A 144,179-nucleotide genomic window follows, 5' to 3' on the forward strand; every position below is an offset into this window, starting at 1 on the left:
CTGAGGCCTTATTCACATTGGGGGTGTGATCTCAGGTCTGATTAATATTGGGGTCTAATTGGGGCTCTGAGCTGAGGTCTGATAATTATGAAAAATATGTTTTACTTATTTCTCTCCTGTAAAACTTAGGTGTGTCTTATGTGCAGGTCCCTCTTATAGGGCTAAGATACAGTACCTCAAAATTGTGGCAATACCAGATACAACCCGCCCTGCAAAAAAGTAGCCTTCACACAGCTCTGTAGACAGAAATATAAGTAAAAGTTATGGGGGGTTATTTTTTTTAAAAGTAAAAATAAATAAATAAAAACTATATAAACCTGGTATTGCCGGAACTGTACTGACCCACAGAATAAGGTTGTCGTGTCATTTTCAATGCCTATTGAATGCTCTAAAAACAACAGGAAAAAAAACAATGGCAGAATTGTTTGTTTTTTTTTATTCAATTTCCCTCTACATAGATTTTGCATTGTAAAAATATAACTTGTCCCACAAAATACAAGCCCTCACCTGGCTACTTTAATATAAAATGGAAAAAGTTATGGCTTTTAAGAGAAAAAAATTATAATTGGCCTGGTGCTTAAGGAGTTAAAAGATGACAGTCAGACTAAGTACAATACATGTAACAAATCAAAAACGCAAGTGAAGAGCAAAGCAAAGAAGTACAAAAATAAATACTTCCTATTGGTAAAGTGTGTTTCTTTGCTAAGAAAACCATTTAGGCCTCCTTTCCAAACACAACACAGTGATAGCTCTCTGAGAGCAGATAATGTAGTAGATGTCACCTGCAGTCCTATGTAACACCACACACAACACAATGATAACTCTCTGAGTGCAGATAATGTAGTAGATGTCACCTGCAGTCCTATGTAACACCACACACAACACAATGATAACTCTCTGAGTGCAGATAATGTAGTAGATTTTACCTGCAGTCCTACGTAACACCACACACAACACAGTGATAACTCTGAGTGCAGATAACGTAGTAGCTGTCACCTGCAGTCCTATGTAAAACAACACACAACAAAGTGATAACTCTCTGAGTACAGATAATGTAGTAGTTGTCACGTGCAGTCCTATGTAACACCACACACAACACAGGGATAACTCTCTGAGTACAGATACAGTGTTAAATGTCACCTGCAGTCCTATGTAACACAACACAGTGATAACTCTAATAGTACAGATAATGTAGATTTACCTGCAGTCCTCTGTAACACCACAGTGATAACTCTCTGAGTGTAGATAGTAGACGTTACCTGCAGTCCTATGTAACACCTACAGAGGCACTGTGGAAGCTGCACAGCCGTACAGCTTTATGAGAACACTGACTTAGACCATGCTGCCTTTTGAAAGAAAAACATCCCAAATTCTTTCTGTACAATGCATTTTATATTTCACTGTAATGTCAGCCAATTGAAGTCTGTGTGCTCTAGCCTTTCTGTTATCACTTGGATTGCTTCTAAGGGATGGGTCAGTGCCGTTAATAAATGTGCATTCTAGCCATGGGAGAGAGCTGCACACATGTATTTATTTTATTCTATTTCACAATAGACCTTAACTCTGACAGCAAAAAAACAGCACACTACAAAACGCTGTGTGTGAATTCAGCCTTAGGCCTCTTTCACATATCTGTGATTGTGACAACATCTGTGACAAGATGGTCAGTGGTTCATCTGTAAAGGTATCCGTGAAGAATCCGTCTTTAGTCCGTGTTTCCGTTTTTGCCCTCTGTGTGTAATCCATATTCCAGGCACACTGCTAGGCTAAATATTGGTTTCTAGAGTATCTCCTTAGGACTGATTTATGGAAACCCCGAATCAAACATGGATCCTATCCGTGTTGCGTCTGTGGTTTTCATGGACCCATAGACTATGATGTGTGTAAAGGATCTGTAATCACAGACAAAAATAGGGCACGCATCTGTAGTGTCACTGGACGGTGAAAACCTACAATACACAAACTAAATAGACACCAATAATAAATGACTCACAAAGTGAGTACCCGTGCTAGGCCTACACGCCAAGTATAACACCAAAGGAGAGAAAGGCTAGCACAAATAGCAATGAATATAAACTTTATTATGATCTCAATAGTGGATGAAGGACACACACGATAAAAATGTTTTTATCCTGTGTGTCCTTCATCCACCATTGTATTGTTCATTATTGGTTTTTATCGGATTCTCTGTCTTTTTGGAGATCATAATAAAGTTTATATTCATTGCTATTTGTGAGAGCCTTTCTCTCCTTTGGTGTAATACACAAATTTAAGTCAAAGGTTATGAGTGCTCTTCAAGGAAAACACCAACAGCACACTTCCATGATTCACTGACCTATAAAAGAGTCCTTAAAGGGGTTTTCCAGGATCCTAATATTAATCTTCACTTTAGTAATAGGAACTCCAGCTCTTTTTAGTGAGCCAGATCACTAGGCTAAACTTAGCAAAAAGTTGGCTCTCTATTATAGTTCGTTGGGCCCTTCAGCTCATGCCTATGGTGGGGGTCCCAGTGGTTAGACCTCCGGTGATTAAACTTTGATGGTCTTAAGGCCTTGTATATTAAAGGGAATCTTTCATTGTATGAAACTGATGGCAATGCTGTGTAACAAGATGAAAACTATACCTTGGTCGGGGTTAGTGACCTTTCTAAACTGAACTTTGGTATGAAAATGAGGTCCAAAGTGTCCAGTGGGGCGTCACCAACTTCAAGGAGTCTAAACCCACCTCTCCCCAGAACTCAAGACTGCCCCTTCACTTCTTCCCAGCACCTCTCTTTCTAGTCCACCTATTCACAGTACCTCTCCTTCTAGTCCGCCCCTTCACTTGCTCCTAGTACCTCTCCTTCTAGTCCGCCCCTTCACTTGCTCCAAGTACCGCTCCTTCTAGTCCGCCCCTTTACTTGTTCCCAGTACCGCTCCTTCTAGTCCGCCCCTTTACTTGTTCCCAGTACCGCTCCTTCTAGTCCGCCCCTTTACTTGTTCCCAGTACCTCTCCTTCTAGTCCACCCATTCACTTGTTCCCAGCACCTCTCCTTCTAGTCCACCTATTCGCTTCTTCCCAGTATTTCTTGTCATGTAACTGCATTGTTACTGTTTTGCTCCTAAAATTTTAAAGAGGACCTTTCACCTCTCCAGATATTCTTGTTTTAATAGCTTCATGCATTTCCCATGTAATAACAATTCCGGACCAACTATTCTTAGGGCATTGTGATGTGCCATTCCTTTATTAATTCGACTAAAAGTTAAGAATGCATTGCTAGCAGTCTGCAGTAAGGGTACAGAGGGGAGCTAACCAGTTGGGGGGTGTCCCTGCACAGACTGACTATCCAATCAGTGCTGCCATTTTCAGACTGTGCAGGTAGACCCCCCAACTGGTTACCACCCCTCTGTACCCTTATTGCAGACTGCTAGCATTGCATTCTTAACTTCTAGCAGAATTAATACAGGAATGGCACAACATAGACATAAGAATAGCTGCTCCAGAATTGTTATTGTATGGGGAATGCATGAAGCTATTAAAACAGACATGTCAGGAGTGGTGAAAAGTCCTTTTTAATTATTTTGTTAGTACTTTGTAAATCCACCTTCGCCTTTCCACACTGCCTGAATCCTTCTGGGCATGCTCTAGATCAGATTCAAGCCTTTTTCTTCCTTTTTTTTCATCGTTGCGTTCCAAGAGCTAAAACTTTTTTATTTTTCCATCTATATAGCTTTATGAAGGCTTGTCTTTTGTGAGACAAGTTGTAGTTTTTAATGGCGCTATTTTGGGGTACATAGACTTTCTGATTTACTTTTATTAATGCTTTCTGGGAGGGAGATGGGAAAAACAGCAATACTGCCACTGCATTCTTACGTTATAAATTTCACGGCGTACATTTTTCAGTATAAATATATATTTATTCTCTGGGTCAGTATGATTATAGTGATACCAAATACACATAGTTTTTTTTTTTAGGTTTTACAACTTTTTTGCAATAAAACCTTTTTTTTTAAAGAAAAAAATGTTTTTACATTGCCACTTCCCAAGATCCATAACTTTTTTATTTTTCTTTCTATGGAGTTGCACGAGGGCTTGATTTTTGTGGGACGACTTGCATTTTTCATTGGTATAATATTTTCTGTGGCAACTAAGAATAAATAAGCAATTCTGTCATTTTTTTTTTTTTTTTTTACGGCATTCACTGTAGGGGATAATTTACGTGATATTTATGTAGTCCGGGTCGTTACAGACATGGCAATACCAAACATATGACCTTTACCATACCTTTTTTTTTGCAATTTTTTAAATTGAAAAGCGTATTTTCAATGGAAAAAAAGCATATTTTTTTAATGGGATTTTAATGGCAATGCTATTTTAACATTGACCAGCAGGCTGCGCCAGAGAGGCGCACCCTGTTGGAAATTACTACAGCCCGGACCGGGGCCTACATCAGAAGCCAGGTAGGCTTCACACACATCGGCACTCCGCGATCACATTTGCAGTGCTCAGGACTGGGCAGCTCTAAAAACATGTATTAGTGATCACTAAGGGGTTAAATTTTGTCTCATCGCTCCAAATCAATTGTTTCCAATCTTCTACTGTCCACTGTTTGTACTTTTTTTTGCAAATTGAAGCCGACGCTTCTTATGACAATAGTCAAGGCTTCTTCACCTTTTTTCAGGCCACCATTCCAGACTTGTGCAATGCGTGTTGCATGGACATCTGTGATCTGACTATTATGAATTATACAAGCCACCTTCACTGCTGTGTTTCTCACGGCAGAACGGATAGACCTTGTAATGAGCCGATTTGTTGACTCTGATACTTTGCCTGGACATCAATCTCTTGGCTTTAGTATGGATGGATGGACTTCATTTCGTATTCTTCCAACTGTCATGACTCTCACATGATGCAGTTTGGAGATTTTCTTGACCAAGATACTGTTATTGATGAGCTGGATGATGCTGTCTCTCTTTTCTTGGGAAATCTTCTTCATGGCTACTTCTGGATTTGAACCTGTGAACTTTCCCTTGGAAATCAAGTTTTAGTTTGTAGCATACAAGAAGAATAAGATTGTTCCACCACCAGGTGCACAACAATAACAATGCAGTTACATGACAAGAATCTGCATAACTAATCATATACAAAATAGTTGAAATCCAATTTATGTATGAGATAGCCAAGATGATTGGAAACAAGTCTATAAAATGATGGCAGTCTCATGTTCAACGCTGTAGTGGATAGTGAGATACGGAGCCTAAAAGTAAAAAGTTCAAAACAATGTTACCCTTTTGCTTGTCAGTGTACAATGAGTCCATGCCCACTGCAGGGAAGTCTCTGCACTTGCGCAAGATTTTGCTGTGGCAAAAAGTGGAGTTCGAAAGAAGTATGTGACAACGCAGAGGAGGGGGGGACTAGAAGGAGAGGTACTGGGAACAAGTGACAGGGCGGACTAGAAGGAGAGGTACTGGGAACAAGGGAAGGAGCGGACTAGAAGGAGCGGTACTGGGAACAAGTGACAGGGCGGACTAGAAGAGGTACTGGGAACAAGGGAAGGGGCGGACTAGAAGGAGCGGTACTGGGAACAAGTGACAGGGCGGACTAGAAGGAGAGGTACTGGGGACAAGTGACAGGGCGGACTAGAAGGAGAGGTACTGGGAACAAGTGACAGGGCGGACTAGAAGGAGAGGTACTGGGAACAAGTTACAGGGCGGACTAGAAGGAGAGGTACTTGAAACAAGTGACAGGGCGGACTAGAAGGAGAGGTACTGGGAACAAGGGAAAGGGCAGTCTTCAGCTCTGGGGGAGAGGGCTCCTTGATCAGTTGGTGACGTTCGACTGCACTTTGGACCTAATTTGTATACCAAACAAGGTCCGCTTTCTGACGTTTTAAAAGATCACTAAGGCTGAGTTCACATCAATGGTCAGCCTTTCCGTTCTCCTGCTCCGTTATAGGAACCGAACAGAAAGGACGCATTCTGCACATAACAGAGCCTACAGACCCCGCAGACTATAATGGGCTCCATTAGGTTTCCGCTCAGAGGAAGATTTTTGAAGTGGAGACAAAAGTCCTTCAAGCACGACTTTTGTCTCCTCTCCAAAATTCATCCTCTGTGCGGAAACCTAACGGACCCCTTTATAGTCTATGGGGTCTATAGGCTTTGTTATGTGCCAAATTCGTAGTCTCCGTTCTCCTGCTCCCATAACGGCAGAACGCTGATGTGAACTCAGCCTTACTCCGACAAAGGTATACAGTCGTGGCCAAAAGTTTTGAGAATGACACAAATATTAGTTTTCACAAAGTTTGCTGCTAAACTGCTTTAGATCTTTGTTTCAGTTGTTTCTGTGATGTAGTGAAATATAATTACACACACGCCATACGTTTCAAAGGCTTTTATCGACAATTACATGACATTTATGCGAAGAGTCAGTATTTGCAGTGTTGGCCCTTCTTTTTCAGGACCTCTGCAATTCGACTGGGCATGCTCTCAATCAGCTTCTGGGCCAATTCCTGACTGATAGCAACCCATTCTTTCATAATCACTTCTTGGAGTTTGTCAGAATTAGTGGGTTTTTGTTTGTCCACCTGCCTCTTGAGGATTGACCACAAGTTCTCAATGGGATTAAGATCTGGGGAGTTTCCAGGCCATGGACCCAAAATGTCAACGTTTTGGTCCCTGAGCCACTTAGTTATCACTTTTGCCTTATGCACGGTGCTCCATCGTGCTGGAAAATGCATTGTTCTTCACCAAACTGTTGTTGGATTGTTGGAAGAAGTTGCTGTTGGAGGGTGTTTTGGTACCATTCTTTATTCATGACTGTGTTTTGGGAAAATTGTGAGTGAGCCCACTCCCTTGGATGAGAAGCAACCCCACACATGAATGGTCTCAGGATACTTTACTGTTGGCATGACACAGGACTGATGGTAGCGCTCACCTTTTCTTCTCCGGACAAGCCTTTTTCCTGATGCCCCAATCGGAAAGAGGCTTCATCAGAGAATATGACTTTGCCCCAGTCCTCAGCAGTCCATTCACCATATTTTCTGCAGAAGATCAATCTGTCTCTGGTGTTTTTTTTGGAGAGAAGTGGCCATCTTCCAAAAGTCTTCACCTCACTGTGTGTGCAGATGCGCTCACACCTGCCTACTGCCATTCCTGAGCAAGCTCTGCACTGGTGCCACTCCGATCCCACAGCTGAATCCTCTTTAGGAGACGATCCTGGTGCTTGCTGGACTTTCGGACGCCCTGAAGCCTTCTTAACAAGAACTGAACCTCTTTCCTTGAAGTTCTTGATGATCCTATAAATTGCTGATTGAGGTGCACTCTTAGTAGCCACAATATCCTTGCCTGTGAAGCCATTTTTATGCAATGCAATGATGGCTGCACGCGTTTCTTTGCAGGTCACCATGGTTAACAATGGAACAACAATGATTTCAAGCATCACCCTCCTTTTAACAGGTCAAGTCTGCCATTTTAACCCAATCAGCCTGACATAATGATCTCTAGCCTTGTGCTCGTCAACATTGTCACCTGAGTTAACAAGACGATTACTGAAATGATCTCAGCAGGTCCTTTAATGACAGCAATGAAATGCAGTAGAAAGTTTTTTTTTAGGATTAAGTTAATTTTCATGGCAAAGAATAACTATGCGATTTATCTGATCACTCTTCATAACATTCTGGAGAATATGCAAATTGCTATTATAAAAACTTAAGCAGCAACTTTTCCAATATTTATATAATTCTCAAAACTTTTGGCCACGACTGTAGTTTTAATCATGTTAGCATCGCCATCACCTTCCCTTTAAAGGGTTTCTGTCACCAGATTTAACCCTATTAAGCTAGCTGACGTTAGCGATGTGCTAATGTCCGCTAAACCTAACTAGCCTATTCCTACTTTTATCTTTGCCTTAGGCCTCTTTCACACTTGCGTTGTCCGGATCCGGCGTGTACTCCACTTGCCGGAATTACACGCTGGATCCGGAAAAACGCAAGTGAACTGAAAGCATTTGAAGACGGATCCGTCTTCAAAATGCTTTCAGTGTTACTATGGCAGCCAGGACGCTATTAAAGTCCTGGTTGCCATAGTAGTAGTGGGGAGCGGTATACTTACAGTCCGTGCGGCTCCCGGGGCGCTCCAGAATGACGTCAAAGCGCCCCATGCGCATGGATGACGTGCCATGAGATCACGTGATCCATGCGCGTGGGGCTCCCTGACGTCACTCTGGAGCGCCCCGGGAGCCGCACAGACGGTAAGTATGCTGCTCCCCACTACACTTTACCATGGCTGCCAGGACTTTAGCGTCCCGGCAGCCATGGTAACCATTCAGAAAAAGCTAAACGTCGGATCCGGCAATGCGCCGAAACGACGTTTAGCTTAAGGCCGGATCCGGATCAATGCCTTTCAGTCTTCAGGATTTTTGGCCGGAGCAAAAAGCGCAGCATGCTGCGGTATTTTCTCCGGCCAAAAAACGTTCCGGTCCGGAACTGAAGACATCCTGAACGGATTTCTCTCCATTCAGAAAGCATTAGGATAAAACTGATCAGGATTCTTCCGGCATAGAGAACCGACGACGGAACTCTATGCCGGAAGAAAAGAACGCAAGTGTGAAAGAGCCCTTAGTTATGCCAAAAAGCAAACTTTTACAATATGCTAATTAGCCTTTAGGAGGGGGGGGGGGGGGGGCATTGTTCCTGCTCCTAGAGGCTCCGTTCTCCCACCTTTGTCGCCTCCCTCCAAGTCCTGATTGACAGGGCCAGGCAGCGCTCGCATCTGTCTGCCAGCCCTGTGCTCTGGTGAAATCTCACGCCGTTCAGTATTCGGTTTAGCTGACATTAGCACGTTGCTAATGTCAGCTAGCTTTAATAGGGTTAAATCTGGTGACAGAAACGCTTTAAGAAATCCCCTTAGGTTTATTATGGTGAGAAGTTGTTTAGGGCTTTATATCACCTTAGTAATTTCCATCATGTCATCTTTACAGCTGATCTATTAAAAATCCCCAGCTTCCACATACTAGTGGTGTCCCTCAGTAGCACCCTGGAAAGCCCCACAATGGGGGAAACGTGTGTGACCTCATCCCTCTCATGACACTGCTGTGTGAAAGTGAAACTCCAGTCATGAGGAGACGACTGCTCGGACATTCCAGACATTACTGCCCCTGGGACAAAGCCCGCGCTCTTCAACATGGAAACTTTATTGTCACCTGCGGCCCCGAGTCTGTCACAAGAGGCGTCCAAGCCAACCTTACCAGCAGGCTGAGGGCACGGTACGACCTGTGGGGTAACAAGCCGTGAATAATAACTGGTCTGGCAGCCGGGCAGCGCTCAGGAATGTGCCCATCCTTAGGTAACGCAGACGTTACACCGCAGCCTCCATGAACCGCTCTATTTCCGCACGGGGTTGTCAGTTGACACCGGGGAATGTCTTCCGTGTCTAATTGGCAGGTCCAGATGAGGCGCGGTGTCTGCTCGTCTGGTGCAGCACCTGTAACACGTACAGCTGCCGGGCAACCCCCGGAACAGTCACAGTACGGTGGGCACCGCTCATTCGCGTCTGCGGGGAGCTAAGCTGTGAATGACAGTAATTGCCAGCCGCCACCCCCCGAATGAGTGGAAGATGCTGTGCAGGTGCAGTGTCACAACTGGGACTGTCCCATTGTTACAGTTAGAGAGGGGGCACGAGCGGGCTAGAGCGTGTTCTACGCTCAGCTGCGCTCCACTCGAGGTCCTGCAGCGCCACAAGCAGGACGGCAGCAGACACCTGCCGGTGTACGGGTGCGCGCCGCCCGACACCTGCGGCTCATAGCCCATAAGGGAGACGGTGCCAGAGGGGGGCGTGTAACGGCTTCTTGTAGGACGGCGAGCACTGCAGCTCTGGACATGTTCCTTCCGTCTCGTGTGCTGCTGCTGCTGCTTCGTATAAGGTCACTCAGTGAGAGAGGCGACACCTGGGAAAGTTTGTGCGCGCCCACGTCGTGCCCTGTCCGCCCCGCGGGGAAAGTGACTGCTCGTGCGCGCCCAGTCCCGGGAGCGCGCGTGGGCTGGCTGTGCTGAGGAGAGGAGTGCTGGAGACTAGTCAGTGTGAGGGAGCAGCGGCTGCGGGACGGAGCCTCCCTGTGTGTGCACAGCACCTGCCGCCACGGCTTTTTCTCCTCTAGGATTGCACTTGTGCGCTATTGCTGGGAATCTCCTGGACGCGTGTGCCCTCGTACTGCCCGAGTGAGGAGGGCGCAGGAGTGTGTGATTAGGTGGCTGCAGCGCATCTCTACCCCTGGACACTAGTGCCACAGGTGCCACCCCGGCCGGACCGGGCGCCTCTTCTTCATCAGCCTGTTGTGGTGGGACCCTGGGACATGGCAGCGAGTGCCCTCCTGACTCTGTGTGTGCTGTGTGCCGCCACTCTCCGGACAGGTAATCTGAAACTTAGCACTTAGGGATCAAACTTTATGTGGTGACGTCACGCTAGGGTTTGTGGGGTGCAGCACATCCTACATGGACCCTCACTCATAGAGATGTGCTGCAGTGCTGGGCATGGGCACACACTTAGCATGAGAGTGTGCCAGCTGCTTCCCACATAACCTGTTGGTATAGAAAAGACCGCTGTGTCTCCAGTGTACAGGATGCCTCCCACATCAAGCCTTTGTTCTCCCAGCACATTAAACTTTCCACCTTTACCACCCAAATCATAGCCCCTCCCCCACATACATGACATGATCTGCTCTCCTGGTCAGGACATCGTAGTACAGGAGAGTGGGGTACTGGGGTCTTACTGGTCTCACAATGTATGGTGGGATACTGGGGACCTACTGGTCTCACAGTGTATGGTGGGATACTGGGGACCTACTGGTCTCACAATGTATGGTGGGATACTGGGGACCTACTGGTCTCACAATGTATGGTGGGATACTGGGGACCTACTGGTCTCACAATGTATGGTGGGATACTGGGGACCTACTGGTCTCACAATGTATGGTGGGATACTGGGGTCTTACTGATCTCACTGTGTATGGTGGGATACTGGGGTCTTACTGGTCTCACAATGTATGGTGGGATACTGGGGACCTACTGGTCTCACAATGTATGGTGGGATACTGGGGACCTACTGGTCTCACAATGTATGGTGGGATACTGGGGACCTACTGGTCTCACAATGTATGGTGGGATACTGGGGACCTACTGGTCTCACAATGTATGGTGGGATACTGGGGTCTTACTGGTCTCACTGTGTATGGTGGGATACTGGGGTCTCACTGTGTATGGTGGGATACTGGGGTCTTACTGGTCTCACTGTGTATGTTGGGATACTGGGGACTTACTGGTCTCACTGTGTATGAGACCAGTAAGACCCCAGTATCCCACCATACACAGTGAGACCAGTAGGACCCCAGTATCCCACCACTGTGTATGGTGGGATACTGGGGTCTTACTGGTCTCACTGTGTATGGTGGGATACTGGGGACCTACTGATATTACTACAGTATGTATGGTGTAATACTGGGAAGTAATGGATCTCACCCTATTGCCTATAAACTCTCAGATCCCTATGGCTAGCCACTGGGACAATCCCTATTCACATTTGTGTGCCACTGAAGATGTGGTCTCACCCCAGTATGACCCTCATATTGTATAGGTCATGGAGCTGCTATGTAGTCCATGATTATCTTCTCACATTCAGGTTCTCCCTTGCCTTGAAAAACTAACATTTGCTTTTCCTTGGGCTCAGCTTGTTTACTCTTCTCCTTGGAGTCCTGAAACTCCACTGGAGACAAAAGGGCAACGGAAGAAGAAATCTGTCTTCTTTGGCCAATGCTGCTCTTCTGGTTTGGCCACTTGGTGTAGGGTGAGAAGAACGCACACATGAGGAGCTAACATGTTCCTGCCCCACCTGGGACACGCTCCCTTTAGCAGTGTTTAGGGGGGAGGCCACTTTTTGGATGCTCTGAGAAAGCGGCTGTCAGCACAGTCTAAGTAATATCTCCCCTTCCCTCCTGGGTGATAGCAGGCAGTGCAGAGATTTGTGGCCATATATCTGCTACTTGATCTTCCAGTGCTCTCACATCTCCGACTGTCTGCGCTAGTGGGCCATAAAACAATTTTATTTCAGAATTTAACAGCAGCATCCATCTCTCCAGTATTGTAAAGCAATTTGGAGGCTGTAATCTGTGGAGCCAGGCAAGTGCATTCTACTCCCTCCTTTAAGAAACGACGCTCGGCTTTTACCGAATCCCCCTATATTATAGCTGAAGTCTATGTTCTTAGTGTCTGAAATAATAATTACTGTAAAGGCTGACTGAGCTGTATTCTAATGCCTGCGTTTGGAGGTTTCGGGCAAAAAAATAATTTGATTTAAATTGTACTTATTATTTACTTTTGGTTAAAAAAATATTTTAAGTTATTTCTCAGTAAGAGTCTAGTCCGGTAAAATCATTACAGCTGCTAGGCTGTAGCAATGCTGCTAACTAGTGGAGGTGGGTGGTATGGCGCCTTGATGTGGTTAGGAATGCACCACCATAGAGACTACTGTCATTTCTGCAGTTTGTAAATCAGTTTTCTGGCCCTAACACATTTTTATCCAAACCTGCGAAGATGTGCTGATCTTCCCTTGTCCTGTTCATTCACAGCTAGCAGTTATGTCACGGACCATCTCTCCAATGGCGACAAGTCTGATGCTTATGATCTTAGTTGTTTAGCCCCCTTTTTGTTATATTGATGACCTGTCCTCAGGATATAAGAAAAGCGGACAACCCCTTTATAAGCTCTCTGTCTGCTTTGCTATTTAGAGAATGCTGTGTTCAGTTTCATTCCTTTGGTTCTGTTCCTGTCGGAAGTCGATTCGGCTCATGTATTAGGCATGTCTGTTTCTAAGGGCTCGTTGGTCAGCCGTTCAGTGCATTGGGGACCGCAATTTGCGGTCCCCAATGCACGGGCAACATCCATGCGGATTCCGCAGACGGATCCAGACTCATTTAACTTGAATGGGTCCGTGATCTATCTACACCGCGAAAAAATAGAACACGCACCAGACCTTCTGGATTGTGGTCCGCATCTGTAATGCGGGGTGCACACGAATAGTGCCCGTGTATTGCGGATCCACTGTTTGCGGGCCGCAATACGGGCACAGCCGCGCAACGGCCGTGTGCATGAGGCCTAACTGTTGGTAAAATTGGGAGTGGTTTTTTTTTCGAACTGTGTGCCAACATGTATGGTAGGCCTCATGAGGCTGTGCCCCCTGTGCTTCATAAAAAGCCATGTTACATGTCATGATGCAGGTGATAGAAGTGAAATGTGAACTGTAAAAGGAATGTGTCATTAGAAAATGACATTTTGTTTAATTCACATTTTTATTTTTAACATTTTTAAAGAATCTTTGGTGATCTTTTTAATTTTCCATGTCAATGCAGTTTTCGCACTGGCCACTAAATCTAATAATAGGCGCCACTTCTTGGTCTGTACAGAGCACTTTACTGAAGCTATCCGCTTATCATTACAAGTAGGATTAGAATCACACATATCACCTATATGAACAGATAACACAGGATCCACAAATCGCAGTTTATCGACTCCCTCCTGACTTCTGCACAGGTCACAGAGCATGCCTAGAAAACTCTCCCATAGAAGTCAGTGACGTCCCCTCCTGTCCATTGTCTTTGTGGCCCAATAGGGCTGCCATAAAGCAGATCTCTAAATGCTGTTAAGAAGCAAGGCAATATGGCCACCCCCATAATTATTTTCACCAAATAGAATAAAACAAAATCTACAACCAGAACATAAAAACAGATTGGAAAAAAGAATGTGTGTCACTGCCAGGAAACATTTTGGTGCCACATTCCCTTTGCGTTATGTTAGAGAATGTGTTCAGGTAATGGGTCATATGCTGTCAGTGCCCGGCTGATGGGGAGGGGGTGTGCGTGTTCTGCGCACCACGTCGTGCAGTTACCTTCCAAGCCGCCTCATGAAAATCCTCTGAACTTTCATGTCTTATTTATCTGTTCCTTATGGTCCATATTTTCAGGACAAAGGTTGTCAGCTTTACTCTATATAACCGAACTGGAGAGATTTATGCCTGGGGGCTCTTTGTATCTTAGAGCGGGGTCTACTTTTTTGTAGTTCAGTGGACCGTGCCTGCTGAACAAATGTGTTTTCTCTCTTCTGCTTTACTAGTTGGAGCCTTAAGTACATGAAACAGTCTGGTTGTGGCGGTGATCGGCTTCTTTCACAATGCCTTCGTAATTAACTGTGACAAAACTGCCAATACAAGTTAGAGGAGATGTAAGGGATGAAATTCAGCAGGGCCGTAATGCCACACATGTATGTAAGCCATCAGTGGCTGGACGGCACGTAGCGCTCTATTACAGACCAGGAATGGAAGGCTTGTAATAGACCAGTGTTTCCCAACCAGTGTGCCTCCAGCTGTTGCAAAACTACAACTCCCAGCATGCCTGGACAGCCTTTGGCTGTGCGGGCATGCTGGGAGTTGTAGTTTTGCAACAGCTGGAGGCACACTGGTTGGGAAACACTGTAATAGACGACTCACAGCAACGCAGGGACTATTCTCAGTCATTCACAAGGAATGCCTTAGGTTTTATGACTACGAGAAAAACATTGTTCACATCTGCATTAGGGGCCTCCCCCACAGATTCCATCCTGGACACAATTGCACAGCATGCAACACTATTTTGTCCAATAAATTCCAGCCCCCCAGACCCCATTTTAGTTGCCAGGGGCGGTTCATGCAGCTGATCCAGCACTTCCATTATTTTTGTTGACATGGGAAATATTGGTGCTGATGTGAACAGAGCCTAAGATGTTGACTGGAGGAATCCATAATGTATCAAGGATAATCTAATGTACACGGCTGGATAGTACGGCGTTATTCCATCCTGTTTGCTTGTGATGAATTTGTAAGTCTCTGCAGAGATGAAGAACTAGTTCCATGTTTTATATGGTTAGTAAGGCTTATTGCACACTAACGTTAAAATTTTCCTCTGACAAAACAGCCCATCGGCGTTCATTATATTCAGCATAGCTGGGCACGTTCCATTAATGCTGGGAATAGGCTGGATTCCATTAAAATCAATGGCCCCAGTGGAGATCCGGCCTGTTTCCGGCATTAGGCCATGATTTGGCTGGACAAAAAAAACAGTACTTGCAATGGTTTTTGTCAGTTGGAATCCCAGCACTAATGCTGAAACAGTCAGCGGGACCTGGCAGTGCTCCGGCCTATTCTGGGTATGCTGGATATGATAAACTCAGCCTGCTGGAAGATCTAATACTAGTGTGCGTCTAGCCCTATCTGCTACAGGTATTGAATTACCCATGTGGTGATCATCCGCAAGAAGTCCGAAATCAGGAGTCTTTAGGCTGGTTCCTGAAGAAACAAATTCACTGCAAAAGTTTCTGTGGCTGTGGTTTCTGTGGTTTTATTTCAATGAATATGAGTTTTTGCTGCCGAGTCCTAAGAAGCCTTTATTTCCTAGTACTATTGCCATTGTGGCCCCTTGTTAGAATGTGGCTCTTGGTGTTTGCTTAGGCCTGTGTCATACTTGTGTTGTGGCATTCCCGTTTTGAGATCCAGCAGAGGATCTGTGCCATATGATACATCTGCATGCACCCGTTTTAGCCGGATCCAGTTGTAGTAAGTCAAAACTGAACAAATCTCTAGCACAAAAAAACCCACTGACAATGAATGGGGACAAAACTAGTCCGTTTTGCCCCGGTTTTGAGATCCTTTGCCGGATCTCAAAACCGGAATGTGAAACGGGCCGTATCTGTGGACAAACGGCTTGTAGATGAAGTTGAACCCGTAAGCCTCTTGGTGTAGTCTCATGGTGACCATGTGTACTAACCAGTAGCTTCTATCTGTCACCAATGTTTACCAGTCAGTCAGCATTATTTTATGATCTGCTCCCATAAATGTTCCCTCTTCGTCATTTTCTTTTTGACGTTTCCAGTAACTTTAGGTGAATGTGTCTTAGAGTAAACTTACAGGCGTGATATGTATAGTGCCTGGTCTAAGGATGAGTTTTCTGGTGACGGAGGACTTTACAGAGGACCATCCCCTCCTCACAGAACTCCAGCTGTAGGAGCTATTATAAAATGGCTGGCCTTTTCTGTCTAGGTCTGTAGTAGAATATTTATATTAGCGGAGAGGACAGCAGGATAAGAAGCAGTGCTCAGGAGACGCTGAGGTCAAGTGACTGCTCTGGTCTCTGTCTTCTGTGATCAGATCTACCTTACACATATTTATTTCTCTTTGTTTCTGTCTTGAGAACTGGACAGTGTATTCACCAGACCACCCAGCCCTTCCAGCTTCTGAGCAGAGTACTAAGCAGTGTCAGGTTTCCTGCCTGGGGGGAATGCTGATGATAATGGCTTCTTGTGAATACCCTGGCCTGTCATCCTCATATTAGAACATGAACGTTCACTATAAAAGGGAGGTGGCGGCATTAGGCCCCTTTCACACGTGAACGCATTGCACCCGCGCTGAATCCTGACCCATTCATTTCAATGTGTCTGTGCACATGAGCGTTGTTTTTCACTCATCATTTCTGCGTTGTGTGAAAAAACGCAGCATGTTCTATATTCTGCATTTTTCATGCAGCCCTGGCCCCATAGAAGTGAATGGGCCTTCAGGGAAAAACACATTGCATCCGGAAGTAAGGGTACGATGGTTGCTAGGAGATGTTGTTTGTATCATGCGCGTGAAAAATGCATCAAAACGCATTGCACCCACGTGGAAAGAACTGAATGCAATCGCAGACAAAACTGACTGAACTTGCTTGCAAAATGTTGTGAGATTCACTAAACGCACCCTGAACGCATCCGGACCTAATCCGTCACGCTCGCGTGAACGGGGCCTTAGAGTAGTGTTTCAGCTCAGTGGAAACAATCCAGGAAATGAAAGTGAACCGTCCAGGTGATTTCTTCTGCCCTCTCTGAGAGCAGGTTATGGTAGACTGAAAGATGCTGAGGGTTGTGCTCTTTAGGCTTCTATGATTTGGAGCAGAGTAAATCCTGTCAGGACTCCTAGGACAGAGAGAGTCCTGGTGACAGATTTCTCTGTGTGGGGGGAATGAGCAGGTCACTATATGATACTAAAGTAAGTGGAGTTTTGTATATGTTTGGAAAATATATATATTTTTTGTACTAAAACCTTTCATTCCTGACATCTAGGTAATGGAATCTAGTGAGAAAATTGCTTCTTGGGAACCTTAGCTTATGTTTCATAAATTCAGTACATGATCCTCTCACAACCTTTCTTTGCTCTCGTCTTGTCTGCTTTAAATCATCTCTGAGATTTCTTTAAGAATCCCCCACTGGAACTGATCACTCTGACCTACCTTAATCCCATCTCTTCAGAAACGTCTACAAGCTACAGTAACTGAGCGGCTTCTCCCTTGGCCTGGTGACTTCTTCCCCTGTACATTGTCAGCTCGTGGCCCCTTTCCCCCTGTCACTAGCTTCATGCTCATTGTACTTTTTATATAATGTATGTGAACCCCTTTTTCACCCTGGAATATTATAATAGACCATTGACCACTTCCACTAGATGCCGCAGGCAAAAGGGAGTTACAAGAAATTCACTTGAAGGAGCAGATGGTAGAACTGTGAATGGCTCATGTGAATGGGGTCTTTCTGTTTCAGACTTCCTTTAAAAATGGTCTATTCTTTATTTTATTTTTTATAAATATGATGACTGTGGCACCTCATAGTCTAAACCTAGTGGTGATCCCAGCTGGTTACAAGAGGATTTTATTGATTTCCATTGGTTGTCCAATAAATGCTACTTTCTGAATGTAGATAAAGAATGAAATCTTATGGTTGCAGCACAGGAATAACTCTTAAAGGGGTATTCCCATCTCAGACAATGGGGGCAGGTCGCTAGGAACCTGCGTTTGCACGGCCACCGCTTCCATTCACTTTTATGGGGACGACGGTCACAGCCCAGCCGGTGCTCAGCTATTTTTGGCAGCTCCCTAATAGTGTCATATAGGCCTATTCACCAATAGAGCCTTAGGCCACATTCACACAGTCAGTGTGTGATCAGTGATTGTGAGCGAGGATTGAAGCCTCCACACAGATAAGGTATAATGGAAGAATCGGCACCTGTTCTGTGTTTTTTTACTTGCTACGGGCACGACTAAACAGCGCAGTTAGGATGCAGTTACTGCATCTACAAAGATGCATTCAAAATGCAGTTTTAGAATTTAGCCAATTTAGCACCTATTCAACCCTTTCCCGACCTACATCATAATTGTACAGCAGAAGTCGGATATTTAAAGATGGCGCCCGCCCCAGAGCGCGGTGGGTGCTATAGCCAATAGGTCTCATACAGCAGACACCCGGGGCAAATGTCTGCGATTAGCGATAACACCGATCACAGGCATTTAAATCCTGAGATGCCATGGTCAAATGTGATCACTGCATCCAAGAGCACAAATCCCGGAAACGCTGTGCTTCCAAGCCTGGAACGGCTCCCCACTGTAACCAAGATAGTCACATTTTACTTCATTTGGGGCTCATGCACACCATGGAACCCTGTACATGTAGCCTGTATATAAGTGCACTGAGGCCATAGTCTACTTAGTATGGAGCCACACTGCTGTACTGGCTCCGTCAGAATGTGTCAGCAACAGGTTCCTTGTGAAGATACTGGTTCTTCCCCAGAAGAGTTTATTTTTAGTTTTATCTTCCTATTTTAACCTTGACTAAGTTGCTGTAGTATCCCCCCAGAATCCCCTGTGAAGAAAGAGGCACTGCGTTGGATGGGAGAGCTTGTCTACCTTTCAGATATACAGATGTAGCAGAGCTGGCTTTGTCAGTGCAGCATGAATACGTTTCTCATTCTGGCAGTGCAGTTATTATCTGGAGCTTTTTAAAGGCCTCCTGAATTTTCTCAAGGTCTTATGACAAGGCTTGGTGGCTGCTTTCTAATGGTAGTCCATGTTCTACTCCACATGTGTCAAACACAAGGCCTGGGGGCCAAATCCGACCCACGTCCTTGTCTCATGTGGCCTGCCGGTGAGGCCCGCAATATTTGTGACTTCGTGCAGGCTCTGCGGGGGGCAGTATGGCTGCAGGCTCTGCGGGGGGCAGTATGGCTGCAGGCTCTGCGGGGGGCAGTATGGCTGCAGGCTCTGCGGGGGGCAGTATGGCTGCAGGCTCTGCGGGGGGCAGTATGGCTGCAGGCTCTGCGAGGGGCAGTATGGCTGCAGGCTCTGCGGGGGGCAGTATGGCTGCAGGCTCTGTGGGGGCAAAACGGTGTCAGAAATCCAGCCAGAAATAAAAATGGGTAAGCATTTTTTGCAATATGTTACAATCGGCCTTATAGTTGCCTTCAACAAGCTATACATGTAGTTCCGTCTGCCTGGCAATGTTACATTTATACATTCGCAGAATTGCTAACGGCCCTTTGAAGACACCCATAAGGCTGATGTGGCCCCTGCTCCACTCTGGCCACACGTTTCTTCTGCAGAGGTGCTGCTGGAAGAATAGTAGATTACATGGCGACCATTCAGGTGCCCTCCATTTTGGCTCCTCTATTTTCATATCCATCTGCTTTCTTATGGCGTAGCAAGGGTTGTCCTCATCACACACTGTTCTCTAGGGCTGTGTTCACACCACGTTGCAGTAGCTTTCAGTAGTTGCAGCATTCAGCAGAGTACATTACATGGTCGTATTCCTCGCTCAGTTTTGTAGTTAACATGTTTCAGATGTACTTGACAACATTAATTAAATAAGTCATTAAAGAATTTATACTTGACATAATTTAATAAGCGTTAATGATGGAATTAGAAATCAGTGTTGTGTTCAGTGACCTAATTTAAAGGTGTTCGTTCTGATAACAATTTGCCAGTTATTCCAGCAGTTTGGTACTTTGTCCTGTATGCATGTTGGGAAGGAGGTGCTGGGGATTTACTAGTAATGACGCAGTCCAGTGAATCCGCATGGCTAATCATCATTCAGGGGGCAGTAAAGCCAATGACCCATTGCTAAATTACATATAGCGTGGGGGATGTCCAAAATTCCTTTGTGTGGGAAGAGAACCCTTTGGCCTCTTTCACACGGGCGAGATTTCCGCACGGGTGCAATACGTGAGGTGAACGTTTTGCACCCGCAGTGAATCCAGACCCATTCATTTCTATGGGGCTGTGCACATGAGCAGTGATTTTCATGCATCACTTCTGCGTTGCGTGAAAATCGCAGCATGCTCTATTTTGTGTGTTTTTTCACGCAGTGCAGACCCCATAGAAGTGAATGGGGCTGTGTGAAAATCGCAAGCATCCATAAGCAAGTGCGGATGCGGTGCGATTTTTCACACATAGTTGCTAGGAGACGATCGGAATAGGGACCCGATCATTATTATTTTCCCTTAGAACATGGTTATAAAGGAAAATAATAGCATTCTAAGCAATACAGAATGCTTAGTAAAATAGGGATGGAGGGGTTACAAAAATTAATTTAACTCTCCTTAATCCACTTGTTTGCGCAGCCGGCATCTCTTCTGCCTTCTTCTTTGCTGTCCAGGAGGAAAAGGACCTGTAGTGACGTCACGGCGCTCGTCACATGGTCCATCACATGAACCGTAACGTGCGCCAGAAACTAGTGCCTCTAATCTGTGGTGCACAGAGGAGCAGCATTACGGGGGTCTGACACCCGGCATCCCTGCCAGTCAGCTGTATGAGGAGAGAGTGCCCGCAGTGCCCAAGTGCTGCCTGTCTTCCTGAGCACCGCTGTATGTCTATGGGACAGAGAAGAGAAACGGCGCGTGCGCACTGAGCTCTTTATTCTCATACAGCTGATGGGCGGGGGTGTCGGACCCCTGCCGCTCTGGTACTGATAACTTATCCTGAGGATAGGTCATCAATATTAAAAGCCTGTAGAACCCCTTTGAGCAGTCTGCAGGTCTTAATAAATTAGGTACAATTCACCTAAAATGGCAGTTTTGATAAATGCCCCTCCACAAGGTTTACAGCACGGCTGTCATAATGAGAGATGATAATCATATCTTGTATAATCAGTGTCTGGCATTTTCTACTTGTTTGCCCAGCGCAGGCACAATGCTTGAGTTCAGTGTTTGCATAAGGTTAGGAACAAACACAGGCTCTTGTGTGGGCACCGCAGCTCTGCCAGTTAGCCCTCGGATCAGTCATCGTTTTCTATGCTCTGCACACGTGAAGTCTGATTGTCTTCATTACCTGGTGTCAGGTGGGCATTGATGCTGCCATAACGCTAAGAAGCCGTTGATGTCTCCTGCTCATTCTGTGCACACGGGCACTTAGAGACCAGAGGGCTGAGTCAGCGGCAAGCGACCCAGGCTCAAAGCTTTCTGGCTCCTTCCTATACCATTAGATCAAACAATAGAGAACACACGCACTGCTTCCCAGTTGCTTTTATCGCTGCTTGTAGCCATTCACTTGTACATCCATTGTGTGCCACGAGGTCACGCTCCTAGTCGCAGGCACTGGTCTACTGCTTGTGTGTTCCCTGACTGCTGCCTTCAGCTGAGTACAAAATGTTTTACAGTAAGGACCTATCAGGACACTAAATAATAATGTACATTTTATACTGATTACAATGATGGTGTCTCTAATTGAGAGACCTTGTTCCATTGCTATATTCCCCGAGCTCTTCCATGAATATATTTATAGAATGACAGTGAGCATGCTCGGACTAATACGTGGAAGCAGCACTTCATCTCAGAGCGGGTGATGCCCTTAGAGGAGTCAGCCAGGTCAAAGGGACGGCTCAAAACAGGCTAAGGGTACTTTCACACTTGCGGCAGGACGGGTCTGACAGGCTGTTCACCATGTCGGATCTGTCCTGCCGTTATTTCGCCGTGCCGCCAGACCGCCGCTCCGTCCCCACTGACTATAATGGGGATGGGGGCGGAGCTCCGGCACAGCACGGCGAAAGCCGCCGGACTAAAAAGTCAGACATGCAGGACTTTTTAGTCCGGCGGCTTTCGCTGTGCTGCGCCGGAGCTCTGCCCCTGTCCCCAATATAGTCAATGGGGACGGAGCGGCGGCAGGACGGATATGACGGGTACTTTCCGGTATTGAGTTTTATCCTAATGCATTCTGAATGGAAAGCAGTCCGTTCAGTATGCATCAGGATGTCTTCCGTTCAGTCACTCTTACGGTATCTGGCCGGATGAAAATACTGCAGCGTGCGCAGCAATTCCGGAACACTTGCCAAATGCCAGATCCGGCGTTATTTTCCATTGAAATGCATTAATGCCTGAGTTTTAATGCATTTGTTAGACGGATCCGGATTCATCTACAAATGCTATCCGCTTGCACACGGATTTCCGGATCCGGCCTGCAGTTCCAGCGACGGAACTACCTGCCAGATCTTCACAACGCAACTGTGAAAGTACCCTTAGGCTACTTTCACACTGGTGTTTTGACTTTTCCGTTTGTGAGATCCGTTCAGGGCTCTCACAAGTGGTCTAAAACGGATCAGTTTAGCCCTAATGCATTCTGAATAGAAAAGGATCCGCTCAGAATGCATCTGTTTGCCTCTGTTCTGTCTCCATTCCGCTCTGGAGGCGGACACCAAAACGCTGCTTACAGTGTTTTGGTGTCTGTCTGACGAAACTGAGCCAAACGGATCTGTCCCCATTGACTTACATTGTGTGCCAGGACAGATTCGTTTTTGCTGACACAATCTGGCACAATAGAAAACGGATCCATTTTCCATTGACTTTCAATGGTGTTCATGACAGATCTGTCTTGGCTATGTTACAGATAATACAACCAAATCCATTATGAACAGATGCAGACGGTTGTATTATCTGAACGGATGCGTCCATGACTGATCCGCACAAAACGCGAGTGTGAAAGTAACCTTAAAGAGGAGATGTCAGTCTCTTTTAGGCCTCATGCACGCGACCGTTGTTGTCTTGTGGTCTGTTTTTCACGGATCTGTTCCGTATCTGAATTTTTTTTTTTCCCCTCTGAGTTAAGTCCTCTTCCGTTCTGTTATTCCACAAAACATATCTATATGGTTTCCGTTTCAGTTTTTTGCGGATCAGAAACGGAAACAGCAACTTACTAATCACCAAACACATGATCAATTTGGGCTGGGCATAGCATTTCTACAGTATGGATCCGCAAAATACAGATGTGTTCCGTGTGTGTTTCATATTTTTTGTGGACCCATTGACATGAATGGGGCCTCGGGCCGTGACTTGCGGACAATAGTAGGACATCCACTTTTTTGCGGAACGGAAATGCGAAAACTGAATACACACGGAGTACCTTCCGTTTTTGCGGACCCATCGACATGAATGGTTCCGCATGCAGTCTGCAAAAAAAAATTAATGGAAGCGGAAAGAAAATACATTTTTGTGCATGAGTCCTTAGGCTACATGCTCATGACAGTGAAAAGGATAGAAAGGAAAACGGATAAACTGTCCATTTTTAACGACCGTTTTGTTCACTGAGGCTGTCTAGGGACAGTCGGTCAAAAACGGACAAGATAGAACATGTTCTATTTTTGACATCCGTTATTCACTGGCTATAAAAAAAAACTAGATAAATATGTACTCTGCACACCTAGGGTCCGGTGTGGGTGCCTGTGAGAGTGGGTTAGACAATATAGAGTTAATCCACGGCACTCCAAGAGATTTGTGCAAAATCAAGTTTCACATTTAATTCTTAGTTTGCAGAATATCATTTGTGTACATCCAGTGCAATTCATTTAATCATCATAAGAATTTGAAGCCATCCAGCGCCAGCCTCTCTTCACTGCCATCAGACCCCGCTGAAGAAGGTCGCAAGACCGAAACGTCCGGGAATTACTTATCTGATATGGCTTAAAGTTCTTATGATTAAATGAATTGCACTGGATGTACACAAATGATATTCTGCAAACTAAGAATTAAATGTGAAACTTGATTTTGCACAAATCTCTTGGAGTGCCGTGGATTAACTCTATATTATAAAAAAAAACTGCCATGTGAATAACTTCATAGTCATGTGATCACATGTCCGTTTTTTACTGTTGTGTGCATGTAGCCTGTCACAAACTGAGGCTGTGTCCTTACACAAATCTGATATTGTTCATTCAGGGCTGACGGCATTCATCGGTACACAGACCTAGGTTCACGTGTGTTTCAGCAGGAGCCTGCGTAATGCCAGGATTCATGCCGGAACCCAGCTGACCCCTCTATAGTGATCGGGATCAGTCAGGTGCAGTGTCTGACATATGCTGGATCCGGTCAATCTGCAATCTGTTATTATGTTCCTATGCCAGAACAGAATACTGGAATGTGGACTCGTATGTGAGGAAGAGAAATAGAGTAATGGTAAAATGCCGAGTTATAAGAAAGAGTCTCCATCGTGCAGATTTCCTATGGGAAACAAGATTGCCAGCATTCTCATAACCAACATTTCAGGGATGATGTGATTGTCCTTGAGGCCAATTATTCTCCATACCTGCTAATTGTATTATAGTGATAGCATGTATCCAAGAAGACACTGGTGTAAAGTAGGACTGGCTTAGTTGCCCATAGCAACCAATCAGATTCCACCTTTCATTTCCTTAAGGAGTTGTGAAAATGATAGATGGAATCTGATTGGTTGCCAAGTCAGTTCTACTTTACACCAGTTTGATAACTCTCCCCTGTGTCTGTATGAATTTATAGTACCCCGATCATGGGTCACACGTTTCAGGGCAGTTACCTTGATACAGGGTCTATAGGACCAGTACAGATATGTCTTTCTTTTTCAAGTCATTTATATTATTTTAGTCAGTATGTCACATCTCTGTGACCATTACTCTACCCGACTTAATTTTAAAATCCGTGAACATTATTTCCAGGTTTCTGAATCCTTCTATCGCCCATAGATGAAGTGCAGTGTAGTTGCCATAACAGAGTGTGCAATTAGTGGGTCGATGCTTTTCCCTTCCCTTCATGTTTAAGCAGCACTTGCAGCAAATAAAGAGGGCACTTGGACCTAGCCAGATGCGGATACAATGATGTTTCAGTTAGGCCCAACAGTGGAAGCATTTTCCTGTGTTCTCAGCGCTGGTCGGGGAAGTGAGGAGTTAGATACAAGTACAATGAATTGCATTTTCATTTTCAGCTGATATGTTTGTGTTGAATGGGATTTTAGGAAAGCTTTTCTGTAGCATTTGTACACAATGTTAGTGGGTTATCACACAAAATGTATTACTATGCAATGAATAGAGCATTTTCTATGAAGCGTTATTGCAATACACATATGTACAATACGTTGTCTTCATTGGTAGCACCTCCTGCTTTCTGTCCTTCTGGTCCAACTTCTGCATTCAGTAGGCTCCATGCTCCCTTCCCCCAGTGCAGGTGTAGGGCTCTCATAGGGAAACAGATGATGTGGTTCAGGCAATTTATAGAATAATATAGCTATATCTCTCTCTAGTCTTGACCATGGAGAAGGAAACTGGGAGCATGTATCTCTGGGGCACTTTTTTTTAAGCAGGGGAGGAAGAGGTTAACGAGCTAATTACAATGCATCCTGGGAGATGCGGGTGCTTGTTGAGCTTCTCCCTATCCACAGAAAGGCAAGCACATTCTCCAGATTTCTGAGTAAAACCAGTTTAAAATTTCATAGTGTGACCCCTTTAACTCCAAGACACAGCTCTGCACACAGACTTTGGAAATGTCTGGGGGGGGGGGGGGGGTGATAATAAAAATTTGCTTGCACATCATGCACAATGTCATGGTAGCTTCTGTGAAGCTGGCTTACTGTATGAATTTGAAGCCTTTTGTTTGCCTGTGACCTGTACCTTTATCTTAATCATGCCATTGTCATAATTTCATAAGCTTGTAAGTACAGAGGAAAAATGCTGTTGTTTAAAGTGTAACTGTCATGTTTTCATCAAAAAATCAATTTTAGCATATGTTACTGCTGCAGCAGCATTATGCATAAGGCAATCTTTAGTTTCTTCATATACCACTGTTTTGCTTGAGTTTTTCCTCTTATTTACGGCTGTTTAAACCTCTACAATATGAGAATATTCTCAAGATGGCTCCTCTTTCAGTTCTCTGAGGCCAAAACTGCTTTCCCTCACTCCCCATGCATACTTGTTGTAGCCAGCAGCTCCCTGAGGCCAATCAGATTGCATTACTGAGAGACACGCCTCCCCACTCTGAAGCTTAATGCAGGCATGCAGTGTGAAGGACCGCCCCTCCGTCTTCCTGTCTTCTTAGCCGGAGACAGACAAGCCCTAGCAACTGTCTTTTAAGGGAGCAGTGGAAGGGACAGAGGACATTAATGAAAGCTGTTATTATAAGGTAATTACAGATCTTTTGACAATCATTAACAGACTAACTCGGGTATACATGCCTTTCTCTAATAAACTAGCAAATAAAATAAAAAATGAATTACACTTTAATGGGACACTGACAGGCACAATAAGCATATTTAGGTATATATATCACAGTACAGGTCTTCTAAAGTGCATTAAAATCATCTAAGTATCCCCCCTGTCCACCTTATAAATACAGTAAACCGAAGTTTTATAACCTGGGTGAAGTGTCTTCAACCTGCCCAAGGGGCGGCGTTTCATCTCCACTTGCGCCCAGCCAGCCGCCCCAAACTGCCGTTTTGAAGCGCTGCCCAGCTCATCAATATTTACTTCGCTGGGCAGCTACTACTGTCCCCGACTTCACAAGATCCGGCGCATGCCCAATACAATCCTATGGGCATCGGCCTCCGTCTCTCCATCGGCCTCCGCTGGCTGGGCGCAAGTGTATTCAAAACTGATTTTACAAACTTTGTTAAACCTCTAGGTGTTCCACAAGAATTAATGGAAAATGGAAAGTTTCAGAATTTCACATTTTGGGCAGTTTTTCGATTTTAATCAATGTTTTCCATTAACAAAGCAAGGCTTAACAGAACTAAATATTTATTGCCCTGATTCTGAAATTTACAGAAACGCCCCATATGTGGTTGTAAACTGCTGTACGGGCACACGGCATTGCGCAGAAAGAAAGGAACGCCATGTGGTTTTTGGAAAGCAGATTTCACTGGGATAATTTTAAGCTGCCATGTCACATTTGAAGACCCCCTGATGCACCCCTAGAGTAGAAACTCCCAAAAAGTGACCCCATTTTTGAAAATACACACCTCAAGGTATTCAAAACTGATTTTACAAACTTTGTTAACCCTTTAGGTGTTCCACAAGAATTAAGGGAAAATGGAGATAAAATTTAAGAATTTCACTTTGGCAGATTTTCCATTTTTAATAAATATTTTTTTTATTTTTTTTTAGACAAACAAAGCAAGGGTTAACAGCCAATCAAAACTTAATATTTATTGCCTTGATTCTGTAGTTTACAGTAACACCCCATATGTGGTCGTAAACTGCTGTACGGGCAGAAAGAAAGGAACGCCATATGGTTTTTGGAAAGCAGATTTCACTGGAATATTTTTTTAGCTACCATGTCACATTTGAAGACCCCCTGATGTATCCCTAGAGTAGAAACTCCAAAAAAAGACCATTTTGGAAGCTACGGGATAAGGTGGCAGTTTTATTGGTACTATTTTAGGGTACATATGATTTTTGGTTGCTCTACAGTTGAAACTAATAGATGAGAGACTCATTGCATGTAAAGCGAGATATTTTAAGCCTTTATTTGTTATAATTTGGATGATTATGGCTTACAGCTTATGAAACCCCAAAGTGTCAATTTTGAGGTACCATTTGTCCAGGGGTTATAGATTAATTAGCTGACTAAAGTGTGACACTTTGAGCCTAGAATATTGAATCTTTTCACAAAATTCAAATTTTAAGTTGCATTAATGCAATTCCTTTTTAATTTGCATTACTGAAATAAATGGACTTTTGCACGATATTCAAATTTTTCGAGTTTCACCTGTATATTACACTTTTTGTGAGGCAAGGTAACAAAAATAGCTGATTTGGCACCGTTTTTAGTTTTAGTTTTTTACAGTGTTCATCTGACAGGTTAGATCATGTGATATTTTTGTAGAGCAGGTTGTTACGGCTTTTGTTACGGCTTTTTTTTTTTTTTTTTACTGTGTTTGCCTGAGGGCTTAGTTCATGTGACATTTTTATACAGCAGGTTCTTACGGACGCGGCAATACCTAATATGTATACTTTTTTAAATTTATTTATGTTTTACGCAATAACAGCATTTTTTTTATAAAAAAAAATAATAATCTTGTTTTAGGGTCTCCATATTCTGAGAGCCATAGTTTTTATTTTTATTTTTGGGCGATTGTCTTAGGTAGGTTCTCATCTTGGGATGAGATGACTGGTACTATTTTGGGGTGTGTATGACTCTTTGATCGCTTGCTATTACACTTTTTGTGATGTAAGGTGACAAAAAATGGCTTTTTTGACACAGTTTATATTCATTTTTTTACGATGTTCACCTAAGGAGTTATGTCATGTGATATTTTTATAGAGCAGGTTGTTACGGACTCGGTGATTCCTAATATGTCTTTCTTTTTTTTATTTATTTTTTGGGGGTGGGGGGGGGCGATTGTCTTAGGTAGGGGCTAATTTTTTCAGGATGAGGTGATGGTTAGATTGGTACTATTTTTTATTTTTTTATGGGACATACACCTTATTGAACGCTTGGTGTTGCACTTTTAGTAATGTAAGATTACCAAAAAATAGTTTTTTTTAGCAGAGTTTTTATGTTTTTGAGGGGTGAGGTAATGTGATGTTTTTATAGAGATGGTCGATACGGACACGGCAATACCTAATATGTCAACTTTTTCTTTTTTTCCTATTTTTTACAATTTACTTTATTTTTGGAAAAGGACTCCAGGGGACTGGATCTCACAGGATCTCCCGGAAGGCAGACACGATGCCTAATAAAGGCATCTGGCTACCTGCCTTGCCGTGGGGTCCCAGTCACAGCAGCACTGGGACCCCAGTGACACTGGCACCCGAGAGGATACTGCACGTGCCACAGTCAGCGCTGCCCGCTGCTGTGCAAGGGTTAATGCGCCGGCAAGTATAGAAGCGATCCGTACTATTGAAATGAATGGGACGGCTTGGGTGTAATTACACCTGCTCACTGCTGCAGATGCAACGGTGAGCAGGTAAACAATGAAGATGAGGCACGGCGCGCGCCTTATCTTCAAACAGCTGATCGGCGGGGGTGCTGGGTGTCGGACCCCAGCCGATCTGATATTGATGACCTATCCTGAGGACAGGTCATCAATAAATATAACTTGGACAACCCCTTTAAACTGATCCAGAGTACTGATGCTGAGATTCAGTTGCTGTTTGATTTGTCTGCAGCCATGGAAGACCGATGTGAGGAGAGTTTTCCGTGGCCTGAAATTGGATACCGCTGAAATGATTCAGACTGACAAGCTTAGTTCTGAGCCTTGATATATGTACTCTGTGCCTGTCCTTGCTTAGACCTTTTTACGATGTATGAAGATGTTCGCGATGTACCTAACACTGAGTCAACCCCGATTGCAGCAGAAAATCATGTTTGGAGTATTTTTTTAATATAAAACGTGTAACGATATCAGTTATAGCGGAGAATGATTGATGCCTCAAAAGAACTCCGTGCCATGTGGAGAACCTATCTGCATACTTGAGAGAGGCTGATGTGTCAGTCTAGGATTCTTTATTTTTTTTCTTTCTGTATAAAAAAAGGAAATCCAGTGAAAGCTGTTAGTTCCAAAAATGACTTAAAGGGAACCTGTCACTGTGTAAGCTACGGGCACCATGCTGTAATGCAAGTGGAGCTGGGCAGATTTATCTATAGTTTTATGAGAGACGCTGCCTGATAACTTGTGCTATCTCTGTATACACAGTCATAGAGGGGAGCTGTCTATCTCTGATCGGACCGAGTCCTTGTCTTCAAAACCCAGAATGATAATTTAAATGAATAAAATACAAGTTACATTAAATCCTTTCCCATAAAGCTATATATTAATCTGCTCAGCTCTTCCTGCTCTATAACATGCTGCACGTGGCTCAGATGCCATGTTCAACCTGATCAAATTATTATTTGAAGGGATTTTTTATTATATACATATACTTGTATTTGTTTGCAAGCAATACAAGGATAGCCCTAACAGGACTAGTGTTAGATTCTGATCCGGTAGACGTGTGCTGCTAATGAATGTGCGTGAAGCAAAGTAATAACATAAAAAGCATCTCATTCCTGCGTTCTCTTTGCTATTAGCATCTTCCAACTGTATTTGAAGAAAGATAGTCTGGTGAGAATTAATCTTCTGGCTTTTACATTATTTAACGTGCCGCAAGAAAGTAAGTTCACCCAATAAAAAGGTTAATATTTCATAACATTTTTAAAATTCAGATATTAAAAATAAATGGAGGTTATCGGATTCCCAAATCTCTTTAAGGCTGGGAGATCACTACGCACTACTTTTATTAAAGTTCAAATAAAATATGAACCCATTAGAACTGAAAATAAATCAGAAGAAGGTGCCGCCAGGGTCCTGAGTATGATAACCAGAGGGATGTATAGTGATCTAGCACAGCAGGCACTGCCAGGCTACAGCTCCATAGCAGTGCAGGGGAAGAAATCTCCAGCATAGGGAATAATAGAAGTCGCTCACTTGCATGTGCACAGAGCCATAAAGAAGCACGCAACGTTCTTTGAAGCTGTAGACATTTGAGCAGATTTCTGAATCTGGATAAAAGGAAATGTCTTTGTCTCTAGCAGCCAGTCACAGCACAGCTTTAATTTTTCAGCAGAATATGAAAGCTGTTCTGTGATTGTTTGCTATGGGCAACAAAGGCGTTTTTTCCTTTGGACAGTTTTTGTAAATCTGCCCAACTGAACGCTGCAATGTGGTGCATCTACACAGCACCTCAATAGGATAATACCTGCATAGTTCACCATCCAGTCACTTCTCTGGTAAAATAGCTGGATTAGTTGCTAGTTAGCAGCTATTCCTGACTGTTAGGGCTCATTCAGATGGCCTTATGCTGTCCGCAAAAATGCAGTTCTGTTTTTTTGTGGATTAGATGCTGTCCCATTCACTTCTATGGGGCCCTTTTCTTCCATTGCACGGCTCAGCAAAAAAAAAAAAAACGAAACGTGTCCTATACTTGTCAGTGAAAATCAGGACATGGCCCTATTGAAGTCTATGGATCAGCAAAAAAACGGAATGCAAGCCGTTTTATTGCGGACAGTATACGAATGAACCCTTATATGTAACAACTTGTTTTATTTGTCTTGGTTATCTGCTTATTTTTCTTAAATCTTTATTGTCTCTTATCTTGGATGACATATGGGGGCTTTGGAACCGATTACTCATACAACGGCCGTCCTGGAACCAATTCATATTGTGACTTGAGGGACCACTGTATTCTGCTTATGACTTTCCTGACAGGTTTGACCAGAATTGTAACAGCATCCGGTTCACATGATACATAATAGCGGGTATGCCGTCTATCTGAAGTCTTTGCGCCTCCTGTTTCCATCACCATTGCCTTTTTCATCTATATCATTATTATAGTTACGCTTGCAAAAAAAAAAAAAAAAAAAAGCTTATGAGATTTTTTCATTAATCCGAAGACCAGAAACAATTATTTGATAACCAACCTGCGAAAATTAGATAAAGCCAATTGGCAGGCTTATAAATAGCATGAAATTATTCTTCAGAACAAACAGGAACATGACCAAATGATAGATGACTGTACAGGTCTATTATGCTTTGTTAGTCACTTCTGATTTATCATTTCACGTACAAAAACTTTTCATCAACGTCTGAAGGATATTGCAATTCTTTTGAAAGCTAGGTTAGTATTTAGAGCCTTGTTCATTGAAGAATTAGAAACAAATTTTGGGGCCAGAGGTAAGGGTGATTTTAGGCTACTTTCACACTGGCGTTTTGGTTTCCGTTTCTGAGATCCGTTCAGGGCTCTTACAAGCAGTCCAAAACATATCTGTTTTACCCTAATGCATTCTGAATGGAAAAGGATCCGCTCAGAATGCATCAGTTTGCCTCCGTTCCATCACCATTCCGCTCTGGAGGCGGACACCAAAACACTGCTTGCAGCGTTTTGGTGTCCGTCTGATGAAACTGAGCCAAACGGATCCGTCCTGACACACAATGTAAGTCAATGGGGACGGATCCGTTTTCTATGACACAATCTGGCACAATAGAAAACGGATCCGTCCTCCATTGACTTTCAATGGTGTTCAAGACGGATCCGTCTTGGTTATGTTAAAGATGATACAAACTGATCCGTTCTGAACGGATGCAGACGGTTGTATTATCTGAATGGATCCGCACTAAACGTGAATGTGAAAGTAGCCTAACTCATAATGTATATGTTTGTAATTGGCTGTAAAATCTATTAAAGGCACAGTTCTGTCAGAAGTATTTTTTTTTAACTCAATATTCACAGAAAGCATTTTAAGAATTTTATCTGTTTGTCTTTGGAATTTCAGCGGTATTATGCCAAGAAAAGTAAATACATAATCTTGTTCTTCTGTAGCAATAGGCACAGAGAGATAAAACTCCTACTCATATATAACTCCTATATAGATAGGGAATCCATTGTTTAGTTCACTGCTGCTTATCAGTGTAGTGCCTGATGTTCTATTTCAGTCACTACTGGGGGGTCTCTCTGACCACAGTGAATAAGTAAAAAAGTCAAGGAAGGCTGTTTGCCGTGCTAAAAGTCCAAACAAATTAGTGAAGAGAAGCTGTCGCCACAAAATGCAGGCAGCATGTTGTAGAGCAGGAGGAGCTGAGCAGATTGATATATAGTTTTATGGGAAAAGATTCAGTAAGGCCTCATGCACACAACCGTTGTTTGGGTCCGCCATTTTGGTGGCTCTGATGCAGACCCATTCACTTCAATGGGGCCGCAAAAGATGCGGACAGCACCCCGTGTACTGTCTGCATCTGTGGCTCCGTCCTATACCAGTGTATTACTGTACTGCAGTGGCAGCAGGAAGTGCACGGCGTCATAGCAACCAATGATGCCGTGCGCTGCTGCACTCAGAAGAAATCCAGGCCGGTATCACACGGTCCGTGTTCCACAGACGTGTGCATGAGGCTTTAGTCAGGAGAGATAGGTGTTTGCTGACCTGTTATCAGTGATTGATAGCATTCTCTGTGTAAGGCCTAGTTCACACGAACGTCTTTTTTGCGGGTGTACGGGCCGTTTTTTTGTGTTCCGTATACGGTCCGTATACGGAACCATTCATTTCAATGGTTCCACAAAAAAAACGGAATGTGTTCCGTATGCATTCCGTTTCCGTATTTCCGTTTTTCCGTTCCGTTGAAAGATAGAGCTTGTCCTATATTTGGCCGTAAATCACGGGTCGTGGCTCCATTCAAGTCAATGGGTCCGCAAAAAAAAAGGAACACATACGGAAATGCATCCGTATGTCTTCCGTTTCCGTTCCGTTTTTTCTGAACCATCTATTGAAAATGTTATGGCCAGCCCAATTTTTCCTATGTAATTACTGTAAACTGTACATGGCATACGGAAAAACGGAACGGAACAACGGAAACGGAAACACAACGGAACTCAAAAACGGAACAACGGATCCGTGAAAAACGGACCGCAAAAAACTATAAAAGCCATACGTTCGTGTGAACTAGGCCTCAGTGTGTATACAGAGATAGCTGTCACTTATAGCTATAAACTGGGAAGTGTTATCAGTGATTGATAGCAGTCTCTATGTCTCCTACATGCAACACCTCCACCTAGCTACTGGTGCTGCAGGCTGACATAAATATCTCACAGGTCTCGCCTCTCCCCTTCTCTCTCTCTCTTGAGCAGGAAGAAACAGAAGGTTGTTTACAGCAGGTTTGAGTGGAGAGGGGGAAAGAATCCAAGGAGGCAAGCTCACTTGTGCTGTAGATAGGGCAGACAACACACAAGGCAGTTTGCGCGGGGGGAGCAGTAAACTGTATATCAGGGGTCTGGAATGGAGACTAATGGAGAATAATTTTTTCCATATAAAAGCTGTCCTGTCTTTTTGTACTGAATAACCCAGCACTAAAGCTTTATTTTATTTTTTTCGAATGTTTAGCAAAATAGCTGTGTCAATAGTTTATGCAGCCATTTTTTAAGGCAATAAAAAAACGGATGCCACTTTCCCTTTAAATAGAATTTGTCATCATAGAATGATTATTTTTGAATCAAGTTTTTATGTTAAACTTTTTTTAAGAATTTTTGGTGGTTTATTTTATTTTTCTATATCTGTATTTAAAAATATTGCAGTTCTCATTTTGAGCTGTGTAAGGCTACTTTCACACTAGCGTTCATAGGTCCGTTCGTGAGCTCCGTTTGAAGGAGCTCACGAGCGGACCCGAACGCCTCCGTCCAGCCCTGATGCAGTCTGAATGGAGCGGATCCGCTCAGACTGCATCAGTCTGGCTGCGTTCAGCCTCCGCTCCGCTCGCCTCCGCACGGACAGGCGGACAGCTGAACGCTGCTTGCAGCGTTCAGCTGTCCGCCTGGCCGTGCGGAGGCGAGCGGATCCGTTCAGACTTACAATGTAAGTCAATGGGAACGGATCCGCTTGAAGATGTCACCATATGGCTCAATCTTCAAGCGGATCCGTCCCCCATTGACTTTACATTGAAAGTCTGAACGGATCCACACTTAGATCACACTTAGAACGGATCACACTTAGAATTTTTTCTAAGTTATTAATGCAGACGGATCCGTACTGAACGGAGCCTCCGTCTGCATTAATATGATCGGATCCGTTCAGAACGGATCCGATCGAACGCTAGTGTGAAAGTAGCCTAATAGACACTTCTCAGCAGTCATCTCATTATGCACAGAAAGGATTTTTACTATAATTTATTATTATCTATATGCAGGATCACACAGTTATCTATATGCAGCTCCCTTCCTCCTACTCTTGTACTTGACATCTGCACAGATCATGCCTAGAAAACTCTGCTATGACACTCAACAAGTCCTCTTCAGTCTACAGGTTCCTATGGTGCATGTGGCTGCTGTATAGTACATTTCGGTATGCTGTTAATAGCATCTCGGACATGGTTGTCCCCTAAGGCTGGGTTCACACCTGAGCGTATTCGATAAGCGCTGTTTATAGGCGTTTTTTTCAGGCGTTTTTGAGGCGTATTTTGGGGCATTTTTGTATTTTGGAAACGAGCGACGTATTCTCGTTCTTGCTATTAACCACAATGAAAAACAGAGGTGTTAAGCGCGACAATACACCCCAAAGAAGCTCCTGTACTTCTTGGGGCATAGGGCGTGTAAAACGCTCAGGTGGGCCCATAGAGAATCATTGGTTTTTGCCTGTTCAGTGTTTTACAGCGCTTAGGAACACGCTGTAAAACGCTCACTTGTGAACCCAGCCTTAGTCATAGGAAAATAGAGTAAAAATATCTACAAAAAAGGAATTTGTATCTGGAGTATTTCCTTTAAAAAATATTCATCTCATTCTTAAGGTCTCCATTATCCAGTGTAGATTCAAAAGTCGGCAAATTTTTACCCCCCTTTGTCATTACTCTGTTGCTTGCAAGATTAAGCAGTAGATCTATGAAATATGTGATTGGTTTGTACATATCATTTTTTATCCAGCAGAGAACAGGACGTGGATCAGAACAGCAACCAGAAAGCGGCATGGAGTAAGGCTCTGTTCACTCTTGTGCTATAAGCCTACGTTGAGTTTTCCTACTTGGCGGTTTCCGAAACGGGCCCAGCTTGCGAGGGTTATTCTGATCTTAGCCATGAGTGGCTGAGGTGGGAGTAACCCTTTAATAAGAATGCGTAGGGCTGCATAGCAGAGTCGAGCAGTAGACCACTGCCTTGTTAAATGAAGTGATGTTCCCACATCTAGTGTATTCTGCGTCATGGTCATTGGTGGAGGGTGTCTGATGTTCAGTTTCCTGCTCATGTCTTGCCCGATCTTCATATTAGAATGGATGTGAGATATTACTGTATTGGTTGTATATTTACAACAGATGTCATTTAGATAACTCGCCATCACTAAACCCTTACACAGAGGAGCTTATTTGATGGGAATGTATTTTTGACACATGTCCTAGTATGATACGGTTGTGGCAGAGTATCCTAGGTGGTGCTCATCCAGCCTTTATTACATACTATTTCTGTTGGCTTTGATCACAAGTTTACACTTGCCGCATTAAACGCATCGAGTCGTACAATTTCTAATCCGTTAGCTTTAGTCATACATGAAACACATTCGTGACTCATATGCTACTGAGCTGTTCCTATGCATTGGGACGTTTGTCATATAATTGTGGTAACATTACAGTGGAGATCAGTTGAATGTGAGGCGTTAACCTGCTGCCATTTATTCTTTTGTACCTTTATTGTTTGTGATGTTACCACTTTTTGGGGGCAAATTTGGGCCACTTTGAGATGCTTCTTTCTTTTAACAAGAATATAATGGTACATTTAATACAAATTTGCAAACATTTCAGGGCAGGTCATCTTTCTGTATAAATACAGGTGAAACTCGAAAAATTTGAATATAGTGCAAAGTTCATTTATTTCAGTAATGCAACTTAAAAGGTGAAACTAACATATGAGAGAGACTCATTACATGCAAAGCGAGATATTTCAAGCCTTTATTTGTTATAATTTGGATGATTATAGCTTCCAGCTTATGAAACCCCCAATGAAAGTCACAATTTTGAGGTACCCTTTGCTCAGGGGGTATGGATTAACTAGAGTGTGACACTTTGAGCCTAGAATATTGAACCTTTTCACAAAATTCTAATTTTAAGCTGCATTAATGCAATTCCTTTTAATTTGCATTACTGAAATAAATAGGCTTTTGGACAATATTTTAATTTTTCGAGTATCACCTGTAGTTTCTCATTAGAAACAAGAGTCTCAGCGGCAGCCCTTGGCGCACACACGACTTCTCTCCTCCCCTTACGGGTGGATCTGGCCGCCGGGGTAGCTCTGTCTATCCAAACAAGCTGCGGCCTACTTGCCAGCTAAGCCCCTTTAATTCTTCCCATAGGGTACGCACACTGGCTCCCTCTGTCTCTTAAAGGGTAAGCCTGAGCAATAAGTTCTAGTCCGCTAGTGTTCTGCAAAGTTGTGTCCATGTTCCGACTTCTGCCTAGTTTAGGAAGATACAAGGGGTCGTCATTGATGGTAGGTATGTGTCACCGCGATTCCTGGCTTCGGTGAAGTAAGAGCCGGTATTTTTATGTTTCAGCGGCAGCTAATACTGATTGACACTTTTTTACTATTTAGTATGGCTGTAAATAGCTGATCCGGGATGGCTCTTATTGGCAGTAGTTAAAGTGCTGGGTAGGTGACTAGTCCCCACGTTCCAGGCTGGGTTTTGACAGCACCTGGCTATCCTTAAAAAGGCAGCTGGGCTCAGCAGCAGAGAATGCCCTGTGTGTTGTGATCTGAGCCCTGTGCTGGGCTGAAAAAAGCTGATACCAGTGTGTTGGGAGAACAGGCCACCTAAAGCCTGCATTTAGACTGCTGGAGGCAGAACCGCCGACAAGATTACGTTTTTAGTTCTGCATGAACTTTCTACTCTGTGTGAACAAACACCAACCCTTCAAAGAGTGTTTTTTTTGTTTGACCATATGTGTGAATAAACACGGACATTTGAATTACGAACTTGTACTTTGCCCGTACTGCACCCGCTTATCCCAACTACCAGAGTGAATCCCCACACTGGTTATCGACTTGTGTCTGTTCCCCGATCTTCAACTTTCACTGATTGACCTAACCTCTGCCTCATGTCCATGCTGACCCTTAGTTTCCCACCCTGAACTCGGATTGTTTATTGAATTGGCCTGTCTGTCACAGAGTTTTTTTTTTTTTTTGCCTGATCCCTCAGTGCTCTACACCAGTGTCTCTTGACTTTTGTGGGCTAGCTGTAAAGCAAAGAGAGACTACGCCCAGATGTAGCGGACTGGTTCCCCTGCAGCAAAGTACAGATCCTGTATAGGGGTTAAGGGGCGAATGCCAGGATAATGCCTTCAAGTCAAATCTGTTGATACAGTGGTTCCACATCTGCTACATAAGAGGCAGAGAGCAGTGGGGTAGATTTACTAACGCTGTCTAATTATAGAAAGTGGTGTGAACTTTAACTAGACAGTACAAAACTGCCGCAGATTTGACAGTGGCTGATGCTGGATGATAAATATGGCTAATGTAAGTTTATACCATATATTAGGTGGCCTACTTTGCATCAGACTTGTGCGCCAAAATTCTCAAGCAATTTTGTCTTGGGTTGTTGTCTCATGCCACAGCCCTTTTCTGCAAAGCCATACCTCACTGTCGACAAAGACACTTTATAAATCAGAATACTAACTCAGTTTGAGACAGAACTGTGAGGCGTTTTTGTTAGTACATCTTCCCTAATGTCAGGGAGAAATGGTATTGTTTAGATGTGCTCTCCGCCTTCCTGTCAAGAAATTTGGCACACACTGTACTACTTTTGACAGGTTGGAAGGCCACAATTCATCGCTCTTGGTAAATGTCACACAGTATGTGTTTTATTTCTTGAGGAGGAGTAAACTGTACCTGAGGATTTTTTACTGGATATTTTATTTAGGATAGCGGTCATTAACAGAGCATACTTGCACAATTATTTGCAATGATGGAATGAATCTGGAGCTGTAATATAAAAGTACTGTTGACATGATTCAAGGATTATAATTGGATCTGTGCCCTGCCAAGACGCTGCAAAACTTCTAACTTATGCATTATGGAAATATCGCAATTGTTAGTTGTGACTTTTTATTGTTTGTTAACCTGTACAAGATGTCTGACAATCTAGTCCTCAGAGACTGAAAGAGTTGTTCTTGTTTTGTGAAACTGATGACCTGTCCTCGGGATAAGTCACCCATTTCAGATTGGTGGAGGGTCTGACTCTTGGCACCCTGACGATTGGCTGCTTGTAGATGCTATGAGCTTCTGTGTCCTTGACCGTTTTTACCACCACGCTCTCTACGGTGCTCTCTGACATTATAAACACTCATTATAGCTCAATCGTTATCTTAATGATGAGAATGTGGCTTAAACAAGTACCAGTCACACAATTAGAAAAGCAGTTAACTCTTTTATGACAGAACAGTTCAATATTTTTAATGAAGGCCAATTGAAAATATGATTTTTAGCCAAAAATTTTAGATAAAGTTAGTAGATTTCCCCCAATGTGCATGGCCTGCCATATGGCTGCAACTGCTTGTATTTCCTCAGTTATTGGTTTCATGGTGTTTTCCGGTGGAACATGGTAAATTAATGCGTATTTTGTGGTCGCAGTTTGTAAAACACATCACAAATCCACAACAATTTGCGGTAAAACATTGGCAGTTTTGCTGTAAAGCTACTGCAATTTATGGTTAAGCCAAACGGCACTTCACTATGTGTGCTGGCATCCTAAATTAAATTGGTTCCTACCTGGTTCCAACGGAAATCTAAACATTGGTCAAAACTCGTGACGTTCATGCTGTAAAATTTTTCCCTTAATGCAGAATTCCATAAGAAAACTCGTTCATACTACAGAAAAGAGCACAAACCATCAGACTGCTTGTCGAGTAAAGCCTCGTTCACACGTCGGTGTTTGTGAGCCAAAACCAGGAGTGGAGCCTCCAAAGACTTAAGGTAGAAGGGAAAGATGTGCTCCTCTTCTGTGTTTAGAGCCACACCCAGTTTGGGCTCACAGTCACTGATGGAAATCACTGACCGAACACTGACTGTGTGAATGAGGCATAAGTATGTGATTAACACCTTGGCTCACTAAATATAAGGCACACTCAGCTAAGGGTAGTTCTTGCCAGGAGCCTTACCAAGCGTGAATCTGGATGACTGGCACTTACAGGTGCCAACAGAAACCTATTCATATCAATGTTTCTTATGCAGTGGCATTTACTGCTGGGTTCACAATCTGAAAGGTTTTGGAGTGTCTCATAGAATTTTTGTCATCATGCTGTTTACTGAGCAGCAGCCCGGTTCTTGGTATGTGACCCTGCAGAGTCTACTCACTTCTGACTTGTCAGTTAAGCTGGTCATTTGTAATTACGTGTTTCTTTTACACGATTGGAATTGCAAGGCAAATATTTTAATCCATAATTTAAGCTGCATAAAGGTGTCAATCGTGCATAATACCAGCTCAAACAGAAACCACTTCTGCATTCTTTACTTATGCTTCATGGGAATCCTGATCTATCGTCTCCAATATCTTGCTGAACGGATATTACGTACTGAACCAGTCCTGTTGTGTGTAGTACAGTTATAGGAATAAATCGAGCTTGTGTGCTTGGAGTCTTGGGATTACCTCAACTCAATTTCATCTGAAATGTTTTCTCTTGTTTATGCTAGCTTAAAAAAGTGGGGTCTTCATCTCAAGAATGGGAAAGGCTTTAATCTGTTATTAAAACTGAAAATGAAAAACCTTGTGGTTAAAATGAAATCATCTCCTTATGCATTCATGGCCAACTGATTTTTTCAAAGCTCTGTTAGATGTATTTTGGAAGCATAAAATAATATATATATAATTTTTCTTGCAGGTTTTGGTTTACATACGGTTAGTGCAATTTATGGAGAAACAATTGATATACCTTGTGGTCGTGGCCAAGAAAAACTTGATGGTCTACTATTTGGAAAATGGAAATATGTAAGTATGATGATTTTGAGAATTATCTGATAGTCCTTAGGCTTCTAGATTCATGGCTCTTATAAACGCACAATGCTTTTCTAGACTGTGATTATCTTCTAGTAACCTATACTGCAGCTTTCTTGAATAGTAGTCATTGTATAAGTAACTTAAAAGGAGTCTGTCAAAACATGAAAAATTGCTGACAGTGTTAGGCTACTTTCACACTCACGTTTTTGTCATGGACGGATCCATTCAGATAATACAGTCGACTACATCCGTTCAGAACGGATCAGTTTGTATTATCTTTAACATAGCCAAGACAGATCAGTCATGAACACCAATGAAAGTCAATGGAGGACGGATCCGTTTTCTATTGTGCAGATTGTGTCAGTGACGTCCCCATTGACTTACATTGGTCTGCCAGGACGGCTCAGTTTGGCTCAGTTTCACCAGACGGACACCAAAACGCTGCAAGCAGCGTTTTGGTGTCCGCCTCCAAAGCGGAATGGAGACAGAAACAGGCAAACTGATGCATTCTGAGCGGATCCTTTTCCATTCAGAATGCATTATGGCAAAACTGATCCATTTTGGACGGCTTGTGAGAATTTATTTTTTCTCCAAAATTGTGCTCTATGCATTGAGCTGCCCCTCCCCTTTGCCCTAGGTAACATTTTGTAGCATTGAACCAGAAGATCACCACATCTGTCTCCCAGAGCAGAAGGGAGGGGCTCTGAAGCAGTTCAATGCATTCAGCACTTCACTGGGAAACACCGACTCCTGGGCACTTCCAGGAGCAGAATCTGGCAGAAAAAAAGTTTATATTCGCAGTACTGAGAATAAAAAAATAAAACACAAAAATGTTTTCCTGCGCTCATTGGCCTCTACCTAGCACCCTGACAATGCAAAACTGCTGACAGACTCTCTAAAATGAGTGCTGATCAGTATACATTAGGGGCTAGAGAAAACAGCTGTTCATTGCCGGACCTCCACCAATCGGATAGTGATTATCTATGCCCAGGATAGGTCGCCAATATCCACAGTGCTGCCCATAATTATTCATACCCCAGGCAAATTTTGACTTGGTTACTTTTAATTCAACCAGCAAGTAATTTTTTGACGGGAAATGACATAGATGTCTCCCAAAAGATCATAAGACGATGTACAAGAGGCATTATTGTGGGGAAAAAAACATTTCTCAGCTTTTATTTACATTTGAGCAAAAAGTGTCCAGTCCAAAATTATTCATACCCTTCTCAATAATCAATAGAAAAGCCTTTATTGGCTATTACAGCAATCAAACACTTCCTATAATTGCAGACCAGCTTTTTGCATGTCTCCACAGGTATTCTTGCCCATTCATCTTTAGCAATGAGCGCCAAATCTTTCAGGTTGGAGGGTCTTCTTGCCATCACCCTGATCTTTAGCTCCATCCACAGATTCTCAATTGGATTCAAGTCTGGACTCTGGCTGGGCCACTCCAAAACGTTAATGTTGTTGTCTGCTAACCATTTCTTCACCGCTTTTGCTGTGTGTTTTGGGTCATTGTCATGCTGAAATGTCCACTGGTGCCCAAGGCCAAGTTTCTCTGCAGACTGCCTCATGTTGTCGTTGTGAATCCTCATGTATTGCTCTTTTTTCATGGTGCCGTTTACAGTGGGGATGGTGTTCTTTGGATTGGAAGCTTCTCCTTTTTTACGCCAAATGAAGGAAACATCATTATGACCAAACAATTCCGTTTTTGTTTCATCTGACCATAACAAAGAAGACCAGAAGTCGTCTTCTTTGTCTTCTCTGTCCAGATGAGCTTTTGCAAAGGTCAAAAAATTATTTGCTGGTTGAATAAAAGTAACTTTAAGTCAAAATTTGCCAGGGGTATGAATAATTATGGGCAGCACTGTATAACCTGTTGATCCCTTTAGAGTAAAGCATTTTGCTACTCATTGGTTTATCATGTGAACTCATACAGAACTCTTAATAATCTGATTTGGTCCGTGTTCTCACTCTCAAAGGGCAGGGATAGTTGTGCGGCTGAGATGACTCCCTGGGAAGTCAGTGCACACGAGAGTCAATATTTGTAGAAAGCCAATTTGACCCTGATCAGATTTGAAATCGGGACACTGATTGCCATCAAAAAATGATGACAGATGCAGTTTAATCTAACATAATATGTGAATAAAGCAGACCTGTCATAGGATTTTTTTTGTTTCTTTTAAAACTGTAGTCCGCCTCCAGCAGATGTCATTGCGCTTTTTATTTTCAGTTGGGCTCCTCCGTTGCTCCGCTTTGGCCCCCACTTTGTTCTGACACCGATGATGAGAGCTGAGGTTTCCTCCGTGTACCTTTGCTGCTCATTAGCATATTGGGCATCAGAACAGAGCGGGGGCCATAGCAGAGCAACAGAGGGGCCAATCTGAAAAAAAGGGTGCTACCATCTGCTGGAGGAGGGCTACAGTGTTAGAAAAAACTCCTATGGCAGGTCCTCTTTAAAGAGCACAGTGAAAAAAACGGCATCAAAATTGCCTTGTGTGGACAATGTCTGAACTGAGTGTTTCCATTCTCCTTCATTCCAGTTAATTCACGATATTAAAGTGTGTGATCATCCTACAGTATGGCAATTCTGAACTGTGATATTGGATCTGTGTGCTGCTAGTAATGGCTGGTGGGGAGTGGCTTTTACAGTTGTAACTCCTGTTTCCATACAGAGTTCAGGCAAAGCATTTTATCTGTTCTCGCTGTATTATCCCTTTTAATAAAAGTGCATTTTAACATGACTTTATTGGATAATGTCGTCCCTCATGCTAGATGCACAGTACCTGATGTTGTTTGTCTGTGCTTAGGAACAACCAGATGAAAATGCTGTGTTTGTAGCTACTCGGTCTGCTGTAAAAAACAAGACCAGTTTTGATGATGTACCAGAATACAATGGACGCCTGGATCTATCAGAGAACTACACGTTGTCCATCTCGAATGCAAGGATCACCGATGAAAAGAGATTTGTGTGTATGCTGATAACAGTAGACAATGTTTTTGAAGTGCCAACGCTAGTCAAGGTTTTCAGTAAGTACACTCCACCAGTATACTAAATTTATGGTTCTGTATCTGAGGACAGTTTCCAGGAAGCTTAATTGAAAAAGGGAACATTTTGTTCTATATCATCACTCGCTGTCAAGCAGCAGGAAAACTGAATTGTACTCGTCATCAGCTGCAATTTTGACTTCTTGCCTTGCATTAGAGCCTCATTGTTTTAAAAGCCAAATCTGAAGGTTTGGAGGTAATTGTGCGCCATGAAAGAAAAAAGATCATTCTTCCTGTCACAGAATGGGACATATTTCAAAATGCTATACTTTACATCACCTGCTAGAAGTATAGAGGTTTCTTAATGTATGCAATAGATATTGTAGTGCACATAGTACTGATAGACAGTATACCTGCTACTTAACTGTACCCAGTTGGAGTTCTTACCAGTGTAAAAATCTACTTGTGCCTGGAAAGAATTGACTGTAAATCAAAAGGCACAAAGGCTGCTGTCTTTGTTGATTTGAACAGTTTTCTGCTTGACTTGAGAAACTTGAGTGACATGACATTTTTAACAGTTTCATCCCTTTGTCTTGATAATAACAGTTGTTAAAGAGCACTTGTCAGCATGATCAACCCGATTAAACCAGTCGTGCTGCCTGTTAGGGTTGATCATGCTGATTAAAACAATTTCTTTCTTTTGTTTTTAGCATGTACTGCTGTGGAGATATCATTACTTTTATATTTGTGCAAATTAATTAGATTGAGCACTAAGGGACTGGCTGGAGCACTAGGAGCACCTGCTATAGCTGCATCTTGGTTCTCAGTACACTCCCCTCTCCCTTAGCACCTGTGCTCTAGATCTGCTGCTTTTGCAAAGCAATGCAGATTCGCAGTGCGTAATCGCCAATAATTTCATTTCAATCTGAAGAGTTCCTCCTCCGTCTCTGAAGCCGCCAGCACCTCTGCTTCCGGGAGAAATGACTCAGTCAACGCCTGCACATTGAGGAGGACATTGTGGACTGCATGGCTCACTCCTCTCAGTCACAGCAGGATGATGTAGATGTCACCACTGAGTCTGACAACATCTCCTGAAGTCAGGGATGCAGAGGCGGAGGGTGGTGGCTGCGGTGGCTACAATAAAGAGCAAAGGCAATGTATGGCCAGAACCTGCCAAAAGACTGGCAGGGTCAAATCTACTTGTTGTTCTGGTCAGCTCGGGAACTGTGATGCCACTGATACTTTGGGGACAGGTTCAAAACGTGCGAGACCTAAGCCACGCTCGGCTGCCACTGAGAGCGTGCAGAGTGTGTGAGTCTGCAAGATCAGCAGGATTCAAATAAGCCGTGGGTGTTCAAACACAAACGTAGGCACCACAGCTCTGTTGCAGCACATGAAGCGGCATCACTCGATCCAGTAGCAGAATAAAAGTGGCCGCCAGCTGGCACAATAAGTGTGTCCTTTTGCATCAATGTGCAGTACAGTGTTCCGGTCGTCGTCATCATCATCAGTTACTGCTTCCACTGCTCAGACTACCCCTCCTAGTCCACTTCATCGTCAGCCATCAATAATGGAATGTGTGGCCAGGAAACAACTCTACGCAAACAGCAATCAGCTCATGTGCATGCTTAACTCCCACCTGGCTAAGTTGCTGGCGCTGCAGTTGCTGCCGTACCACTTAGTGAATTCTGCTGCCTGTAGGGAGCTGATGGTGTGCCCTCAGCCTCACTGGAAGATACCTAGCCACCTTTATTTCTCCAAAAAAGCCATCCCTGCTTGGTACTGTCACTCTGTCATCCTGCTTTGTCCAATGCATACCATGTTCCTGACCCCATGGACTTATTGGCAACCGGATTGGAACAGTGGCCTAAACTGGCCCTGTTTTCTTGCTCTGCACTGTCTTGCTGAGCATCCAGTGTCATCTCAGAGAGAGTTTTTAGTGTGGCAGGTGGCATCAAGACACCCAAACGGATAAAGTTGCACCATATCATATTGCTGCTGCCATCATCATGCCATTGCAGCTGTTGTTTACCTGTCTACTATCATGCCACTGCTGCTATCTGCCTGTTTACCATCATCTTCCATACTGTATGGCTGCCCGCCACCTTCATGCCATTTCCACTGTCTGTCTTCTGACCGTCCGATGCTCCGTACCATATGGCTGCTACACACAGTGCAGCTGCTGGTAATCCTCCTACTGCCACTAGCATTACTGCTGCACTGCCGACTATAGGAATACCGCTAAAGAGCTGTACACGCATCTAGTGCCTTCTTATGCTGTGTTGTCACTATTACGCTACCCTTTCCATTTCCACATTGTAGTGCTGCTGCTCCCAATTAAAAGGGAGAATTTTTCCAGGCTTATTCCGAACAAGCTAGACTTTCTTCTGACAATGAACACTTTTATATGTGTGTATAAATACGGGCAGGCATTCTGCCCCTGTTAAGGCATAGTTTTTAGACACTTTTGCAGAACAAGTCACTGTTTCTCTTGACATTAATGTGTATAAATAGAGACAGGCATCTGCCCCTGTTAAGGCATAATTTTTGAACGTTTGGTCCCAATGTAAACACCATCTGTCCTCGATAAGGAACAATTTTTGAAAGCGTTCTAATATAAAAAAGCATAACGCATGCAATGGTATTTCTAAGCCCTTTGCTAACATTGCGATTTTCCGTTTTTGCTTTCCGTTCTAGTTTTTACACCCTGCCTTCCCAGAGCCATAAGGTAATTTTTTCCCCCCCCCCATTCACTTAGAGGTAAGAGAGCTTGTTTTTTGCGGTACAAATTACACTTTCGGATGGCATCATTTAATATTACATGTGATGTAGTGGGAAGCTGGAAAAAAATTCCAAATGTGTGAAATTGGGGGGTAAAAATGCACTTTTGTGGATTTTATTTTTACGCCGTTTACTATGAGGTATTCATTCTCTGGGTCAATAGGCTTACAATGATACCACATTTATATAGTTTTTCTATATATTTTTTTAAATAGTTACACATGTACAGAACTGTGTGAGAGCTCATTTTTTCCCATTACGCCATTCACCATATGGGATCATTTTTTTAATTTTTTTATAGTACTGGTGTTTTCGGATGAGGAAATGCCTATGATATTTTTATTTATTTTTATTAGGGGGTGATTAGAGTTTTTTTTTATTTTATTTTAAATCATTTTCTTTTTTAACTTTTTAAATTTTTTGGGGCCCTCAAGTGGATTGCAATTTTTATAAAGTAATGGAATTTCATCCATTACACTATACAAAGATTGGCATATTACAATTCAGTGCTGCCACTTGCAGGCCCGAATTTTAATATACAATTAATAAGCCTAGAAGCCTGGTATAGGCTGTGGCCTATTACAACAACAAAACGCCTTTTGCCAATCTCAGCCAGGGGGAGGTGTTCCTGCCTGGGAAGCATACGCTTCCAGGTTTTTTGCCTTTCAGATGTCGTGGTCACATCTGACCACAGCATCTGAGGGGTTAAACATGCTGTTCACCATCATCCATGCATTTACCCATTGCTATATATGTCCTAGGTAGGAGACCTCAAAGTGTCGGATACCAATTTTCAGGCCAATTTCGGACACAAAATAACTTTAAAGAAGTTTACATATATCTACTACCAGGCATTATGCCTTGTAATAGAGATGATCATGCTGACAGGTGCTCTTTAATATGGCTTGTAGGACGACTAGTACATCTTCTGTATATTTTCTCTTTTCTTCATTAGTTGATTTCAATTTGGGAAGTAATAACGGCATAATCCAATCATGTTTTACTATTAAAACTAGTTTTGAAGAATATAATGGGTATTGACAAAGATGTTATGATTATATGTCATACTTATTAAAGATACAAGTAATACAGTCATAGCCGAGTGCCTGGAGACTGACCAATGTGAAATGACCACAGTACCTCGAAGTCCACTAAAACTGTTTATCCATTATTATTATTTTTTACATTGAGGATAGGCCATCAATATTAGACCGGTGGTGGTCCGACTCTCAGGATCCCTTCCAGTAAGTTTTTTGAAAGGGCTGTGACACTCGGGTGAGCGATGGGGATGCAAGGAGCGAGATTGAACAGCAGTTTTTAAAAAACTGGATAAACCCTGGATAAGCTGTTGGTACTGACAGATACAGGTGTGCTCACAGGGTTGGAACCATATCATTTGGATTTTGTCACACATTTCAGCCCTTTCGTAGCAGAACTGGCAAAATGCTAGGCATGCAGAGGATTTGAAAATCTGGAGGTTGCTCTCAAATCCACAGTGACAAAATCTGCAAGTGAAAAGACCCCATTTGACTGTATTGTACAGTACTTTACTTTATTGCTAACATTTCTGACCTGTTTGAAAGGGCCCTTCTTCTTTAAGAGGACAACTGCCCCGCCCCCAGAAGGTCTCTGCTCAGTTCCATTTTAGGTAGTCTTTTTCAGGGAGGTTTTACTGTAGTTTTTCTGAGATCTTAAAGGGACACTACCATTGTATTCTATTTCTTGTCTGACTCCATAACTTCCTCCTTTGTTTGGACTTTTAGCATTGCAAACAGCCTTGCTTGACTCTTTTTTTTTTTAGAGGGAAGGAGAAGAATGCATCGCATTACCTGGTCAGTGCAATTCGCTTCTGTGGCATCTTTATCTTGGCTTATCAATAGAACAATAAAACTATGCACTGTCATCCTAAATTCTACAGCTACTATTATACTAGCCTATAACATCTTCCCTTGCAGCAGTAAAATAACAATGAGATCCCTATCTATATAAGTATTTTATCTCTCTGTGCTGACCGCTATTTAGTCTTTTATTTTACTTTATTTAGGCTAATTAAAATCCTCATACTGCGTTTTTTTTTTTTCTTCAATATATAGTGCTCTTGCCCTTTTCTGTGGCTTCGTTTATTTAAAAACTGCACTTTTATAATATGTAAATTACCTCTCTACCAGCAAGTAGGGCGGTTGCTTGCTGGTAGCCACCGCATCCACCTTTAAAAAAAACGCCCCCTCCTCCTGTTGATTGACAGGGCCAGCGAGCGCTCTCGTCCTCTGGCTGGCCCTGTCTGCGTTCTAAATCTTGCGCCTGCGCCATACCGGTCTTTCTGGTAGAGAGGTAATTTACATATTATAAAAGTGCAGTTTTTAAAGAAACTAGCCAACAGAAAAGGGTAAGAGCCCTATATATTGAAAGATCGCAGTATAAGGATTTTAATTAGCCTAAAAAAAATAATGACTTTTGGGGGGTGACAGAAGCCCTTTAATTTTCAATGGCATAGTACTACCTGAAATTAAAAACAGCATTTTAAAAATGTTTTCTATGAATATTGAGTTAAAAAATACCTCTTTCTGACAAGGTGTCCTTTTAAGCATTTTCTTTTAATGTGTTTAAAGGAGACTGCTAACTGCTCTTGACGTGTCTATTTTTTTATTAAATTTCCCTTGGAATTGACCATTCTGGAGCATTTTTCCTTATAAGGCTAGTTTCACACTAGCTCTAGGGATCTGGCAGGCTGTCCTGGCTGTGTTCTGCCAGATCTCTCTGCATTCCGCCATTGCCGGAAGCCTAAACATCTCCGTCCGGCCCTATTAACTATAATGTGCTCCAGTGGAGATCCTGCCTCAAACCAATGCAGCTGTTTTAGTCCAGCTGATTCTCGGCATATTTGCCTGGGGTACGGCCTGATCTCTGCCGATCCCCATTGTAGTTAATTGCGCCGGGCGGAGATGTTCAAGCTTCCGGCAATGCCAAAATGCAGAGCGATCTGGCCGGCTGTTCCCTTTTCTGATCCCTAGCACCAGTGTGAAACTAGCCTAACTCTACATTATGCCATACCGCTGTTATTCCTCCTAGAAATGTATAACAAGATTTTTAACTAGGTTTTACTATTCTCTGTGTCAAATGGACCTGGAACTGTGAGCACTGACTGGATATTTTCAGTGTATAAGGACAATTCCCAGTTGTCCCGTGTATTCATCTGTTTCTTGTAGCAATAAATGCACGATGGAGTCCTGCGAAACTAAGCTCCAGAACTGTTATACTAGATGTAGACCGCTCAAGACATCAGACCCATCTTCTTTAAATGCCATAGAAAGGGGGTTTGTTATAAGGGGACCTGTTTTTGCACTGTATTTTACCATGTACTTTTCCACACCCACTATTTTAGAGCCACCTTCCAAACCTGAGATTATCAACCAGCCAACATTTATGGAAACGGGGAAGCTAAACATTGTAAGTACTTCATCAGATCAAATATTGTAGGATTGTATCCTTCCCCAAATGGGTTGTTTTACATCTTATGCATTGCTTGTTCTTTGTACAGGTTGGAGATTGTGTTGCTAAAGACAGCTACCCAGATGCCAACATCACATGGTATAGAAATGGTCAAGTCCTCTTACCGATTGATGGAGGTACGAATGCTTTTAACTATACACGTTTATAACTGTATATGCAGCAATCTGGAAGATTCATGAAAAGCGCTCTCTATATGCCTTTAATATTTCGGATGTCACTTTTTCAGTGTTCCTCGGAAATACTTGTACTTTATACCTATACCAGTTGAATCCATTCATCTCATCAGTTTCTGAAATGTTTTTGTATTGTGTTATTTGTATTCCATTTAGTTATTAGTATTGGCACCTCTTGACCAGGGAAATGTAGACAGTGGCGAGTTTTCTAACTTCCACCACTCCCTGCAGTACTCAGTTAATAAAAAGAAATAGCAAGCATCACTTTACTGCTTTTTAATTACTCACAGATGCCGCATAGTTCACTTTCATATAGGAGCACTCTTTTTTCAAGTCACTTAAAATCCAGTTATCCTGACGTGAAGCTGTAATTATACTTGGAAGGACAACGTTTAATTAGTTTGTTCCTCCATTACAAGAGGATGCCGTTTGTATCACATATTCAATGAAGAATGTGAAAGAAAGAAATATCATTCTTTGGCAACAAAATCTGTTTTCCTTTTACATTTTAACAATGCAGATAAAGGTTGCCTGCAGACATGAGTGCACACATGACATACATTCTGGAGCCTTCTGTCACATTCCCCCTTTTAACAAAATTGCACAGTTGCAATCACTTTGCGTTTAGTGTGTTTGTCTTGACCTTAAAGGCTATGTACACCCAACGGGGGCAATTTTGTATGATTGCGACTCGCGAGCTGTTCTATCAGAAAGGGTTAACAGTTTTTCTAGCTGTGTAAATCCTACTTTTTACTTTCACTTTGTGCCTAAACCTTATCTCTAAATTACTGAAAGATCTTAAAGGAAACAGTCATCAGAAAATGACGTATTGTTTGAAGCACCTTTTTATGTTAAACACGGTTTTAAGAATTTTGGGCAATATTTTTAATTTTCCATGCCAATATCTATGTTTAAACAAAAAAAAAAACATAAATCCTGCAGTTTTCGCACTGGCTTGGTTTTTACTGCAGTTACCTGCTTATCTATCTAATCCTGCCTGTAATGATATCACCTCTGTGTACAGATAACACAGGATCAACCATTCACAATAGGCGATCAGCTCCCTCCTGACCTCTGCACAGGTCACAGAACATGCCTAGAAAACTCTCCCATAGAAGTCAGTGAGGTCCCCTCCTGACCACTGTGTCTATGGACCAGTCATTTAAAAAAAAAAAAATGTATGCTGTGTAAATGCTGTTAAGAACAGCTCGGGCAATGTGGCAGCCCCCATAATCACATTCAGAATAAAGAAATCTACAGTCAGAAAATGAAAACAAGTATTAGTAAAAACGGATATGTTTCACTGTCTAGTTTTAACTGGCAGAAAAAAATTCAGTGACCTATTTCCTTTAAACTCTTATTTATCAGTAAGATAAGAATTGAGCTATAATGAGTGTTTATAGGGTCAGAGATAAGGAGTCATCAGCTAAGCTGCCTGACTGCGCAGAGTGAAAACAGACACCATGCCACTAAAGAATTGCAAGGCTCTACGGAGAAAAGGACTCAAACGCTTTAATAAAGACCAATTGAAAAAAATATTTTAAACTCAAAACGAGAACAATGCAATAATAAAAAAAAAAAAATTGCCCCCAAAAGTATACATAGCCTTTAAATTATTTTGTGTTTATATACATTGCTGCTTTTATGTGTTCATTGCTGTCATTGTCAGTCAAATTTGGCAATACACTTAAGGGGCATTTTTTTTATTATTGCATTATAATAATTTTGGGCTAAAAATAATGTTTGCAATTGGTCTTTATTAATCATTTCCAACAGCTTTGTGACAGGAGGTTAAATTTCAGTCTATTTTGCAGACTGTCACTTTCTGTTTACTCTGAGTACCCTCATGTAGAGCTTTTATCGCTAATCTCCTGACCTCATAAACACTCCTTTATAGCTAAATTGTTATCAAACTCATACGACTACGGCTCAGGCTACTTTCACATATACGTTTTGCATTGTAGTTTTGAGATCCGGCAGAGGATCTCAAAACCAGAGCAAAACTCTTCAGTTCGATTTAATACATCCAGATGCATCTGTTCTGTTCGGATGTGGTTGTATTAAATCGAAACTAAACAAACTGGATACATCACTAAAAACATTGTAAGTTAGTATCGGATCGACGGGGGCCCGACTGCAGGCACCCCAATCGATCAACTGTATGAAGAGACCACAGCGCTCGTGTGAACGCCTTGTTCGCTTTACCTGCTCCTGCAACACATCACAGCGGAGAGCCCATTGAAGTGAATAGTTACATCTGCTCGCTGCTGCAATGTAAACAGTGAAGAGAAGACAATTCCCCCTCCAATCTGATATTGATGACCTATCCTGAGGATAGGTCATCAATATTGGAAAAGTGGAGAACACCTTTAAATGAGTGTTTATGAGATCAAGAGATCAGAAGTGGAAGCTATACATGAGCCATCAAAAAATTGCCCCTGAAGGTGTTCATAGCCTTTTAAGGTACCTGTCATACATGAAAATAAGGGGTAGTCTTTAGTAAAGAGAACAATGAGCATTTGGAATATTACTAACTAATGATTTTTTTGTTTGTTTAGTTGTGTCTATAGAGTGGTCAAAAGAGAGAAACTCCACAAGTGGCCTTCATAACATCCGTTCTTCACTGCAGTACATGTCAACCAAAAATGACATTGATGCACGTTTTTCATGTGCAGTGACTTACTATATGCCAAATGGGATGGCATTAATGGAGTCTGACCCAGTCGTCTTCGATATTTATTGTAAGTGTTATGCGTTTATTTAGCTTCTGTCATTAATTTTTTGCGTGTTGGTATTTTTAGAATGAAATTGGGCAAAACTAGATGTTAGCAAAGACTTTACTGTGTTTATGCCACATTTCGAATGTCTCATGTTTGATAAATTTGCCTCATCTTTAAGCCTAACACTTTTGTCTAGAAAAGCTACTCCAGTATTCCTACTGGAGTGAGATTGCAACTTTTTTAAAAAGTTGCAGTGATAAATATGGCGTGAAACTCATTAACATAGCTAACCACAGCCACTTCCCCACCCATATTTAAAAACTAGTGAGTGAGTGGTCTAAAAATGCAAAAAGTCACAAATTATTGGTGCAAGTAAGTCCAAAAAGTCACAAAAGCCCCACTTTTTGAAGCCAGAATTCTGGAGTGACAGCATGATAAATCAAGGCCTTGGATTCTAGGAAAGGTTAGCATTATAGTACACAGTCAGCTGAATGGGGACGCTGATTAAGCCGCCTTGTCTTTGGTCTTGTAGAAAATAGAGACATGGCAATCTAAACTTTAAAACAATATACCTGGGGCGGCACTGCCGACGTCTCCAGGTAAATGGTGGGTTCCTGTGTGCTGATATTGACAGGTACAGAGACTATGGTGCTCAGCCTCAAACAAGGAAAGTTCATGCGTAACACGGGTAGATAAACAAAAAGGCGGCACTCACCACTGCGGTAAAAAACTTTTTATTCTTCCAACACCTTTATGTTTATCTACCTGTGCTACGCATAAATTTTAAAACACAAGAATCCCAGAATTATCTCTTCTACATCTGGATATATAGCCTTGAGAAATTGGGTCGGGACTAAAAGCAGCTGAAAGTGAAAGCAGGTTTTATCTACTTTCACTCCTGACCTGAATTCTAAATGCTGTATCTCCTGATGTAGAAGAGAGAATGCTGTGATTCTGGACTTGTTTTAAAGGGGTTATCCAACCACTATAATGACCCCCCCCCCCCCCTCAATAGATTATACTTACCCCGCTCCCCTGCACCTGTGTCACTTCTGATCCCTGCACGGGCACCGACGCATCTCTCTGTGGCGATCAAGACATCTGGGAATGGGGGTGGTGGTGTGTATCTGGCCAATAGCAGGCTGTGATGGGGACGAGCCTCCCTAGCTTCGCGGGTGACGCTGTCCTCTGTTGCCGGATGTTTTAATCCACTGGACAGGGAGATGAAGCGGCGGCCGTGCAGGAAACCGGAGCGACATGGGTGCCAGGGAGTGGGGTATGTATAACCTATTTGAGGTGTCGGGGGGGGGGGGGGGGGGGCTGGGGGTCCTTATAGGGGTTGGATAACCCTTTTAAAGCTAAGATTGTCAACTTTCAAAAAAGACCAGGCGCATATCTCTTATTTTCTACAAAGCTTGAGATATGAAGGCTTAAAGCAGTCCTTTTCCCAAAGTCCGAGCAGACTTGAGGCAAAACTGTTAACTAGAGTTAAGTTGAAAGCCAAGTGTGTTACATCAAAATAACTGTACAGTATATGCGGTAATACAGGATTAAGATGACCCATAGCAGTTAGCTCCCTCCCTAACCAGGCACTCTTCCAAAAGGAAGAAACCCATCTGTAGACAATTGTCCTCGGCTTTGGCTCTTTCTCAGTGCTGAACAGATTTATGGATAAGATGTCTTTGACACAGCTATGGGGGGCGGGTGGATACTTGTTCTGGAGTTGTCTGTAATGACTAGGGGTACCCTGCAGTTGTCCTCCTTCAATTTGTAATTCAAGAGGTTGGCCCTTGAAATCCTTGTGGCTCTGGGGATCTGTTCTTGTATGTTTTTTCCATTGATGGCAGGTGTTTTCTGTCTATACTGTCTGATCAGATCCAGAAATATTGCAGCTGTTCCCTCTTTGGTATGCTGGATGGCTTTTAGGTTTATAGTAGACTGATGATTGTATGGTATTGTTTATGATGGATTCGCTCATGTGTTTGAGATTGTGAGTAGTTGAGAGTGAGCAGCTCAGTTTGAGAGTCTGTCCCGATTATCAGCAAATCAGTATAACGCAAGTGTGCTAGTTAAATAAAAATGTCGTCTTTAGTTCAGCCATGAAAAGCTGGAGCCATTTTGCCCATGTGGCCCCCGTACAGTAAAGGTATCTCTTTTCCAAAAGAAAACTAAATAAAAGTTCAAAGTGACCTCAGAAACTCGCACTTTCCATGTCACAATAGAAAATGCAGGACCGCTGTCCTCATCGTACTGCTTTTCCGTTTTTTTGGTGTGGTGATTGCTGTGGATTTGCCTTAGGCCTCTTTCACACGAGCGTGACGGATTAGGCCCAGATGCGTTCAGGGTGCGTTCAGTGAAACTCGCACTATTTTGCAAGCAAGTTCAGTCAGTTTTGTCTGCGGTTGCGTTCAGTTGTTCAGTTTTTTCCGCGCGGGTGCAACTCTTAGCAACCATCCGTGAAAAACGCATCGCACCCGTGCTTGCTTGCGGATGCAATGCGTTTTTCAAGCAGCCCCATTCACTTCTATAGGGCCAGGGCTGCGTGAAAAACGCTGAATATAGAACATGCTGCGATTTTCACGCAACGCAGAACTGATGCGTGGAAAACAACGCTCATGTGCACAGACCCATTGAAATGAATGGGTCAGGATTCAGTGCGGGTGCTATGCGTTCACGTCACGCATTGCACCCACGCGGAAAACTCGCTCGTGTGAAAGGGACCTTAGAGTTCACCTTAAGCATTGCAGAGTGAAATCTGTGGTAGAGATCCGCAGCATAAATTGACATACCGTGTATTTAAAATCCACACCGCAGGTCAATGTACACTGCAGATTTTTTTTCTCCTTGTGTCGATGAGATTTCGTAAAATCTCATCTCGTTTGCTGGTAGTGTCAAACTCTGCAGATTTGCAAAACGCAAATGCACAAGGTTTAGGTCATGTTGCATACCATTAATTCTAAAAGGTGCAAAAGGACCTGTCACCAAGCCAAAAGAATTGACGTACATATATTTTCTGGAGTGTAATAATAATACAGGTTATAGTTACTAGAGAAGGGTCGTTGATAAAGGTAATTATTATTGTCTGATTGGAGTCGGAAAGGATTTTTTTTAAGCGAGGAAAACTGGCTTCTACCTCACAGGGATTTTTTTGCCTGCTTCTGGAACTTGCAGGATAACAGGCCGAACTGGAGATATATATATATATATATATATATGTATGTATGTTTTAAAAAGGCTGCAATAAGCAGTTGAAATGTTGCTGACACTGGGTTGAATAAATCACAGTTTGATGTGCTACGTTGGAGTGCTGCCGTGCTTTTCTTCAATTTGACTTTGGTTGCTGGTCTTTGCTGGATTTGCACCCGCTTTATACAGTGTGTTGCTCCTTTTCCGTTCTGATACATATATATATTACAGTACGCCTGCACAATATATCGCTAAAGCAATTGTATCGCGATAATCGACGGTTGCGATATGGCGATTTGGCTTACCCAAAAAATGCTGCGATTACCTACAATAATACACGGCCGCTGCGCGATGCCGCACAGCGCGGTCGGCGGGTGTATCAACAGAGGGAGGAGGGGCTGGGGGCCGGCATCTGGATTAGGAATGACAGCGGGGACCGGTGCAGTCCCTGTATTCAAATGCACCAACCCCGCTCACTGTTATATAATCTTATCTAACCTGTAGACATTGTTAAGATATAATAATCATGTGTAATCCAGCTGTATTACTTACAACTATGTTCCGTAGCAGAAAGGAGGGAGGAGGCAGGGCGGTGCATCACTCACTACGTCATGCACCTGCGCCGCCTACTTTATGAATGAAGCAGGTGTCGCGTGCGTAGTGAGTGACGCGCTGCCCGCCCATCCTCACGGCCTGCCTCCTCCCTCCTCTCTGCTACTGAACTTAGTTGTAAGTAATACAGCTGGATTACACATGATTATTATATTTTAACAATGCCTACAGGTTAGATAAGATTATACAACAACAGTGAGCGGGGCCGGTGCATTAGAATACAGGGACTGCAACGGTCCCCACTGTGATTCCTAATCCAGATGCCGGGCCCCAGCCCCTGTATTGGGGGTCATTCACACTGTTATGGTGGGGGGGGGGTTTGGTGGATGGCACATAGCATAAGATGCTATATATGTGTCATCCACAGATTCCCCCCCCCCCATAGCAGTGCCATCCACAGATCCCCCCCCCCCCATAGCAGTGCTATCCACAGATCCCCCCCCCTGTAGCAGTGCCATCCACAGATCCCCCCCCATAGCAGCGCCATCCACAGATCCCCCCCCATAGCAGTGCTATCCACAGATCCCCCCCCCCCCCATAGCAGTGCCATCCACAGATCCCCCCCCCCAGTGCCATCCACAGATCCCCCCATAGCAGTGCCATCCACAGATCCCCCCCCCCTATAGCGGTGCCATCCACAGATCCCCCCCCCCCATAGCAGGTGCCATCCACAGATCCCCCCCCCCCATAGCAGTGCCATCCACAGATCCCCCCCCATAGCAGTGCCATCCACAGATCCCCCCCCATAGCAGTGCCATCCACAGATCCCACCCCCATAGCAGTGCCATCCACAGATCCCACCCCCATAGCAGTGCCATCCACAGATCCACCCCCATAGCGGTGCCATCCACAGATCCACCCCCATAGCGGTGCCATCCACAGATCCCCCCCATAGCGGTGCCATCCACAGATCCACCCCCATAGCGGTGCCATCCACAGATCCACCCCCCATAGCGGTGCCATCCACAGATCCCCCCCCCCCCCCCATAGCGGTGCCATCCACAGATCCCCCCCCCATAGCGGTGCCATCCACAGATCCCCCCCCCCCCCCATAGCGGTGCCATCCACAGATCCCCCCCCCCCATAGCGGTGCCATCCACAGAGCCCCCATAGCGGTGCCATCCACAGAGCCCCCATAGCGGTGCCATCCACAGAGCCCCCATAGCGGTGCCATCCACAGATCCCCCCCCCCCCCCCCCCATAACAGTGTCAACCATTGGTTCAAAACCCACCAAAAGCACACCTTTTAGTTCACTATATTTATTTTTCTTTTTCGGTATATTACCTTATATTGCTGCTTGTGACTATGGTGTTTTAAAAAAAGTTGTTTGTTCAGTGTTCAGAAAATCTTATTTTAATGAACACATGTTCTTATATCTATTGTATTTTATTTATCTGTTCTGTGCAGTGCTATTAAGAAAATGGCAAGTTTTGTATTTTGTACTTTTGCAGTAATGCAAATATGTTATTTAATTTAGTAAAAGATGTTTTATTTTGAAAAACGCTGTGCATTTCAGTTCTTGAGTTAAGCATAACTACATTTCAGCATTATCAGTAATTTGTGTGTGCTTTTCCCTTGAAAAGCCAAGCAAATAGACCTCTAGCACAATTCCCTTAAAATATTGCATCGCATATCGTTATCGCAATTTTTAGGGCCCTAATCGCAATCGCACAAAATTCCCATATCGTGCAGCCCTAAGGGATGCAAATGAGCTCTTAACAAGCTCTGCCTCTGATGCCACCAGAAGTCAATGTTCAACCCATTTAAATAGGCCTTGAGACATGATTCAGATATTAAGTAAGCCAGCACCTCATCTGCAGACAGCTGTTTCGGGGTGATTGCTCCTCATCAGTGCAGAGAGTACTGACTTAACTGAGTGAGAGGCCTAAGTCAGAAAGTATACGTTTACTTTTGGCCATGCCCAACTGATCATAGAATACTTGCTGTTATGGTTAGCTGCCCCCCAATCCTCCCTACTGCCCCCAGTGTCCTTGCCTTGAAAGGTTTGGTGCGAGGTATGTCCTGAGGTGTGTCCTGTCACTCCTCTTCTTTGCTAGTTGATTTCTCTCCACTATGATGATCTCGTCACAGGGAATTATCTTGTACTGTGATCTTGCGAGACCACGTTGCAATTTAGCTTCAACAGCAGGGTTTCACTCCAGTGTCGGTGACAGGCGGTCCCAACTGAAGCTATAATGAAGCATGGTCTCTCAAGAACTCCCAAGATCATTCTGCAGAATTATTCTCTGTGATTGATATTGTCACAGTAGGGAGAAATCGACCCTAGCAAAGTGGCTCTGTGGCTAGTCACTCCGGATTAACATAGCTGGTGCTGCAAGTTTTGGGGCATGTATCTCAAGAATGGGGAGGGCATCTATTCATCAACACCAAGTGTGCCATGTTATTTGAAGCATGACCAACAGACCAATTTGATATTTTTTTTACCTGTCCTGTCATCAATTTCATGAACCTGAAATACCCCTTAAAGTATGAGGGGAACAGAAAAATCTGGAAATTCAAACTGATAAGAGCCGTTCAGTTATTGACACAAGGACTCAATCTAACACTTGTATTTCTGACCCATTATATGGACACATTTCTTACCTTCATCAGACTGACTGCACATCACTGGACTCTTCAGTCATCACTTTTATTGCCCTTGTGTAGCAAAAGCTTTCAGGTGCCCTAAATCTTTAAAAGGGTTTTCAATTTTGATGGCGTATCCTCAGGAAAGGGCTTCAATATCAGTGGGGGTCCGACTCCCATCACCCCTGCCAGTCAGCTGTTTGAAGAGGCTAAGGTGAGCGTTGCGGCCTCTTCCTAGACCAGTGACATTACATCATTGGCCACATGGTATGTATTTGCAGTTAAGTCCAATTCAAGGGAATGAGCATGAGCTGCAATACCAAGCACAACCACTATACTTGTTAAGCTGTGAGGAGGCTGCAGCCTCTTCAAACAGCGGATTGGCGGGGGTGTCGGGAGTCGGACTTCCACGATCAGATATTGATGAGCTAATCTGAAGATAGGCCATCAATATTGAACTTAGGGTTGTTGCGGGTATCGAGATTTCGATACCCAATCGATACTTTTGTCCCGGTATCGATACGATACCGGTATTTCCATTTTTTTCGATACTGGCATGCGCTTCTGCATCCACAGACCCCCCCCCCCCCATTGCCGCTCCAGTACAGACTAGTTATAAAATGTGTACAATTAATAGAAAATAGCGGGGAGGGACTGGGAGGAGGAGCTGGGGGCCGGTGCGTTCACTGTGCTCCGGCCCCCAGCTCCAGTAGTTATAAAATGTGTACAATTAATAAGGATTCTATTCATGAGGCTCCCTCTGCAGTAGAACATTCAATATAGCCACATCCTACTCACAGGGCTGTTATCTTAATGCTGGCCGGCCAGGAAGACAAGCGGCAGCGTCACGAATGACGTCACATGCCTGCGCCGCCTCCTTCATTCAGAAAGTAGGCCGGGCACATGACGTCAGTCGTGACGCTGCCGCTCCTCTGCCCGGCCGGCCAGCATTAAGATAACAGCCCTGTGAGTAGGATGTGGCTGTATTGAATGTTCTACTGCAGAGGGAGCCTCATGAATAGAATCCTTATTAATTGTACACATTTTATAACTACTGGAGCTGGGGGCCGAAGCACAGTGAACGCACCGGCCCCCAGCTCCTCCTCCCAGTCCCTCCCCGCTATTTTCTGCCGATATGTATCAATATCGGCCGAAATGGATTAGGTGCATTATCGGCCGCCGAAATTTCGGTGCACCCCTACTTTCTACTGCATCTTGCAGCAGTTGAAGGATGGAACTTGAGCATGTGCTTCCATCTCAATGTGCAGGGCAGAGAGAAAAAGAGCAAACAGCAGGTGGCACAATACAGATAAAAAAAATTGTATAGCCACTAAAATCTATCACAGTATCTGAGAAATATTTTCATGGGACAGAACTGAATATATGACACTGATACACTGTAAAGTAGTCAGTGTATAGCTTGTCTAACTTGTGTAAATTTGCTGCGCCCTCAAAATAACTTGGCACAGCCATTAATGTCTAAACCACTGGAAACAAAAGTGAGTAAACCCCTACGTGAGAATGGCCAAATTGTGCCCAAAGTGTGAATATTTTGTGTGGCCCCATTATTTTCGAGCACTGCCGTAACTCTCTTGGGCATGAAGTTCACTACAGCTTCACAGGTAACCACTGGAATCCTCTTCCACTCCTCCATGACGACATCACGGAGCTGGTGGATGTTAGAGACCTTGTACTCCTCCACCTTCTGTTTAAGGATGCCCCACAGATGCTTCAATAGGGTTTAGGTCTGGAGACATGCTTGGCCAGTCCAGCATCTTTACCCTTAGTTTCTTTAGCAAGGCAGTGGTTGTCTTGGAGGTGTGTGTGGGGTCGTTATCATGTTGGAATACTGCCCTGCAGCTCAGTTTCCGAAGGGAGTGGATCATGCTCTGCTTCAGTATGTCACAGTACATGAGGAACGGTAGCTCCCCACAGCCGTCGGCACTCATGCAGCCCCAAACCATGACATTCCCACCATCATGCTTGACTGTAGGCAAGACACACTTGTCTTTGTACTCCTCACCTGGTTGCCACCGCACACGCTTAGTACCATATGAAGTTTATCTTGGGCTCATCACACCACAGCACATGGTTCCAGTAATCCATGTCCTTAGACATGCAATCTGGCACAATAGAAAACGGATCCGTCTCCCATTGACTTTCAATGGAGTTCATGACGGATCCGTCTTGGCTATGTTACAGATAATGCAACTGGATCTGTTCATGCATGCGGTTGTATTATTGTAACTGATCCGTTTTTGCAGATCCATGATGGAGCTGCCCAAAACACGAGTGTGAAAGTAGCCTTAGACATTATTGACTGTGTGTTATTTTCAGGGCACACCAAATGTACTCTGTTCTACAAGCTGTACACTGACTACTTTACATTGTGTCAAAGTGTCATGTCTTCAGTGTTGTCCCATGAAAAGAAATAAAATATTTACAAAAACGTGAGGGGTGGACTTCCTTTTGTGAGATACTGTACATTCAGTTACAAAAGTATTCAGGTGCTGTATGAAAAATGTGGAATATTTTTGTGGCACAACCCCTTTAAATGTGTGCTACTTTGTCATTTATTTGTAAACTTACCTGATGACGCAGACTTTCTTCTCTGAAAAATATAGCTTTTCGGGTTGTCCAATAAAGGTATCGCCCTTCTAACACATTTGCAATTTTTGACACGAGTATTTGACGTTGCACAGATTTTTCGGGCTAACGCAGCACCATGCTGAGAGGTGTGTGATTATGTTTTTAGCAGTTTACATTATCTTTACCATTATTGTGCAATAACTAGCTGCAATGTATGTACATTGTATGGTTGGCACTATGAGGACATTTTCAATCAAGTTAATGAAGCATATTTTGAGAAATTACTTCTGTCACACATTTCGGTTCTGTTTCGGTGAACAGAAGACCTCTTTTCATATGAATTAAATAAAGGTCAAACATAATTCATACAGTATTGATATTGTATTGATTAATGCGGTCACAGGTGAAGGTTACTTGCCATTATAATAGTGTGATTTCATGTTTCTACATAGAAAGACTTGATGTATAAGTGGATACAGCAGGTGTGGAGTCCACATCATTTTGGGTAACACTAAACAGTGGTATGAATTGAACCCATAAAGGCCACAACCAATTTTGGTACTTAAAGCTCTGCAATTTTTTACCTTTTCATCTCTTCATTTCAAAGCCATAACTTTTTATTTTTCCATCGGCACATATACAGTTGCTGCTTCGGTATCCGAAGCATAGCCTCTGCACTTGCAGTTTCTGAAGCCAAAATCAGATGAGGATTATAAAAAAAAATGGTGTTATGGACAAATACTGATTCTCCTCTTTTTTTTAATCCACTCCTGGTTTTGACTTCAAAAACTGCATAAAAAAACCTGAAGGTGTGGGAGCTCCCTCATTGTGATTAATAGAAACAACATGTGTAAATAGTAAAAAAAACATTACAATTATAGGCTGCGTTTAAGTATAAATATTCTTTTTGGAACAACCACTTTGAAGGGAGCTTCTAAGATGACCCCATTCACTATTTTATTTACTTGTATGGGATTAAAAGACTTGGTTTAACTACATTTTTGGTTTCCTAGCCGGTAGTCTGAAAAATGTTCACCAACAGCAGTTAGGGAGCATCAATATTTTTTTCTTTTTTTGCAATTTTTTTTGTCATATCAATAAAGAGCCATGGATACAGACCTCTGATACATCTGTTTATGACTAGTCACAGTTAATTTACTAATGGTCTTCCTTATAAATATGTAAGTACCTGACATGTGTGGTACTTGTAATTGTTATTTTGTTCTGAGAAATAGGTGTTTATAACAACGGGGCAGCATATAATATTTTTCTTACTGCAATACTCAACCCATATTGTGTATAAACAATAGATGATCTCAGTCTACTAATTTATGGCTATGTTCACATTAGCATTGTGTATTGCATCATAAATGGAAGCCATAACATAGTTCTAGTTCAGCAGATACCAGCGGCAACCAACAGAGCACACTGACATACACTGGGCTCTGTCAAGTTTTGCTGCAGTGTTCCTTTTTGTTGTTTTTTACGGGTAGACTGTTTGCATGCTGCACTATTCCTCCTAGCAGACAGAGTGTAAACGGTAACAGGGCCCTGACGGAGCTCCCGACACAAGTGTAAACAAAGCTTAAAGGGGTTCTGCAGTTTTTTTAAACTGATCTATCCTCTGGATAGATAATCAGCATTTGATCGGCAGGGGTCCGACACCTGGGACAGCTGCCGATCAGCTGTTTGAGAAGGCAGCGGCGCTGGCAGTAGCGCCATGGCCTTCTCGCTGTTTACCGCAGGCCCAGTGACGTCACGACTGGTATCAATGGCCTGGGTGGGGCTAAACTCTGTTCACTTGAATGGAGCTTAGCCCCGCCCAGGCCATTGATACTAGTCGTGATGTCACTGGTCTTGCAGTAAACAGCGAGAAGGCCGTGGCGCAACTGCCAACGCATCTTCCTTCTCAAACAGCTGATCGGCAGGGGTCCCAGGTGTTGGACCCGCGCTGATCAGATGCTGATGATCTATCCAGAGGATACATCATCAGTGTAAAAAAACTGCAGAACCCCTTTAACAGTAAGGCTGGGTTCACACCTGAGCGTTTTACAGCGCGTTCCTACGCGCTGTAAAACGCACAACAGGCAAGAACCAATGATTTCCTATGGGAATGGTTCTCACCTGGGCGTTTTACAGCGCGTACGATCGCGCTGTAAAACGCCCGACGCTCAAAAAAGTGCTTGAGCTTTTTTTGGGGCGTTTGTCGCGCGTTCCCGCACATAGATATTCGGGAACGCGCTACAATGTGTGCACGCCTGTCTCTGTATGCGCGATTGTAAACGCCCGTACAATCGCGCATACAGAGCGCTCGTTTCAGAACGCTCAGGTCTGAACTCAGCGTAAAACTCCTTAACAGTAAGACACCTACTGTGAAGTTCTTTCTACTGGTCCTTCACAAAGAAAAATAGTAATGGCTTTTGCCGTACCTGCAAAATTGTTCTATTTTTTTCGTATTATAGGGTTTTCTTTAGATTACTCTTTCATTAGGAATGGTTCTGTGTTTAGAAAGTGCCCATTAACTTCAATCCATGTATAAAGGATGCATTAAAGCAATTACATTGCCCAGCTTAATGTGAAAATGTTGTGTAATTCAATCATTTAAATTGTATATTATGTGCAACATAATTGTATGCTTGATAAAATTGTTCGTTCTTTTCTTAGACCCTACAGAAAAGGTGACAATACATGTGCAGTCCCCCAAAAAAACTATAAAAGAGGGAGATAACATTACATTGAAGTGTATAGGAAATGGCAACCCACCCCCACAAGAATTCTTGTTTTACCTCCCGGTAAGTGTTTTCTACATCTCTTGATCTGTACTTTTTGGACTGGGCTATTGTAAAGTAGACTGTTTGCATCCATTACTTTGTCTACCTGAAAGGGATTTTCCTTTAAATACTGCTGACCTACCCTTTCTCTGGCTTTGTTTAATATGTTTACGGCACCAGCGGCTGCCAAAAACAGTGTGGGTACCACTTATCAGACGCAACCTATCTGATCTTGATGACGTTTGCTGAGGATAGATATATATAGAGAGAGAGAGAGAGAGAGAGAGACCGGACAACCCCTTTAAAAACCATGACCCATTGAAGGAAACACATTCTGTGTTAGACAGGTGTTTAAAAAAAACTCCAGTGAAAAGCAAAAACTTTACCTTTGTAGAGCCTTTCCCTTTAAAACTCAGCCATTTGTGCTGTAGACCACTACTAATTCACTGCTGTGTTACAGCCACTCCTCTGATCTTCCTTGTAAGATCACTTATACACTGTGCTTGGATCATTGAAACTCAAGACTTTTTTATAGTCTGCAAGTTCCCTTTATAGGCATACAAACTGCTCGTAATTCACTTTTTGGGAGTGATATTTAAAGAGAACCCGTCACCACATAATGCTGTGCAGTATGCTGGCAGCATGTTACAGAGCACGAGGAGCTGAGCATATTAATATATAGTTTGTTGGGGGGTATTCATTAAAACTTGTGATTTATACATTTAAACCTCTGCTTTTTCTGAACTTAAAGGAGTTGTGCCAAGGTCTTAAGTTATCCCCCTACCACAGGATAGGGGATAACTAGCTGATCAGTGATGGCTGTCCCAACTGCTGGGACCCCCACCATAACAAGAGCAATCAGCTGTGGATGGGTGATAACTTAGAGGTTGTGCCAAGTTTTTAAGACCACCTCCATGAACAGCTATCAATGACTGACAGCTATCCCCAGGGGTGTGGATTTTTTTTTTAAAAACTACTTTTCGAAGGACTAAAGCGGGGTCTCAATCTACTTGTCCCTCATGACAATCTACTTGTCCTGATACAAAAAGTAATTTTAAATCAAAACCATATTTAAGTGAATCCCTTTTAATGTACATGCCATACTGGGGCAGTGAATCCCTTTAATGTACATGCCATACTGGGGCAGTGAATCCCTTTAATGTACATGCCATACTGGGGCAGTGAATCCCTTTAATGTACATGCCATACTGGGGCAGTGAATCCCTTTAATGTACATGCCATACTGGGGCAGTGAATCCCTTTAATGTACATGCCATACTGGGGAAGTGAATCCCTTTACTGTACATGCCATACTGGGGCAGTGAATCCCTTTACTGTACATGCCATACTGGGGCAGTGAATCCCTTTAATGTACATGCCATACTGGGGAAGTGAATCCCTTTAATGTACATGCCATACTGGGGAAGTGAATCCCCTTGATGTACATGCCAGTATGGGGAAGTCGGCACGCCCCCCCCCCCCCCCCCTCCCTATTCATGGAGGGCGAGTGGCTGGAAGTTGGAACCTGGCAGCACTCCTATTGACACTTCAATGCCAGGGAGAAGAAGCAGAGCGGCAGCCTGACAGCAGAGCATAGCTGACCCAGAGCAGTCACCACACGCACTACCTGCTGGGCTATCTATCACGGCACGGGCTGCCACCATGTCAGGAGCTCCTACTACAGCCGCTGACTAACGTGTGCCTCCGCTGGGGGCTGACTTCCGGCCCGTGGCGCCCGACTTCCGGCCTGCACAGGAGCGCTGATAACACTGCGGTAAGCAGCCCGGACTTGCTGCACCGGGCTGTGTATTAGAGGAAAACTCGGCGCAACCCTAGCCCTGCTACTTGCCCGCAGGGCTAAGCTGCCTGCACAAACTACCTGCCCGGCGCCCGGAACTGCATGTCCCGGGAGTCGGGCGATAGGAATTCCACACACCTGTATCCCTGTATACACACTTACACAGAGACTGCTATCAGTCATTGATGACACCTCCCCCATGTACAACTATCCGAGACTGACAGCTATCTTTTTATACACACACAGAATGCTATCAATCACTGATAACCCCTCCCCTGTACAACTGCAGTCAGAAATAGCAGAGATTTAATGTATTACAAGTTTTCCATAATCTTTCCTCCACAAAACTATACTTTAGTCTGCTCAGCTCCTCCTGCCCTATAATATGCTGCCTGCAGATTGCAGTAGATTTTGTGGTGACAGGTCCACGTTAAGTCATTTCAGCTCTGTCTATCTATCTAGATATCTCACTATTGCTCTCTTTTCCTGCTCTTGTAGCTTATATCAACAGGTAGGGAGTAAAGGGTTGCAATAATTCATGTCTCCTCCTACACTGTCCCATATTGAAATGGAGCATGCATGTTCATGAAGATCCAAACAGTGTAGAGAACACTCTTTTTTTAGTGTTGATTGAAATCTTGAATATGTACACTGAAGAGCATATCCTAACAGGTTTTAAGTGGCTCACTGGCTTTAATAATTAATAGGGTTCATGAATCCTTTAGTGATACAAGTCATCTTCATCTTCAGCACCAACTGTGTTTGGAATAGAGAGAAAAGATCTGAAGCATTATTCCTTTCCCTCTTCCCAAAACAATTCTTACAACTGAGTGAGGACCCACTGTGCCAACTACCCGGTTTGGCTTTGGGCTGAACCCTAAGAGCATTATTCCAGAGTGCTCTTGGTATACACCCTTTAACCCCTGTACAGGATCTGACTAGGGCTGAAATGATTACTCGATTGAATCGAGTAATTCGACACCAAAAAATCCTCTATGTAAATTTTTTGCATCAAGGATTTGTTTGTGTCATGGGACCACGGCGCAGGAGTGAATCGCTTGCTATTACTTAATGCTCCGTGGTCACCCGCCGGCCCGTACCGCTCTGCACTGTATCCTGACACATCGTCAGATCATAGTGCATGTAAGCGCGTATTATGACCTGATGCTGTGGGACATCAGGATCCAGTGCAGCGCGTGGAGAAGAAAAGGGAGCTGTGGAGTGGCGGCCCTACAGGAAAGGTAAGTATTTTATTTCAAAGGCGCTGGGGACATGGCACTGAAGGGGGAAAGCCGGCAATAGATGGCATGGAGGGGCAAATGGCAGTGGGGGACACGGAGGGGCTGATCTGATGGCACTGGGGGACACGGAGGGGCTGATCTGATGGCACTGGGGGACACGGAGGGGCTGATCTGATGGCAGTGGGGGACACGGAGGGGCTGATCTGATGGCACTGGGGGACACGGAGGGGCTGATCTGATGGCACTGGGGGACACGGAGGGGCTGATCTGATGGCACTGGGGGACACGGAGGGGCTGATCTGATGGCACTGGGGGACACGGAGGGGCTGATCTGATGGCACTGGGGGACACGGAGGGGCTGATCTGATGGCACTGGGGGACACGGAGGGGCTGATCTGATGGCACTGGGGGACACGGAGGGGCTGATCTGATGGCACTGGGGGACACGGAGGGGCTGATCTGATGGCACTGGGGGACACGGAGGGGCTGATCTGATGGCACTGGGGGACACAGAGGGGCTGATCTGATGGCACTGGGGGACACAGGGGGGCTGATCTGATGGCACTGGGGGACACGGAGGGGCTGATCTGATGGCACTGGGGGACACGGAGGGGCTGATTTGATGGCACTGGGGGACACGGAGGGGCTGATCTGATGGCACTGGGGGACACGGAGGGGCTGATGCACTTGGGCTGATCACACAGGGTGGAATGAAGGATGTTGGGGACTGATGGCAGGGGGTCTGATGGGTTTCTATAAAGGAAAACAGTCTATTATTTTTTTTCCTTATTAGATTACTCAATTATTCGTAAAAAAATAATCGATAGAATACTCAATTACTGAAATGATCGTTTACTGCAGCCCTAGATCTGACCTTCACTGCTGGGAAGTAACCAGATTGCTACCTCCTGCTATAGTCTCAATGTAGTGGGGCTAGGGACTCCAGTGCAAGCACCAGAGGCTCAGGATGCAGGAGCAGTCTGGTAGTGTAGATTAGTGGAGACACAGGATACCCCGGTAGGCTGGGTAGCAGGTGAAGACACAGGCAGGCTGAGTACTTGACAGGACAAGGTTAACTTAAACATGAACCAAACTGAAGCCCAATGGCTGGGGAAGGATTTGGAAGCACTCACACTGGCCCATCTTTTCTTCACTCCAGTTTTCCACACTTGTTTGAATAGTCAAACTGTGTTAAAAGATTGTGTCTGTGATGTACTTGTTTTATCAGTGTTGTAAATCAGCACGTTCTCTTTTGTTTTGGATGACAAAATGCTGCATCTGTTTTCCTTCCAGGGTCAAGAAGAAGGAATACGAAGTTCAAGTGCCTACCTTATAAATGACATAAAAAGAAATGCAACAGGGGATTACAAATGCTCATTGTTAAACAAAGTTATGATTGCCTCAACAATGGTGACTGTGCATTGTAAGTAAATGTCATTCAATGCTGTGAACATTAGGAAGCACAAGAGTCTGTCCTACAATATATACAGTATTTCCGATTTTTCTCTCACGTGCTTGAATTTGTAATAATATGGAATTTTTCTTAGGATAATAAGAATTTTCATTTACATGGGATGAATTTTGATATGTTTATGACAGAACAAGGCTTATAGAGCTTGTATTTATATAGCCTATTTTTTCCTATACATAAATATTCAATGCCTTCTCTTTTATAGCTGTTTTTTGTCTTGTTAAATTTTATGTTTTGATGTAGAGATTTGATTTTTGTTTGTTTTCATCATGAATTCCTGAAGCTAAAAAAGTGAATGTGTGCAAAGGATTCCATGGTTTTCTTCAACAAGAAACAAAAGAATCTGTGTCTGCATCATGTCACTTTAGATGTGATGCTAAGCTTCATGGGGAGATAGGGGGACATTTACTAAGCCTGTAGATAGCGTAAACATATCCATTCTGTCTAGACCTGCACCAGATTTATCACCGTGGCTCCAGCTGGATGATAAATATAGTGCAGGGATGGACACTTTTGTCTAAAGGGCCATTCACATGGGCTGAGAATCCTAAAGATAATCACTAATGAGCATCATAGGAAGGCTCGTTAGCGATTATCTGGCGGTGTAAATGTACCGCCGATTACTCGACGAACGAGCCAAATGCTTGTTCACCGGGTAATCTAGTCATTTGTGCATACACAAAAATAGTCGTTTTCCGACAGCAGATCATGCTATGTAAAAATGATCTCCTGCTGGCAAACAACGAGTCAACATGGGGAAGAGCAATGGCATTAGTGATTCCCATACTCTGGAGGAGATCGCAGATTGCTTTCCTCCTGACAGTCTGCCTCTCTGTTGTCTGATGTACAGGGACCTTAAAGGGGTATTCCCATCACAGACACTAAGAGCGAAGTAGGGAAAGGTGGTGGCTCGCGCACTGCGCATTCGCCACCGCCCTCCATTCATTTCTATGGGGCCGCCACATAGAAATGAATGAGAGCGGTGGTCGGGCAAGCGCGGTGCACTCCCATTCACTTGTATTGGGAGAGCGCTTGGCGGTGGCCACCAGCCGCTACTTTCCCCGCTCTGTTCTTCGCGTAGGTGTGGGTCCCAGAAGTGGGACCTGCACCTATCAGACAATGGGGGCATATCCTAGCAATTTCCCCCCCATTGTCTGTAATTGGAATACCCGTTTAAAGGCCATGTACACCTTTTGGGGACAATCTTTATTTATTTATTTATTTATTTATTATTATTGCATTGTACTCCTTTTGAGCTAAAAAACATTTTTTAAATTGGTCTTTATTACAAATATGGAACCCTTTTTTCTGTACAGGGATGAGATGCTCTAATAGAGGGATCAGAATTTTCTCTCTGCCCCTCAGAGACTCCTTATCTCTGATCTCTCGGCCATTATAAACACTCTTTATAGCTCAGGTCTATCTTACTGATAACAATGTAGACCGGCTGACAAACACTCTTTACTAATAGACCCTTGTAAAGGACACTTTACACTGCTCACTCAATCCTTTCCGACATCACTTGTCCGTGCAGGAGATGCGATCCCTAATGCCCTCTCTCATCCCCTACAGGATCATTGTTTGTAGGCAGCAGAGTGCTGTTCAGATGGCATGATCTGCTGCTGGCAAATAATGATTTAGGTGACCGCACCAATGCATTTTGCATGTTTAGCGGGTAATTGAACGCACCTTTACACCAGCCGACTATCGCTAAGAAGCGTTCGTACAAATGCCCATTAGCGATAATTAGGGATTAGCGAACTTCATATTTTGAAGTCCTGGTTGGGGTATATGCTGACTTGCGTTATGGATTCTGTTACCACGGACCATATTGCAATTCCATGACGGACGGCATAAAGGAATGCCTTTAGAGGCATTCCATTATTCATTCTGTCATAATAGAAGTCTATGGCCAGCATAACGTATCCGTCCGGTTTTCATTATGCAGGAGTCATAGACTATGCATTCCGTTATGCAGGCCATAGACAATGCATTCCGTCATGTAATTGCGTTTTTAGTCCGTGGTAACGGAATCCATAACGCAACTCAGCATATACCCCAACCGGAACACAAACTCAAACTTCAAAATATGAAGTTCACTCATCCCTAGCGCTAATCTGCCCGGACATCGAGTGGTGTAAATGGACCTTTAATGTCTACATACAAATCCCTTTGAATTTAGCCTCATAGTCTATAGTGTGCTACAGTCTTCAACATCGTTTTTGAATTTGACTATAAATATCCAGAGAACACTGTAGTAATGCCAAGCAGTCCGCTTTTATACCTCTGGAAATGCTCTTATTCCAGGTTCAGTCATAGTCATAAGAATCTATTAAATGTGTTTCTAAATCTGTGTAAAGAGGACTACAAGTAGACCATGTCGGGGTGACTGTGGCTGGAATGTAGCAGAAGCTACTGATGCACCTCCAATTAAGCCTGAACAGAAGTTATTCAATTTGACAGGTCTGTCATTTGCTATGAAATGAAAGGGATTGTCCAGAAAGAAAAACTGGTATCCATAGTGTGTCAGATATAAAATGATTGACTAATATATTACTATTATACTTTATTTCACCTGTCAGCCCCTGTCCGGGCTCCTCCACTTCCAGCTTGGTCTCGTCTCTTGTGTCGGCGCGGGATCAGTGCTGTGTTTGAAGGGAGCTGGCTGATTTCTGTAGCCTGTTTTCTGTCACTCCCGGCACAACAAGCAAATCATTTTTTTTCTGTTGGACAACCCCTTTAATTACAATCCATATCCGTATTAGGGGGTTTTACATGTACCAGCTTTCTGTTATACTCTGGTTCTAAGTGATAGCCATGGAAAGAGTCCAAGAAGAAAAGCACCATTCTGGTCGTCCCTGTACTGTCTGTGTTTTAAAACAAGCAAAAGTTCTTAAAGATTTATCAGTGACATTAGTTATATCTTCCTTCCTTTGTGCTTATCACGTATAGTGAATGCTGCTAAATAAACCCACCACTGATACTGAATAATCTCTGATTCTATTCTTGTCTTCTAGACTTAGACTTGTCCTTGACACCTAGTGGAGATATTACCAAACAGATTGGAGACAGTCTTTCCGTGTCTTGCATTCCTTCTGCCAGTAAAAATGTTTCGGTTATATGGATGAAAGTGAGTGTTATTCCCTTTTATGGCCGCCACAAACATCTGTTATGCACACAGATCTAGAATAGAAAATCAGTGCATTTTTTAACTGGAGTGTGGTAAAAATGAATGTCCTTTGCATTGATTTATACAGAGTATGCATTTATGTTAATGTCACCTAGTGTTTAAATCAAACCATCATATTTTTAAGCATTTTATTTATTTATTTTTTATTTTATTTCATATCGCTACATTAAACCGAAATCTGAAATACTGCAGCTTCCTCATCTGTAGAGACCACTTTTCAGTAGGCATTTCATTGTCATCACAGGCAGGATTACAATGGCAGCTAACACCTGTATAACTAACTCAAGATTGTGCAATTCACAATAGGGGATGTCAGTGCTCACCCGCTTCATGTTTAATTACCTCTGCACATAACCTCTGTCAGTATAAGTGATACATTCCCTCTAATATTTATGAATTATTGGTGTTTAAATTCATAGATTCCACGTAACTGCTGTTTATACAGATTTCCTCTCTAGATGGTAATATGTCTGCTCCCTGGTTCACATATCTGTGTGTGAGGCTACAGTATGTTTCTCTCAGAACTACACTTCCACTAAAGCGCCTGACAAACAGCATTGACTATAATGGGGTCCGACAGGTTTCTGTTTTATGGTGTCTGCTGTTTAACCATACACAACAGCTCAGCATGCCTGTTATAGCGGGATCTGCAACAAAGGCTCTCAACGGAGCCCTCCATGCACATGTGAGCAGAGTGGAGTAACATTATTCCTTTATTTACGTAGGAAAGAGCCTGACAGTGATATAGAGAGATGGAGAACACCTGTATATTTAAATACTTTATTTTATCGTGATTATTTTAAATGTTTTATATACATTTTTAAAGAGGTTGAGTTACAGCCAATTTCTAGACCTGTTGGCAGTGTTCTTCAAGAAGTTCATTGCAACCTTCGTGACGTGTAAAATTACTTTTTGTGTTCTTTTCTTTTCCAGAACCAAAAAATTCTCACACCACCTACTTTTACAAATCTTCAGTATCGAGATTCGGGCGTTTATGAGTGTGAGACTAGCTTATTAGAAGTTGATGGTCTAAGGCGGAAAAAAACACTAAGGCTTACTGTAGAAGGTCAGTAAAACCTGGCAATAATACACATTAAAAGGCTTATCCCATGATTAATGTAAAAAATTTAAATGAAACATAATCTAGTACAGGCATGCCCAACCTGTGGCCCTCCAGCTGTTATAATACTACAACTCCCACCATGCCGTGCTGTAGGCTGATAGCTGTAGGCTGTTCGGGCATGCTGGGAGTTGTAGTTTTGCAACAGCTGGAGGTCCGAAGGTTGAGCATGCCTGATCTAGTACGTGACAATCTCTTTCTAACAAAGCTGGAACCAGCCAGGCACCTCACATGAATCCAAATATCTCCTCATTCATTACTAGATTTTTTTGGGCAGCTTAGGGGGCATGCACTTTCTTTGAGGGCATGTCCTTTCTTCCAATTGATGGATGGAACTGAGCATGTGCTTCCATCACAGTGAGCAGGACAGAGAAATTAGAAAAAGAACAAACAGCAGGTGGCGCTATACAGATATACTACATAGCTATAATCCTTTTTTTATTACATGCAGTTACAAAAGTATTCAGATCCAGGTGCTGGTTTGGAAACTGTAGAAAATGATTTGTGGAAGAATGCCTTTAAAAGAATATTTAGATGTTTTAGGTCTGTAGAACTGTTTCTGACTCTGGATGCAGGGCGATCTTTATCTTACGTTCCAGTCCTGAAAAAAAAAAAAGAGAAAAACTACAGCAATCAGGGGGTGTTTGAGAAAGAAAGTGGGGACCCTGCTCTTTAATGTGAGCCTATTACGTCCTCTGGTTGCTATGGCGTTTCATATTTGTAACCTGAAGTCTCGCCTTTTTCTACATCTCTTGTGCATTCTGATCAGTATTTCATACCATGCTGCTTTTGCAAGACTTTTTTAGACATCTTTTAAGCTATTGTTTTTTCTAAGAGAAGTAGCTGAAAGGGTAGATCTAGAATTATTGTTCTGTGTGCCATATATTTATTTTCTCTCTGTAGGAAAGCCACGGATCAAGCTATCTAAAAAACCCAACCCTGATGGAAAGTCAAAAACAATTTTCTATGAAGTAGATGGCTTTCCAAAGCCCGAAGTGCAGTGTGTCAGTTTAAGTAATGGATTGTACCTAAACAAGGTGAGTTTCTACTGCACTCATTCTAATAGATGTAAGATAAATGTTCTAGGGTTAACTTATTTCGTTTGGCTGGCTTACTGTGAAAATTTGATGGCTAGTGGATTTTTTTTGTATACCATGAGTGTTATTTAGTGTGTGCATGTGAGGCCGATCCTGATGGCACTTAATGGACCTCCGTGGCTTATAATGGAGGTCCTTTGGGTTCCATCTTGGTGCCCGTAGTGGTTTTCTCTGGCAAATGTGACGGAATGTGTGACGCAGAGCGAGGTACGGGTGTAGAAGAGTTAACACACCTGCTTTCTGAGACGTGTTACCAAACTAAATGCGTTAAGCAAACACCTTCAATGGCTTTTTTTTTCAAGATAACGCGATGAGTTAAGAAATTAGAGTTAAGAGGTGGTGTGTTAACCCTGCTACATCTGTAGATGTGAACATAGCTGAATGTATATTACAATTTGTTGTTTGTTATCAATGGTATATGAAGAAATACAGATACATAGTATATAGCAGTGATGGTGAACCTTTTAGAGACCGAGTGCCCAAACTGCAACTAAATACCCACTTATTTATCACAAAGTGCCAACACAGCAATTTAACCTGAATACCAATATAGTATATCTTCCATGTACTTTATCATTTAGCTATAATAGCTTAATAGCCTACATTCAGTGCGCTGCCTGTGCTGTTCATAGTGCGTCCTGTGCTGATGAATGGCAGGAAAAGTCTAAAGCATATTAGTATGCCATAGACTTTTTCCAAGGCTCGGGTGCCCACAGAGAGGCCTCTGAGTGCCGCCTCTGGCACCCGTGCCGTAGGTTCGCCATCCCTGGTATATAGTATACTATGGTATCTGAGCACACATGTGAAGACAACATTAATGAAAGCGACTCTTCTTGAGTATATAGTGTCAGAATTTGACCTCACCGTATTTCTTATTCTACAGACTGAAGAAATCACATTAAGTAATGGAAAATATTCAGCCAAAATTATCATCTCTCCAGAAGAAAATGTCACCATAACCTGCAGCGCTGAAAACAGACTGGGGAAAGAATCCCATTCTTTAAATATTTCTGCCAGTAAGTACCTCTCACTCACTCATGCTGACGTCCTTCTGTCTTTTACTCTAATTAAGTGCGGCGCCAGAAATCCATATCGCTGGCTTGTGTACCACTCATTCCCTTGTCAAGAAGTAAAATCCCACCTTACATCACTACAAGTCGAGTGTTGCCATTAATTCACCCCATAGTCTGACAGTTTATGGAGCAATGAATGCATGGATGGAAGGATGGCACTATTTTCATGCAAAAAAAAATTGGAAATGGCAGCTTACATCTGAGTTAAATTGCTGCAGAAAGGCCTCTAAAAAGCATAATTAAAAGGATAAGAAGCCACCCGGTTGACCTGATTTACAGTCTTCCCTGTGCATTGGGAATTATCCCTCGGCACGTCTCCTTTGTCTGTATTAACCTTGTCATCCTGTACAGAAGAGGATTCTGAAAAGAAGATTTGGTTAGTCAAGTCCCCATTACATCGGTGAAAAAGTGAAACATTCTCAGTCGTTTTACTTGCACTAAGGGAAGAGTCATTTTACTGCTGGAGATTAAGGCACATTATGGTGGTGAAGGTGACTTTCATACCTCTTCAGTAGAAGTTTTTTTTTTAATTTCACTTCTCAATTTTTCATTTCAGTCAGCATTCCAGAGCCACTTGAACCTAATGATACAAGTGGTAAGTAAAGCAGTAGCGTAAGGTTTCTCTTCTTCCTTTCCACTAACTTTCTCTGTAGTGCATCTTATTTTATTTGCTGCACAGCTAGAGATTAATGAAGGACACTATCTTTCTTTCTGCTGCACTTTAACTCTTAGAACTGTCTAAAAGATGTCTTTGTAAGTCAGCAATCTTGTGTTTGGGAAGGTGAGAAGAATAAGTAATGCGGTGGTGGGGTGATTGGAGCTCTAGTGTATATTGTTTTGCATACTAAATACTTGCCGATGAAGGGGAGGAAATACAATTAGTATGTCTGTGCGGAGAGAGTGACATGAAGCCTGAGAGCAAGTCTCAAAGTCATCCTTGTATCTCACGTTTTGAATGGAAAGATGAATTCACAGAGCTGCTCACTTTTATGTGCCACATTTCTCTGCGTTCACTTGTTTCTCTGTTAAATACGTGTTCCTTAATATCTGCCGTTGGGTTTCGTTTTACCATTATTTCTGTCTGTTTAATGATCACGTTATAGGTGAAAGTAATGACCACGCAAAACTCATTGTGGGAATTGTTGTTGGCCTTCTGCTTGCTGCCCTGGTTGCCGGATTAGCCTACTGGATATACGTTAAGAGATCAAGGTAGTTGAGCATTTCATTTAATAACCTCATTCTGTGCAATGCAAAAAACTGTTGAATGATGAATAAATCGCCCTGGCACAGTCAGTAGAGCGCATACCTAAAGCCTTAATTATACGTGAGATGTAAAGATTAATATATGGATATTATGGTTTTGTGTAAGTAACGTTTAGTCAAGCAATACAGAGTTGCTATATGATTATATACCAGTATGTATTTTACGTCAGAAGACTAAAACCATTGTTTGCACTGGGTTACATCGCTGTCACACAGCTGCCGGGCTTGTTACTGTGTATCTGCCCGTGATGGGCAATCTAGATGAGTGAAAAACAGCCTTACTGCTATGCTTAGCTCCCAGGCTGTTGCCTACCAAATTCTGTTCTGCAAACAGTTGTTAAAGCCTATAATTATAGAATTTACTGCTGGACTATAAAGTAGAGACTGCCGCATGGGCTTTCTGTAGTCGTCCTGCAGTAACACCCTGCCCCAGATTGGAAGAATACCTTCTTACAAACCAGGGGCACGCCTGTCAACCTCTGATTCCTGATTCAATAGACGTGTATCAGCCCTGCCCCAGATCCACATACTCACCATGAAATGTCCAATTTTGAGGTATATCTGTGTAAGCTCCACAACTTGTGATTTCTGTTTCCCTGGGAGGTTTAATTTCAACTCCCTAAAAACCAGAATGGTTGGGGGGCATGCAGGGGAACCCGTGGATGTTGTGCTGTGTTTGCTTTGTTTTTTCGGAGGTTATGTTTTTTTTTTTTTTTTTTTTATCATGTGTATGGTCACTTTTTGGTTTCTATTAGTAAGTATCATGAAAGCTGTTGTTTTTTTTTTTTTTTAACATCCTATATAACTTTTTCTTGTGGTCATCTAATGTTCTCTCCCACTGTGTTATTGCCTTCCAAACATACCATGGTTGTAATCCCAAGACTATCAAGACTCAGGGACGGCAATCATGCCCCACATTGTTCTAGATGTGGTGATACAGCAGATTGTCTTCAGTTTGGAGCACACATCACTCAGACTGTGGTGCCCACTATACTGTTGTGCCCATACTATACTGTAAGCCAAATAATAATGCCAGCACTATAATAACATCTACATGGAAATGACCATAGTCATCACTTTGCAGTACTTACAGAGTAGTTAATGCTGTAGTATTTGCCCTGCAAACGTTCTTACCTTTCAGTAGACATTTAAATGTATCTATCCTTTTGTGGACCAAGCTTTGTAGTTAGAGATCAGCATAAGAGATGTGTGTAGGTCAGAAACAATTGGTCTCCTGTACCATAACCGAGGTGTGTCGTTCCAGCTCAGGACACAGGAGTCACACAAAGAATGATGAGGGGTATCTTCCTTTTCTTCATCAAGTGCAGAGAGATAACCTGCAATTTTCCTTCATTCTAAAATAGTGGAGTCCAGGAAATTTGTTACGATGCGCTCATTATCCAATAAAAAAAATAATTGTGGCCCGTTGACTTACACTTGAGACATTCAATGTAGTCTAGCACCAGAAAATTTACTATTAAGACTACTTTCACACTTGCGTTTGGTGCAGATCCGTCTTGTATTTGCATTATTCCTAAAAAAAAAAAAGTCCAAGTCAAAACAGATCCATCTTGACTTACATTGAAAGTCAACGGGGGACGGATCCGTTTTCAATTGCACCATATTGTGTCAGTGAAAAACGGATCTGTCCCCATTGACTTGCATTGTAAGTCAGGATGGATACGTTTAGCTCCGCATAGTCAGACGGTCAACAAAACGCTGCAAGCTGCGTTTTAGTGACCGTCTAAAAAACGCAACGGAGACCAAACGCAGCCAAATTGATGCATTCTGAATTAATCCTTATCCATACAGAATGCATTGGGGCTGAACTGATCCATTTTGGCCAGCTTGTGAGAGCCCTGAAACGGATCTCACAAGCGGACCCAGAAACGCCAGTGTGAAAGTAGCCTAAACCAGGCGCAATGACCTGGGGGCTAGCTCAAATGAACGTAATGATGCCTTCCACTGAGCAATCTGTTTCTTCATTCTAGAGAAAAGGTTTTCTTTTAATTCATTTGCATATGAAGCTGTTAAGTGCACCAAGGGTGGGCCAAGCCTCTCCATACTAAATTGCTCATCTCCATACAGTGGAGGTAATTGCTGCATGTAAATGCAGCTCTCACCTCTGCTGACGATCAGGCTGTTCCTGGTAATTGTCTGCTATGTCGGCCTTTACAGGGGGAAAGCTATCAGTCATAAGAGCACCCACTTGTGAAACTGAGCGCAGAACGAGTAGAGGTTTAAATGTATAAATTACAAGTTATACTGAATCTTCTCTCAGACCTACAGATCGATCTGTAGCTCCTTCTCCTCAATAACCTGCAGATTGCACTGCATTTTGTGGCGACAGGTTCTCTTCAACAAGATTTTGAAATGCATTTTTCTAAGGAAAATTGAAAAAGATTTAATAGGGGAGGACACCAAAAGTCCATAGTAACGAAAATCGCTAAAAGTCAAAATTAAACCAGAAGGGTATATTTACCCTAAATTGATGAGATTTTAGCAAATCTCATACACGCAAAGCGGGAAACACTGCACAGATATTGAATTGCCATGCGGTTTATGCAGCATGTCAATTCTTTCTCCTCTTGCTTCCTCTGTTATCCCCCTCTCCTTTTTGATTGAGAGGGCCAGGTTCCTGCATAGTCCTCTAACTTGGTCCTGACTTGGTCCTTTCTCCAGAATAAAGCAACGGATAGCCCAGTGAAAGGTATCATTACATTTGGCTGAGCTGGTCCTACAAGACATTATGCCTGGTTTAAAAGTGAAGTTCCTGGTGAGACATCTCCTTTTACCCCTTGTACGTAATGGGATCGGGTGGGTGCGGGAGCTCCACCCGCCCGATCCGCAGCACGTGCCTGGCTGTTACTGATAGCCGTGCCCCTGCTGCATCCGCCGGCATCAGTGTTTGCGGTGATGCCGGCGAATTAACCCTTTCACGTGCGGCAGTCAGCGCTGACAGCGACACGTGCGGGGTATACAGAGGGATGGGGCTACCTCTAACTCCATCCCTCCCCCCGCGCAGAATGTATTGAAGTCCCACTGTGGGACAAATATAAAAAGTAAAATAAAGTGAAAAAAGTGTTTTTTTAATAATAAACTTAAGTTTCAAGAAAAAAAAAATTTGTTAAAATATTGGGATAAAAAGAAAAGTAGATATATTATGTATCACAGTGTCAATATAGACCGGCCCTATAAAAGTATCACATGACCTAATCCCTCAGGTGAACACTGTCAAAAAATAAAAACTGCGCTAAAAAAATAATTTTTGGGGTAACCTTAATCACTAAAGGTGCAACACCAAGCGATCATAAAGGTGTATGCCTCCCAAAATAGTACCAATCTAACCGTCACCTCATTCCGCAAAATATGAGCCCCTACCTAAAACTATCGCCCAAAAAATAAAAATAAACTATGGCTCTCAGACTATGGAGACACTAAAACATGATATTCTTTGTTTCAAAAATGCTGTTACTGTGTAAAACTTAAATAAAAATAAGTATACAGATTAGGTATCGCCACGTCCGTAATCGCATACTGTATAAAAATATGACATGACCTAACCTCTCAGATGAACACCTTAAAAAATTAAATAAAAACGATGTAAAAAAGCCATTTTTTATCACCTTACATCACAAAAAGTGTAATGCAAAAGCGATCAAAAAGTCAGTCCAAAATTGTACCAATGAAACCGTCATCTCATCCCGCAAAAAATGAGACCCTACATAAGAAAAAAAAACTATGGCTTTCAGAATCTGGAGACACTAAAAAAATCCTTTTTTTCAAAAATGCTTAATTATGTAAACCTGAAACAAAGAACCCAAAAAAATTATATTTGGTATTGTATAAAAATAGCACATGATCTAACCTGTCAGATGAACATTGTAAATAACAAAAAATATAAATGGTGCCAAAACAGCTATTTTTTGTTACCTTGCCTCACAAAAAGTGTAATATAGAGCAGCCAAAAATCATATGTACCGTAAAATAGCACCAACAAAACTGCCACCTTAGGCCGAATGCACACGGCTGTGTTCCGCGGCCGAGAGCGGTCCGTGGTATGCCGGGCTGGATTCCTGTATAGAGCAGGAGCGCACGGCGTCATTGGTTGCTATGACGCCGTGCGCTTAATGCCGCTGCTGCTGTACAATGATACACTATACAAATTTATATATATAAAATATATATATAAAAAATGCATTACTGTACAGCAGCGGCAGCATGAAGCGCACGGCGTCATAGCAACCAATGACGCCGAGCGCTCCTGCTCTGAACAGGAATCCAGCCCGGCATACCACGGTCGTGTGCATTCGGCCTTATCCCGTAGTTTCCGAACCATATGGCACTCCTTTCCTTCTGCACCCTGCCGTGTGCCCGTACAGAAGTTTACGATCACAAATGCGGTGTTTCTGTAATCTACAGAATCAGGGTAATAAATATTGAGTTTTGTTTGGCTCTTAACCCTTGCTTTGTTACTGGAAATTTTTTTATTAAAATGGAAAATCTGCCAAAAAATGAAATTCTGAAATTTCATCTCCATTTACCTTTAATTCTTGTGGAACCCCTAAAGGGTTAACAAAGTTTGTAAAATCAGTTTTGAATACCTTGAGGGTGTAGTTTCTAAAATGGTTTCTATTAAAGTGACTTTAGACCTGAACTGGTCCTTAAAAAGTGGGTTTTGGAAATTTTCTGAAAAATTTCAAGATTTGCTTTTAAACTTCTAAGCCTTCTAACGTCCCCAAAAAATTAAATGGCATTCACAAAATGATCTAAAAATGAAGTAGATATATGGGGAATGTAAAGTAATAACTATTTGTGGAGGTATTAATATCTATTATAAAAGTAGAGAAATTGAAATTTGCAAATTTTTTCAAAAAGTTGGTAAATTTGGTATATTATTTTATAAATAAAAATGAAATTTTTTTACTCCATTTTACCACTGTCATGAAGTACAATATGTGATGAGAAAACGTTCTCGGAATGGCCTGGATAAGTAAAAGCGTTTTAAAGTTATTACCACATAAAGTGACACTTTGTCAGATTTGCTAAAAATGGCCTCGTCCTGAAGGTAAAAACTAGCTTGGTCTTGAAGGGGTTAATATCTGAGTATCGACATGAGAGCAGTTTGTCAGCTGTGATTTTTGCCTAATATTTATGTGAACATTATGGAGGATTGTTGATTTTGTGATTTCAAATCCATGTGTTCTGTTCAGTTTGGACTAAAAAAAAGTTTAAATTGAGTGGAAAAGGGTGAATGTTGTAAGTGGATTAATCTTGAAAGTATTTTCAGCAGAGACCTTCTACTACAGCAGGGCCTTATACTACAATCTAACTCTACAATCTATAGTCCTTACTACTAGAACAACATAATTTCTGTTTTGCTCACAAATGTTTTGCCTCCTTATAAGGCCTCTTGCACTCAAACGTATTTTCATTCCGTTCCATTTTTGTGTGTGGACCATATACGGAACCATTCATTTCAATGGGTCCGCAAAAAAACCTGAAGGTACTCCGTGTGCATTCCGTTTTCGTATTTCCGTTACGGACAAGGATAGTACTGTTCTATGAAGGGCCAGATGTTCCGTTCCGCAAAATACAGAATGCACAAGGATATAATCCGTATTTTTTGCGGACCGCAAAATACATACAGTCGTGTGCAAAAGGCGTTATTCTAGGCAAGACACAGTGATAAATTGGAGTCTAAAAATATGTCTGAGATGTTGTAGCTGTTGAGCAGTTTTCTCTTTCAGTGAGAATCTGAAATGTAAGGTTTTGAAGTGGTAATAGCTTCAGTGCTGTCAATCAGCATGCCTAAATGATATGCCCTTTAATTATATTTTATACAGGGATTATCTCCTGCTGTCAGTGTTGACGTGGCCCTGTCAGTCTTGTAACTGTTATGAGGAAATTTACTGCATTGATACAGGTGTGGGTGAAATGGAGGATTAACAAATATAAAATATAACTGTTGGCAGTGCCCCTCCTTCACTGTCCAATGGAATCTTCATAGCGCCATGAAAGAGCTACACATCTGGATGGAGATAGAGATATATATAGATATATATATATATATATATATATATATATATATATATATATATATATATATATATATATAGTGAAACTTAAAATTAGAATATTGTGCAAAAGTCCATTTATTTCAGTAAATGCAAATTAAAATGAATTGCATTAATGCATCTTAAAATTAGAATTTAGTGAAAAGGTTAAATATTTTAGGCTCAGTGTCACACTCTAGTCAGCTGATTAATCCATATCCCCTGAGCAAAGGGGACCTCAAAATTGTGACTTTGGGGTTTCATAAGCTATAAACCATAATCATCCAAATTATAACAAATAGAGGCTTGAAATATCTCGCTTTGCATGTAATGAATCTCTCTCATACATTAGTTTTACCTTTTAAGTTGCATTACTGAAATAAATGAACTTTGCACGATATTCACATTTTTTGAGTTTCACCTGTGTGTGTGTGTATATTTATTGGTTACAAAATGAATATGGTTGAGCAAAGACACATCCTTCAAGCTTAAAGAAGACCTGTCACCTATCCTGACATGTCTGTTATAGTAAATACATGCATTCCCCATGTAATAGCAATTCTGGAACATCTATTCTTATGACTATTTTGTGCAATTCCTTTATTATTCCTGCTAGAATTAATGAATTAGTTACCAATTTGCTATAAAGGTCCAGATTGGTATTACCAGAAGGGGGGAGGTGTCTGACACTGGCAACACAAATTGTCAGACTGTGCAGGGACACACCCTGGTAACAATAATCTGGATCTTCTTGAACCGAACCAGAGTTCGGGAAAAGGTTTTTAACAGTAGAAATTAATTTTTGAAGTTATTACCCGAAGTCTCGCGAGACTTCTCGAAAGTAATAACTTCGGCTCATCGGCGCCAATACATTGTAATACTGTACGGAGTGCTCACTCCGTACGGTATTGAAACAAACTTTTATGCGAATCGACTTCGGACGTTTCATGAAGTCGATTCGCTCATCCCTAGTCGCAATCTAACTGATCTGTAGAATACAGACGTTGGCGGAGATTTATCAAACTGGTGTAAAGTAAGAACTGGCTTAGTTGCCCATAGCAATCAATCAGATTCCACCTTTTAATTTTTGACAGCTCCTTTGGAAAATGAAAGGTGCGATCTGACTGGTTTCTATGGACAACTAAGGCTTTTCTACTTTACAACAGTTTGTGTCACATTTAGAGCACTGTTAAAGTTGTAATATGAAAAAACCTTGGTGAAATTTTATGTTTTTTTTTTTTTTTTCCACCCCACTGCTGTTATCCAATATCTATCTCATGATAAATGAGGGTTAATTGTGTTCTTGGGAGCTCTATGAGTTGACCAAGGGAGCCATTTTTTTGAGGAATGTGACATGCGTGCTCGTTTCCCAAGAGGACAATTCCTCAAACCTATGGAGTTGGTCCATTTTCTGGTACCATTGTTCCATTGGGGGGGTTAGGGTCTGCAACCAAAATTTAGGAAGCAAGAGGCGAGCAGCTATCAGCATTTGTGAGAAGATAAAGGGTGGTTGGATATGACCCTTTTCCTGAAAGAGAGACAGCAGGGCCAGCTGCGGGGAAGGTTGGATGGAAGTGTGGCAAATCTTGTTGGCCATAGAAAATATCTCGGACCACCATTTATAGATAGGGGGGCAAGTCCACCAAATGTGGAGGAAGGTCCCCTTCTCCCGGAGGCACCTCCAACAGGTGTCCGAAGCAGTCTCAGAGAACAATTATGTCTTATCTGGCGTATTGTACCACCGGGTGAGAATTTTGTATCCGTTTTCTTGCTTTCGGACACAGCGGGAGGCCCTATGGGGGGATTCAAGGAGTCTATGAAGAGAAGCGAACGGGATTGTAGTATTTAAGTCCAGTTCCCAATGTTTTATGAAAGATGGTTTGACTAGGATAGGTGGGAGACGCAACCTGCTCTAGGTTTGTGAAATAAGTCTTTTAGGGGTTGTGGGTTGGGAGATTACTGACTCGAGCCAGACCAAGGGTCGTTGTAAGTCACCCAATTGGACATGCTGTTTTATATAAGCTCTGAGGTATAAGACTGTGAAGAGGTCACATGGATGTGGGTTAAGTACAGTATTTGTGGCTTCTAAATCTATTAGATCACCAGCGGGGCACACCAACAAGATTAGAGAAGTTAATGAGGATTTTATCCCTTGGGAAGCTGACGCTCTCAAGGCAGGAGGGGCCGTAACTAATACGTCTTTTATCGTTAAGAGTGGAGAGGGAAAGGGGATGGGGCAATGAGATGTGGAAAACCATTTCCAAGCCTCTAGAGTGGCTTTTACAATTGGGTAGTGGGTCAACGGACCAGGTAGGACAGTTTGATGCCCAAGCAAGAGTTCTCTGGCTGGACTATTTAATATATCCTTTTCGATTTCTACTGCTGCAGATTGTGGGGAGGGGCGTAGCCAGGCTACCGCTCGGGAGAGGAGAATAGCTTTGCCATAAAGTTCTGGGTTTAGAAGACCTATACCTCTGGCTTGCCTAGGTTTTGTGAGGAGGGAGAATGAGAGTCTCTTTCCTCCCATTCCAGATGAAGGTTCTGAACTTTTTTTGTAGTGAAGTATAGTAATGTTTAGGGATGGGTATAGGGAGAACTTGCTGTAAGTGAGGCGGGGGAGGATTAGGGATGAGAACAGATTTTTGCGACCAAACCAAGACAATGTGGGATTGGAGTGGGCCAGATTGTCTATGGCGTTAAAATTTGTTGTAGGAATGTAGTTAAGCGAGAAGAGGTCTGTTATTTTAGGGCTAATTTGGATTCCTAAGTATGTGATGGTGGGAGAGGACCAGTTGAAGGGAGAATTCTCCATTAATTGTCGTTTGGTTGAGGGGGAAATACCCGAGCAAAGAACTAGGGATTTGTTGGCATTGATCTTGAAGTCTGAAACTGTGCTGTAAAGGTTGAGGTGAGTCTGAATGCGAGGTAAAGAGACTGACGGGTTCACCGTCATCATAAGAACATCATCTGCAAATGCTGCAATTTTTTGTTCCCTGCCTCCCAAACATAGACCTCTAATCTCCCGATCCAACCTTATAATGGATAAAAGTGGCTCCAATGCCAAGATGAATAAAAGTGGGGAGAGGGGACAGCCCTGGTGAGTCCCATTACTTATAGCAAATGGAGAGGAGAGATTTCCATTAACCAGAACCAGGGCTGTTGCCTGCTCATACATGGCAAAGGTAGCCTGGACAAAGGGACCCGGAAGGCCAAACCTCACCAGCACATGTTTTAGATAAAATAATTTTATCATGCATCAATATTCAGTGGTAGTTTCCTTTTGAACTGAAGGGTTTCCCCAGGAACTAGACATATTTAACTTGTATGACCTGTCAGTTGGAGTAGTCCCATAAGGATATTTAGTCCTCCAACCAATGTCAGGAAGAGTCTTCAGCCTCAAGATTGGCTTGGATGTGCAGGTGAAAGTGACTGCAAAGGCAATAGGGTAGACTTGGCTTCACAGTTTATACAATATGTGGAGTCTCTGTGAAACCCTAAAAAGATAACTTTGTATTTAGTCTGTTTTGTATAATTATGTAATTTTTCACTCCATCAGATGCACTGGACATAAGACTCCCCTAGAATGTAGAGAAGGAAAAAAAAATAATTTTTGATCAGACCTTTGATCAGACCTTCAAGCTCCGTCAGACCTCATAACAGACCCTCATTCCTTCTTAGACCTCAGACCAGACTTCCATTCCTCCTTGGACCTCAGATGAGACCCCCAAGCCCCATCAGACCTCTATCAGACCCCCCATTCCACCTCAGACCAGACCCCCCACACCCATTCCTCCTCATACCTCTGTGTCAGTTAAATAAATGAACTTGCCTCCTGCTCCAGACCACACCGACACTAACCTCTTTTTATTCTTCTTGCGGCCCTCGCTGCACTGCTACCTGACATCGCACAGCGTCAAGTCACAGTGTGCACCTATGTGCACTACATCCTGGCACTGTACGCAATCAGGACATGTACAATGTGGTGCCCGAAAGAAGACTAGCGACTGGTGAGTACAGCTACCTCAGTTCTCCATTACCAATACCCAACGTCTCCTGCATACTAATAAGGCAGTCACTAGCATTCACCCCATAAGGCGCACTACCATTTTACTCCCACTTTTGTGCGTCTTATAGTTTAAAAAATAAGGTAGATATTTTTGCAGGGTCATGGGTTATATATTTTTTTCACATTGCTTGTATGAAATATGTGAAAATGACTAATTTGGTAAAATCAGAAAGTACAATCCCTGGTGGCTGTGCTCTGTGACTTTTTTGTTTTGAGAACTTTTATATTAAAGAAATTTTAAAAGAAACATGAATTGTCTTGCCAACTACTATTGATACAAAAGTATACAAAAAAACGTACAAATAGCGATGACAACCTTTAGTAAGGGCTGCTCTGCCATGAGTCATAGAGAACTGGTCCTTCATGTACGTGGCCATATTTTCTGAAGAGGGTTAGTCATTAATGAAAAACTGCTGTGATGAGGTGAATGTTGATATGGTTTGTTCATTATTTGTGGATGAAATCAACATTGTGCTTAAATTTACTTTCCCCTCTAAGTAGAATGTTATGTTAGAAGATAAGCATGGCAATACTGTAGTAACCACGTTTGTACCATTTGCTTAGATTAAACGTGCACATTGTCAGGCATAGATTATATAACTGGCATGTATTGTTTTAGTACAACACGTCCAAAGCTTCTCCAGCAGCCGGAGCGAGAGCATGATTTGTAATTTGTATGTATGAAGTATACAGCAGAGCCTGGTATGGTGATGTGCGTGTGCACCAGAAAGGATTTATCTCTCATCCACTACGGCTGCTGTTTGATGAAAGGAATGGGAATTCATCAACCGGAAAGAAAAAGCTTTGCACTTTTCAGTTCTACCTTTTCTTCTACCACTCTTTCAGCTAAATATTCGCTTCAAAAGGGAAAATGTTTGTTTAGATATTATCTTTGAAGCTGAATGTGAATTGAACCCACAGTATATTGAGGCTGGTAAAATCACTGGTGATGTGCCAAAGTCTTCGGGGTAGGTAAATCAGTGCCAACTTTAGAAGCTATTTGTTTTTAGGAACTAGTCTTTATGTGCATTTGTAATCTCCCCCATGAATTGTGTCATTCGGCAGTTACAATAAATCTAATTAATAATACATTTAAAAACTCCTAACCTATACACAACAATTAGGATTAGGAGCATCATTTCATTTACACCCTAGGAATGCTCCTTCTGATAATTGCCCTGTGTTAAGGGTGTTATTGATCAGGTGAAAGCATCATTGATGCGGACCCCATCATTTGTGGATCTGCTGCCCAGAAACAGTGAACTGTATGGGGAGCAATTGCTCTTCTCCATACAGTGGAGGTAATTGCTGCATGTGAATGCAGCTCTCACCTCTGCTGACGATCAGGCAGTTATACTGAATCTTCTCTCAGACCTACAGATCGATCTGTAGCTCCTTCTCCTCAATAACCTGCTGCCTGCAGATTGCACTGCATTTTGTGGCGACAGGGTCTCTTCAACAAGACTTTGAAATGCATTTTTATAAGGAAATTTGAAAAATATTTAATAGTGGAGGACACCAAAAGCTCCTGTCCATAGTAACGAAATCGCTAAAAGTCAAAATTTAAACTAGAAGGGTACATTTGCCCTAAATTGATGAGATTTTAGCAAATCTCATCCATGCAATGCGAGAAACACTGCACAGATATTGAATTGCCATGCGGTTTATGCAGCATGTCAATTCTTTCTGCAGATTTTCATTATGGATTTAGTTTGCTTCATGGTGAAGCATACTTTTAGCTGCTAGCTGTGGCATTTTAGTGTTCTATCACATGAAATTTGAAGAACAACGAAGGTCTTTGTTCCATGTGTTTTTGTTATTTTTGACCCTGAAATCGCTTTATTTTTTAAAATTATTCTTAGCCACAAACATTGCGTATAAAATAGTTTGCAGGTGTAACCATAGATCAGTTTCTTCTGAGAAATCCTTTTCAGTGCCCAGTCCTAGAGTCTGTCATTAGAACACAAAGAACAGGTGCAGTTTCAGAAATAAAACTATCCAGTCTTAATACAGTCTTTCCAATGTTGCAAAGCAAAAATAATTTCGGTAACTAATCATATGAAATGGTCACATTGTATAAACCTTACCATCATTCCTTAATTGAATGTTTAGCAGTGATGTATCAAGTCTTCATTGTCTTTTGAAAAACATAGCACCTCCTTTCATTTTTGTCCAAAGCTCCGAGCCATCATCCAAATTCAGTCATGTCTGGTAGGGAGCTGACGTAGATTTAGACAGGCGGTGGGCGCGCCAAAGTTATACGCCATCGCCTCTACATAAATTCTGTGCATCCACCGCCAGCCAAAGGGGTAAAGACCGGCATGTAAAATGCCGGTCTTAATAAATGGCCTCCTTAGTGTTTTCATTTTAAAACTTTATCATACAGCAGCTATAACAAAATGTCATTAGATTTCTAATTGTAGGTTAAATGAATGCAACATTGGGCTTCAATTAATCGTGTGCATCATTTTATGTTGAGGAAGGTGTTAACATTTCAATGGGTCTGGAATCCTATTGATAACACAGCATCATTTTTCAAAGACCACCTGCTGCATTGGCTGCTAAAGCTCAAATCCTTCTTAGCTCTATGGATGGTAGCCTATGAAAAGAATCACATAGCAGCAGGCAAGCATCCTAAGAACAGCACTGCGTCTTGCCAAAGCCAGCGGCCTACATAGATTCAAAGCAATTACCTTCTTGACTTTTAATAACACATCCACCAGAGCTCTTCTTGTGTCAGCAGGCATACTTTAAATGTGTGTTTTCATTGTGGAGCTTGGAGTAAGAATGGATTTCATCCCTGTAATAAGACATTTTCTGTATAATTTTTACATGACAATATATTACTCCTTGTTTCCTCAAAACCTACACCTAGCTGAGATAGTCTATATTAAGTATACACTAATGCAACATTTACTCTCCAGCTCCCTCTTACACATATCATATTTTCACTTTATAAGACACACCTAGGTTTTAGAGGAGGAAAAATAAGGGTACTTTCACACTAGCATCGCTGGATCCTTCGCCAGAACTGGCTGCGGAATCCGGCAATCTGTATACAAACAGACACCATTTGTAGACGGATCTGGATGCGGATCCGTCTCACCAATGTATTGCAATACTGGATCCGTCTCTCCAGTTGTCATCCGGAAAAACGGATCCGGTATTTGTAAAGGTCTGCGCAGACCACAAAACCGGATCCGTTTTTCCAGAACACTTAGGGCATTAATGCATTTCAATGTAAAATAATTCTGCTGCTGTATTTTCACTGTCCAAAAACCGTACAGTGACTGAACTGAAGACATCCTGATGCATACTGAACGGATTGCTCTCCATCAGAATGCATTAGGATAAAACTGATCAATTTGTTTCTGGTATTGAGCCCCTGTAACGGATCTCTATGCCAGAAAAGAAAAACTCAAGTGTGAAAGTACCCTAACGAAAAATATTTTGATCAGATCTCAATTCAGACCCCCCAATCTTGATCAGAGCTCAATTTAGACCACCCCAATCTTGATCAGAGCTCAATTCAGACCCCCCCCCCCCCAGTCTTAATCAGAGCTCAATTCAGATCCCCCCCCCCCATCTTAAAGGGAACCTGTCAACAGGATTTTGTGTATAGAGCTGAGGACATGGGTTGCTAGATGGCCGCTAGCACATCCGCAATACCCAGTCCCCATATCTCTGTGCTTTTATTGTGTAAAAAAAAAAGATTTGATACATATGCATATTAACCTGAGATGAGTCCTGTCCCTGACTCATCTCACATACAGGACTCATCTCAGGTTAATTTGCATATGTATCAAATCGTTTTTTTGACACAATAAAAGCACACAGAGCTATGGGGACTGGGTATTGTGGATGTGCTAGCGGCGATCTAGCAACTAATGTCCTCCGCTCTATACCCAAAATCCCGGTGACAGGTTCCCTTTAATCAGAGCTCAATTCAGACCCCCCAATCTTGATCAGAGCTCAATTCAGACCCCCCAATCTTGATCAGAGCTCAATTCAGACCCCCCAATCTTGATCAGAGCTCAATTCAGACCCCCCAATCTTGATCAGAGCTCAATTCAGACCCCCCAATCTTGATCAGAGCTCAATTCAGACCCCCCAATCTTGATCAGAGCTCAATTCAGACCCCCCAATCTTGATCAGAGCTCAATTCAGACCCCCCAATCTTGATCAGAGCTCAATTCAGACCCCCCAATCTTGATCAGAGCTCAATTCAGACCCCCCAATCTTGATCAGAGCTCAATTCAGACCCCCCAATCTTGATCAGAGCTCAATTCAGACCCCCCAATCTTGATCAGAGCTCAATTCAAACCCCCCAATCTTGATCAGAGCTCAATTCAGACCCCCCCCAATCTTGATCAGAGCTCAATTCAGACCCCCCCAATCTTGATCAGAGCTCAATTCAGACCCCCCCAATCTTGATCAGAGCTCAATTCAGACCCCCCCAATCTTGATCAGAGCTCAATTCAGACCCCCCCAATCTTCATAAGAGCTCAATTCAGATCCCCCCCAATCTTGATCAGAGCTCAATTCAGACCCCCCCCAATCTTCATAAGAGCTCAATTCAGACCTCCCCAATCCTAACCAGACTTCAGATCAGACTCCCAGTAACACAGTTGGGACAGTGGTTGGCGCATACATATGCACAGTCACTTTTCAATATAGTAAGTGAAAGGTACAGATATAGTGAAGTGAGAAGACAAATATCCTTAGAGGGGTGTTTAGGGACTTAAAAATCTAGAACAGACATTGCAGTCCCTACCCAAAAGATATAGCTCCAGGTTCCACTCCACCAGTCTCATACATTCTTCTGCTGTATACATATCAACACATGTTGTGTGATCCTGCAGACCAGCGGAAAATGTTCCATATGTATTGACCAACATGGCGGGAGAGCAAGAGTGTATACATATACAAGAACATAGTACTCTGTCAGCACTTAAAGGGGTTGTTTTACTTCAGCAAATGGCATTTATGTAGAGAAAGTTAATACAGGGCACTTACTAATGTATTGTTAAACTTATTATCCATATTGCTTCCTTTTCTGGCTTGATTAATTTTTCCATCACATAATACACTTATTTCCATGGTTATGACCACCCTGCAATCCAGCAGCTGTGGCTGTGCTTGCAGACTATAGTAAAAGGCTCTGGCCTCTCTGGTGGCCAGGAGTGCGCACAGACTGGCACTTTTTCTTATAATGTGCAAGCATGGCCACCGCTCCTGGATTGCAGGGTGGTCGTAGCCCTTGGATACAAGCAGTGTATAATGTGATGGAAAAATGAATCAGGCCAGCAAAGGAGGCAATATGGACAATCACAATACATTAGTAAGTGCCTTGCATTATCTTTGTCTACATAATAAATGCCATTTGCTGAAGTGAGACAACCCCTTTAAAGCTGCAGCCCCACTCCTTTCCCCCGTCTAACCAGAGACGCTGGGTAGTGATTGCAGTGATTAATGCTGACAGTAAAAGTGTACTGTACTCTCAGAGCTAATCGCTGCATCCCCATTCCTTCCCCCTGTCTAGACGCTGGGTAGATAGGGAAAAGAGTGGGGTTGCAGTGATTAATGCTGATGGTAAGTGTACTGTAATCTCTGCATCCCCATTCTCCTCTCTTCCCTGCACTCACTAAAAGAGAAGGAAAAGGAAGATAGAAGTAAGCAGTGATCAGCCCTGGCAGCAAGTCACATAGGCAGGGACAGGTAATAAATAAGTATTGTGGGGCACATGTAGGGAGAGAAGAGGCAGGCTGTAAAATCTGCCCTTTTATTATTAGACTAGAGAGAGGCACAGTCTAGTTAAGTGATATGCTGGACAGTGATATACAGAATATAGTAGGATAGATAACTGTGCTGATAGCATTCTCCTTTGGGTGAGGAATTACAGTACAGAAATAGAAGATGTTATGTATTGTACTTGTCTTAAAGCTGGGGAAAATAGTCTGTATATTTCTGGACCAAGACAATAAAGTGATACAACATTTTGCTGGTTTATAGGGGAGGTGTCACACTAGGCTTTTTATGGCTGTATTTGGGCGTATCATCCCTTCCATCATAATGTGAGGTACCGACCATAGACTACTACTGGATATCCCATATGCTTTATAAAGTGTATAGATAGAATAGAGTATTTAATGAAGCATGTTTTTCTCTACAATATTAGAACTTTATTTTTAGAGTTTTTCTCTTTGAAAGAGCATTAATGATTTTTTATTTTTAGAGTTTTTTACATATTATTTTGTGCTGTATGGTTTAACATAAAAAAATAAATAAAAAAAAATAATCATCTCGAGGACCAACAAATATCTGTAACGGCACAGTTTGATTCATGTGCACTTTTTCTAGCCATAGCAAATTTAAAAGCTGGCTGTATTGTGGTTAAGCAGTTTATGATATCTCTATTTTATGCTACATAATCTTCTGTATAAATGCAAATGCCACACGCTGGATTCATACACAGCTCAGAAATGGAAATAATAGAAATACAGACTAAAGATACAGAAAATGTAAAAAGTACAGCAGAGAGCATACATACACTTTTATTCACTGGATATTGCACAATGCTGAACTTCTGTTTTTTCATTATTTTGGTCTGCTCGTATAATTCATTGTATCTGTCACACTGCCTTATTATCAGGTATGTGTTACATTAGGTGTGCAGAAGCAGTTCATAGTTATACATGAAATAGGGCACAGCCTTGCATATTGTTCCTAGGGAAGTCTAGACTAGAGAAATGGATGTGGTTTACAAGAAATGGTGTCCTGGTACGACCTAGAAAAAACATGTGCCAGTTTGTATAAAAGACTAAGAGGCCCTGTTAACATTACAAGGAATTTGGTTACTTATTTGGTGACTTATAGTGTTTAAGAAAAGGGCTGAGCTTTTATGTTTGCACAGGAAAGCGTGATATCATTGTGTTCTCTCCATAAACATTTAACAAAGTTTGGAAACAATTGCTGAAATCCTCTTGCCTTATTTCTGTGTATAGCATGGAAATGCAGAATCGAAGTTTGGTAGACCAAGTGCTGTAGGGGATTGAGAATGGGAGCACATATTACATAAAAGGACACAGAATAATGCACATAACCTTGGTAATTACTATAGTACTGACCACAAGTCTTATATGACCCAACATTATTAGAAATGCTCAAAACCTGCTGATTCTACAAACTTTACTAAAGCTTGTAAATAGTAATATTTCAAGGGATTCTGTCATGAGATTTTACTCCTATAACCTAAATCACTCACTTAAGGTGCCCAAGGGGAGGTCCGTTAATACAGGGTGCCCCGCCGCACCCCTCGCCGTCCGGTGCCCAGTGCCGCCTTTGCTGTCTTGTGCGCCGCCTCCTCAATCCTACCTGTCTTTCTTCCAGATCCTGCGCACTAGGCTCGGCCTGTTGCGCCGCAGACTCCTGGCAGCGGCTTCGTTGAGCGACGTGCGCATGCGTTTCAGGCCGGCGCATGTGCACTTCGCTCAACAAAGCCGCTGCCAGGAGTCCACGGCGCATCAGGCTGATCCTAGTGCACAGGCGCGGGATCTGGCAGAGGGACGGGTAGGATTGTGGAGGCAGTGCTGAGCTGTAGAAGGTGGCGCAGAAGACAGCTGGGCACCGGACGGCGAGGGGTGCGGCCGTGCACCCTGTATTAACGGACCTCCCCTTGGGCACCTTAAGTGAGTGAGTGACAGGTTATGAAAAACCCGTTTTTTGGGCAAATAGTCATAGTGAAGTTTAATAAGGCCAGCTTAGGATTATTCTTATTACTCCGGACATGAGCATATGTTTAGGTTATAGGGGTAAAATCTCATGACAGAATCCCTTTAAGCAGTGATGAAAGAAACTATCCTTATTTGCCGACCCTGTCTAACTGTATCTTGCTGATGATCAGCAGTTTGTGACACACTTCCCAAAATTTCTAAGAAGAAAACTAACACCCCCCTCGAGCCCCCTACCGCCCCATCCCCAATACCTGGGACCCTGTTATTCATGAAGAGATGATGATAAGAACCTTTGTACACGTTTACAGTTTTTTCCCCGGATACACAGTATTCTCAAGTCTTATACATGGCAGAGTACTTGCTGTATTGGTGCCCTTTCTCTGCAAGGTAGTGTAGGACGCCTCTTTTGGTAGAAATGTACAAGCGTCTACTATATACTACATTAAAGTACAATAGTGTCTTCCCATAGCCTGAAGTGATGGCAACGCACATCACTAATCCTTCACGTCAGACATGTTGTTGCTGCCTAGCAAACAAATTAACCTCAGAGAAAATACTTATTTGTGACGGGCTTTTCTTCTGACCTTTTTGATTCATTCGTTGTGCCTTGCAGTGTGCTGTTACTTTTCAATATAAATCTTATGTAAAAAGATGAAAGGCTGGGGTTCCTAATTGACCTTTGTTAGAAAATTCTGGACATAGTGGGTAAAATGTGCTATTTTTTTTATTTCATATACAACCCCTACTCTTTGTACTGTGTGCAGTTTTCCCTTAAAAACAATTACTTTTGCTTCCATAAAGGTGTTACTTTGATTAAACTCAGACTGATTTACCTCAGGGTTTGCTTATTTACCAGTTCTAGGTGTTCTTTCTCTCTGCATTAAAGCTCTCTGAGGATTGGAGAATCGTAAATTCTTCTTCCTTAAACCACATTGATTTAACTAACGGGAAATAGCTTAGTGAATATCTTGGCTATATTCCTAAAGCATTGCAGAGGAACAATAAGGTATATGGTCCTTTGGGAAAAAAAACTACACACCCTTCCATACACCAACTAGAGGAGAATCCGCCTAGATCAATGGTTAAAAAAATATATTTGGTGCTTCTGGCAATCAGGGTGTGATGGCATTAGTTAGGAAATTCGCATCTGCTGATTAAAGGGAACCTGTCATCAACTTTATGCTGACCTCACTGAAAGCAGCATAACATAGTGACAGAAATGCTGATGTCAACGGTGTGCCACTCATGAGATAATAGTAAGTGGTTGCTGAGACCCAGCATTATAATAATTGCAGACTAGACCTTGAAAAGAGTCAAATCTACCTGAGAAGAGTCCTGGTTATTCCTAATCTCCTGCTCTCCCCGCCCATCTGCTGATGATTGGCAGTTCTCTACTAGACAGAAATGGAGAAAACTAGGTAGAAAACTGTCAATCATCAGCAGGTGGGCAGGAGAGCAGGAATTCATGAATAATTAATACTCTTCTCAGGTGGCCGGGACTCTTTTCCAGACCTAATCTTTCGGCAACCACTTACTTTTAACTTATAAATGACAGATCGCTTAAATCAACTCACCTGTCTCTACTTTATTCTTCCTTTAGTATGGACAGCATAAAGGTGATGATAGGTTCCCTTTGAAGGCAGCTGCTGGGGCATTGAAACCACCCCTAGAGTTATCGGAGTAGCTCAGGAGAGGAATACAGTAGATTAGTTTGGCGTTCCCATGCTGAGTGTACTCAATCTAGTTAATAAGGGTGAATTAACCCTGGCTAGTATTGATTTGTTGGAGGGCAGTGACCTGGACCCCAGATAATCTTAGGAGTGTCATCACTGCCCCAGCAGCTGCCTTTAAACAATTGGGGGAAATTCACACCTTGATTGCGAGAAATCCCATATATATACTTTTTAACCCCTGTAATTTAGGTATATCCGCCTCTAATTGGCGTATGGAAGATGACCACCTGGGAGTTAGGTGGCCTGAGTATCCATAAAGGGCACCACACTTATGGTGGACTCTGGCACCTTTTATCATACGGCATATGGCCCATTTTTATAGGCAATTACTTATTATAAGTTTACATTCTGCCGTGACCTCTTAGGGTTAGGGTTATGTAGGAGCGCAAACCGATACGATCTGCTTTGGTGGGTTTGCTAATATGCCACTATAGCAGCTCAGTGCACCATGGGCAGTTCTAAGAGATGAAGCATATCTCGTGCCGCACGTTTCAAAGTGATGTGTGTGGTTTTTGTTTTTGTTTTCTTTCATTGTGGTCTATCGGCACTCACATTAATGATCATTATTTTTTTAACATTATTTAGCTCGGCATCGAAACATGTAGGAAAAGAACTTGGTAACACAGAAGAAAACAAGAAACTAGAAGAAAATAATCATAAATCAGAAGCATAAAAAGTATACATAACAAATACTCAAGGTAAGGTCCACTAAGCAGCCCTTTCTACCAAAGTTGTTTCCTTTCAACAGATCCTTGAAACAGTCTTGCTGGGCAGATTGTAATCCAATACTCACACAATGATTTGCAAATTCTGCTTATATTTCACCTGGTTTCTACCCACAGTGAAGAATTCATGAGCCTGACAATTTATCAGCAGCCGGTGCCTCATGAATATTTGACATGAAATGTCTGTGATGTCACTGATTTATATAGTACATTCAGAGGCATTATCCTCTACTGGCTTTGCTGCAAAATGTCAACCAAAACCAACAAGTTAAAGTTGTATTATTAAAGTATGTGTTTTCAGAAAGTTTGGTGATTTATCGTGTATAATCTTCATCACTAGAACAGGTTTATTTTGACAATACGTTTGCTGAATTAACTTTTTTTGATTATGTTTAGCTTTAAAAAAGACAAATACTCCACCTAAAAATATAGCAAATATGGCTTCTTGCGGTCACTAGTCAAATTGTAAACATTCTGATCATCCCTCTCTTATATCTGTTACCGGGAAAGCATATTGATCACTACTAAATCTCCTGTTGTAAACCAGCTTTACAAGAGGTTGGGATAGGGAATCTGCTGGTTATGTATTCATTTTGGAAACATGGATTTAGGTCTTCGGTTACTGTACTAAAGAAAAGCCTGGTGAATACCCTTCATGAGAGGTGCAATGGCAGGCGTGTTGCTAAACAGAGATAACTGAAAAACGACTATATTAAATTTCTCAACTTTACTCAAAAATATCACATTTTTGGTCATAGGAAACCATGCCCTTGTGCAGTAGTAAAATACATCTAAGGCTACTTTCCCACTGGCGTTTTGAATTCCGTTTGTGAGATCCGTTTCAGGGATCTCAAAAACAGATCAGTTCAGCCCCAATGCATTCTGAGTGGATAAGGATCCGTTCAGAATGCATCAGTTTGGCTCCGTTCCGCCTCCATTCTGCTCTGGGTGCGGACACCAAAACGCTGCTTGGTGATGTGGAGCCAAACTGATCCGTCCTGACTTACAATGTAAGTCAATGGGAGCGGATCCAGTTTCACTGACACAATATGGTACAACTGAAAATGGATCCGTCCCCCGTTGACTTGTAAGTTAGGACGGATCCGTTTTGACTTAGACTTTTTTTTGACAGAATAATGCAAACGGATTTGTTCTGAACGGATACAAGCATTTGCATTACGGGTGCGGATCAGTCTGTGCAGATACCGGACGGATCCGCACCTAACGCAGGTGTAAAAGTAGCCTAATATAGTCATAAAATCCATGCCTGCTTCTTCTTATCTTTACTGATGTAAGTGGAGATTGACTCCCAGGTGTCTTTTTCAGATTTGCAATTCTGTTTACCATGCTAGTGCTATTTTACTTTTGATTTGCATTTCATTTTTTTGCTTGTAGGGAAACCATGATGAGCAGTTTGAAGCATGAATGTGGATTGTACTTAATGGAATATATACAATGGAGCTGCAAACATTCATGGTCAAAGTATTAAACATTTGTACCAAGTTGTCCCAGGATTATGAGGAAAATTATCTCTGAAAAGAATCAAGAAAAACTGTTCCAACAGCCATGATGATAGCTTACCATGTTGTGTTCTGTTATTTTTTTATGTAAATGTCTGCACTGAGAATTTGTTTTGTTTGCCTTTTATGTAAATTTTTTTACGTAGCTATTTTTATACACTGTAAGGCTTTGTTCCGACAGTTGCTGTCAATCAGATGTATAGTGTAATGTTATTATTTTTTATGACTGTTTGACGCGCAGGTACATTTTTATTTCTGAATGCCATCGGTAAAATGTCACATATAGCGGTCTGAAGACTCCCTGAGAAGTTGTATTCTTGCCCCAACACTACCCGGTTGAGCGGTTATTGAACAATCCGTATGCTCAAACGTAGACGATTAATCCAGATAACACTATGTGTACAGCCCATAAGGACGCACAAAGCCGTTGTCACCACACATGGAGATTTTGCCGATAGCATTGCAGACTATTGTTATTCATATCATTAATTTAATAATGACTGGAATCTTGATTTTGGTTAGCCACTGCCTTACGAACAGCATTCTTCAAGCAAGGAAACATGATTGCAAAAACATCTACCGCCGCAGCTGTGCATTGAAAAACCGTGCTTTATTCTCATGATTGAAGAAGACTAATTATTGAAGGACCTACCTAACTTATAATTAATGCTTTCTTTTGCGCTTTTTTTTATTTTTTTAATCATGATAATTACAGTTTTAATTGCCTTTTTCCGCCACCAACAGTTCTAGTATATCCAGGGTAAATTGAGTGATTGCCATTGTCTCGTAGCCTGGCTTAAGCTTTAAACTTCCCTCTTAATTTCTGTATCCCATGGTCTGTACATCTCCAGCAGTGCTGCTTATTGCAAATGCCTCATAATTATTGTCTGTCGTACAAACATTTAGGCTGTAGTGACAGAGGCTCACTTAACATTGTCAGCCATATTCAAAACGATGAAACCTACTACAGAAGTAGCAAATGTTACACATCTATGTTAATCTTAGTCTCCGATGTGACTTGCAAATTAGAATTGCTGCTGTAAAGATGGTAGCATGACTGTTTATTGGGTGTTCACATGGAGCATGCGTGTTTCAGATCTATATTGCTTGTCCTATGACACAGCAAGCCCACCCAGGCGCCCCACGTCTCTTAAGTGCAATGATCTAATACTAATGGAAGCGGCCGTGTGCATCTTGTTTCAAGTAAGCATGCTCCATCTGTATGGTGAGCATACATGGCAACAGTCCACCTGCTTCTTTCAATGCTCTGTTCTTTGACCATTGTAATTCTTGAGCAGCCTGCTTCGCAGTGCGTTGCAGGAGTGAATGGGTTAATTTGCTTTATTGTTTCGTTTTATTATCTAACACTAAAGGTTTTAAACGCACCTTCACGCGATCTTGTGTTAACCGGTACATAATTTATCATCCGATATACAAAACAATAAAATGTCTGAGTATTTTTTGTTACATTTTAAATTTGTAACTTTATAAAAAAAAAAAATGTGGACTCTTCAATGCGTGTAAACTTGGTATTGTAAATGGACAGCAACAAATGCATTGAATATCACGAGATGTATTTGATCCTCTGTAAACCGGAAATATGTTTCCAGAGACTGTACATATAAAGTGTATTTACTACAAGCTCCTGTGTGCAAGGGTCAGAGTTGGTTGATTGTCCCCGATTACTTGGATTTTAAAAATGCTAGTTTTTTTTTGTAACTGTGTTTGTATTTCAACTTTCAACCTTATTACAGTTAATATTTCTTCTTTTTTTCTTAAGTAATGAACAAAAAAAAGAGAAAAAGCTCTAGTGATATTTTTGTGTAGATTTTTCACTAAAGCTGAGCTAAAGTAGAAGCTATCTATAACTTTTAAAATAATTCTAAATTCTTATTATAATGTATATTCTTCATTGCAATACGTGTACAAGTCCGAGTGTGTAAAACAGAATAATACTATGCATACTTTTTGACTAATATAGTGGGGATAAGGCAGAATGGTCCGCACAACAATCCTTTATCTCCCAATTTACACAAACACATAAGTGTGCTTTGGTTTGCAGCATAAGAATTTTACCAAAGACATAACTATTACAATCGCATATCTAAAGTGGCTCTTAAAGGGGTTCTCCGGGTCATCAGTATGAGATTGGCAGGGGTTTGATGCGTGTGCGTCTCCCTTCTCTCTTCCTGCTCGCGGCTGTTATGTTTATTGCGAGCAGGAAGAGAGAAAGGAGACTGAAAGCACACACTGCATGTGCCTTCCCTTCATACAGCTGATCTGCGGGGGTGCCACACCGATCTGATATTGATAACCTATTCTGAGACTAGGTCATTAATATTAAAAGCCCAGAGACCTCTTTAAGAACCTAGAGTTATCTATATAGGAACTGCAACAAACTATATCCTAATATCTGTCCTTATGATTGTACACAATCCCGTAATCCAATGCATTGCAGCTTCCTTGCCGGCCCATCAGTGCATTACAAGCTTTATTATAACATTCTGTGCCTGAAACTCCCTAGGCAGAGCAGGACATATTAGGCCCAGGTAGGAGGCCACCTACTATAGGGAATCTTTATAGTCTTATGTGACAGGAGGACAAGCGGGGGGCTGCAGGGAGTGCTAGATAAATGACGTCACAATGTACAGCTTAAAGCGGTTCTCCAGCATTTAACAATTAATGACCCATCATTAATATGAGATTGGTGGAGAGTCGAACCCCAGCAAATCAGCTGTTCAGTAGTAGTCCCATCACCCATAGGTGTTAGATTTCCCCAACTCCATCCACTGTGTAGTTGATGGAGCAGGTCAGCGCGGTTCCCATTTACTACAGTGGTGACAGCGCTGCAGTAATCAGCTTCATCCACTACACAAAAGGGAAGATATTGCTTTTCCTGCCAGTGCCCCATTCTGTTATTGGGAGGCGATCCTGATAAAGGAAGTGCATAACAATTATAACTGAGATTGTCGACAAATTTATTAGTAGTACAATCAAAGGAATGAGCTTTTCAATATGTAATCCAGTGCGCCAGAATTCTGGTTCAATTTGTAATAAAATAGCATATGTGCCAGATTTATTAGGTGTTTAAACACTTTTTACTTCTCGCTAGACAAGGGGGTGTAACTTGTGGGAAAACTGCGACGTAGTGGAAGTGGGCATGGCTCAAAATGGACCATATTACGACAAAATTATAGAGCAAAAAATGGTCTAAAGCAGGCATGCTCAACCTGCGGCCCTCCAGCTGTTGTAGTTTAACAACAGCTGGTGGGCCGCAGGTTGAGTAGACCAATGTATCACGTCCCATGAACCGCTGTGATAAATTAAAGAGTAAAGCTAAGAGAACTGCCTGTAATCTCTTAGCTTAGCGGAGCAGGCAGAAGTAGGAGCTCTCTCCGCTCAGCTTATCCTGGCATTGTACGTGGGTACAGGGTACCCATATTCTATTCCAAGAGTTAGTAAACCTCTAGGGGGGCATGGGCAGGAGCAGCAATGTGCGCTCCTGCCTGTACACCCTGCTTTAGGGTACTTTCACACTTGCATTGTTTGATTCCAGCAGGCCTGATCAGGCAAACTGTATGCAAACGCATTCCAATCAGAAGAGTAACCACAGCACTCGTGTAGAGGGCTTTCGTGGGTGCCCATCTCCAATGATTCCTTCCACCCCAGTAGTCTTATATAATTTTTCACAAAAGATGGCGGAGACAGCACACCAAATGAAGTTGCTATTGAGGTTTTATTCGTGCAGTAATGCGTTACATTTACGGCTAGTGCAACGTTTCGGATCCTAATGCGGTACCCTTTGTCAAGCTTAAGCCTGGGTTGTGACCGGTCTGGCGTGGTGCGGGGCTCGCACCATGCCAGACTAGTCACAACCCAGGCTTAAACTGTATGCAAACGCATGTCATTTTTTCTGCCTGATCAGTCAGTAAAATGCATTGCAATACCGGATCCGTTTTTCTGTGTAATCAGGCAAAACGGATCTGGTATTTTTTTTTCTTCACATTTTTAAAGGTTGGCACATGCACAGACCGGAATACCAGATCCGTCAAGGCGGCAATTTGAATGCCGGATCCGACACTAATACATTCCTATGGGAAAGTATTCCGTTTTTTTGGCCGGAGATAAAACCGCGGCATGCTGCGATATTATCTCCGTCCTGAAAAGTCAAAAAGACTGAACTGAAGACATCCTGAACTCATGGGGATAAAACTGATCAGTTATTTTCCGGTATTAGGCTCCTAGGATGGAACTCTATGCTTGAAAAGAAAAAAGCTAGTGTGAAAGTACCCTTATGCAGCACCATTCATAAATTTCACAGTCCGTACTCGGTACACCACTGAGCAGTCAGCGGTGTACAGAGAACGGAATGGTGCACTTTAGGGAAGTAAAAGTATAATAAAAATACAAGATTAGTTAATAAAGTATATTAGAAATAGTTTTATAAGGGACATCTTATTAAAATTTTACACAAAGGTTTAGTTACTCTTTAAGCACATCTAGTCTAGGTCTAATGTGTTGAAATGTACAACAGTATTAATAAAGAACTATTCTGCAGCCCTTTTTAAATCCAATATATTGTATAAATGGCAATGCGTAATTTTCTATCTCATCAATTTTGCAATGGTCATGTATTAGATACAGTACAAAGTCTGGTACCGTGTTAGCCAATAGAAAAATAGTTTAGTGCTCTCATTAAGAGAAACAAAATAAGAGTATTGCAGGTTTGATACCTTTTAATGGCTAACAAAAATAGAAGTAATGATGTTACATAGCGAGCTTTCGAGACATCACCAGTCTCTTCATCAGGCGTACTATTTTTGTTAGCCATTAAAAGGTATCAAACCTGCAATACTCTTATTTTGTTTCTCTTAATGAGAGCACTAAACTACTTAGATACAGTACATCACTGTCTACTGTTATCTTGTGCAACTGGTGAAATGTTCCTATCTAAAATCTACCTCACATTAATAGGCTAAATGGCATATTATAGTTAAAGGGGACCTGTCACTGTTCCTGACATCTTAGTAACTACTTCCGCATGTAATAACAATTCTGGGGCAGCTATTAGGACTCGATTTTGTGCCATTACTCTATAATTCCTACTTGATGTTTAACAATGAATTGCCAACACTCTGCAATAAAGCTCCATCTAGATGTGAGCGGCTGGCATTGTGCCCCTGCACTGACTGGATAGTGTCAGACTGTGCAGGGACACACCCTACACTGGCATCACTCAGATGGAGCTGTATTGTAGACTGCTGACAGTTCAATAATCAACTTGTAGGAATAATAGAGGAATGGCACAGCATAGAGTCATAAGAATAGATGTTCGAGAATTGTTATTACTAAAACACGTCAGACTAGGTGACGGACCCTCTTGAAGAAACAGATCACTTCATCTCCGAGTGCTGTGGAAATGGCTTAAATGTTTCAGGCCGTAATTACACATTGATATAAACCTACTGAGAGTATTTCCATTAAACACTCTACTGTATACTTTAGGATGAGATATTACCTTTAAGCTGCCATGTTTAATACTGACTCTACTATTTATAGAAGGAAGATCAAATCAAAAATGTAGCCACAGGGGGGAAAAAAGTTTATTCTTTACGGATCTACCGGTAACCGCCATTGCTGTAAATCTTGTGATCCGTGGTGTTGTTGCACCAATCTACTGTAAATTTTTCCACAATAAATCCTGAACACACAAACCAATGTACATATACTTTCCTTTGTTTCCCGAGGTCTGACTGAACCACATTTTAGGCAGAATCTTTTATGTGATTAAATAAACCTCATGTGGAATCCGCTTCTGTATTCTCCAGGGTTTTTGACACAGTTGTTCCTACTTATTTCAGTAGAAACTTAGGATGTGAATTTGGCGCCGAATCCACTCAAAGACTGAATGTAAATTCTTATTTTTTTAGTTAAAAAAAAAGTAGCAGTTCTCTTCACCGCCTCTTGAGTCAGAGATGACAATAATCTTCCAGGAGTAGGGGAAATTTATCAAAATTGGTGCAAGGGAAAACTGTCTTAGTTACCCACAGCATCCAATCAGATTCCACCTCTCATTATCTAAAGGAGCTCTGAAAAATGTAAGGTGGAATCTGACTCGTTGTTATGGACAACGAAGCCAGTTTTCCTTTTACACCAGTTTTAATAAATCCCCCACATTGTGTTTGGCATTGATCTAGCTGGTCTCCAAGAAAGCAATCAACTTTACTGACATTGATTTTTCAACAAAGGAAAATATGATGGTTTTAGTTTGGTTGATGCACCTGAAAAGAATGCAAAGAACGAAAACATGCAGGAGTAGTGAGCAGAATACAGATATACAGTAGAAGCCTAAGGATAACATGGAAAAAAACTGGGCCAAAGCTCTCTACTGAGAATGCTGCCAGATGTCTGGTACCACTTACCTGTAGGAGATGGAAATAAATGGACAGTTTAAAATACCCACCAAACCCTTGATACCCCACTGGACTCTTTTATATCCATAAGAGGTCAGGCATACAAATGCATTGGGATACATTTACAAATGCCAAATACTGTGTTAATTAAAGAGGTTGTCCGTCTTATTTCAAAAGCTCCCCAAAGCCTATACCTAGGCTAGAATAACAAGATCCTATTCTCACCACGTCCTCACTTTCCAGTGCTGCCACTCCGGTCTGTTTCCACAGTGCAGCAATGATGTGACTGCTGAAGCTAATCACTGGTTGCAGCAGTATATGGCACACGAACGTTAAGGCCAGTGACTGGCTGCAGAGGTCATGACCGAAGGTCAGGACCAGAGCAAAAGTGCTGGAAACAGCAGGGGATTAAACAGGATCTTGGCCTGTCATGGCCCAGAAGGGTTTAGCTACAGTAAGCACTGGCCCGGGGAGGTTGAGTTATGGAAGCAGCCAGCACTCTGCTGTTTCCATAACTCCCATAGCAGTGAAAGAAGCCTACTCAAACAATGTAGCACAGCAAGATAAAGGGTTCTGGTAACTCCTGTGCTACGGAAACACCATAGCTTACCATGCTACTCTGTTGCCATAGCTCCCATTTACTGCTATAGTAGTACTTAATACTTAAACTACGTAGCACCGGCCCCTCGTATGTATCCGTAATTCTGCCAATTACTGTCCAGCACTTACTGCGGTTATGTTCATCTTAGCCATTAAAAGCTGACATGGGACAACCCCTTTTATTATTTTAACACATTTTAGTGCTTTAGGGAGCTTTTGAAATAACCCATGCAACCCCTTCAATTGCAATGGAGCCACGCATATCACTGTAACAAAATATTTGTAGACATAAGTTCACATAAAAAATCCCATTATGCTCCAACGTCATATCAGATCAAATTCCCAGATTTCAACACGTCTGGAGGAAAATCTGAGAAATGGACTGTCACATAGGGCTGCAGTACGGTATGCAATATGGTTCCATAATGCCAACCACAAGATGACCCAACAATTTAATGAATTCATCCAACTAAGTGTTTTACAATCACTTTTGTTAACCCTTTATTGATATCTGCTAAATATTTGCAGCGTGAGGATGAAAGGAGAGTAAGGCGTGAGCTCAGGCGCTGAACCTGCTCCATATGTGGTGGGAGCTAGCTATGTTATACATTTGAAACCCACCTGAAGGGACCAGTATTGGAGATAACTGCAATCCCAAGCATTTAACTCCAAAAAGTGCTACAGTCAATAGTGACCACGACATCTAAATGGTCAGAAAATCGCAGATTGTCGAACAGTTGTTATGGCAGTCTGGGGCCTTGTGAAGGCTCCCAGGCCTGTACTTGTTAACTGCCTATTAATTGAAGACTTCCCAAAGCTCACAGACAAGTCCAAAAAGTTACATTGTTTAAAAATACAAAAATAGCTAAAGTATTAAAAATTAAAATCACCTTCTTTTCCCAATTTTATATATAAAAAATAAACAAAAAATAATATAATTGGTATCACTGCACCCAAAAATGTCAGAATTATAAAAATATAAACATATCCTGCACAGTGAATGCTGTAATGGAAAAACAAAGTCAAAGTGCCCAAATCTGTGTTTTTTGATACTCCTCCCCTGAAAAAAATTTTTTTTAAGTGTTTAGTGTTTAAAAAGTTGTATGTGCTCCACAATGGTACAAGTAAAAATGTGTAAATTTGGCATTGCTCAAATCGTACTGAAAGGCACAATAAAGGGGATATCATATAAATGACATAAAAGCAAGACCCAAAAACCATGAAGGAATTGCACTTTTTCTTTCAAAGAGTTGAATTCTGTAGACACATTACTATAGTCAGTGTATACCCAGTATAGCGCGACAGTCCCGATGCCATATGACATCACAACTTTAATAAATAAAGAAATGAGGTAAGAACAGTCAAATGAAAAGATTTTTCTTCAAAAATGCTGTTAAGTGACACGGTTATGTTTTGTTATTTTACATAAGACTGCAATTATCACTTATCCCATTGAACTTTGTTCCCAGTTGTACGCACCAGAGTGATTCATTAGCAGTGATATGAAGCGAAAGTGAGTAACATCCTCTCTCTGTTATAAAGTCAGGACGTGGCTTAATTGCAGTCATTTTCATCATATATAAATCATGGCTTTGAACACTTTGTTTTATAAAAGGCTTAATAACCACTGAGACTTACATTACCAAGAGATTCAAACGGGAAATATTGGGTGGGGTTTAATAGGATACAAAGGATGAAATAGATGAAAAGGAATTCTAAAAACCAGTAAACTGAAATGGTGCAATAAGGGTCAGTCAAGGTCTGCCATGAGATCATGGGATGCATATTAAGGCATAGGCAGATGGTAAAATGGATTTCACTTCTTCGGATCCTTCTACTAATAAATGTGCAATACTGGTCTCAGAGGTTGAGAGTGCTAAGTGCAGTTCATCTTGGCACCTTGATATCATAAAAGATGGCAGTTGATTAAATGAGAATTTGAATATCTTTCTAGTGAGATACTTAAAGGGGTTCTCTGGTCATTTCCTCTAATTAACCCACGGTACTAACTTGCAGAGGGAAGATGTTTTACAAAGTCCTTACCCTCCCTTGCTCTTTGATGCTGCCGATAAGTATGCTGTGGATATAACGCTTTCTCCACCCAATCTCTATTACATTTTAGGTATCTCAATATAAAATAAGCTTCTGAATATGAGTGTGGCCGCCAAATATTTGCACAGAGAAGAGTGAATAGATTACAAATCAGTGACTCAAAGCGACCAGGTATTCACATGAAATACCATTTACTGCATGCAGCGTCCTTCAGCCAAGCAGTTGATTGACATTGCTAAAAGAAGCAGGACCCATGGAGAGTCCTTGAGTAGCTTCATTCTTGGAAGTCTTTTTCCATTACTGTTGAATTGTCCAAACCAATCTAGTAAAAAGTCCATTGACTATAACTGGTCAGTGTTCAGCTTGAGCCATAATACCTTACCTGGCCAATGATAGTAGGTATCCTGCTTACAGTTTAATACTGTTGTACTTGTGGTACAATAATACATTCAGGTTCAAAACTGTCATGGATTGAAGGGCTACCTTTGGCTGTGCAATCAAATCAGTTGAATACCTGATGCCCCATGGATGTTATTGGGTGTGCGTCTGGAAACTTCTGTTTTATTGGCATCAACTGTAACACCATAATACGTTTTTCAATTAATAAAAACATATCCACATTTTTTTAATCAGGCAAAGTTTCTGAGGTCCAAGTATGTTTCTTTCTTGCAGGAACGGGACACACATGTGATTCTCCACCCTGATGTTATTTGGTCTTCAGCTCCCTTCATGCTGCTCCAGCAGGTCTCAACCAATGAGTAGCAGAAATCTCAGTGCAAACACCCTCGATTAGGCATAAGGCCTCTTTCACACAAACGTGTGTCCCCCGTGACTGTGCTGCGAACTGCAAATTGCAGTCCGCGATGCACGGGCACTGACCGTGGGCCAGCCGCATGCGGTTCGCGACCCCATTCACTTGAATGGGTTCTGCGATCCCACCGTTTCACAGAATGAGGCCTCTTTCACACTACAGTATGTTGAATTCAGTGTTTTGCGTTCGGTTTTTCACGGATCCGTTGTTCCGTTTTTTGCTTCCGTTGTGGTTTCGTTTACGTTCCGTTGTTCCGTTCCGTTTTTCCGTATGGCAAATACAGTATACAGTAATTTCATATTAAAAATTGGGCTGGGCATAACATTTTCAATAGATGGTTCCGCAAAAAACGGAACGGAAACGGAAGACATACGGATGCATTTCCGTATGTGTTCCGTTTTTTTTGCGGACCCATTGACTTGAATGGAGCCACGGACTGTGATTTGCGGCCAAATATAGGACATGTTCTATCTTTTCAACGGAACGGAAATACGGAAACGGAATGCATACGGAACACATTCCGTTTTTTTGCGGAACCATTGAAATGAATGGTTCCGTATACGGACCGTATACGGAACGCAAAAAACGGACCGTATACGGAACGCAAAAAACTGTAGTGTGAAAGAGGCCTGATAGAACAAATTCTATCTTTTTGTGAAACAGAAGCACACGGCCGGTGCCCCGTGTATTGTGGAGCCGCTGTACGTGGGCCGCAATAAGGCCACGGGGACACATAGTATAGGTCTGCAACAGCAGGTTCCTCAAAGACATTTTGAATTACTTACCAAACAGAAACTTTGGTAACAGTGCATAAAATATAGTCCAGATTGTCCGACCCAAGTTTCAATCCACGTCGAAAGGGGCGAACCATGGTCATTGCTCCTAACAGCACAAGTGCTGGGAGAGGGGGCCAATTTTGAATTTGGGTAGCAGAACTTTGACCTATGTCTCTAGCAATATGTTGTATTATTCCTCCTGTAGTGGCTTCCTCAGTCCAAGGAGCAGCGTCTTATCTATCTATATTTTATATGACATTACCAAACATTTTGTTTTGTAAGCAATTAAAAGTGTCTTTGCGGAACCTGCTGCAGCAGACCTATACTATGTGATTTACTCTTAATCAAGGGTGTTTGCACAGAGAATTTTGTTACTCATTGGTTGAGATCTGCTGGAGCATTGTAAAGGGAGCTGGACACCGAATAACATCGGTGGAGAATCACGTGTGTGTCCTGTTCCTGCAAGAAAGAAACATACTTGGACCTCAAAAACTCCTGATTTCAAAATGTGTGAAAGTGGGAATGCAAACCTATTCCTGTGTTGGATCCTGCAGCATTTAGTGGACACTCAGTCAAGGACAGAAACTTTTTATCTCTATAAGTATTTCAATTGAAACTCCCTGACTGTAGTTGGTTTATGTTCTGCACCTAATAATCTCACATGAATTCATTAGAAAACATCACTAGCTTCCACTGCAAGTTTTTGCTTAATTGGTCCACAAAAAGTACTTACATTTCAAACACCCAGCCAAGTTCCTCTAGTAATTATTGCATGCAAATATGTTTACAGCCTTCTCAGAACTCAAGTCTCCGGAAATACAGAGGGATGACTTCAGCTTTTTAGCAAACACTTAAGATCTGTAGTGCACTTCTGTTCCTCTAAAATTGCTCCAAGGGGAAGAATATTGGTGCAGACCATTTTAAAGAAAGAAAAAGCAGAGCAGCGTAGGAAACGAAAGGTTGTGGTTGACTAGTAAGGTTAATAGCTTGCTGTAACATTTACAGTTTTCCACTTCGGCGCGTTAGACATACTGCACAGTCTAAGTAACATGAGATTAGAACTGACTGCTTGGCAATCTAAATTTTTGCCACTTTTCACCTGGGTTCAGGAATGTAGAAGAACTCTGGCTCCCCCGAGTAGGTGCTGTGCATGAAGGTATAAAATGTTATTACCTTTCATTTCATCAGCAGCATTACTGAACTGAGACTGCTCTTACTCAGATCCAACTCCGTGGCACAGTTCTCAGGTTTTGCAGGAATACAGTGACAGATAAGCATAGCTTGCTAAATAGTGATTGTTCTTGTAAACAGCTTCTGGGAAAGAACATCAAAGTTGGTGTCCAGGGCATTTGCTTCATTTCTGTACCTTAAATGAAACCTAATTGCTTACCCTTCACTCAAAGAGCAACCATATTTCTAGGTGATAGGCCTTACCCAAGTAGACGAAAAGATGTCCTGTTTTCTACCTAAAACAGCACAATAGCAGCTACACGTTAAGAATCACCAGCCGTGCACTCACTGCCAAAGTTCCTTGCACTCATGCCCAGCATCGATTATGCAGCTTGGAGCCTGTAGCTTCACATTTTTGGGATGACTGTTTTGAGAAATAACCTGGCTTGTGTTCTGCCTTTTCTCGAAATTAGATCAAAACAACAAATCTAGTATGATTCACGCCGTACCTTTTTTATTACTTGAAAGTATTTATTTTTGCTATTGCATTAGGAATGATTGAAATAAGTCTAGAACTATAATAGGCAAGCCATCTTCCACAGATGGAGGTAATGCAGTCATATTTAAAGGGCATCTGTCAGCAGATTTGTCCCCATGAACCTGGCTGACCTGTTACATGTCCGCTTGGCAGCAGAAAGCATCTGTGTTGGTCCCATGTTCATATGTGCCCACATTGCTATGAGAAATGATGCTTTAATATATGCAAATGAGCCTCTAGGAGCAATGGGGGGCGTTGCCATTACACCTAGAGGCTCTGCTCTCTGCAACTGCTGTGCCATCTCTACTTTGATTGAGTGGCTAAGGCGCGGCGGTTACAGAGAGAGCAGATCCTCTAGGTGTAATGACAACGCCCCCATTGCTCCTAGAGGCTCATTCGCTTATGTTAAAACATGTTTTTTCTCAGCAATGCGGGCACATATGAACATGGGACCAACACAGATGTCTTTCATAGGTACAAATGTTATTGACAGATGCCTTTACTGTCCACGGATGTAACCAGTTGTCCAGTCCAGCAAATCTGCAGGTTAGGCGCAAAATGTTTGACTTTATCTCATCGACTACTCGTTTTAATTTATTTTTTATAAACAATAACCTGAATGAATGAATTTACATAAATCAGAGGCCTTCTGCACAAAAATACTGTGATTGAGAATTTGAAGAAGTGTAATGTGCTTCTCACCACATATGCTGCTTACAGTGTTGTCAGCTACTGTGAACATATACTTAAAGGGAATGTGTTATCTCTCTTCTGATTACATGTTCCCTTTAAAGGGTTTCTTTTCACATTAGACATTTTTGGCATATCCACATTCGTCCAGCACCCCTAGCAAACAGCTGGTGCCATAATAGGGCTTATGGTAAGGGGTAGCCTTCATGACTTGTTTTGTACTTTTTATTAGAATGAGAATATACATTATTATCTTAAATTAATAAAACAGTAATACTATTACCATAATCTCTGATTTACTATATACATTTTTATGGTGTACTGGCATACAGTGTACAAGTGAACATACTACACAGTGCCAAACTGAAAGTACCATAAAGTGTGGTGCCCAAATAGAATTTGCCATACTTTGACCAGATAACACCTCCATACCATACAGTTGTCTAAAATAACAACCCTATACAGTGCTGCCTCCACCATACACTGCAAAAAGAATGCATCGTGCCTAGGTAGCAATGCCATGCATATAAACACTACCATATGGTGCACAAATAGTAACATAAAGACAAAAAAACACCTCAAACATAATATACAGTACTATAAAACATCTTAATAAAGGTGCTATACAATCAATCTTAATATTTAGAGTGGTTACAAGCGAAGGGTTCTGGGCGTCGGTGGCCACACATGTCGCACACCACAGAGGTGAGGCCTATATATACAAAATATCAACCCCAAATGTTCTGGGAATTTAGCATAAAAATGTCATTCCACAACATTTTTTTTCTGCCAGTTAAAACCAGATAGTGACATATATTATTTCCTTCTCATCTGTTTTTATTTCTCTTATATGATTTTTTTATTCTGTTTCCTGAACATGATTATGGAGGCTGCCATCTTGCCTAAGCTGCTCTTAACAGCATATAGAGACATGCTTTACAGCAGCCACATGGGCCATAGACACAATGGACAGGAGATAGCCACATTGATTTCTTTGGGAGAGTTTTCTAGGCATGCTCTGTGACCTGTGCAGAGGTCAGAAGGGAGTAGATAAGCTGTGATATTACCTAATGTTAAATGGTAGATCCTGTAATCTATACATAGGTGATATCGCATTTTAATTGTAATCCTGCCTATAATGATAAGCAGTAGTGTTGATCGAGCACCTTATTGCTCGGGGGCTCGGGCCGAACACATCGGGATGCTCGGGTGCTCTACCAAGAACCCAAGTAGTGTTGAGTGCGAATATTCGAATTGCGAATTTGAATCGCATATATCGTCACTTCGAGAATTTGCGAATATTTAGAATATAGTGTTATATATTCATATTCGCGAATAGTAATTTAATATTCTTATCGCAAATTTATCGCAAATATATTACATTGCCGATTTTTCGCAATCAAGTAAACAATGACTGGAGATCACGAATTATCAAATTTGCGAATTTATGACGAATATTCGCCCAAAAATTTGAGAAATATTGCGAATTTGAATATTGCATATGCCGCTCATCACTACAACCAAGTATAATGGGAGTCAATGGGAGAACCCGAGCATTAAAGCAGGCACCCTCTGCTCTGAAGAGGGAAGGGTGCCTGGTTCATAGAAAAAGGTCAGAAATTGTTGGAAACGCCACCGAAATGGTTTGGAAACAGCATGGGGAGGATGTCTGGATTCATCTTGGACTCCCAGGTCGCTGCTGGGAACAATGTTGTCCGAGTAGTACGCATCTTTTACAGACTGATAATACGCACAAAACCAAAGATAAAATTGATTTTAGAGGAAAAACTGTTAGGAAACATACTTTCCTGTATATTTACTTATATATAAAGTGCAAGTGCTGCCAAAAATTACAAGGAAGAGGCACTCTGATACAACCTGTATATCACATAATGGAAGGCTCATTCACATTGTGGTACAATTGTTCAGGTAGTGGGACTCCTACACTCATAAAGCCTATGCACTAAGGGAAAGGGCTGCCAAACATTACAAAGAACCGGCACTACAATACACCCTTTCTTACACATAAAGGAGGGCATCATACATACCCTTAAAACATTTTGATTTATGGCCTGCTGTTGACCCTCAAAAACATTAGGAGCAAGGGCCTGCTGATCTGACCATCTAAAACCTTATGGGCGAGTTCCGGCTGCCGCTTTGGTGACTCTAGGCTCGATCACACGTCCCCCTGATGGTGACGATCCATTCGGATGTCTGCCCTATCAACTTTCGATGTTATTTTTAGCTCCAACTACGGTGACCACGGGTAACGGGAAATCAGGGTTTGATTCCGGAGAGGAAGCCAGAGAAACAGCTACGGCTACGACTTCCAAGCCAGGCAGCATGCGCGCACAATTACCTTTTTTAGGTATAATTAGGTGAGGGCCTGCAGGTGAGCTGACCCTCTAAAAGATTGTAGGCGAGGGCTTGCTGGTGAGCTGACCCTCTAAAAAAATGTATGTGAGGGCCTGCAGGTGATCTGACCCTCGAAAAATGTATATGCGAGGGTCTTCTGCTGAGCTGACCCTCTAAAACATTATGGTTGAGGGCCTGATCTGACCATTAAAAAATTATGGGATAGTGCCTGCTGCTTAGCTTCACCTAGGAATAATGGAATGGGACTCTTGTTCTATTTTGTTGGTTTTCGGAACTGGGGCCATGATTAAGAGGGACGGCTGGGGACATCCGTATTGCACCGCTAGCAGTCAAATTCTTGGACCGACGCAAGACGAACCAAAGCAAAAGCATTTGCCAAGAATGTTGGAGGTTCAAAGACAATCAGATACCGTCGTAGTTCCGACCATAATCTATGATGACTGGCAATCCGGCAGCATTATTCCTACAACCCGCCAAGCAGCTTCTGGGAGACCAAAGTCTATGGGTTCCGGGGGGAGTATGGTTGCAAAGCTGAAACTTAAAGGAATTGACGGAAGGGCACCACCATGAGTGGAGCCTGTGGCTTAATTTGACTCAACACGGAAACCTCACCCGGCCCGGACACAGAAAGGATTGACAGATTGATAGTTCTTTATCAAATTTTGTGGGTGGTGTTATTAGTTAGTGGAGCGATTTGTCAAATTAATTCCAATAACGAACGAGACTCCTCCGTGATAACTAGTTTCGTGACTCCTGGTGGTGCAGATTGTGTTGACCAGACTTTTGGATAGTGAGACTAAACTTGTAGGTGAGGGCCTGCTGGTGAGCTGACCCTCTAAAAAATTATATGCGAGGGCTTGCAAGTGAGCTGACCCTGTAAAACATTATATGCGTGGGCCTGCAGGTGAGCTGACCCTGTAAAAGATTGTAGATGAGGGCCTGCTGGTGAGCTGACCCTGTAAAAGATTTTCGTTCTGGGCCTGCTAGTGAGCTGACCCTGTAAAACATTATATGCAAGGGCCTGCTGGTGAGCTGACCCTGTAAAAGATTTTAGGTGAGGGCCTGCTGGTGAGTTGACCCTCAAAAAAATTATATGCGAGTGCCTGCAGCTGAGCTGACCCTGTAAAACATTGTAGGTGAGGACCTGCAGCTGAGCTGATCCTGTAAAACATTATATGCGAAGGGCATATATGCGACGAATAAGCATGTTGATAGGATGGAATAGGAGGAGGAGGATAAGAAAAGGAAGATTCAACCATATGCCCTTGTTTGTGGTGGAAGGGGTGCATGGGAATACAGTGTATTCAGTACATTATAAAGAACACATTTAAAGTGCATTTATGTTCATCAGCTTTCCTCTGGTGGAGTCGAGAAGTCATGATCAATCCAGGCCTTGTTCATTTTTATGAGTCAACCTGTCAGCATTTTCAGTTGACAGGCGGATACGCTTATCTGTTATGCCACCAGCAGCACTAAATACCCGCTCAGACAAAACATTGGCGGCAGGGCAGGCCAGCACCTCCAAGGCTTTGGGCTCCAGTTCGTGCCACATGTTCAGCTTGGACATCCAATAGTTGTAAAGCACTGAGGGATCATTGAGGACACTGACACGGTCTGCTATGTACTCCTTCACCATCTTCCAAAATGTTTCCCTCCTTGTGACACTAGGCCGGTAATCAGGGTGAGGTTGCTGGCAATGTGTCATGAAACTGCCCAGGCTTTGGAAAGTGTTGACCTGCCTCTGTTGTAACTGCAGTGTGTTCCTCTTGTCTCCTCTCCTCAGTTGGCCAAGGAACTACAGACTTCGCCGCCAGTGTTGTCAAATGGATTTTTTTGTGTGCAATTTTTCAACAAGGATCTTATGGTATTGCACCATTTTGCTATTCCTCTCCACCAGAGGTGGGGGTCGAGAAGGGTGAACAACCAGTAATCCATTTTGTCTAAAATGCATATAACGCACGGGTTGCATGAAAGACAGCCTAACATGAAGTCAGCCATGTGTTCCAGAGTACCAACAGGCAAGACTTCGCTGTCATCATCAGGAAGATCACTCTCAATCTCCTCATCCTCTTCCTTCTCTTCTGCCCACCCACACTGAACAGGTGGAATTAAACTTCCATGGGTACTATCCTCTGTTGCCTCCTCTTAATCGTCCAATTTGTGCTGAAAAGACGACCTGAGGGGGGTCTGGCTATCATCCTGTGTAATGTCTTCCCCCATTTACACCTCTTCCACATTCAAAGTATTGTGAGCAGCAAGCGTTTGAGTAGACACAAAAGTGGGATGGTTATGCTGATAATAGTGTTATCGCTGCTCACAATCTGTGTTGATTCCTAAACGTGTCTTAAAACCTCACAGAGGTCAGACATCCATGTCCACTCCTCGCTTGTGAATAGCGGAAGCTGACTGGAAAGGCTACGACCATGTTGCAGCTGGTATTCCACTACTGCCCTCTGCTGCTCACAAAGCCTGGTCAACATGTGGAACATCGAGTTCCAGTGTGCACTCACAACAGCTGGTGAGCTGGCAATTTCAAGCGCTGCTACAGCGTTGACACACCAGCTGAAGCTGTCGATGACTTGCGGAAATGTGCACACACGCATCGCACCTTCACCAGTAGCTCAGGCAAATTGGGATATGTTTTGAGAAACCGCTAAATCACTAAGTTTAAGACGTGGGCTAGGCATGGGATGTGTCTGAGCCTGCCAAGCTCCAAAGCCGCCACCAAGTTACGGCCATTATCAGACACAACCATGCCTGGTTCTAGGTTGAGTGGTGAGATCCACAGCTCAGTCTGGTCTCTTATCCCCTGACACAGCTCTGCGGCGGTGTGCTGTTTGTCCCCTAAGCATATAAGCTTCAGCACGGCCTGTTGCCGCTTCCCCACTACAGTGCTATACTGCTTCCAGCTACCGACTGATGACTGACTGGTGCTGTACGCAGATAATTCGGAGGTGGAAGTGGAGGAGGAGGGGAAGTGGGGGTTGGAGCCACTAATGTAGGTGCTGGCGGAAACACTGATCTGCGTAGGGCCTGCAATCCAGAAACGTCAAACAGGCGATAATCCCGCAGATAAAGTCAATGCTGTCACCAGCGGCTAATAAAAAATTACAGGGAATGCCACAGGTATTTGGGATGAGGAAACATTATACAGGAGAGGTACCACTGGTAATGTCACTGTCCAAAGCGTCTACGTATAAAGTATACTGTATGCCACAGATAAAAGTACACTGGATGTCACTGATATTTTAGGGATGCGCACACATTACAATGGAGATTTGGCGCGGATAATTTAACTGTCCGCAGCGGACACCGTCTACGGGAAAAATACACTGGATGTCATTTATATTTTAGGGATGCGCACACTTTACACAGGAGATGTGCCGTGGATAATTTAACTGTCCGCAGCGGACACCATCTACGGAAAAAGTAGACTGGATGTCATTGATATTTTAGGGATGCGCACACTTTACAATGGAGATGTGGCGCGGATAATTTAACTGTCCACAGCGGACACCGTCTACGGAAAAAGTACACTGAATGTCAATGATATTTTAGGGATGCGCACACTTTACACAGGAGATGTGACGTGGATAATTTAACTGTCCACAGCGGACACCGTCTACGGAAAAAGTACACTGGATGTCACTGATATTTTAGGGATGCGCACACTTTACAATGGAGATGTGGCGTGGATAATTTAACTGTCCGCAGCTGCCTATTAGACGCTATTTAGCGCAGGATGCGCTAAAAATATATATTTTTGTTGTCACACACAATAGTCCTTAAAAGGACATTTGGGTCTCTGAAAAGTTTTTGTAATAAAAGTCCCTACACTGTCTTTCCCTTCCTATGCTCATCTCTCCCTGCACTATCTGTCCCTTCTACAGCACAGCTCTCCCTGACTCACAATGAGCCGAACACGTGTCGTCGGGTGCTTTATAGCACCCGATGACGCATTCCGGCCAGCCAATCACTGTAATGCCAGTAGCCAACATGGCTACGGCATTACATTGAAGGGTGGTACTTACCTGCAAGTTTATTGGCTGCGTAGCATGCTCGGTCATCACTAATAAGCAGGTAACTGCAGTAAAAGGATCTGTACAGACCAAGAAGTGGTGACTATTATTGGGCTTAGTTTCCAGTGCGAAAGCTGCAGAATTTGAGTTGTTTTTTCTTCAATAGATAGTGACAGAAAATTAATATCACCAAAAATTCTTTTAAATATGTTTAACATATAAAGATTTATAATATAAAGATTTAAAGTACAGGTCATTTTCTAATAACACATTCGCACACGGGTCACACACCCCAGAGGCTGGCCCAAAGTGTTTCTCCTTTGAAGGTTAGTGTACACCTAGACTTTTTGTAGTAAAACTTATTTCCTATGGAGTAGTCAAAACCTTTACTAGAAATGAAGATTCCACACACACTCCATCTATTAGATGCAGCTAATTATTTATTGTATCACACAAATTAAATTAAAGTATTAAAGTAATACATTCCAGCATTTAAGACCCATATAGAGATTCAATTTATGAAAAACATGCCACTTTTCAAATGAATGTGCGACTTTTCAAAATAATACGTGTGACTTTTCAGACCTTTCGGTCCATCCCGGAACTCTCTCAATGAGTCACTAAAAGTGAAAGGCATATCGAGTGTTTTATGTGTTTTATTATAAGTATGAAATGTAATTCAAGATTATTTTTAGGAACTTGATATGGAGATTTTTATCATGACTTTTATATATTAAATGGTTTTAAGTATCCAGTTTTTCCGCAAACATAAGCAAGGAGACATCAATCTTCGTATATTTATAAAAATATATATATTACAGTTTTTAATGTTTGTTTGCATGTATTTTTGTGAATTTTGTGTCATTTATGCATTGTATAGTATGTTTTAATGTTTTTCAGAAGAAACGCAATGGAAACGCATCAAAACCGCATATGCGTTTTTTGGAGATCATGCGTTTTTCATTGCAAAATCTTCTGTATATCACAACAAGGCTATATAATATAGCCCAACACGATGGTGACCAATTATCTGATGCTTATATATTTTTGTATATATGTATATGAGGGATCCATATAGTTATGAAACCTGGATTGGTTTTCAACATAAACGCAACAAAGACGCACCAATACCGCATATGCGGTTTTTATATTTGGTGCGTCCTTGGTATACACAATCCAGATTTACAAATAGTATGTACAGCAAAAGAATATTATGGAAAGGATTATGGAGGATATTATGTTATACTGCCTTTATTGAAAATCATAATAGTGTTTGATTTGAAGAGATCTCAACACTGAGATCCACCACAGATTTTGAGGAGAACCCGATCCATTTCAGAATTTGAGGAACACCTGGTCTATTTCCAAGTTTGACCAATTACTGAAGTCTTCTATAAAAGGAGACACATTAGTGAGGGGAGGTCAACCACTGAGGAAGGGGTCACTAAGAGCCCCGAAACGCGTCTGGTACTGGACCCCCCGATTCGACCTAAGGACCACTAATCCTTGCAGTTCCGACCCTTCTTGGAGAAAATACATCGAAGGTTGATCGTGTATCTGCAGAGCTGTGGACTATAAAGATACTGCTGGTGCCAGTAAGTGAGGAACTCTGACTGTTCAATTAAAAAACAGCTTGTCGAAAACCCTTTGCAAAATCTACTGGGGGATATCGTATACCATCTCATTGTGAAGTCGAGGCTCACACGTGCAAGCGGAGATCATACCCTGACTATTACGCGGGACGCCGCGGATTGCTGATCTGAGCCGCCTAAGTACATCTATCATGTGAGTAGACTGAACAAAAATACAATCGACAAATAATCCATTTGGAAGTTAATGCTGTTACTTTGAACTGTGCAAATATAATCGAATCCACGATTACAATTAAACAGGCTACTAGTCTCTGCAATAGAGCCTAGGACATTGGATCGACTATTTCTATTGAAGTTTCGAATATCATCAGTCTTTTCTTGCGCTATTTGCATATGGTGTACCTCTGACATTGGACTGAACATTTGGATATTTTCGGATATTTCTTTTCCGATTTTTTCGCTGTCTATCGATTATCCTCCATATATGCGAATTATTGGCCACATCCGACACTTTATATATACATATATAATAGGTCCTTGATACCATTGTGTTGCAGTGATTATAGATTTTAGGTACTTTTACTACTGATGTGCATGTGTATGTATTTGAATATGTGTTTTTAATAATACAATATTTTATTTTCATTCAATAAAGTACCACGGCTACCAGATATAGTGAGTGCCTAGCCCTTTCTTTTGTAGAATCCCTTTAATTACAGTGAAGGGTGATGTACCATATAGTTAATAATATTCCTAAATAGCAGAGCAACTAAATAAGGAATACCTGGGATTGTATAAGATTTAGATACAGTAAAGGGTGATATAGTCAGTAATATTCCCACGTAGCAGGAAAGTCTAAGTAACAAATACCTGGAACTATATAGGACTAGAAAAATGAAGGTAGTACAAATCCATATACGTAACAATGGGAGTATGGCAGTAGAGGGTCCTATAAGATGAGAAACTTACCAAGAAGGTATGGGTGGAAGCAGTGTGTTGCAGATAGTTGGTTTAAGTAGGGAGAAGGGGTTGGGCATGGTTAGGGGGTCATTTCTGGGAAAATGAAGAGGGAGAAGTAGACGCTAGTGCGGTGTGTGATGTCCGTACAATATGTATTGTCGCTCCACCCTTGTAGGGTGTGTAATGCAATGGCTAGTATAAGAAAGGAGCGCAGCAGTATGGGCGCATGCGCTCTAGGAGTCTAGCTGGGTGGTAGCCATATTAGAAACCGGAGAGGATGTGAATGCGTAGTGTAGAAATATAGAGGGGGCGCCATATTGGAAGAGGGAATATGGTGTGTATGTTAAAGAATGCCAGTAGAAAATGATAGCCTAGAAACTTGTGTAAAAGGAAAGGAGGTGTAATAGGGGCATAAAAGATGAATAGGAGGTGAGAAATAATGAATCCAAGAAAAATTATTAGGGAGGAAAATGAAAAGAAGAAGTGGAGAAGAAAAGAAAAATAAATACTGAAAAAAAAAAAAATAGAAATATATACTGAAATAATTTTTTTTAATGAGAGAATGAAAATATGAGGAGAGAAAGGAGGAAATGATCATGTGAAATGAATGGGCAAAAAATTATTGGCATATGAACTCAATTGCACCACATTAGCGGAATACCACAGATTGGGTAGGATCCCCCACGTGGCTTGAGGTGCCTTACGTCCTACTAACTTTCTTGACAACCAAGAATTCAGGGAACACTTCCAGCAAATATTGAATAAATGCTCCTTGGATCTAATTCTTTTTAATATCGAGTTCCTACAGAAATCAATTACCGGTACAAGGGAAAACTTGACAGCCATCGAAACCCAATTGTCGACTCTACTCAACCTTGAAGATCTGATTGCCTTGACAAAAACAGATCAACTGCTTACAGAACACCGAAAGAACGCAGAACACAAGAAAGAAAAAGGATTAAATTCCAACACAACGCAGAGGATTATTCAACAAAGTCTACAGATGGTTGGAACACTCTTCCCATTCATTCAGAAGAATATCCAGAGATACCAACTGCAACTCTACAAGCTCCAGCAGTGACACTACATACAGCCACTATCAACCACAGCCTTTTTTAGGCCAGCGAAGAAGGGGAGGAAACTGACACTCAGGTCGAAATCTACCAGAAGATCACCCGTCACAGATACAGACGCTCTAAGGTAAGACACCTGATTTAGTTGTTAACATATCCTCATACATACTGTCTCCCTCAGAACTACAGGTTCTACAGAAGGGATTGACATTCTGTCCTGTCTCTACCTTCAATACCTTTTTACTGGAGCAAGAACTTATGAGATTCTACAGAACTCTTAGACTTAAAACTCATTTTGAACTAAATCCTTCTACACATAAATCCCCTATTACATCTACTCAAGAGAATCGAGACATTAAATCAGAACTGTCCCTAAGTAACTTGGGATTCCGGTCGGCGAGCAAATTCAACCCACCCCATACATATCATGAAGTTGAAAGTCATATCCCTTATAGACTGGGACATTAAAGAGATCCTCTCTAAATATAGTATCGGACAATTCCCCACTAAACATAACCTCACTAAAACTGAACAAATGGCCTTGCAAACTCTTAGGAATAATAAGGAAATTGTAATCAAGCCTGCTGATAAAGGAGGGGCAATTGTGCTAATGAACCAACAAGATTACATAGAGGAAATTAACCACCAACTATCCGACACTGCCCCATATTTGTGGCATATACCCTCTATCCATCAAAAGATAATTTCTATACTGGACAGCAATTTGAACAAAGGTATAATCAACCAGAAAACGTACGATTTTCTCAATAATCTACACCCGGTTATGCCAGTTTTTTGCATCCTTCCTAAGATTCATAAATCTTCATCCAATCCGCAGACCAATTGTGGCTTCAACTGATTCTATCTTTTCACCCCTCTCTATTTTTCTGGAAAAAATTCCCACCATCCTAGTCAAATATATTAAATCCTTTATCCTCAATACCAGCCACTTTTTACAGATACTCAGGAACATGCAACACATTCCACCTACTAGTCTTTTGGTCACTCTTGACATTAATAGCCTCTACACCTCTGTACGACACGACTTGGGTATTGAAGCAGTCAAGAACATCCTAATCAACAACTCTTCCCTCTCAACCAATTCTATCCATTTCTGTCTTGATCTCCTTTCCTTACTTTTGAATGAAAAGTACTTTCTCTCTGGTGACGATTTCTATATCCAAATTTGCAGGACAGCTATAGGATCAAATGTGGCCCCACTTTATGCAAATATCTACATGGCATAGTTTGAAAATGACTTAATCTACACTGACCTCCTTTTTCACACACATGGCATCACCACGTAGATAACATCTTCTGTATCTGGACAGGTTCCCCGACACACTCTCAACATTTGTGAATAACATCAATAGCGTTAGGCTAGAACTTAAATTTACCTCAAATTCCCATAGCAAATTCATTAGCTTTCTTGATACTTTGGTCGAGAAAGATAACACAGGCCACATATCCACAGATCTCTATATGAAACCTACTGATAGAAATGGCCTATTGCATTACACAAGTTGCCACCCACGCAAGACGAAAACCGTATTACCCAGGTCTCAATTCACTCTTATCGGGCACATTGTCACAGATCCAATATCCAAACATGACCAACTACAGAGGATGAGCAATAAATTCAGGGAAAGGGGGTACCCTTCTACACATCTATCTAGGGAGCTTTCTAGAATTTTGAATTCCACTTCTATCAATCGATCTACACAAATCAATCGTATCCCCTTCATTCATAACTATTATCCAATAGCACCTATGCTACAACAATCTATTAGGAAACACTGGCCCCTCCTCCATATAACGTATCCAGAGTAACGTACTCAGTTTTGATGTACCTCAAGAAATCTAAGAACATTAGAGATCACCTAATACGAACAGACATCGGCAGCTGAAGTAAAATATCAAGACAACAGTTTTTTGGTACCAGGAAAATGGGCACATTCCCCTATTTACATTGTGCCAGTTGCACAAATGGCATCAAGGGAAATACGTTTCACCATTCCCATACTGGAAAGACCTTTTTATTAAAGATTTCTATAATTGTGATACATCGTTCGTGGTTCACCTGATGTAATCTCCATGAGGCCTCTAGTATATTGATGAAACTACACAATCTATTCGAGACAGTATCTTGAGTCATAAATCTACCATTGTTGCAAAAAAAACTGGCTACCTATACCGGACCAATTTAAAAAAATGGGCCATCACAACTCCCAACTTTGATACCAAGTGATCGAACATGTACCCCGACCACGACAGGGAGGAAATCATATTGAACTCCTTAAAAACGCAAAGCTTACTGGATCCACACCCTGGACACCTTGACCCCACAGGGACTTAATCGAGAATATAAGAATATAATGTCATGTACTGAATTGTTCTTATGATTGATGAATTGTTCTTATGATTGATGTTTCTATGTGTTTAACACTTTTCCTCTTTTTTACTTCTAGACTCTTTGACTTTGCCCATCTCCCCTGGTAGCATATGGCAATATGGTCCTAATTTTCTTTCCTCCCCTTTTGTTCCTTTTTTGTTTTTGTTTTCTTTTTTTCAATTCTTTCTTGTATTTATATTCATATTTATTTAATTTTTATTATTTTTCATTTTTTCACTTTTTTTCATTTTTATCATTTTTTTCCATTGACCCATGCCGGATCCAGCAGAAACGATAGTGTGAAAGTAGCCTAATTGTAGCACCGTCGTTTTAGAAGTTTAAAGATTTTCAAATACAGATTTACTGTGTATATATATATATATTTGTAAGATAATTTCCTCTTACAAAAAAGCAACACTTATGTATTAATGTGTATTTAATATCTGACCGTTGTGCTTTATGTGTATGTTTATTTTTTTGTAAATGCCTTCTGGTCACATAGATAGCGTTAAGATTAAATTACTCGACCTTCCAAATGTCTTATCTTTCCAGGGTGTTGACCCCGACTGTTGTCAGACTGAACAGCTGTAACTTCTATAACAGGTTCTTCATCATTTGATTGTGGAGGTCAACGCTGACTATGGTTTAGTGGAAAAAAATGTGCATTTGCTCCACAGGGACAAAAGCAATGTCTGTTTGTTGCTTAGTTATTGTCCTGTTTTTTAGGATAACAGTTTAACCTACAATTAATGAACTATAAAAATAGATCAGTTAGTCAATTTGCTCTGCAGCCACACATATAAGCACACATTATGAGATGCCCACAAAGCTCCCAGCTGCAGGACTGGAAATGAACCTACAGGTTGATGCTGTGGTATGACAATGTTGGCCAAAGACTTGTGTAATCTAATTAATTTGAAGCCATAGCCATTAATCCTTCCTGTAATGACCTCAGCTTGCTAGGACATATTAATCTCCATTGGTGCTTCAGAACAATGCTGTACAGTGCCTTATTAAGCTATCAAAAATGACTTTAAAATGACTGTTAACAAGGTCAAATCAAATATTAATATGTGTCAAGAATTGAACAATCTATTCTATTCCAGAAATATACTTTGCTTTCTGCAATTTTTAACCTATGAACACAGGTGTAACAATAGAGAAAGCAAGGGTTGCACTTATACCCGGGCCTTAGGGTGCTGGCACACAGTGCAGTTCCGACATGCAGTTAGGATGCAGTTTTTATTGTAGCTAGCTGAAATTACTTAAATCATTTCCACTACGCAGAACGTGGCTGCTAAACTGGCTAAATTGAAAACTGCATCCTGAATGCATGTCAGAACTGCCAACACCCTTAGGGCTTGAGGGGCCCTACCTGTCACGCTCCCACATAAGAGAATATCAGCATTTAATACATCTATACTGTGACTTCACTGTGTTTATCTTTGTGTTGTTGCATTTACTGTGACATCACAGTCATTATATCATTCCTGTTCTGCGACAACATTGTTGATATTATTCCCATACTGTGACATAACTGTGTACAGTAACTTTTTCCCATTATTTCACAGTGTGACATTACTATGTTTATTACTCTTTTGTGTGACATCACTTTGCACTGGGAACAAGATTTTCTATACTATGACATCAGTGTGTGCATTATACTTGCAATATGATTGTGTACGGGTTATCTCTGTGCTATCATTGTGATTGTTAGCTGTACCATCGCAACGTTTATTATACTGTACCTGTTCTTTCACATCACTGCGTATAATATTCCCATACTGTGATATAACTGTGCAGAGTTAACCGTTCTATGACTTCAATGTGTTATCCATGAACGCACTGTGAATGCTCTGTGACAACGCTGTGGTTTAGAAGAGAGGAACAATTCATAAAAAAAAACCACAAAAGTCTTCAGGCTACCACTCTTGGATTAAATATTACTCACCACCACCTGCATGCTGTGGATAACAGGTAAGGCAGGTCTCCTTGGTCGGTCATACACCTCCTTTCACACAATTAACTCTCCTCAGTAGAAATTTGTATTTAAAGAAACAATTTGGCACTCACCAAGTCCTCTTATAAAAGTATTCATATACCATCAACACATATAAGGGTACTTATATCTGCATTTTTGCTCTATCCATCATGGGTTCATCAAAAACACTTCCGGTATATAATACAACTGTCTGCATCCAATCAGAACGGATCTGGTTGTATTATATCCCAAATGAACAAGAAGGATCAGTCACTAAATCTATCACCATTGACTTATATTGTGTTTAATTGTAACAGAGGCTGCTGTGCGCCACTGTTCCCCTGCTTACCACCGCGGTCCTGTGTGCTGTTTTCAGAGGTGATCTGCTGCCATTGTTTCCTTTCAGCCCTGGCCACAACATGGTTGCTTAAGGACTGTCGCGCGTCACTTCCTATGTTTTATGGGTTGGATCATGTGACCTCGTCAACCAATCCTAGCCCTCCTGCACATATAGAAGTGGCTCAGCCCCCTTCCCAGATGTCTCAATATCAAGGTTCTTGTGTCCTGCTAAAGTTCATGATATCCGCTTGTGTTCCTATGTTCCTGACTCGTACATGTGTTCCTGGACTCTGCTACCTGTTTGATCCCTGCCTGCTTGCCTTGACTCTCCTGTTGCCGATCTGGATTGCCTGACCTATTCCAGTGCCGCCTGCCCTGACCTATTGCCCATCTTACTTTGCCTCTGCCTCATCCTTCAGTCCTGCACTGTTGCTCCTGGTAATGACTCAGTCTGCTGACAATGCCTGTACCTCTGGTACCTCCTAGTCCGGATGGACAGCTGCCTCATGTGCCTATCCTCTTCAAGCGGTAGCGACCAGGTGTTCCCCTTCGGGAAAGTCTATCCCCACCATCAGGGGTACTGTGAAGATCGAGGGGTTCACTTAGACAACGCCCGTAGAGGCACAGTGGGTTTACACCCACTGGTTTGTCATATTCATGATGGATCTGTCTTAATCAGTATCCCAAAGCACACTCAAAAACACTTTTGCGTGCGTCATGGGAACGCAATGGAACAAAATGCATTCTGGTGCACTCTGTTTCATTCAGTTTTGTCCCCATTGACAATGAATGGAGACAAAACTGAAGTGTTTTCCTCCGCTTTTGAGATCCTATGATCGATCTCAATAGCGGAAAGGAAAACACTGATGTAAAAGTATCTTAAAGCACTCTTGATGCTAGGGCTGTAGCAGAGCTCCTTCTCTCTGCATCTGCACAATGGTCATTTTAGGTCCCACATGAACTGCAGATTACAGTATGTTGATGGTATATAAGCAATAGGAAACAAATGAATAAACCTTTTAGAGTACAACCATACAGTCAGGTTTCCTGATGCAGTTTTGGAAGCTAAAATCAGGAGAGAAAGTACAAAAGGACAGATACAAGTTATCTTTTTTAGAATTTACTCCTGGTTTTGACTTCCAAAACTGCATGCCGAAACCCGACCGTGTGGTCGTATTCTCATGGTCATTGAAGAGTTTAAAAATTTTCTTATTTGTCTTTTTAGACAAATAAATATGTATAGATTTATATATGATTCATAATAAGGAGCATCCGATCAGCATTTAAAGTAGCAGTAAAATAGAGGTTATTTAAAAAAATCTCATCCACATACTGTTGAGTGCACAGTTAAATCTGCACATAATCTGCAGATTTCAAGTCCCCAGCAAGACAAATTTATGTTTGTGGATATCTGATGCTGAAATCTGCAGCAAATTCGCATTATTTTCACTGAAGCAAAAGCCACACAATTTGGTGCAGATCTTGTTTCTATGTGTGGCTATACCTCTATGTATATTCATATTGATACATTGCATTATAATCAAGTTATTGGCCTAAGTTAACCCTTAGGGTTATCTATACAATACGAGAATATTCATAAAATCAACATTAGATTTGAGACACAAATTGAAATGTTTCATGTTGCATGAAGAATCAATCACAAATCCAATTTTGCTAGTTCGGTGGTTTACAAGTTACAACATCTGTACAGATTAGTTCTCTAGGACATTGCCTTTTTGTACAGTGTTAGGGATTTTAACAAGCACCTTGCGCCCACTTAAAAATTGCTACTACTGTTATAAGACTAGTTTCACAAATGCGCTAAAACTACCCTGCAGGCTGTTCCAGCAGAGGATTTCACCATATCATACCGGATTTAACCATTATTAACTATAATGGGATCGGACAGGGATTCGGACAGTTTCTGGCATGAACGCTGGGTTTGAGACGAACAAAAGCCGGTGCATGCACTACTTTTTGTCTGTCCGAAACCCTGTGATCATGCCAGAAAGCAGCCGGATTCCCCGCCAGATCACTTAATAGACAATAGGGTCTGGTGGTTGTAACGAATCTCCTGGTACCCCGACCGGGTACCTCCGTTGATGGATGCTCCTAGCGCTTCCTGAGGACTCCAAGCACTCCACTCGACACCGTAAGCACTGCAGACCCCACGAACCGCCGAAGCTTGGTTGAGGTCTCACCAACTCCTACCCACCCTGGACCTACGACAAGGCTCCAGGCTCCAGTGGGTAAACCTCTCCTAAATCCAGAGAGCAGGAACATCTCTTACAAGAGCTAATAGTATAGCCAGGGGAGTATAGCAAATCTTCAGTGTATAGCAATCCCCAGTGTCGATCAGTTACCCAAATACCAGCCTCAACATAATGAAGGGTAAAAACAGGAACTCTTTATTGAACACACAGCAATGACTTATATACACATGACATACTGAGGACATGACATACCAGCCATTCCTGTACAGTTTAAACACAAAACTAAACCTATTCAACAAACACAATGGCATTGTCTGTGACGCAATTAACAAACACAATGGTATTGTCTGTGACGCAATTAACAAATACACTGGCATTGTTTGTGATGCAATTAACAAACACACTGGCATTGTCTTTGTTACCAAAATAATGGGCTTAATCACTTAATCACTCACAGACAGAAACCACACATTTTTCCCAAAACACAGAAAACACCTCAAAACCCCACATATCCCCATAATGTATACATCCATAGATAGCTCTGATCTGGGTGAACAACATATCCAAAAATCACCCAGATCCAAGCAGAGGTTCCCGAATTCCATGGAAGTCACATTTGGCCGGCCGCAAGCATGGCTTTCCGGTCTGTCTTCTCCTTCAAAGTTAGTATGGGCCATAATCCTGAGGCAAGAGGCTGGTAGCCAGGCTTCTCCACCACCCAGTGGCGAGGTTGGTTTTGTCACAGTGGTGCTTGGCAGAATGCGGCTAGGCCGGATATGGTAAACTCCAGCAGGCTGTTCCTCTGCCGGAATGCTTTACAGCATGTGTAAAACTAACCTAAATTGTACTTGCAGTACAATTGCATATCTTCTATCTGAAAAGCCCTGTTAACTTTCTACATAAGACACTCGGTCTATTGCTATAATGAACACCAGTCAATAACCTCCCAAAGGAAAACACAAAATTACATCTAGGTTTTTGTTTTTTTATTATTATTATTATTATTATTATTACATGGAGGGACCGCATGGGGAAGGCTCCTGTGCTCTTGTACATTAAGGTCCCTTTCACATGGGCGAGAATTTCACGCGGGTGCAATGCCGGCTGTGCGATCAAGAGGTAAGTTAATTTTTATTTTATTTTTTAACCCCTCAAGCAACATTTTACTAAGCATTCTGTATTAAGAATGCTATTATTTTCCCTTATAACACGTTTAACTCACCTCATCCACTTGATCGCACAGCCGGCATTGTCTTCTTTCTTCTTCTTTGAGGACCTGCAAAAGGACCTTTGATGACGTAATCCTTCTATCTTCATTCAGCAGGACCTGCGCCAACGTCACCACGTGGTGAGCGCAATTGCGTCATCAAAGGTCCTTTTGCACATCCTCAAAGAAGAAGACGATGCCGGCTGCGCAATAAAATCTATACACCGAACCCAAACCCGAACTTCAGTGAAGAAGTTCGGGTCTGGGTATTACATTCAGTTTTTTATGATGCGCATGCAAAACGCATTGCACCCGCGTGATAACAACTGTTCAACGCAACGCAATCGCAGTCAAAACTGACTGAAATTGTGTGTGCACTCTCGCGGGTTTCCCAAAATGCACCCAGGACACATCCGGAGCAAATCCGGGACACCCGTCTGAAAGAGGCCTAATAGAGGGAGGCATAGTTTAACACTATCAAATGCCCTGCATCACACGATCACTCCATAGTTTATATACAGCACATAAATAATATAAATTAAATTAGTAAAAGTCTACGTCCTATCTCTGTGTAACAATGTTTAATATCTGAATTTATAATGGAAGCTCTGTGGGCAAATAGCCCTTTGTATTACTGGCTAGCCCTCTGTCTGCTCCTTACCTATTGATTTATGTGCGGCTGTGATTCTTCCCCACTGACTGGCGCGCACAGTTTGATGATGTTATGAAGTAGGAGCTGAACTAGATCACTGGCTCTAATCTCACTCAGAAAATACATTGTGTTCTGTCATTTCCAGATTTCAGAGCAGCGTTGCATCAATTTTGATGAGACTGTCAGTCCGCGGTGAAATGCCTGTGAACAGTAAATTATATTAATGATTTTTTATCTTTCTGCCTGTGTGTTCATTCTGCTTTCTGATAAGCTATGAGTTTGAGATTTTCTTTCTGTCCGTGTCGGTACTCAATTGTTCTGTAGTTTGCATTGTCACAGTAATGAATGTATCATAATAGCATCTTGTGCTGTAAAGACCTAAATGATTCCTTACACTTCACCATCAGCTAATAATACGAATATGAAATACAAGGGATGGGAAAACCATTACCACTTATCTATTACCCTAGGTTTGATTGGACAAATGTACTGTAGTCAATACGTGACGAAGATTTAACAGAACATATTATTTAAGTGACTATATTGGAAGTTATATGCAATTGAAATGCTGCCAAAAATAGTAGAAAACCTTGAGTATGAAGAGGTACTGTGAGACGAGATATATAACCTAGAATATAGGGAAAGCTCCACGCAGTTGGCAGAGTTGGAGTGAAATTGGAATCAACCTTTCCATTGCTGTCTAATAGAATTAGGCAGCTTATCATGGAGTAGCAGCAAGGAACAGTTCCACTATATCATCAAACGCATGGTGGAATGCTGTGTCCTTTTTACCTTCAGATCAAGTTACTTTAATGTGAAAATAAAAAAAGTCCAGGGAAAATCCTCTAAAATTGGCCACGATGAAGCATGAGATATCATCTACTGTCTGCAAGGATACTGAATATATAGAAAATTATATAGAGAGTATAACTCACATAGGACAGTTCACATGACATTGCAATTCATTCATTTAGATGACGCAAGAGCTATGGATTAGTAAAGTTGGTCACACACAATTCACATGTACTCAAAAGTAACTGTGATAAGCAATTTGACCAAAATCAATAGGATCAGATTTGGACATGTTGAAAAGCATACTGAATGATCACTATCTACAAAGTCTGTCTTCTTCTGAGCCATATGTGAAGCTATTACTGCGAGTGACAATCTCCGTAAGAAAATATCAGCATGCGGTACTGTGAACTCTTAGACATTTCTGCAGGAAAAGTGTTTGTCCCATGATAGGGGATAAGTGTCTGATAGAGGCCTGCTGGGTCCCCTGCCAGTCACAAGAATGGGGGCCCTGTGATCCTCCGTTTGAATGGATCAGCGGTCACCCATGTGCATTGCTGCTTTATTCATTTCTATGGGACTGTGTAGATAGCCAAGTGCTTGTACTTGACTGTCTCCCGCAGTACCATAATGGTGAATGCAGGGCCCCCTTTTCATGACTGGGGGTCAGAACCCCACTGATCAGACACTTATCCCCTATCCTGTGGATAAGAGATAAGTGTCTGTCATGGGACAACTCCTTTAACCCAACAAATCCTGATATTTATTTACAGGATCAGACATTATGATCATTACATAGACAAATAAAATAATTATAAAAGATGTGAGTATATTCAGATTATTTTGTACATTTTGCTAATTTCACCGCCACATCAATTATACTTACTTATACAAACTTCTTTTATTCTCCCTCTCTTTTATACTCACTGTACCTACTTATGTGGAGGACTTTATTTCCTTTCTGTGGGTGGGCAGTAGCTGACATGAGGATGCATTGTTAGTAAGCCCCTTAGTACCTGCATAGAAAATAGTCCCTCACATATATTGTAGTTACATGTGTTATGTAATACCCAGGCAGTTTCCTTCCCCACTATCTAGGGAGGGATTTAGCTGTATAATTCTATAAATTTACAAGTAAGAATGAAAGAATGAATAAATGAATGAAACTTGCTTGGACCACTTCACCTGCTTCACTATAAGATCACAACACCAGCACTGAGGGAAAAGGAAGGAAACAGCGAAGCTGCCGAGCAGCTACGTCTACCTATGAATGCAGGAGAGGGTGGACCCAAAGGATAAAGAGCAGGGGGTGATACCAAAGAGGAGAATGTAATGTAAATGTAAAAAAATTAGCATTTATTTAACCTCTTGTGGACGATGATGTCCGAGTCCTTAAGGACACAGGGTGTACAGGTACGCCCTATGTATTTCCGATCACCGCCGCGCGCCATGCGGTGATCGGAATGGGGTGCCTGCTGAAATCATTCAGTGACCCCCCCCCCCATATCGGCGATCGCTGCAGATTAACCCCTTCTATGCCGCGGTCCGCACTGACCGTGACATAGAAGTTGTTTGTGGTTGAGTGATCTCATCGAGTCCCCGCGCTGCTGTGGCGGGGACTCGATGTGTGACAAGTTAGCCCGATGCCGTGCAGAGTCTGCCCAATGCCTTTCACAGCATCGGGACCTGCATTCTACGGCAGCCAAGGAGATCCAAACTCAGACTGGGTCTCCTAGGCAACCTGTTAATGTATGACTCCGTGTCATACACTAACAGGCAATGCATTACAGGTGTATTGTAATGCATTGCAGAGAGGATCAGACCCCCAAAAGTTGAAGTCCCACAGTGGGACAGAAAAAAAATTAAGTTTCAAGTAAAAAATAAAAAAAAAACGCCCCTTTCCCTTAATTTTATAATAAAAAAATAGAAAAAAAAAGAAAAAAAACCACATATTAGATATTGCTGCGTCTGTAACGCCCGGCTCTATAAATATATCACATGATCCACCTCGTCCGATAGACACCATAAAAAAAAAAAAGCCATTTTTGTCACCTTACATCACAAAATGTGCAATACCAAGCGATTAAAAAGTCCTATGCCCCCTAAAATAGTAACAATCAAACTGTCATCTCATGCCCCAAAAAATGAGCCCCTACATAAGACAGTCGCCTAAAATATAAAAAAACACTATGGCTCTCAGACTATTGAGACACTAAAACTTGATATTTTTTTTTGTTTCAAAAATGATATTAGTGTAAATAAAAAAAAAGTACATATTAGGTAACGCTGCATCCGTAAAAGCCTTCTCTATAAAAATATCACATGACCTAACCCCTCAGATGAACACCGTAAAAAAATCATTATAAAACGGTGTCAAAAAAGGCATTTTTTTGTCACCTTATATCACAAAAAGTGTAATACCAAGCAATCAAAAAGTCATATGCACCCTAAAATAGTACCAATCAAACAGTCATCTCATACCGAAAAAAATTAGCCCCTACATAAAGTCGCCAAAAAAACTATGGGTTTCAGAATATGGAGACACAAAAAAATATTCTTTTTCAAAAATGCTTTATTATATAAAACTAAAACAAACAACAAATTTGGTATTGTCGCATCCGTAACAACCGTCTCTATAAAATAGCTCATGATCTAACCTGTCAGATGAACGTTGTAAATAACAAAAAATAAAAACTGCCAAAACAGCAATTTTTTTGTTACCTTGCCTCACAAAAAGTGTAATATAGAGCAACCAAAAATCATCTGTACCCTAAAATAGTAGTAACAGAACTGCAACCTTATCCCATAGTTTCCAAAATGGGGTCACTTTTTTGGAGTTTCTACTCTAGGGGTGCATCAGGGGGTCTTCAAATGTGACATGGCAAGTTAAAATTATTCCAGTGAAATCTGCCCTCCAAAAACCATATGGTGTTCCTTTCCTTTTGCGCCCTGCCGTGTGCCTGTACAGCAGTTTACGACCACATATGGGGTGTTTCTGTAAACTACAGAATCAGGGCAATAAATATTGACTTTAGTTTGGCTGTTAATCCTTGATTTGTTAGCGGAAAAAAATTATTAAAATGGAAAATTTGCCAAATAAGTGAAATTCTGAAATTTCATCTCCATTTTCGATTAATTCTTGTGGAACACCTAAAGGGTTAACAACGGTTGTAAAATAAGTTTTTAATACCTTGAGGGGTGTAGTTTCTAAAATGGGGTCATTTTTGGGTGGTTTCTATTATGTAAGCCTCACAAAGTGACTTCAGACCTGAACTGGTCCGTAAAAAGTGGGTTTTGGAAATGTTCAGAAAAATTATTAGATTTGCTTCTAAACTTCGAAGCCTTGTAACATCCCCAAAAATAAAATGGCATTCCCAAAATGATCCAAACATGAAATAGACATATGGAGAATGTAAATTAATAACTATTTTTTGAGGTTTACCATGTATTATAGAAGTAGAGAAATTGAAACTTAGAAATTTGGTAAATTTGGTATTTTATTTTATAAATAAAAATGAATTTTTTTTTACTCCATTTTACCAGTGTCATGAAGTACAATATGTGATGAAAAAACAATCTGAGAATGGCCTGGATAAGTAAAAGGGTTTTAAAGTTATTCACACATAAAGTGACACATGTAAGATTTGCAAAAAAATGGCCTGGTCCTTAAGGTGAAAATGAGCCCGAAGGAGTTAAAGTATATTTAATTACAATAATACTTCATTTGAAATTCCTTATTAAATGCATAGTAATGTTTCTTGTGGGATAATCTCTTTAACCACTTCAGCCCCGCTAGCTGAAACCCCCTTCATGACCAGAGCACTTTTTACACTTCGGCACTACACTACTTTCACCGTTTATCGCTCGGTCATGCAACTTACCACCCAAATGAATTTTACCTCCTTTTCTTCTCACTAATAGAGCTTTCATTTGGTGGTATTTTATTGCTGCTGACATTTTTACTTTTTTTGTTATTAATCGAAATGTAACGATTTTTTGGCAAAAAAATGACATTTTTCACTTTCAGCTGTAAAATTTTGCAAAAAAAACGACATCCATATATAAATTTTTCGCTAAATTTATAGTTCTACATGTCTTTGATAAAAAAAAAATGTTTGGGAAAAAAAAATGGTTTGGGTAAAAGTTATAGCGTTTACAAACTATGGTACAAAAATGTGAATTTCCGCTTTTTGAAGCAGCTCTGACTTTCTGAGCACCTGTCATGTTTCCTGAGGTTCTACAATGCCCAAACAGTAGAAAAACCCCACAAATGACCCCATTTCGGAAAGTAGACACCCTAAGGTATTCGCTGATGGGCATAGTGAGTTCATAGAACTTTTTATTTTTTGTCACAAGTTAGTGGAAAATGATGATGATTTTTTATTTTTATTTTATTCTTACAAAGTCTCATATTCCACTAACTTGCGACAAAAAATTAAAAATTCTAGAAACTCGCCATGCCCCTCACGGAATACCTTGGGGTGTCTTCTTTCCAAAATGGGGTCACTTGTGGGGTAGTTATACTACCCTGGCAATTTAGGGGCCCAAATGTGTGAGAAGAACTTTGCAATCAAAATGTGTAAACAATGACCGGTGAAATCCGAAAGGTGCACTTTGGAATATGTGCCCCTTTGCCCACCTTGGCTGCAAAAAAATGTCACACATCTGGTATCTCCGTACTCAGGAGAAGTTGGGGAATGTGTTTTGGGGTGTCATTTTACATATACCCATGCTGGGTGAGAGAAATATCTTGGCAAAAGATAACTTTTCCCATTTTTTTATACAAAGTTGGCATTTGACCAAGATATTTTTCTCACCCAGCATGGGTATATGTAAAATGACACCCCAAAACACATTCCCCAACTTCTCCTGAGTACGGCGATACCAGATGTGTGACACTTTTTTGCAGCCAAGGTGGGCAAAGGGGCACACATTCCAAAGTGCACCTTTCGGATTTCGCAGGCCATTTTTTACACATTTTGATTGCAAGGTACTTCTCACACATTTGGGCCCCTAAATTGCCAGGGCAGTGTAACTACGCCACAAGTGACCCCATTTTGGAAAGAAGACACCCCAAGGTATTCCGTGAGGGGCACGGCGAGTTCCTAGAATTTTTTATTTTTTGTCGCAAGTTAGTGGAATATGAGACTTTGTAAGGAAAAAAGAAAAAAAAAGAAAAATCATCATTTTCCGCTAACTTGTGACAAAAAATAAAAAATTCTAGGAACTCGCCGTGCCCCTCACGGAATACCTTGGGGTGTCTTCTTTCCAAAATGGGGTCACTTGTGGCGTAGTTATACTGCTCTGGCAATTTAAGGGCCCAAATGTGTGAGAAGTACCTTGCAATCAAAATCTGTAAAAAATGACCTGCGAAATCCGAAAGGTGCTCTTTGGAATATGTGCCCCTTTGCCCACCTTGGCTGCAGAAAAGTGTCACACATCTGGTATCGCCGTACTCAGGAGAAGTTGGGCAATGTGTTTTGGGGTGTCATTTTACATATACCCATGCTGGGTGAGAGAAATATCTTGGCAAAAGATAACTTTTCCCATTTTTTTATACAAAGTTGGCATTTGACCAAGATATTTTTCTCACCCAGCATGGGTATATGTAAAATGACACCCCAAAACACATTCCCCAACTTCTCCTGAGTACGGCAATACCAGATGTGTGACACTTTTTTGCAGCCTAGATGCGCAAAGGTGCCCAAATTCCTTTTAGGAGGGCATTTTTAGACATTTGGATCCCAGACTTCTTCTCACACTTTCGGGCCCCTAAAAAGCCAGGGCAGTATAAATACCCCACATGTGACCCCACTTTGGAAAGAAGACACCCCAAGGTATTCAATTAGGGGCCTGGCGAGTTCATAGAAATTTTTTATTTTTTTGCATAAGTTAGCGGATATAGTTTTTTTTTGTTTTTTTCTCACAAAGTCTCACTTTCCGCTAACTTAGGACAAAAATTTCAATCTTTCATGGACTCAATATGCCCCTCACGGAATACCTTGGGGTGTCTTCTTTCCGAAATGGGGTCACATGCGGGGTATTTATACTGCCCTGGCTTTTTAGGGGCCCTAAAGCGTGAGAAGAAGTCTGGAATATAAATGTCTAAAAATGTTTACGCATTTGGATTCCGTGAGGGGTATGGCGAGTTCATGTGAGATTTTATTTTTTGACACAAGTTAGTGGAATATGAGACTTTTTAAGAAAAAACAAAAACAAACAAAAAATTTCCGCTAACTTGGGCCAAAAAAATGTCTGAATGGAGCCTTACAGGGGGGGGGTGATCAATGACAGGGGGGTGATCAATGACAGGGGGGTAATCACCCATATAGACTCCCGGATCACCCCCCTGTCATTGATCACCCCCCTGGTAAGGCTCCATTCAGACGTCCGTATGATTTTTACGGATCCATGGATCGGATCCGCAAAACACATGCGGACGTCTGAATGGAGCCTTACAGGGGGTGATCAATGACAGGGGGGTGATCAATGACAGGGGGGTGATCAATGACAGGGGGGTAATCACCCATATAGACTCCCTGATCACCCCCCTGTCATTGATCACCCCCCTGTAAGGCTCCATTCAGACGTCCGTATGATTTTTACGGATCCATGGATACATGGATCGGATCCGCAAAACACATGCGGACGTCTGAATGGAGCCTTACAGGGGGGTTATCAATGACAGGGGGTGATCAGGGTGATCACCCCCCTGTCACTGGTCAACCCCCTGTAAGGCTCCATTCAGACGTCCGTATGATTTTTACGGATCCATGGATACATGGATCGGATCCGCAAAACACATGCGGACGTCTGAATTGAGCCTTACAGGGGGGTGATCAATGACAGGCGGGTGATCAATGACAGGGGGTGATCAGGGAGTGTATATGGGTGATCACCCGCCTGTCATTGATCACCCCCCTGTAAGGCTCCATTCAGACGTCCGCATGTGTTTTGCGGATCCGATCCATGTATCCATGGATCCGTAAAAATCATGCGACGTCTGAATGGAGCTTTACAGGGGGGTGATCAATGACAGGGGGTGATCAGGGAGTGTATATGGGTGATCACCCGCCTGTCATTGATCACCCCCCTGTAAGGCTCCATTCAGACGTCCTCATGTGTTTTGCGGATCCGATCCATGTATCCATGGATCCGTAAAAATCATACGGACGTCTGAATGGAGCCTTACAGGGGGGTGATCAATGACAGGGGGGTGATCAATGACAGGGAGTGATCAGGGAGTGTATATGGGTGATCACCCGCCTGTCATTGATCACCCCCCTGTAAGGCTCCATTCAGACGTCCGCATGTGTTTTGCGGATCCGATCCATGTATCCGTGGATCCGTAAAAATCATACTGACGTCTGAACGGAGCCTGACAGGGGGGTGATCAATGACAGGGGGGTGATCAATGACAGGGGGGTGATCAGGGAGTTTATATGGGGTGATCATGGGTGATCAGGGGTTTATAAGGGGTTAATAAGTGACGGGGGGGGGGTGTAGTGTAGTGTGGTGTTTGGTGCGACTGTACTAAGCTACCTGAGTCCTCTGGTGGTCGATCCTAACAAAAGGGACCACCAGAGGACCAGGTAGCAGGTATATTAGACACTGTTATCAAAACAGCGTCTAATATACCTGTTAGGGGTTAAAAAATTCGGATCTCCAGCCTGCCAGCGAGCGATCGCCGCTGGCAGGCTGGAGATCCACTCGCTTACCTTCCGTTCCTGTGAGCGCGCGCGCCTGTGTGCGCGCGTTCACAGGAAATCCCGGCCCTCGCGAGATGACGCGTATATGCGTCGTTGAGCGCAGGGCTGCCGCCTCCGGACCGCACATCTGCGTTAGGCGGTCCGGAGGCGGTTAAAGAACACCTGCAATCAGGCTCAACCTTATTAGACCAGGCATAGTGCTTGGTAGAGTTGATCCTGCTGATTAAAATGACACCTTTCTTTTGAAAAATGGTTGTGACATAACAGACTTCTTTATGCAAAAGAGAGCTTCAGTGCACCAAGGAGCATGACCAACACTGGAAAGCTGAGAAATTGTGGTGTATGAGGCGCTAGCCCCATCCCCCATCACTCAATGCACCATAGCTCTCACTTGCATAAGTATTTTTTCTTGGGAATGCCATAACTGATTTTCACAAGTTAGGTATTATTTTAATCGGTAGGAAGTATGTCTGGTTTAATAGGGTACATCTTGCTGATGAAACATTTTTAAATAATTTTTGAATATGTTATTTATCATTTTTCATGTCATGTTATTTTTATAGTGGCCCTGGGAAAAAAACTAAAAGTGGCCCCAAGTTGTAGGTGAGTCTAAATTGACAGAAGGAAGGGTCAACAGTGGTAGACGGCGCCAACAATACCACAGTGCAGCACAAAAAAAATGCCCCAGCAGAACCAAATACCACAGTGCAGCATAGAATACTACCCGCATACTGAGGATAGTTGTACAGTGGAATTAAGGAGTAGTGATGGCCTTGCGGTTTGCCCCCGGCGGTCGGTTCGCGGCGAACTTTGTTCGTTCGAGATTCGCCGAACTTGTGAACTTATGGCAATATTCGTGCCCGCCATATTCTTTTACATTGTGAAGAACTTTGACCCAGTGACACATCCATCAGGTGGTACAGGACAGCCAATTGAGACGTTTCAGCACATGGACATACCCCTTACCTTATAAATAAACCTGATCTGGCCGCCATTTTACATTCAGTGTTTTGCCAGTGTAGGGAGAGGTTGCTGTGTGGAGCAGGGACAGACTGTTAGGGACACAAAACGCTAGCTAATAGGGCCACAAAAGTCCTTTTAAGCACTATCATAGGTGTGCTATCGATAGGTGTGCAGCACAGAGGGGTGCAATATACTTATAATATACTTTCTAACATAGAAAGCATATTATAGTGGATTTGTATTGTGCAGCAGTTATGTACGGTTCTGTAGCGATACTGCAGCTACACAGAGGGGCAAATGCAATTAGAAAAAATAATTATAACTGGTGTGATATACCAGACCCCCCCCCCCCCCAAAAAAAAAAAACTGATAGAAGCGGGGTGTATACCAATAATATATTTTCTATATAGTGTATTTGGGTAGTGCAGCATTTGTTTTTCTGCGTTCCCTCTGCTACACACAGTGACAAACAGTATTGGAAAAAATATTTATAACTGGTATGCGCATGCGCGTACGCGAAAATTATATTGCCAATATTTTGCATTGAAAAAAATTATGAATGGAGATCGCAAATTAGAATAATACATCTGGTATGTCACTGTCCATGTTGTGGGACTATTTGTGCACTTCTAGTAATTATTTCTTGGCTGCAAATATCAGCTGAAGGTTTTTCAGGTTCTCCTGCCATTAAAATAAATGGGACCCGCCACGAACTTGCGGTTCGTGAACATTTGATAGTGTTCGTGAACCATCCCGGCAGATGTTCGTCCATCACTATTAAGGAGAGCACCTGCAGCTGCTGGCCAGGGTAATAAGTATCTGATGCTCCTAGCATTAATTAATGCTGAGGGCGCCAGATCGTAATGTACCTTGCCAGTGGCTGTGAGAAGGGCCTGGGTGCCTCCCTGGGCATCAGCCCACTGGGAAATTTTCCTGTAGGGTATATGGCCTGTCCGCTCCTGCATTTGAAGAATAGGGGTACGATAGTTTTCTTAGTAGGCTAGCGCAGATACTTTTTTATACACATGATAGTGCTTTCTAAATGCTGTTAAGAAGAGCTCAGGCCAAAAGGCCCCCATAGTCATGTTCAAGAAATAAAATAAAAAAATTGCAATCAGAAAATAAAAGCAGATTATTTTCTGCGCTAATTTGGGGAAAGCGGCCTCCTTGCTTTAAGTCACGGTAACCACGCCCCCTCTTGCCTTTGAGTGACAGCCGGCAATTCGGTTTCACTTTCCGAAAGTCTTGTGCATGACACGGGATTGCGCAGTAAAATAGAGGGCACCCCGCATGCGCAAGACTTTCGGAAAACCAAGCCGAATTGTGGGCTGTCACTCAAAGGCAAGAGGGTGGCGTGGTTACCTTGACTTGAAGCAAGGAGGCCGCTGTCCCCTTGACTTCAAGCTGACATGCAAATTAGCGCAAAGATCATTTTCTGACCTTATGCAGAATCGGACTGCAGAATGAAAAGTATGATTAGTATCACACTGCGGGCTACCCTGAGGTACTGCTGGTGGGTTTACACGCATTAAGGAGGTGACAGGTTTCCTTTGAATGATATTTGCCCATAAACATATAGCAAAAACCATATGTTGAAAGGGGTTATTTAGAAATCAAATTACAGACAACATCATTATAAACCATTCCCCCACTCCTGCCTCTCACTGCTTTAATGGTGCTATATAATAGTATTTATATGAAAATAATGCTCTGATAATTAACTATCTGCCTGTTTATTATTATGCACTAAAAGCTGCAATTTCCAGCATTTCTACATACAATAAATGTTTTATTTTCTTTAAAAAGCAAGAACATACATAATGAAATGGCACAGTTTAAGTACCAGCAAGCACTGAATGCTGCATTTTGCATCAGCTTACTTAACATAATATGACTGACATATACTGTATATTTACATCAATTATCAGTTTCTTGGAAATACAGACCGTTACCCAGAAAACCTAAAAATGAATCGAGCAAGTTAAAATATCAATTTAGTTTGAAAAGGTTGAGGAGACAACAGGGCCAGAACACCTTAAAGGTCCATACTCCACCCATCTTCTTAAAGAGGTTTTCCAGGTTATAGAAATTGATGTCCTATCCTTAAAGGGGTTGTCTAAGCTATTTTTTGTGCTTTGTATGTTTCTAACTAACTAAATGTAAGGGCTTTTCATTTCACTTACTTCATATTTATCGGCCCTATTCTCCTAGTTAGCTGAACGTCACATGACCTGTGATGTCAGCTTCTTTCCCTGTTCTGATGATGTTCCGTGCACTGCCCGATCTGCTGGCTTAGGCTACTTTCACACTTGCGTTCGCAATTCCGCTCGTGAGCTCCGTTTGAAGGAGCTCACGAGCGGACGCGAACGCCTCCGTCCAGCCCTGATGCAGTCTGAATGGAGCGGATCCGCTCAGACTGCATCAGTCTGGCGGCGTTCAGCCTCCGCTCCGCTCGCCTCCGCACGGACAGGCGGACAGCTGAACGCTGCTTGCAGCGTTCGGGTGTCCGCCTGGCCGTGCGGAGGCGTGCGGATCCGTTCAGACTTACAATGTAAGTCAATGGGAACAGATCCGCTTGAAGATGAGCCCATATGGCTCAATCTTCAAGCGGATCCGTCCCCCATTGACTTTACATTGAAAGTCTGAACGGATCCGCTCAGGCTACTTGCGAACTTAGAAATTTTTCTAAGTTATTAATGCAGACGGCTCCGTACTGAACGGAGCCTCCGTCTGCATTAATATGATCGGAACCGTTCAGAACGGATCCGATCAAGCGCAAGTGTGAAAGTAGCCTTAGCTGCCTCGATTCTTCAGCAAAGTTTGCCCCCTTCTACAATCAGCAGCACGCTGAGGGTTGGAGGCTCTGCCTCATGTACTAAGCAGCTGCAGGGTTCCCTCTTCTCCAGGCACTGAAGAGACAAATGCTGTGCACTGGATCTTTCCTCCCTCCTCACCCTGCAAACACAGAGCTGGCAAACACTGGAGGAGTCCTTTCCTCTGTGCTCTTCTGCTGGCTTTGAGGGAGTGTCCGCATAGCATTGCACAAGAACAGGTAGGAGGAAGATCCAGTGGGTATCAGCAATGTCACTGTACTGTACAGCTGGGACTTATAGTCCTACACATACAACATGAGTATCCCAGCAGTCAGACTGCAGACATGACAGCACTTTTATTCACTCCCTTTTCAGATCAGGGGGAGAGAAAAGGCAGTCTTTGTTTACACCCTAAGAGATTGCTATATTACGACCCAATAACTCTGCATTTGCATGTAAATAAAGGGGCTAGAAAGGAACTAGGGAAATGAGTAAATATATCATTTTTGCCTAAAACTTGCTTAGCTTATGTATATATTACTGACCATCAGATTTACAGTGCTTTATTTTTATTTTTTTTACTCGAATAACCCCGTTAAGGACCTATTGGACTGAACAATTTCAGGTGCCTTATTGGGAACAAATGTCCATAGGTGAGAGATGCTTGTTCTCTATAATTCATGCCATCCGATTGTGTTCCTAATTAGTCAATGAGTGAGCAACCACTTATTTGTCACCTGATTTACATCTTACATTAGGATGAAAGATGCATGATTATCAAGAGAACATCTTCCTGTCTAATCAGGGCCATCCTGCAGATAATAATTTGATCTGCATGGGAGGAGAACAACCGCGAAAGCCATCATTCCTCGCCCATTCAGTTTTCAACGATCTTTATTATAGGACAATTCAAACAGCTCTCATCTTCTTCTAACATCGGACACTGTCAAGGGCAGATAGGCCATAGACCTTACAGGGAAATTTCCCGGCGGGCCGATGCCCACTGTGGTATTTGGCTCTGTTGGGGTGGTATAATTGGCCACAATGTGGTATTGCTTGCCTTGCCTTCCATCAATTTGGACCCTACTACAAAACGGGTCCACTTTTAGTGTTTTTTCAAGGGTCACTTTAAGTTCCTAGTCCACTCCTGACCACTTTAATAGGGCCCTTAGGACAGATCATCAATATCAGATCAGTGAGGGTCAGACTCCCAGCACCCCTACCGATAAGTTCTTAGCACAAGAATTAACACATGAAATGGAACTAGAAGCACAACTCAGCTCCTGTTCAAGTGAATTCAGCTCACGGTCCGTAGAGCTGTCTAAAGCTCTTGTCCAGAGGACATCTTACCATCCCTTTTCCTTATTGGGGCATATCAACCTAATAGAGGGGTTAACACTTATGACTCCTCTGTATTAGTCAAAACAAAGAGTCACCAGAGTAAGCAGCATTTGTTTTGGTGGACCTGGCACTTCCATTA

At 42.2% G+C, this 144,179-nt stretch overlaps 1 protein-coding gene across 1 annotated transcript; it reads left to right on the top strand.

Annotated features, from left to right (window-relative positions):
* The first annotated feature begins 9,710 nt into the window (after window positions 1-9,710).
* On the top strand, window positions 9,711-100,209 carry ALCAM (activated leukocyte cell adhesion molecule). The gene is made up of 16 exons (XM_044284965.1): window positions 9,711-10,387; window positions 40,450-40,556; window positions 43,376-43,595; window positions 49,717-49,781; window positions 49,873-49,960; window positions 52,576-52,758; window positions 64,376-64,503; window positions 68,815-68,944; window positions 72,010-72,122; window positions 73,116-73,248; window positions 74,206-74,339; window positions 75,283-75,415; window positions 76,029-76,067; window positions 76,576-76,681; window positions 96,909-97,021; window positions 98,444-100,209. The coding sequence occupies exons 1-15, from the start codon at window positions 10,330-10,332 to the stop codon at window positions 96,994-96,996; spliced, it is 1,725 nt and encodes a 574-aa protein (XP_044140900.1). The 5' UTR covers window positions 9,711-10,329; the 3' UTR covers window positions 96,997-97,021; window positions 98,444-100,209.
* The last annotated feature ends 43,970 nt before the right edge of the window (window positions 100,210-144,179 follow it).

The sequence above is a fragment of the Bufo gargarizans genome, chromosome 3 (genome assembly GCF_014858855.1).
Source record: "Bufo gargarizans isolate SCDJY-AF-19 chromosome 3, ASM1485885v1, whole genome shotgun sequence".
Taxonomy (NCBI): Eukaryota; Metazoa; Chordata; class Amphibia; order Anura; family Bufonidae; genus Bufo; species Bufo gargarizans.

Coding starts and splice junctions, on each gene's coding strand:
- ALCAM (XM_044284965.1), top strand. CDS start 10,330: ATGGCAGCGAGTGCCCTCCTGACTCTGTGTGTGCTGTGTGCCGCCACT. Junction 68,945..72,009: donor AACAATGGTGACTGTGCATT/GTAAGTAAATGT, acceptor CTTGTCTTCTAG/ACTTAGACTTGTCCTTGACA. Junction 76,682..96,908: donor ATATACGTTAAGAGATCAAG/GTAGTTGAGCAT, acceptor AACATTATTTAG/CTCGGCATCGAAACATGTAG.